Raw genomic sequence first — 144179 nt, 5'->3', positions numbered from 1 at the left:
AAAATACATCGTTCCTGGAGCGGAGCCCCTTGTGATTTTAGAATATGTATAAAATCTTGAATGTTTTGCAAATATACTGGAGTGGAACTTCGAATTTTGCTGTCCTTTCCTATAACAGTTGCAAGTGGAGAGAGATATTTTTCAAAATATATATACATACAAACTTGTTCAAGATCTTCTATGACGGGCTGACAAATCTTGCTCTAATTTCTATAGAGCAAGGTACACCTAAAGAAATTGATCTTTCTGACTATGTTCGAGAGTTTTCGGAAATGAAGGCAAGGAGCTTTTATAAAATTATAGCTAATATTATAAAATAAAAGTTGTTACCCTGGTAAAAAAAAATCATTCAAAAATAAATATTTACACATATTTTGGCGCAATTGAAAAATATGACTATTCTTCAGTCTTGTAGATTTCTTTACTTCCGACGAAGAGGGACCTAAACCTGCTTGCCCTAGAAATTGTTTGAGATCTTAACATAAATCTACACCAAACTTAAGGTTATTGTGTTACTAATTTTGTTTCACTCGGCGTGTTTCTCTTCTATTTTCACAGAATATATTGTTTTCAATGTTTTATAATATAACCAGTCATTTAAGTTTGCTAAATTAAGAGAAAAAAACTTAGATTGGTGCAGATTTTATATAAAAATTCAAAACATATTTGTATGTAAAACCTCTTGGATTTTATATAAAAATCTCCGTAAAACTAAGCTTTCTTACTTTTCTTAATGCTAGACTTTACGTGACATGTTCCTTTTTTTATATAGACTTATTCATTTATTATCAGTATTTATCTCAGTGAAAGGAGAGAAAAGTCTGTTTCTCGCACGCACACAAAAAGTCTTAAATAACTGATTAAAATCATCTGATATCAAATACCCAGACTAAAGCAAATTTCACAGTTGATCAAGGGAAAATATTTTCCCTTTTATTCTTTCTTCATGTTACGTACCTTTCAACTGGTTCCCCAAGGATCTGCTTTTATTTTTTAACAAATAATCCAGATGTCATAAAATTCATCATAAAAACACTGGCTCGTGAAATCCATGATTTTTTAACTTTTTAAAAATTTTTATTTTTATTTTTATTTTTAAGCACATTAAATTTATTGAGGGGGGGGCCAGGAAAAATTTTTCCATAGGGGTCCAAGATTTCTAGTTATGCCACTGCATCAAGCCTAGAATTAAAATTATTAAAAATTCATACATAATAAAATCATGTTTTAAAAAAATGCAAAATTAAATTGTATTTTAATATTTAACAGCCATAAGTAATGTTTAAAACATTAGATTAAATTTATACATATTAAAACCAATTACTTTTAGAGTAAGGTGACGTCATTGATTACATCATCCACAACATAAAATTTTATAAAATATGATAAACAATAAATTTTTTTTTCAAATAAAAATGCAAAATTAAATTGATTTTTAATATTTAGAAGCCATAAGTAATACTTAAAACACGGAATTTATGCACAATAAAACACATTATTTTTTAAATAAAATGACAACAAAGTATCGGTTACCATAAATAACTAATTTAGCAGTGGGTTTACCATAAGTTATATTACTCGCCAAAATCCGTGCAACCGTCTACCAAAGTAGCACCGAAAAAAATAAGATACCAAATATTTAAGAGGCTTTTGTTTTTAAATTCCCTACATAATTGTATTACATATGCGAGATACATGCATTCGAACGCACGTACGTTCAGACGTCATAAAAAATCTCTTCTGAGTCAATTTTAAATTCACTTCACAATCCGCTTTGATAAAAAGAAATCTTTATTTTGTCCTTACGCACAGATATCACGAAAAACATCGTTCAGAAGGGATACAGAGCAGTCAAAATGGATATTTTTATTGAAATTTGATACTGGGAATTTTTCGCCATTACAGTATTTCCTTTTACTTTGTACAAAGATGTGAAAAACCGAGCTCACGAAGCCGAGTACCAGAGTCTGTATATATATACATTTTACTGCCGATTGTAACCAAAAAGGGTGGTGGTGGTAGTAGATTTATGGCGCAAAGCTCTATAGGCCATATGCGCCAAACGCAGGATTCGTATTTCGCATAGAAAGTAGAAAAGAAAAAAAATCTAAAGCAACAGCACACTTTTAAAATGGAGGCAAATAAAAAGATGGTGAAATGGTGGGATGAAAATGTTGATTATGATTCTGATAATGAAATATGCAATGTAGATATATAATCTTAAAATATCTGATTCATTAAAATTCTAACAAAAAATCTCAAGACAAAATCAAATTAAATAATAGAAACCTGTTTCTTTCAGGTAGTCAAACAAATTGGTATTGACCTCTCTTCCGATTAAACGGTCGAGAGGCAAGTCGCAGCTATTAAAATACTTCTCACGAAGACTATTAAAATATGGACATTCAATTAAAATGTGATATACTGAGAGACAAACATCACAGTTTGCACAAACAGGCTCGTTTTCAGCTTTCAAAAGGTAGTTATGTGTTACTCTAGTGTGACCAATTCTAAGGCGAGTTAAAAGAACTTGTTCCTTACGATTGCAAGTAGTGTGCCAATGCTCTATTTTAGCCTTCACCCTTCTCAACTTGTTATGTATCTGAATGTCCCAAAGTTGTTGCCATTTATATCTGATCTTCCCTTTGATGACACAACAGATATCTCTAAAAGTGATGAGGCGGCCAGACGTTTCAACAGCAGATTTTGCTGTGATGTCTGCCAGCTCATTTGCCTTTTATTCCTGCATGTCCAGGGACCCAGCAGTACAGAATTTCATATCCACGACTTCTTAATTTAAAATTTAGCTTCAATACATCCACTATCACAGGATTGTCGGGGCTTGAAATGGATTCTAAAGCTTTTAGTGCACTGTAGGAGTCTGTATATATAATGAAATATTTATAGTAAAGCGTTGAGATGTACAAAAGCGCATAATAGATAGCAGTCAGTTCAGTGGTTAAGACCGAGGAGCCGTCGTGTAAACGTCTGCCCTCCAAGTGGTCACCAATTATACAGGACATCCCAGCGTGACAAGTTGACTTTGATCCATCCGTATATACGGGAAGATAACTGCTGTAATTATGCCTGTGCTCAGCAAAAATTTGTCTGTATATGATGTCATTTGTGGTTGTTTTTCTGTAATTGTGGAAAATGTCAAGAAGCTGGATTTGTGCATTTTCTCAAGGTGGGATCTCAAAATTCTGTACTGCTTGTGGGGACATATCAGATAAGGAGAATTCTTCAATGAGCAAACGAACCCTTATAGGAAAATAAGGCACACAGGATGGACGTGCTTCAAATAAATAGTCACAGCTATCATCAGATAAACACAGTTTGTAAGGATGGTCAGGTTGAGACAATATATTAAAATACCGTAAAAGAGACAACTCCTCACGCCTCAAACGGAGTGATGGCTCGTGACAGTCAACATAAAGGCTCTGCACAGGAGATGTCCTGAAGGCTCCAGAACAAATCCGCAGAGCCTGATGATGAACAGGATCTAGTTTTAAGAACACTGAAGACCGGTCAGATCCGTAAACAACTGAGCCGTAGTCCAGTTTAGAGCGAATTAGAGCTCTGTAAATGCGAAGTATGGAGCAACGCTCTGCACCCCAGGAGGTGTTCGCCAGGACTTTTAAGATATTTCGAACTTTGGTACACTTTTTCTCAAGTTTAAGACATGAGGAAGGAAAGTCAATTTTCGGTCGAACATCACCTCTAAAAATTTTACTTCAGGTGCAACTGGAATTACAGACCAAATGAGGTATAATTCCGGCTCAGGATGGAGACCTCGCTTTTTACAAAAATGCACGCACACAGTCTTCTGTTTCGAAAACGTAAATCCTTGTCTTTTTGCCCATTCCTGGATCCTGTTCAAAGCGATCTGGAGCTGTCTCTCTACATGTCTCATATCCACACCTCTACAGCTAATTTGTAGATCATCAACATATAAAGAACCTGAAATGGTGGGAGGAAGTTGTTTTAATACAGAATTTATTTTTAGGCTGAAAAGAGTTACACTGAGCACACAGCCTTGAGGCACACCCTCTTCTTGTTCAAAAACATCAGACAAAACAGAACCAATACTTACTTGAAATGTTCTAGTCTTCAAGAAATTCTTAATAAAAATTGGTAGGTTGCCGCGCAAGCCACTCTCGTGAAGATCCCGAAGTATACCGTATCTCCAAGCCTTATCATAGGCTTTCTCTATATCGAAGAAAATGGAGACAAGGTGATTTCTTCTTACAAAAGCTTTTCGAATGGATGTCTCTAAGAGGAGCATATTATCTACGGTTGTTCTCCCTTTTCGAAAACCACTTTGATAAGGCGATATAATATTATTCTGTTCCAAGAAGTAGACTAGGCGGCTGTTTACCATCTTTTCAAACAGTTTGCAGAGGCAACTCGTAAGGGCAATTGGTCGATAGTTGGAGGTATTCCTTGGATCTTTCCCTGGCTTCGCAATAGGAATGACAACAGCTCTCCTCCATGCAATAGGAAATGTACGCTCCTTCCACACTCTATTGTAAAGTGTGAGAAGGGCACTCAGTGACTTATAGGACAGATGCTTTAGCATTTCATAATACACGCCATCCAGACCCGGACAAGACCTATGTGTCTGCAACAAAGCTCTCTTTAGTTCAACCATAGTAAAGTCTCTATTGTACGGCTCAAAGTTGGAAGAGTTGAAAGCGATGGGATTTTTCTCAGAGCGTTGCTTGATAGAAAGAAATGCAGGTGAGTAATTTCGGCTGGAAGAAACATCAGCAAATGTCTCACCAATTGTATTTGCAATTTCTTCTATGGAGCTAATGACTCGGCCATCTTTTTCCAAAAAGGAAAGTGAGTGGTCTTTATACATACCGCATGCTTTTCGAACTCTTTCCCAAACCCGCTTAATAGGCGTAGAGGATGTTATTGAGGACACATATGAAATCCAGGAATCCCTCTGGCTCTGCCTTCTTACTTTCCGTGCATTTGCTTTGGCTCTTTTAAAAGCTATGAGGTTTCGCAGAGTAGGATATCTACGAAAAATACCCCATGCTTTTTTCTGTTTTTTCAGTGCTTCATGACAGTCGCGATTCCACCACGGTTTCGAATATTTTAGTGTTTTTCCTGATGTTCTAGGAATCGAAAGCATAGCTGCCTGAATAATAGTATTAGTAACAGCTTCAACAGCGTCATCGATATGCACACCTTCTACCATTTCCTCTGTCAGCTCTGCAACTAAAGAGAAGAGTTCCCAGTCTGCCCTGTCCAGGATAAAACGAGGGACTCTCGACACGGGGTTTGCTCCTCTTCGTGCAAGAGACACAAAAATAGGATAATGATCGCTGTTGTACAGGTCATTTCCGACACTAAAAGTGCAAAATGGCAACAGAGATGGTGAACAGATGGCAAGATCGAGAGCGTGGAATGTCCTTGAAGGCTCATGGAAGTACGTATCTTGCCCATTATTTAGGAGACAAAGGCTGTGATCTTCGATCATCTGCTCAATTTGTCTTCCTCGGCAATTTGTATCTTTGCTACCCCAGAGTGGACTATGGCAGTTAAAATCTCCTATTATGATAAAAGGCTCAGGCAGCTGCTCTATTAGATTATTTAAATCTTGCTGATAAATGTCCTCATTTGGAGGCAAATACAAAGAAACAAATGAAACAACAATATCAAAATTTATTTGAGTAGCGACAACTTGGAGGGATGTCGTCAAAGGAAGTACATTTGAGGGATAATCCAGTGAGGAGAGGAGACCTACTCCTCCACTGGCACGCTCACCTGCAAGGTTATCCTTCCTGACGAAAGAAAACCTCCGAAGTTTTGCATGGTGTTCTGGTTTCAGATTTGTTTCCTGTATTGCTAAGCACACAGGATGGTACACATTTATTATAGATTTGATGTCAAGCAAATTTCGGTGGAAACCGCGACAGTTCCATGACACCAGGTTGGCCATTATGAATGGTTTTTGTTTTTCCTGTGCTGTTCTTTTGTTTTTCGTGGAAGTAGATGCCTGGGAAATTCCAGACCCTCTTCCACTGCCATAAAGTCTGAATCCGCAGATTCAGAAATCATGTCATCAAGAGAGCTATTGCTGCAACTTCTAGTTTTATTTGATATTTTTTGTGTGGCAGTTTTCGGCTTACTTTGAATAACTGTTTCTTTCTTTTGTACTATATGAGTTGCATTTTCTTTTTTCTTGTTGGATGTAGACGGTTGGGTTTTATTTGGTAGGGTCTGTGTGCCTATTGATGTTTGGGTGGCAACTGTACGATATGATTTAACAGCACTGGCTTATGATGAATTTGGTCGAAGCTGTGTGCTCTGGACTAGTCTTCTGGCTTCGGCGTAAGAGATGTTCCTAGTAACTTTTGTAGTCTGGATTTCTTTTTCCGATTTCCATTTTGGGCACAAGCGAGAAAATGCTGGGTGGTCACCCTTGCAATTTATACACAAAGGCGCAGCGGTACAATTATCAGAATCGTGGCCAATCTGTGAGCATCGGGCGCATGTGAGGCTGCCACGACAAGACGTCTTAGAATGGCCGAAACGCTGGCATTGGAAACATCGCATAGGGTTTGGAATATAAGGCCTTACAGGAATATTTAGATATCCGGCCTTAATATTCTTAGGCAGATCAGGCGTGTTGAAGGTAAGGATCACGTGTTTCGTGTCTATCAACTTACCTTCTTTACGCATCTTGATCCGCCTTACACCGCAGACATTTTGTTCGGATAACTCAGAAGCGATCTCTTCTTCAGAAACATACAGAAGGTCGAATTCTGAGATTACACCACGACAATAGTTCAGTGACTTATGGGGTGTTACAGTGACATTCGCTTGCCCAAGTTTAGTAATCTGAAGTAAAGACTGGGTGGCTGAGTGTGTATCAATAAGCAAGTCTCCGGAGCGGAGACGCTTTATGTTTCTCGGCTCACCAATACAAGACTGGATGTATTTATTTATTACGAAAGGAGACATCTTATGCATTTCGCCAGAAGGACTAGAGATGACTAGGAAACGGGGACTATTGTTATGATTTTTTTATTTGCATCTGTCCGTAATTTTTTTGCAGAATTTTCAGAACTAGGTTGAGTGACTGGTTTAGTAGTAGACTTTTCAGAACTAGGTTGAATGATTGGTTTATTAGTAGGTGGTTCAGAGCTAGGTTGAGTGACTTGTTTAGTAGTAGACGTTTCAGAACTAGGTTGAGAGACTGGAGTGACTTCGAAGTCTTTGATCAGAAAAATTTGAGAATTAGCCATATTGAAATAAGAAAAGATTCGGGTCCGACGGCCCTGCCCACCACTGAGCCCAACAAGGGAACAGATTCCTGTGTTAGGGCTAGCCGGACCTATACGCAAACTGAAGCCCCACAGTCGTCTTTCCCGAAAGCAGGTACTCCCGAGAGCTTGACCCTAAGCCACTGACACAAGGACTAGTGACCAGCCGATTGACACCCGTGAGGACGACTAAGGTGTCTCCCGTTTAGCTGAAGCAGAGGCCAAAGTAGTGTGTTGGGGACAGTACCTCGCCCCTCAACTACCAGGACCCTCCTTTCCAGCGACACGGGTCTCCACGCACGGCAAACACGTGGGCAGTTTTCTCGCCATTTGAAAATTGGACGCAAGGGTTGTTCCAGTTTCTCGTGACGAGCCCCAAACTCCGTAGAGAGAAACCACAAGGGAGAAGGGAAGGGAAAAAGTTCCAGTTAAGAGGAGAGGAGACGGAAAAGAGGATAGATCACTGGGGCTCCAGGATCGTGACACCCGTCTCACCAAGAAGATGATCCCCTGAAGGGCTAGGGTACCTCGGGATTGCCACACCCGTACTCACAAAAGTGAGCCCCCTGAGGGCGTAACCAAAAAGGAAGATTCACAATTACATGTTATAGCATATAGCAATCCTATATACAAAATTTCAACATTCTGAAGTTACTCGTTTTAGAATTATGCGAAATATATACATACATACGTGACGTCATAAAAAATCTCTTCTGAGCCCATTTTAAATTAATTTCATAATCCGTTTGGAAAAAAAAAAAAAAAGTCCTTTATTCGGTACTTTTCGGTTTCGAGGGCCGTAAAAAATTGCAGCGAAAATGTACGCGCTGATTTCAGATTGCGTAAGTTTATATAGTTCTATATTTCTTAAGACGCCATTGAAATACTAGTTTAATTTATAAATCCTTTTTTGATTTTATATCCTTTTTTGATATCCTAAGGATTTAATAATTTGGGAATTGGCCATGACGAAAAGTCGGCAATAGGATTTTGGGTAAAGTGCAGAATCACCCACTGCTTGACGCGTTTTTAAGAATTGCACATGCTCGGTATCCATCGACGTATTTTCACTATAAAAAAAATCCTAGAATTGCACAAAAATGACACTGCGCACACTCTTTATATATGTACACATCTATTTTCACCTATTTTCACTTAAAAAGTAAAAGAAAACTGACAAAAATCCAATTGTTTTTACCCTTGTAAAAAGCGGCAAACAAATAAGTGAGCGATTCTGCACTTTACCGAGAATATTTTCAAAGAAACGGCATCATTCATCATAGAAAATTACGTTTGAACAACCAACGAGATGAAATTATGCTTTAGCGATAAGTCGTTAGCGAAATAGCGATGCAGGCATCCATTCAGTTATGTTTAGCAATTTTTATATAAATTATAATAATGATCTGAAATAGTTATTTACTCTTATGCTTCCATTCAGTCATGTTTAGCCCTTTTTCATATAAATTATAATAATAAAAAAGTATTATATGAAATTAACTTTTCATCTAAATTAAAACATCAATCTTAGTTTATTTACTATTATACTTCGTTTCTTGCCGCAATTACTTTTGGCAGCATTGTCATCAACAATAGTTTGGCGATTTTTTACGGCCCTCAAAACCGAATCGTACCCTTTATTCTATCCTTACGTACAGATGCCATGCAAAAATATCGATAAATTGCATTAGAAATTGCGGTCAAAATGGATATTTTCGTTGAAATATGATACCCGGAATTTATCATGATTACAATACTTCCCTTACTTCGTGCAAGGAAGTAAAAAGCGTAAGAATAAGATGAGCAGTAGAAGTTCAATTAATCCAAATTCAATAATTCGAAATTTTCTGATAGACGAAATGAACATTTTTGCCAGATTAAGTGCACTGGACGTTGTTCAAAAAGTAAGATTTCTGTAATTCAATTGATGGAAACATTTCTTAAGTTAAACTGTTATCGAAATTATTTGCTTCGAGTTAATTCATCAACAAGTCCAATGTTATCTCCTAATGATGGATGTCATGGTCCATATAGGTCATATAGGTTTATTACAAATCTTAAATGCGAAGTAATTTGTATTTTACGTTTTGCTGGATAATTTAGTCATCATCAGAGCATCCATTTTTTGTAATGCTTCATTATTGCAAGTAACCTTTGCAGTAAATTTCGAGCAGTCCAGTTCTTCAATTAATATTCCATCTATTGATTTCACACGACTCAAGGCAACATATGCTTGATCTGCTGCGAAGAGTTGTCAAGTGCCGCACCGGTCGTCGAGTGCATCGAGAGAGTCTTAGTGTATCGCGAGTTAGAAATAATATAAAAAATAATAACATTCTGTACATAAGAATTTTCGCTACATAATGGGGCATTACGTTCGCTTCATCCAACTCTATAAAACTGCAATTCTTGAATTCCATACACTTCAAAAATCTTTAAAACTCTATCTTACTGTTGCCACTTATTTTTGTTAAATATTACAGTCCTATTTATCACAGTCATGTACTATTATTTACAAGTTGTTATAAAATTAATTTTTAGAGCACGTGAGAAAAACCTAATAAACGGTCATTATTTGAAAGTCTTATAACTCTTCTCTACATATAATAAAAGAAAGAGTCTGTGTGTCATTCGTTCGTGCTGCGCGTAAGCTTATAGACTCAGGACTACGAAATTTGGTATATATAGGTGCACCTAGACAAGCACCTAGACAACAACCTCAAAGCGATTTTTTCAAAATTCGAATCAGATTTTTTTTATTTTATCTTTTCGATTTTATCGCATCATTTTGAATAGTTTCATTCTTTTAGAAATGAGGTTTTGGCAACAGTTTTTCATTCAATTGTATACTGGACTGCTGACTGTTGAAAATCAGCACTGTTGCCACTTGGAAAAATGAGGGCGATAATTCTGTGCAGTTTTTAAATTGAATGTTTCTCTTGGATACTGGACGTTTGTTAGAGAAAAGGCAACGGGCAGTTGGTTAATTTATTTATTAGAATAATTAATATTTGTATTAAGGGATATTGCTTATTTCATTTTAATTTTGTTATATGTAATGCATTATTATTATTAATATTATTTGATGAAGTTGTTCTGCAGAGTAACATAATTCTGCGCGGGTTTTAAATTTAACGTTTTGTGCTCCCTTCAGGCATTTTCGCGGTACATTTAGAAGCCATACGAAGGCTGGCAGCGTAGCTGCTAGTGTTTTTAATGAAAACAGCATAGCTTTAGTTCCGATAAACATGAATAAATAAGTAGGAATTGACTTTAATATATGAAAAATCTGTATTACCATCAAGTGTCATGCATTACAAGTTAAAAAAATTGTATTTGAACTTGAGTGGATGATTAAAAAGTATTTTATTAGCTATTAAAAATTTGAACAAGCTATAGGGAGAGTGGGAAATAATAGTAGGAAATTAAATTACGCTGTTTTCATTAATCTTTTCATGTAGTATTCCTGTGGATGAAGAAAAGGTAATACTCTCAGATGCAAAGAAAATACTTCAATACTTTCTTTTATACCTTTCATATGAATATCTCATCAATTCTGCATCAAAAGCAAATGATTTTAAACGGCTGTATACAGTAGTTTTGTAATGTAAATTTACGATAAAAAAATTTTCCTCGATTTTTAATTGAATCACGTGACAACCGGAAGTGACGTAGATGGAAGGAATGACGTAGACGGAATGACATCATCAAAGTTTCGTTTTTATGGTGTGGTACGATCTTTTCAAAGTTTTTATTTTTTGTGGCATCGACACTATTTTTTATGTTTATGGCAACGGTATCTTGAACTACGTGTTTGGAATAACATCACTTTTAATTTATTATTTTTAATTATTTGACATGTGATTAATATTATTTTGTTATTTGATTAATTTTTAATACGTCATTAATTTTAACTTTTTAATTATTAACTATTATTTTTAACTATTTAGTACATCATTATTTTACTTATTACCTTTAATGAATTTTCGTGGAAATTAATATTATTTTCCCTGAATTTTAAAAGTAACTCCACGGCTGAGATTCGAACTCGCTATCTCTGGGATGGGAGTCTAGCGCTTTACTGCTCGGCTAAGCCTTTCATGTTATTAAACCTGTTATTTTTCCGTTTGGAGCGAAAATCACCATGACGTCAATAGGCTGGGGGGAACAGGCAAACGTCATCTCTTTCACGTTGCAGCCTGTCGAAACCGCTTCACGCTTTCTATATCCGCCGTGGCGAACGTATACAATCTTAACAACCAATAAGCATTCCGCTAACTATATCTATCTTATTTCAGCCAATCAGCGTGTTTGTTTCTTATACATCGCCTATAAATTCGCTCGCTTTCACGATTTCATCATATCACTGCAACGACTATCCCCGTTGCAATAGAAGTATTTCATGAATTGTCCTCTGACCACCTCCCCGTAATCGCAACATTAGGAGTGACAAAAACTTCTGAGTTCTCTACTAAGCGAATTACGAATTGGAATCTCTTCAGCAATATCATGAAAAATTCACCTCCTCGACTGCAAAATCTCAATACCAAACAAGGCATAAACACCGTAATTAATGCTTTAAGTGAAAGCATTCAAGGTGCAATTAAGGAAGCCAGTACTGAAATTACTAATCGTGATAAGGCTTTCAGACTGCCCTTAATATACAACAGCTTATGAGAGAGGGAAATAGACTCAGGAAATGACCCGGCACTTAAACGTGAAATAAATCGTAAAAATAAGCAAATTCAGAAGGCCATTAAAACCTTCAAAGAAGAACTATGGGATGATAAAATGTTAAATCTGGATTTTAGAGAAGGTACATTCTGGTCTTTAATCAAAAATTTTAAAACTTCCTTCACAAGTAATCGACTCCTCTATGACAGAGGTAATATTGCCATCTCCAATCAGGAAAAGGCAGAAATCTTCGCAGCACACCTCCAAGAACAGTTCTCGCCAAATGATTGGCCAAATGACTCTGATTTCGAATTAAAGACCCTCCTACGAGTGAGGGATTGGCTCAACGCCCCTTCAGTCAGACTTCCAATTAAATATGCCACTCCTACTGAAACGACTAATATTATCAAACACCTGAGACAAAAGAAATCTCCAGGAATTGATGAAATCAGCAATACAGCAATTAAAAATTTGCCGCCTAACATCATCTACAGCCTGACAAGTATTTTTAATGCTTGTCTTGCTCTTTCTTACTTTCCAACACCTTGGAAAATTGCTAAAAATTATTTTACTACCTAAACCGGCTAAAGATCACACCCGACCAGACGGATATCGTCTTATTAGTCTACTGCCGGGCTTAAGCAAAATTTTTGAGAGAATTATCCTGAATAGACTGAAACCATATTTTCAGCATCTTCCGCCGGAACAATTTGGGTTCCGTGCTCACCTCTCAACAACGAAGCAACTTGTCCGAATAACCGAATTCGCTAGTGCAGCTCTGCACTGCAAACTTAATGTTGCTATACTCATGCTAGACGTGGCGAAAGCATTCGACCGCGTCTGGCATGAGGGCTTAATTGCTAAATTAATTGACCTTCAACTGGACAGAGAACTCATTCTGCTAATCCATTCTTTTATCAGGGATCGGACATTCAGAGTCTCGGTAAAAAATGAATAATCCAGCACTAAAATAATGACTAGCGGTGTTCCACAGGGTTCTGTGACTGGCCCTATACTCTATCTATTCTACGTTTCAGACTTTCCGAGATTGCATTTAAATCATAATTCTATGCTAGCCTGTTATGCAGACGACACTGCCCTGGCAGTGAAGTCTGCTAACATCAATCATGCTATTCGGAAACTCCAAGACACTATTCCCTCCATAGAACAATGGTGTGGATATTGGAAGATACGAATTAACGCTCAAAAATCGCAGCTCCTACTCATAAGGAAAAGGAAGAAAAATGTTCCGATCAGGCAAAGTGTTTATCTTTTTAACGAGGCTGTGCCTATCGTGAAACAAGCCAAATATCTGGGCATCACCATCAACGACAAGCTCACATGGCAGCATCACATCCAACAAATCAGGGATAAAGCGATTAAAGTCACGAAATGTTTATATCCTATGATAGGGAAATATTCAAAACTTTCGTTGGACAAGAAACGACTTATTTATCTAGCCACAATCCGACCCATCATGACGTACGCTTCGCCAGCATGGACTACCGCTACGAAAGGTGAAATCCAAAAATTACAAGTTGTGAAAAATCAATTTTTAAGAATTATCACAAATGCACACCCGTATGTGAAGAACAAACGTCTCCATGAAGATTTAAAAATGGATACAATAGTGGAATATTTAAGAAGAACTAACACGGCATTTTATGACGCCGCTAAGGAGTGTCAACATATGGACATTTTCAACCTATTTCACTATGAAATTTTACACGAGGACAGGCACCTCCGTCCATATGCCGCTTTTCTACTCAGTGGAAACCAGGATTTTCCAACATAATTTGTGTTTTTTAAGTATGTAGTACTCTGAAAAACTTATTTGACTTGTAAATAATGATGTTTAGAAATCTTAGCCGGATGATCATGTGACACACACAGCCACGCCCACAAGATATTACTTATATTTTTCCTGTATATACTATTATACTTTTTGGAATCGTATTTTATTTTCTGCATTTATGACTGCAACACACACCTTTTATGAACTGATTTAGTACTATTTTATGTATAACTACTGTAAAACTTCAGATTTACAGCGCTACGATGCCTGGATACCTCATCGCCAACCAGATGTCTTATCGCTCATCACGTGAAATTGGTCACACCCCCTGCATCTGCTATCCTGTCTCCACGAGAACTACGTTCGGCATTTCCTTACCTGCAGCGCTCCTAGAAGCACCAAAGTTCGATAGCCGGAACACAACCTGCGATTTCGCAGGTTAATCGCGGCAAATAAAGCAAGTTGGAGTTGATTTCATCATATTTCTCATCATTTCTCTTTGCCATTCATTTCTCCCACATTCCTGTCGCTGAGCTCATAGAGACAAGATAGGGATTTTTTCAGCTCCGATTCTGCTTGCTTTGGTGTTCGCCTTTGCACTCCAGCACAGAACCGCCTCGTTTTGGTTTTCTCTCGAGGATTCCGGCTGCGGACCGCTCCTTGGATTACGAGCACGGACTGACTTTCTTCACAGGAAAATGCGGTAAGATCTCTCCTTTTGTTCTCTGTACGTCAGGTTTATTCCGACTGCATGATGGCAAACGGTCAGATTTCGAAGCATTTATTTGATTTATGTCAATTTTCCAATTTTGGTATCACGGATTCACACATTGAGGAATTCGGTTTAAAAAATGACAGCAACATATCCGCTTTTATGTGGATTGTCACCAAAGTAGGTAAACCTACCTTTGAAACAATTTGCCAACTAAAAGATCAACTCTTAGATGAGTATCAAATCTTAAATGCGGCCCCTCAAAAAAATGAGCAGATCGATAACGATCTCGAAACAATTTCGGCTAAACTCAAAATCTGCGACATGTTTATCAGTCTAAACAAACCACTAAAAAAAAGTAACAGTAACCCTGCATTAAATAGCAATTACATCAAGGGTACAGAGAAAAAATGCATCTCTACTAATAATTCACCCCGAAAAGCTACTCTGAATTTACAATCGAAAAACCTAACTGTGAAACAGAATAATCCTGTTCCCAATTTTCCCCAAAAGCAGACTCAATTCATGAATGATCTTAAAAAAGATATCCCTCCACACAACCCCATTAAACGCACCAATAGCGATAAAAATAGGAAAAAGAAAACTGAAATTGACAGTGAGGCTTCAAAACCCCACGCATCACGAATAAACGTACGTTCTCCGAAACAGAAATCACCCCACCTCTCCAACAAAATAAATATGAAAAATTAAATAACGAAGAATCGATTGATCAAAACAATGGAACCAATAACGAAGAATTTATACTACCCAAGAAAACTGCCTCACACATCCCTCCTATTGTCCTACAGGACTTTACAGCGAATTGGGATAAAATGAAGGAAGAGTTTGAAGCTCTAGGAATAACTAAGATCAAAGGAAATTTAAAAGGGGACACCCTTACCATTAGAGTCTTCGATGCTGAAGACTATCGCATAGCTACTGAATTATTAACTAAACGGGATATACCGTATCACACTTACAAACTTAAAAATGAGAAACCACTAAAAGCTATAATTAAAAAACTACCAAGAACCTCCAATCTGGAAATCATACAACAAGAAATTGCTAGTATGGGAATCCCCGTCACCAAAATAAAACAGATAGAAAAATTCGAAGACGGTAAAGTAATCAAACTACCTGTCTTCCTCGTCGAGACAAAAAGAAATAATGAGGGGAAAAAAATCTTCAACATTACAACGTTACGTGGACTTGATGTCCTGGTATGCTCTTATAAAAGCCGCCCAGGACCTGTTCAATGTCATAGATGCCAAAGATATGGGCATATAAAAGAAAAATGTAACTACAAGCCCAGGTGCCAAAAATGCGCAGGCCCTCATGAAGGTTACACCTGTAAACAGGACAAAAATTTACATCCAGCAAAATGTGCCCTATGTGGTCTAGACCATGTAAGTTCATCAAAATCATGCAAATTCCATCCAAACAACATCAAAAAAGCAGTAGAAATCCGTAAAACAGAAAGAGCTCAACCTCCGCAACCGGCATTTCAACTCAATCAAGATGATTTCCCCGCGTTACCAACGACTGCACAAACTACCAGTGCGCAAGCGACTGTATCCGCTCCTCCAACTCAAAATCAAGATCCGGAGCCACCCTCCTTCTGCGAATGGATCAAACAGCAGCTCGCAAAAGCTAAAGAATTTCTCACTAGTTTCAAAGAAGCTAAAAATATAATGAACAAAATTGAAGTTGTCATGGCAGCTATCGAATATTTTTCATCATTAAATTATGACTTCTAATCCCTTCAAAAATGCACATAAGATAATCGCCACAAGCAAGTGTTTTCTTAAAGTCACATTCTTCAATGCAAACGGAGTTCAAAAGCAAAAAGAGGAAATTAAAAACTTTCTTATCACTCATAATATTGACATAATGCTTCTCAACGAAACCCATCTAAGGAAATCCCATCGAATCAACTTCCCCGGGTATAGGACTATCCGCGATGACAGAAATCACAACAGAGGTGGCGGTACTGCTATCATTATTAAAAATTACCTCCGTTTCGCTAAATTTGAAATACCTAACACAGGCAATATTGAAAAAATTGCTGCAATAATTTATAGTGGACTGAACGAAGCGTATTTATTCATCTCTGTTTACGATCCCCGGATCTAAACAATCTCACTGCTGCCAATTTTCCAACTTTAATTGCGGGTGACCTCAACGCTAAAAATCAAGCATGGAACTCAAGATTTAACAATACTAATGGAAATTTCCTGAATAACTACCTCCTTAATCAAGACCTTAAAATTGTCGCTCCATTAACTCCTACAAGAATTCATCATGATGGCACCGGAGACATCCTAGATGTATTACTACTTAAAAATATTAATCAAACTCCACATTTGGAAGTCACTTATGACTTAAACTCGGATCACCTGCCAGTCACTTTTGACTTCTACGGATTTTATCACCCATTAAAAAAACAACTCACCAAAACCAACTGGAATCTTGTCAACAATCTACTTCAAAATTATACCTGCAATAGCCATTATCCTCATAGCTATGCAATTGAAAAAGAAATTCATAAATTTACAACTATTATCCAAAATGCTATTTCCACCGCTACGTACTCAGTTAAAGAAAATAAATCACAAACCCTTCCTACTCAGATCAGAAACACTATCAAGCTTAGAAATGAAGCTATTAAGACTTGGCAACAGTCAAGAAATCCTAATGACAAAAGACATCTTAACTATCTAAATCGTAAAATCAAGTCTGATATTCAAGAGTACAGGACTTAAAAATGGGACCACCTTCTCGAAAATTTAGAGCCGAACCATGAAAATGTCTGGAAAATCGCACGCTCCCTCAAAAACAATAACAGCTATACCCAACATGCAATAGAACATTCAGGAATCAATTACTATTCGGATCAAGACATTGCTGACCTCATGGCCGAAGAGCAGGAAAAAATCTATAAACCCCTCCCTTCTATCAACTCGGATACAGAAGATGAAGCTAACGAGGCAATCAACTTCATACGTAATTTCACTCCTCAAAGGCACATCCAGTTTACTTCTCCTAAGGAAATTAAAAACATTATCAAGACTCTTAAGCCAAAAAAAGCGAAAGGTTATGATCAAATTAATAACGAAACACTTAAAGCTCTGCCTAATAAATGTATAATTAATCTATGTAATATTATTAATGGATGTATTAGACTGTCTTACTTCCCTCAACAATGGAAGCATTCAATAGTCATTTTTATTCTCAAACCGGGCAAAAATCCTAAGGATGTCAACAGCTACCGACCCATCAGCCTTCTGCCTGCTATGGGAAAAATATATGAAAAAATTCTTAACAATAGACTTACTGACTTCCTTGAAAACAATGACATAATAGATAATATGCAATTTGGATTCAGGAAAGGCCATTCGACCACCCACCAAGTCCTTAATCTTGTTGAAATTATTGCTCTTGCTTTTCAGAAAAAAAGTGCAGTTGCCGCATGCTACCTCGATTTTGAGAAAGCCTTTGATCAAGTGTGGCATGCTGGGCTAATTCTTAAGCTCATTGATCTTGAAATACCCAAAAATTTAGTCAAAATTATCTTCTCTTTTATACAAAACAGAACCTTCCAAGTCCGAATCGGTAATACCCTCTCAAAAAAGAAAAGGATGTTTTGCGGCGTCGCTCAAGGTAGTGTTTTGAGCCCAAAACTTTTCAATATCTATATAAATGATCTTCCACAACCACCTAATTCCAAAGTGCTCAAATATGCCGATGATGCAGTAGTCCTCTCGGAATCAATAAAACCCCAACTTGCCATTAATAATCTTCAAATGTACGTTAATAATATAGCACACTGGTGTTCTATCTGGAAAATTAATCTCAACGCTCATAAATGCAATACTGTTCTCTATAGAAGATATAAGAAACTGCAAAATGTCAACACTGAAATTAAAATCAATAACATTCCTATCCTGCATAGTGACGCATACAAATATCTGGGTGTATATATTGATAAACAACTAAACTTCAAAAACCACCTCCAGTACATAGCAAATAAGGGCAATTCTGCATACATGGCTATTTACCCACTTATTGGGCGAAACTCTAAATTAAATTTGCACACTAAAAAGGTATTGTACACTTCTCTCATCCGACCGATCCTAACATATGCCGCCCCTGCTTGGGCTATCGGAAATAAGAATGAGATCATTGCCGCTTTAATTGCTTCTAATGCCAATTGCTTATCTCCTTTTCATCTAAAATTGCAGGATTAAATCCTGTAAATTTTCGCCTCTGTGCGGGTGTTTATACACCACTATTTCTTCTACTAACCGGCTGTATAGCATGACGCAAACTGAATGGATTAAGGCTCTTAGTAGCCAAGGCCATTTTTGTGAAAGGAATAGAATAGAATAGATTTCATCACAAGAAGCCTCAAAATCAACTTACTCAACGATGAAATACTAAAAACTTCCATCACAAATGCGACCATCACGACAATCAAGTAATCAGAAACCTCGGAAATTATGACAGTAAAGTGATTCAATCTTTCAAAAGACCACGCTCCATATTTCATAACAATAACTGGAACTAGCTACTTCATTTTCATCAAACTTCATTTTCATCATGTATATATGTAAATATTTTCCTGAGCAAGCAGGAATGGACTTTCCGCCTGATCAGCGGGCTTATGAACTTGTTTTGTGATCCAACTTTTACTTTTTATCTTCAAAAATTTTTTACTCAACTTTATTCCAGTATTTAACCAAGTTTATTTAGTTTATTTAATCCAGTTCCTTTTACGCAACAAAATGTTTTTTAGAAATTGTGGAATTCCAAGCCAATGTGATCACGTGATCAACTAACTTTCTGATTGGCTTTCATGAATTCGAAAAAGTGACTTGTATATATTTATTTTACCTATTTTTACTTATTCTATTTTACTAATGTTGCACCCTGCAAATGTTTTTACTATTTCTCAAGTATTTTGAATCATCTCATCATCATCCATCCTATGCCACAATAATTGCTTATCTAAAATTACTCCGAAATAAAACAACTGCTTCATGCCACCAACTTCTCCCATCACAAACTTCTCAGCCAAAAGATGGAGCCACCGGAAGGTACTCAGTTTTCTGAAAATTGTTCCACTTAATTTTTAAAGTGGAAAGTTTTTTCATCACTAAGACGCACCCCGTAGGGTCAATAATTGCTGAGTAAAAGTCCTAGGACTAAATACTCATCTTCACCGAAATTCATGCCATGCCATTTCATCACAGGGAGCTGTGACGGCAAACGTGTAGGACGTACTGAAGTTACTCTCCAGATTCTTGCAGATCTGTCCCAGTCCAGTAGGCGGACAGAGATTGCATAAAATTAATCCTTTCTTACCTTCGGGTAAATAAAATGTCCTTTTTTAGGACAGTCAGCGACACAGATGATGACATTACGGACCCGGATCAACGGACCTATGATTTTACGGATACGGAACTTTCAGAAAAATCTTCAAGTAACAAGCAGAAATCTCCTTTAAAGATGAACGACTTTTTAACCCCACCCGAAATGTAAAAGCATAAGAAAAAGAAAACATCGCATGAAGGGAAAAAATAAGAACCATCACAGGCGATAAGCATGACTCAATATCCGGAAAATTACAAACCCACCGAAAAAGAAATGCATAAAATCGGCGTAAACCCAGAAGAAACTGAGAAAATAATTAATGAAATAATAAAGGAACACGGAGCCAGCAAACTTTTTGAGTTACTTTCAGGCAAGCGCGGTGAAACTCCCGAAACCCAGACGGAAGCATGGTTCTCCCCCAGGAAAACTGCAAAGATCCCGAAAGAAACTACGCCTATGGATATCGTCACCGAAAACAGATTTAAGGAATTAGAAGATAACGAAAATAGCATGGAGAACACCAACGATACGGAAATCCCACCACCGATTGTATTTACACAAAAAGAAGTAAATTGGATGGAGATAAGAGAACTACTTTTTACGGTATGCACGGAAGAATTCGAAGCTGAAATGAAAATGCAATCCATATACGTTAACGTTAAAACTCCCAACGAATACAGAGCTGCCGCACGCCTTCTCCAATCTAGGAATATACCGTTTCATACATACAGACTGGAAAGTGAAAAACCCTTGAAAGTAATACTAAAAAATCTACCGGCTAGCATGAAAGAACTCATCAAAGACGATCTTGAAAGACGAAAATTTCCAGTCTTGAAGGTAAAACAATTTACGCGCAGTCCAAGATTTAACCTAAAGAGATTACCCATTTTCTTAATCGAACTGAAGAAAAACAAAGCAGGATATGCCATACATCATCTTAACAATATGTTCAATATGAACGTAAAAATTGAAAAATACCAACCAAGGAAAAGAATCATTCAATGCTTTCGCTGCCAGGAATACGGGCATTCCCAGCATTTATGCACGAAACCAGAACGATGTTGTAAGTGCGGAGCACATCATCGAAGTAAACTTTGTCCATTAAAACCAGAAGAAAAGCCTACATGCATCTTTTGCTCGAACCAACATGTATCCTCGTATCGTGGATGTGAGGTTTATAAGAAAAAATATGAAAAGAAAAAACCCTTACCAAGCGCACCGAAATTTAATCATAACAATGAAGATTTTCCTCCTCTCCCGACTACATCAAGAACAGAAAACGGAAACACGCAAAACGCTGAATCCAGTCGAAATCGAAATAAAAATATCCAACCTCCACCTGAAGATTTAAAAGAAGCAATTGAATGGATTAAAGATCCCAGGATTAATAACCTACTAAGTAATATTATTAACCATATTCAAAAAATACGAACAGCGAAGAATGCTGCAGAAAAATTTATGTTAGGATTCCAGGCAGTTATGTCACTTATTAATTTCGCCGAGGACTCTAAATAATGATTTAAACATCACATATGTAGCTATTATTTGCAATCTTAAGTATGAACTTTTTCTCTTAACCCTCAGGTATCCCTTTCATGCAGCAGCCGGAGTCAGTACTTGGGTGGGTGACCACCCACGTGACTGACCTCGACGAATGACGACCCATTGTCTTGTCTTGTCTTTTGAATGGTTAGGAGGCAATTAGCAGCCTCTGCTGCTTTAACCACCGCTTTTGAAAAAAATGCCCTTAGGCGTTGGTATATATAATTGAAAAAAATAGGCGTGTAACGCTGCGCCTACTAGGCGAAGCTGAAGCAAATACAAAGGTATGTAGAGTGAAAAAGCATCTGGGAGCTGTTCGAGCTGTGACGAAAGATATAACTAACTGAAAAGTTTGCTTAATAAAGCATTTGAAAAAATAAACATTAAGTAATTTAAATTAAGTATGCTTTTGAAACAGGTTCAGAATGAAATGGATCGTAATTATACTGGTGGGAGTGGCTCAAATGAGGAATAAGTCAACAGTAACATATTTCTGGTGAAACGAGAAATGTTAAAGTCATATAAATTAACAGTATTCACAAACAGTTCACACTGTACAAAGTTCTGGAATAAACACACTTTTTAAGAAACACTTGTAATTTTAAAAGACACAATATTTCAGCATAAGTCACAGTTTAGAAGGCGGGATGGTGAAACACACATAATTAAGTCAGTTTGTGTGTCCCTAACAAAGTCTTTTTATAGGAACACTAATAAAATATAAAATTCTTGAAAATAATGATATTAAGTAGTAATCCACTGAGCTTTTTTAAGTCCTAAATAAGTTGAAAAAAACACAAAAGTCTCTAGTGGGGAAATATTTACAGTAAGAACAGCTATTTACAAGTTTCACCACCTTGGATTATGAAAAATGCTCCTAGGACGCTTAGCAGCATTTTCAAGTGTTGGATCATAATTGATTAGTTCCTTAATATGATCATATTGAGACTGTTCAATTTTACTATAAAAGTTGTGGCAGGTTGAAATAATTTGGTCAGCAATTGGTCTGATTTTTAATTCTTTGTGTATTTGCAAATTTCGAACGAACCAAGGAGAATTAACTATTTCTCTTAGAATCTTGTTTTGAAAGACTTGTAACTTGTGTCTGTACGTTTTGAACACTGTAGCCCATATGGGAATTGCGTAAAGTAGTGTCGGTCTAATCAGCATCATGTAAACTCTTTTCTTTAATTGAATGTTTAATTTTGAGTCTCTTTTGATGAGAGGGTACAGAGCCATTTTTGCGACTGTAGCTTTCCGTAAGGCATATGCAGTCTGTTCCTTGAAGAGGAGTTGTGAATCGAAAATGACACCCAGGTATTTAGTACTATTGACGACGGGGAGTGGCTGATCTTCTATCTTTATATTTACGTTTACTGGAGTAAATTTTCTATACCTTCTAAAGAGTAGAATTTGACATTTAGCCGGATTGGCTTTAAGTTTCCAAGATTTGAGGTAATGTGCGATGATGTTAACTGCTTCTTCTAATGCCAATGATTTAAAAATTTCGGAGTTCCTATGGTTCAAAACCATGTACCTCCACATCAGAATTACTAAAAGCGAGCAGAAATAGGAAAAATTTGGCATAAGTGATTTACTTGATGCACACTAGAGGGAGCCACAGGCTCGAGAAAGTTTAGGGATAGAGATGAGAAATAAAAACTTAAGTTTCATAATTTTTTTTAATAAGTTTTTAGGTTTTTTAAAAATTTTTTGTATTTTATATTTTATACTTTTTTTGGTATTTTATAATTTTTATACACAGTACAAACACTAAAGCAAAAAGTGGATAGGAAAGAGTTTACGATTAATAGGCTCATTGGCATGTGGCTTGTGTTGGAGAGTGCAAATAATTACTGAGATCGCGATGAAAATATTCTTAGGCAGATTTAAAATCTGCGGGAGATGTGATTCTTAAGTAAACAGATTGATAACTTTGCTTGAAGATCTTGATAGTAGTAGCAGAGGATGTAATAAGCAATTATATGGCAGCTCGCTGAAGAGACGTTGTTGGATGCATATTTAATATTTGCATTTCTTTTTTTCTTTGTATATTTTATTTCCTCACTGCTTAATTTTATGTTATGATTTTTGCAATAATCTTGTTACTGGCAACGTGCTTTATTTTACTATAAAGTTTGTGTGAATGGCAACAGTTGTTCATGTTTATGTTTCAGTAGAATAGCGTTCTTAGCCGCACTGCGCTGCAGGCAATTTTTCTCTTAAATATTTCATCTTTTAGAATAGCAATAAAGTTATTATACAAAGCTGATGCTTTTTAGTTCAAGGCAACTATTTGGTTCCCCAGGTGAGGAATTTAATGCTATTTAATGTGTTATTATTATATGCTTTAGAACTGTGTTTAACGAACTTTTAAGTACTGGTACTGCGAATCGTCTGCGTGACGTCAGAAAGATAAGCGGAAATATTTTTTGCTGCTTAAGTATCTTGTTGAAGTTATTTGTGATTATTAATCATTATTCATGGTAATAATGACAGAATTAAGTGAATCTGATCTTAAAAGATTAAGAGGACGAACGAAATCTACCCTAACGCGGCTTCACAATAGTTTCAGTAATCAGTTAAGTTTAACGGAATTAAAAGCACGATTAGAAAGAATTGAACAAATATTTAAAGAATTTGATTGATCAAATTCTTTAAATATTTGTTCAATTTTTTAAATATTTGTTCAATGATGCTGCTTTACCCGAAGAAGCTTCTGAAATTGCTGAATTCGAAGCTAAATATTTTGAAACGAAAGTAATGTATCAATCCGCCATTGAATCCGTAACGGCCAGAAATGTTTTGATTTCAAATCCCACTGCAGTTGAGGCTAGCTTTAAACTTCCGCGTTTAAACATTCCGAGTTTCAATGGTAAATATACTGATTGGCTTAATTTTAAAGATCTGTACATGCCGACAGTTCATATCAATCAGTCATTAGCGAAAATTCAGAAATTCCAATATTTGATAGGACTTTTAAAAGACGAACCAGCTGCTATTAAGCACATTCCGATTTCCGAAACTACATACGATGAGGCTTGGGACAAATTGATGAATCGTTATGATAGAAAAAATCAAATTGTAATGTCGCTTGTCAGAACATTTCTTGAGCAACCCAAAATTACTAGCGCTGATTCTGTTAATCTAAGAAAACTATCTGATACATCTGATGAAGTTATCTGTGGATTAAAATCTCTTGGCGAAAAGGCTTCGTCTAGAGATGTTTGGCTAATTTATTTTTTGTTAGAAAAAGTCGATCCGGAAACGCGGCATTTATGGTCACAAAAAAATGGTGAAGAAGAATTTCCTACCTTAGAATGTTTTTTGGAATTCTTAAAATCAAGGTGTGTTTCACTTGAAATATTAAACACTCATAATAATGAAAAGCGAGTATCGCATAAAAATCAGTGCTCTGTTTCGAAGAATGTTTCACATAATAATAAAAATTCTGTTCTAAAACGTCAGCATTGCAATGGTTCTCATTTTTTATCAAAGTGTTATAAATTTAAAGGTGCAGATATTACGACTAGGAAAAATATCATTCGCAAGAATTTATTATGCTTCAATTGTTTCGGAAATCATCAATTAAAATTTTGTTAATCGCAGAATGTATGTTCTATTTGCAAAGCAAAACACCATACTTTACTGCATGAAGATATTAAAAGTAATAATGTAGTTGTGTCAAATTCATCTCCATCTGATGAACAAATTTCTAGTTCAGACGAACAAAATAATATTTCGAGTTTTTCTATTCAGGGTCAGAGTGCTTCATTTTTACCAACGGCGGCAGTAATAATTTACGACTCTGCTGGTCAAGGTCATGAATGTATCATTCTTTTTGACAGTGGAAGTGAAGCTTCTTTCATCAGTGAATCATTTATTCGACAATTAAATATACGCAGACAAAATGCCCGTATTTGCGTAAAGGGACTTGGTGATTCTGAAGCAGCTTTGACTCGTGGTTATGTAAATGTAAAATTGTTTCCGAAATCTGAGTTGAAAAAAAAAATGGTGTTTTAATACAAGCATATATTCTTAAAAAATTAACTTCGCATTTGCCTTCAGTAAAGATTGATAGCAAGGACCTTGATTATTTGAATTCAATTAATCTTGCAGATCCGAATTTCAGTACGCCCAAACAAATAGACATGATAATTGGAGCTGACTATTTCTTTTCTCTGCTTCAGCCAGGGCAGATTGTTGGCTATAAAAATGTAATTGCGCAAAATACTATTTTTGGTTGGGTTGTATCAGGCAGAATTAAAACAGAAGGCAATACTCCGCATCCCATTAGTGTTAATCGCATTAGTTTACATATTGAGGATAACGTCGATGCAATACTTAAGTGTTTTTGGGAGTTGGAAGAATTAACGTTCCAAAATCAGAAATCAACGATTGAAGAAGAGTTTTGTGAGAAGCATTTTAAAGAAAATTATCGAGTAAACGGAAATGGCAGATTTGTTGTCCGACTGCCCATTTTCAGTAATGCTGAAGAGTTAGGCGACTCCAAACCTTTGGCTATTTCTCGTCTTCTATCCATGGAAAGAAAATTTGATTTAGATAAAGAACTTGGTAGGCAATACAAGGAGTTCATGCAAGAATACGAAACTTTAAATCATATGGTTCCAGTTGTTGAGAATGAAGAAAATAAGTATATTATCTACCGCATCGTGCTGTTGTTAAACCAAGTAGCTCTACCACTAAACTTCGTGTAGTATTTGACGGTTCATGTAAACCTAAAAATTCAGTTTCTTTGAACTCTGTTTTAGGGGTAGGTGCAACACTACAACGAGATATATTTTCAATATTGCTCAACTTTCGTATACATAAAATAGCTTTTTCTGCTGACATAGAAAAAATGTACCGCCAGATTTTAGTAGATAATGAGGATCAACATTTACAAAGAATTGTTTGGAGAGAATCTGTTAATTCAAAAATGCAGACATATAAATTATGTACAGTTACATATGGCACTGCATCTGCACCATTTTTAGCAACACGCTGTTTGTGGCAAATTGCTTTGGATGCAGAACAGGATCATCCTCATGTATCTTCCGTTCTTAAAAATGATTTCTATGTAGATGATTGTTTATCTGGAGCAAACAATTTAGAGGAAGCAGTTGACCTATGTTCTAAGCTTTCACAGCTATTAGAGAAACGTGGATTTAATTTAAGGAAATGGAGATCAAACTGCTCAAAGCTTCTCGAAAATTTATCCATTGATAATCATGAAGAAGATGACCTGGAAGTTCACTCAGATGAATGTGCCAAGACTTTAGGGCTGTTTTGGAACTCTACAGAAGACGTATTTTTATTTAACATTTCTATGGATTTTGGGACTGAAATTACTAAAAGAAGGTTCATTTCTCAATCTTCTAAAATCTTTGATCCTCTTGGCTTGCTATCACCATGTACAGTCAAGTTGAAAATGTTTTATCAGCAATTGTGGTTTTTAAAACTTGACTGGGATGCCCCACTGCCTAAAGAATGGGAAGAGAAGTTGCAGCGACTTCAAGAAGATCTTAAGGCTCTCAAAAATGTTAAAATTTCAAGGTGGCTTCAAACTACGTCTAACCACATCTATCTGCATGGTTTTTGTGACGCGTCAGAATCTGCTTACGCTGCTGTTATCTACTGTGTTCAACCAACATCTCACGACAGAAATGAAGTCAATTTGGTGGTTGCTAAAACCAAAGTTGCTCCCATTAAACAAGTGTCCATACCTAGACTGGAACTCCTAGGTGCATTGCTCCTTGCCAGATTAATCAAAGCTGTCCGTAAAGCCTTCTCCAGTACTGAAATTTCCTTTCACGCTTGGACTGACTCTAAGGTTGTTCTCTGTTGGTTAGCAGCTCATCCTCGAAAATGGAAGCCTTTTGTGGCAAACAGAACTTCAGAAATATTAGATGCTATTCCCTATCAACAGTGGAGCTATATTTCGTCGAAACAGAATCCTGCCGATCTTCCTTCTAGAGGAATCGATCCTAAAGTTCTACCGAACGTATCCCTATGGTGGCATGGGCCGTCATTCTTAGCGTTCGACAGTTCAAAGTGGCCTCTACAATGTTCTGTCAGTAATGAGACTAACAGTGATGCAACTGTCTTAACTGAACAAAGGACAAAATCAATTTTTTGTACAACAGCTTATTTGACTAATGACACTCTGGACAATTTATTTCAGAACTGTTCTTCTTTATCTAAAATAGTTAATGTAATTTCCTTTTGTTTAAGATTTATTTCTAGGTGCAAAGAACGGGTCTTTGGTTCTGAAGATAATAGGTTAAAAAGTCCTGTAGTAGTACCTTCATCTAATGAAAGGCAAGCAGCTATGAAGTTGATCATTAAATGGATCCAGTTTGTGCACTTCCATAAAGATATAAAGGATCTCAAAAATAATTCATCTTTAAGTCCTAAAAGTGTTTTAAGCTCACTTTTTCCTTTTCTAGATGATGATGGTGTTTTACGGGTGGGAGGTAGGCTGCAAAATTCTGACTTGTCATTCAATGCTAAGCATCCCATAATTATACCAGGTCAACACAGGATTGCTTTGTTGCTTGTTAAACAATATCATGTAACTTATATGCATGCAGGGCCCAGTTTACTAGCTAACATTTTAAAGCAAAGCTATTGGATTGTAAATGGTAAGAAACTTATTAAGTCTTTTATCCATAAATGTATTGTTTGTCACAGATATAAATTGTCATCTAATAATCAGTTAATGGGAAACTTGCCAAAACAAAGAGTAACACTTGAGAGACCATTTTTTAGCACAGGTATTCATTATGCCGGTCCTGTAATTTTGAAATGTTACAAAGGTCGTTGCTTTAAGTCCACTAAAGGTTATATAGCTTTGTTTGTATGTCTAGCTACCAAAGCTTACCATATTGAGGTAGTTAGCGACTTAACTGAAGATTCTTTCATTGCTGCTCTTAGGCGATTTGTATCGAGGCGTGGTACACCTCGATACTTATTTTCGGATAATGGTACGAACTTTGTTGGCGCAAAAAGAAAATTGTCCGAATTGCAAACTCTGCTACTTTCACTTAACAGCAATGAATTGATTTTAAATTATTTGGCTGAAAATACTATGGAATGGAAAATGATTCCACCTGCTTCTCCCCACTTTGGTGGTTTGTGGGCATCAGGGATCATAAAATTTCATTTGAAAAGAATGATAGGAGAGACAAAGTTAACATTTGAAGAATTAACTACTTTACTAACTCAAATTGAAGCTGTGTTAAATTCACGCCCCTTATCTAAAACTAATCACAATGATGTAGGTAATTTAGATGCTTTGACTCCATCACATTTTTTAACTGGGGATGTTCTTACTAGCATCCCAGAACAGGATTTTTCTAATATTCCCAAACCCACTTTATTAAAACGATGGGAATTATTACAGCGAATGAAACAAGGCTTTTGGAAGAGATATTATAAGGAGTATTTAAATTCCTTACAACAAAGATACAAATGGAAGCAACAACTTCCAAATTTGTCTGTAGGTGATATTGTATTAATTAAGGAGGACAACATGCCTCCTGGTGTTTGGCCTTTAGGTCGCATTGTTGAAATCCATCCAGGAAAGGATGGCATTGTTAGAGTTGTTACAGTAAAAAAAAAACTGTTCATGGTTATTTTAAAAGACCTATAGTAAAACTGTTACCATTGCCATTGCATCGGGAATGATCTATTGTTAATGCAATGGCAAGGGTGGGAGTTAATGTTGGATGCATATTTAATATTTGCATTTCTTTTTTTCTTTGTATATTTTATTTCCTCACTGCTTAATTTTATGTTATGATTTTTGCAATAATCTTGTTACTGGCAACGTGCTTTATTTTACTATAAAGTTTGTGTGAATGGCAACAGTTGTTCATGTTTATGTTTCAGTAGAATAGCGTTCTTAGCCGCACTGCGCTGCAGGCAATTTTTCTCTTAAATATTTCATCTTTTAGAATAGCAATAAAGTTATTATACAAAGCTGATGCTTTTTAGTTCAAGGCAACTAGACGTCCTTCCTTCATGGCGCGGGGGCTGGAACTGAAGTTGAGATTTCCAAGTTCCAAGTACCGCTGGATGCGCCGCTGATTAACTTGCAGGATTTGCAAGTTTTGTTCCGGCTGTCTGAGTTAGTTGCTATAGAGCGCTGAAAGTAGGAGAATACATGAGTGAGACCTAAGTCAGGATTGCAGATGTTGAGAGGGCGTGACTACCTTGTCACGTGAGGTGTGAAGAAGTCGTTAATACGTTGCGAGATTTCAGGTTAGAAATGCTGAAGAAAACCTTAAATGTACAAATTTGCAGAAATAATTACATAAAAGGGAAATTTTTCTAGTAATCATCAGAGTAACAACATATGGAATAAACCAAATTTCATCACATAATACAGTCTAGCAGTCCTGTAAGTTGAAATTCTGAGTCCATGATAACGTGATGGGGGTGGTGTAAACAGAATCATGGTTTCATTATAACAGTCGAAGATGTTTCAGGAAAGCAATAATTTTAGTAAAAGTTACAAAATAACAAAATAAATGCAGAACAAATGTTAACACAAAATACATATATTACAAATTCAAAATGTCTATCCCAGAGTATACTTAGAATAAGTCACATATCACGTGAGTGGAATCAGGCATTCTGATTCGCTTAGCGTAAACTTGTCCAAAACTGATGAAAAGAGTAAAATAATTAAATAATGGGTTGCAATAGCGAAAAATCACTATTTTTCTCATGTTCTTCAATATGATAAATATAAGGAATACCAGAAATTTCAGTCCTAAAAAATGCAGAAAATCCTACAACAAGGCTGAACATAGAACTCAAGTTCTTAGGTCACGTGGGAGGTCACTCTCCCAGGCGCTGACTTTTAAAAGTGCTTCTTGAATATTGAAGAAAAGCAGTATTCTGGAGTAATGAAGTTGAGAGGGCGTGTCTTGCCCTTTTGGATGGCGGATAGATGCCAAACTCTCGGCCAATCACGGCTCGCGGTCTCTTCTGTGAGCTGCGAATAGCAGGATCGTATGCTGGAATCCGCTGAAGTGCTCGGTTATCAATCTGTTCAATTTTGAGGAATAAATTTTGACTAAGCTTTTTAATATGGTAATCTACAGGTTTAATATTTAGGTCCGAATGAATCACATCTGTATGGACGTACCAGGCTGCATTCAGGGCCATACGTAGGGTCTTACTTTGAAAAGATTGAAGTTTTTTGACATGAGTTTTTGCAGCAGTACCCCAGATTGTACATGCATACATGAAGACAGGTCTTATAATTGATGTATAGAGAAGAATTTTGTTTTTAATTGACAGTTGGCTCTTTCGAGCTAAAAATGGGTAAAGTTGGGCTCTAGCACCTTTCGCTTTATTGAGAACACTTTCAATGTGAAGGCGCCAGGTTAATTTTGAATCAAGTACAACTCCTAGGTACTTGTAAGAGTTTGACCAGGGAACATAATCGTCGAAAAACTTTAAATTAATGGAAGGGTACGGGAGGGGGCTACGTTTGAATATCATAGCAGCACATTTAGCAACATTAATTTTGATTTTCCAAGTGATGAGCCAGTGCTCAAGGCTAGAGAGATAACTCTGAATGGTTTGGACCAAGTTTTCAAGGCGTTTGTGTTGAGCTAGGATGGCCGTATCATCTGCATAAAGTGCAAGAGTGATACTAGGTGATTTTGGTATGTCATTTATACGAGGGCTATCCAGAAAGTAGATTACGTTTTGGAATAAAAAAATAAACAAAGTATAGGAAACAAATTTTATTATATACAGATGAAAGCCACACTCAAATACTACTTTTCTACATAGTCACCATACAAATTAAGGCATTTATCGTAGCGATGTACGAGCTTGGAAATTCCTTCGTCGAAAAATTCGGCCGCCTGCGCCTTCAACCACTTCGTTACCTCTTCTTGCAGCTGTGCGTCGTCATCAAAACGCTGCATAGCCAGCCACTTCTTCATTGTTGGGAATAGGTGGAAGTCGCTCGGTGCCAGGTCGGGACTGTACGGCGGATGAGGAAACAACTCCCACTTAAAAGATTCAAGAACTTTACGAGTGACATTTGCCGTGTGGGGCCGGGCGTTGTCGTGAATCAACAAGATCTTAGAGCTCAACATTCCTCTGCGCTTGTTTTGAATTGCTCTTCTGAGTTTTTGGAGAGTTTGGCAATACCTTTGAGAGTTTATTGTAGTGCCTCTTTCCAGGAAGTCCACCAAAATTACACCTTTTCTGTCCCAAAAAACAGTCGCCATCATCTTCCTTGCCGACATTGTTTGCATGCATTTCTTGGGTTTTTGGGGAGAACTTGTGTGCCCCCACTGCATTGATTGCAATTTCGTTTCACAGTTCACATGTTTCACCCATGTTTCGTCACCAGTAACGATGCGATCGAGTAAAGAGTCACCATCCTTATGGTAAGCGTCCAAAAAGTTCAACGCTGCAGCCATTCGCTGATTTTTGTGGTCCTCTGTCAAGATTTTTGGAATCCATCTTGCACAAAACTTGTGGTAACCAAGCTTTTCGCTGATGATTTCGTGCAACAAACTTCGCGAAATTTGTGGAAAACTCAAAGAAAGTTCCGTTATTGTGAAATTTCGATTTTCACGGACTTTAGCATCGACTTTTTCGAGAAGTTCGGCGGTCACTATGCTGGGTCTCCCACTTCGATCTTCGTCGTGAACATTGGTTCGGCCATTTTGAAATCTTATGACCCACTGACGCACTCCACCTTCAGTGATAATGTTGTCCCCATACACTTCACGAAGCTGCCGATAGATTTCTATCGGTTTACAGTTTTTTGCAGTCAGAAACCTTATTACTGAGCGCACCTCGCAGCTCGCGGGATTTTCAATTAACGCAGACATTTCAAACCGTCACAGTATCTGAACGGAGCACAGCACGAACCTCTCACTAGCACGGCTAGATGCAGACTGAGCTGCGCAACGCTCTGACCCCAAGATGGCCGCGCTAGCCCCGCCCCTAGCGGACACAGACGGAAACGTAATCTACTTCCTGGATGGCCCTCGTAAAAATGTTGAACAAAATTGGGCCTAAAAGTGACCGTTGGTGGACGCCGCTGAGTATAGGACGGGGTGCCGAAATGAAAGAATTAACTCGTACAGAAAAAGATCTATTAGTGAGGTACGAATTAATTATATGAATTAAATGGGCCGAAACGTCAAGTCGTATGAGCTTGATAATAATTCCTATATGCCAAGTCCTATCAAATGCTTTGGCTATGTCAAGAAATAAAGCGCCAGTAAGCATTTTGTTACGAAACCCTTCGTGAATGAACTCCACTGTCCTCAGCAGCTGGTGCGTGGTGCAGTGTTTTGCTCGAAATCCAAATTGTTCATCAATCAGAACGTTGTGATTTCGGAGAAAATCATTCAGGTGTTTAAGTAACACTAACTCGTATATCTTAGATAACGAGGATAGGAGGCTGATAGGTCTATAATTTTGAGGGTTAGAAAGGCTTTGGCCTGGTTTTGGAATAGGCACAATAAGTGCTTGCTTCCAGCTTTGAGGAAAATAGCAATGCTGTATCATAAAATTTATAAGCATTACTAAGAAAAATAGATAATTGGTGGGTAAATTTTTAATCATACGATTAGAAATAGAGTCCATACCAGGGGCTTTTTTGGGTTTGAGCTTGGTAATGTATTCACTTACCTCACTCATGGATGTATAGTGTATTTCTCTCGCGAAGGGCGAGGCGAGGAAACGTTCAACATCTTGTGGGAAAGAACTTGCGCTGTTCGCAAAAATTCCTTCATTATGTGGTGTAAATTGAGTTTGAAGAGAATCCGCAATTAATTCGGATTTCTCAGCGTCTGTGTGAGCCACCGCTGCGTCCGTAGCTAAGGACGGAATGTTAGATTTGTGTTTGCGTAGGCGGGCTGATGCGCGCCAAAGACTGTTATCATTGGTCGTTAAGGACTGAATGTAATTCGTGTATTGTGATTGGAAGAACTGGTCACATGATGCCTTGATCTCATTTTGGAGAGTACGGAGTTGAATTTGAATTTTTAAGCCAGGATTTCTATTTCTTTGCCAAAGTCTCCGTACTTTATTCTTTTCTTTAATTTTGAGTTTAATTTCTTGAGGTATTTTACGAAAATTGGGTCTGAGGGTGGGTTTGGATACTTCCTTATAAGTATCAGTTAGGGTGTTTGTTAATTGATCTACTGCCTTGTCAATATCATGGCTGGATTTAATTTCGAGGGAGGGTATGCTTTTAGAATTTAATTTAAAGCGAAAATTGTCCCAATTTGTAGAGACGAGTGCCGGAAAATTTTGAGTAAAAATAGTACAGCTAAGGTCGATGGTTACGGGGTTGTGATCTGATGATAAACAATTTTCAACAGTCACTTGATATCCAAAAGGGATGTTTCTAAAGAGTGCCAAGTCAATATAAGAGGGGGCACCCCGTGAACCATATCTAGTGGGGGAATCCGGCGCAATGATTTTAATTTGGGCGCACTGAGCCCATTTTAGGAGGCCACGACCAGCAGGGTTTGATCTATGACAACGCCAATGCTGGTGGTGACAATTTAAATCACCAGCTATGATAAGATTATTTGAAAAATTGAGCAGTTTATTAAAATCAACCACAGGAAAATTTCCACCTGGTGGAAGATAGGCAGAGATCATGACTAGAGATGGCGAATTTTGAATAAAAATTTCAATAATTGTTGCTTCAAGTTTGCTCATATTTGGAGTGTCAATTCTGCGATGCGGGATTGAATTTTTTATGTAAATACAAGTGCCACCATGATAAACATCACGTGTATTGGAAGCTTGCCTGTCATTTTTATAAAGTGTATAATTCACAAGCTTGGGAGCTCTCCCTGGCTGGAGTTTGGTCTCTTGGACAAAAATGATATAAAAATCCTTCTCTTCTACATAGTCTCTAAACTCATGAAATTTGGAAAGAATGCCATTTGCATTCCAGGTGCATAGTTTAAGATTTTTCAACCCTTTCAAAGTATTGAATTTTAATGGATGTGGGAATCAGAGAATTGGAGAGTGACATAGCTCTCAAAGGTGTAGTAGGCCGCGTCAGCACCAGATGGAGCCACTCTGAGCTGCGGTAAGGCGTTTTTGAATGCCAAAAGTAATTTGCTCTGGTCAATACCAGGCTGGTTTGAAATTTGGATAATAGCCATAAGAATTTCGGTACAATTTAGAGTCGAATTTGCTCCTATGGGGAGCGATAAATTTGGAATAGTTGGAGGTGCTGCCTGTTGCATACCCGTAAGGGCAGCAGAGTATGAAACTCCAGGGCGAGTATTATTTGCACTGGGAAAGTGTGAATTTGTCTACGGCAAACTGTGGTTTTAAAGATTTTGTAAAAATAACGGTGTCATCTGCATATTTCACAAGTTTTGAATTTAGTGGGATTGGCATATCATTAGTAAAGATATTAAAGAGAATTGGCCCCAAAACACTTCCCTGGGCGACGCCGCTTTTGATTCTTTTTCTTGAGGATAAAGTGTTATTGATTTTGACATGAAAATTGCGATTTTTTAGATAACTTTGCATTAGTTTGATCAAATTTATAGGCAGATGAGCAAGGTGTAGCTTAAAGAGGAGTGCCTCATGCCACACCTTGTCAAATGCCTTTTCTAAATCTAGGAAACAGCTTGCAATAGTATTTTTTTGGAAAAGGAATCAGCAATAAATTCAGTAACATTGAGAAGTTGATGTACTGTGGGCGAAAACCAAACTGTTCACTTTGAATTATCCCTCTATCTTCCAAGTGTCTCGTCAGCCGTTTCTGTAGAACTCGCTCAAAAACTTTGCTAAGACTTGGAAGCAGGCTAATTGGGCGATGAGTTAACATTTTTTGGATCTTTGCCAGGTTTAACAAAAGTAATGATATGTGCCATTTTCCACTGCTGCGGAAAATAGTTAAGCCTTATGCAGGCATTAATTATGTTGGTAATTAGGACAATATATCCCTTAGGGAGAATTTTGAGCACTTTATTTGTTATCCCGTCGTAGCCGGGGGCCTTTCTATTTTTCAGATTTTTTATAATGTTTTGAATTTCAATGGGCGAGGTGTAACCAATATGCTGTCCATCTGTTCTATCAGGAAGGTGAATAATGAAATTAAAAACTTCCTCTTGTGAGTTATTTGTCGTGAAGGTTTTTTCAAGATGTGTTGCAAGAACTTCTGCCATATCTTTTTCAGAATATGCGATTTCAGTATCGGTGTGCAACGGTCCAATGTTGTCGCTATGAGTTTTTCTGAGCGCTTTCCAAATACGCCACACTGTATCAGGGTTGAAGTCCATTGAGTCTAATAAATTATTCCAACTATCAGATCTGTATTCACTTAGAAGATTTTTAATATTCCTATTTTTTCTGTTAAGAATTCTTTTGATATTAGGATCAGCAGTACGGCGCCAAATTTTAGCGGTGCGATTTTTGTCCTTAATTTTGTCAATAATGTTATCCGGAAGGTTTTCTTTTTTATGTTCTTCATATTTAGTAGATTTGTCAAGAGCACTTTTTATACAATTATTGACCTTAGTGATTTGATACTCAATGTCAGTAATATCGGCTAAAGCAGGATGCGCTGGTAGTTTTTCCAGAGAATGAATGAATTTATCCCAGTTTGTGATTTTTCTAAGTGGAATATTTTTTTCAAAGCCGTAATAAGTAAATCTGACAGGGAGATGATCGGAAGTTAGCTGGTGTGAAACTTGTAGGAAGGGAATTTGTGCAATATTTTTTGTGATAACAATATCAAGAACTTCAGCGCTGCCAGTATGGCTGTATCTGGTGGGATCCGTTGGTCCAAAGATACTTAAATCATTTGTAAGGGCATAATTATGAAGGAAGTTCCCGTTTGCATTTGCACGTCGAGAGTTCCAGGAGTGATGCTTCGCGTTTAAGTCTCCGGCTAGTATTGTGGGAAGCATAATGCCGCTAAAGATGCTCATGTCACTGTTGCTGATATTATGTCCCGGGGGATTATAAGCAGAAATAATCACAATAGGTTCATTAGTGCGAGAGTGAGCTATGATGGCAGTAGTTTCAATATTACTAGAACTTGGGAGATTAAAATAGGTGGCCTGCAAGTGTCTTCTGATGAGAATCAGGGTGCCACCACCCCTGTTATTTTCTCTGTCTTTTCTAAAGGTTCTATAACCTTGGATGTTAAATTTATCACTAGCTCGAAGATGTGTCTCGTTAATTAAGAAAATATCAATGTCATGGCAATTAAGAAAGTTTATGATCTCAGTGTTCTTGCCGCGAACTCCGTTGGCATTAAAGAAGGCGAAATTTAAACTGCTGGAGGCAGTAAGTTAGATGCTTGCATAGTTATTTACAATATTAACACTCATAATTTAAATTTGCTAAAAGTTCAAAGGCTTCCCACCCTATTTGGAGCTTTTCCATTATTGACTTGGCTTTAAAAAAGCGTTCAAATAGCGCTTTGCCTTGAGTAAATAGATTTTTGATCCATTTCAGGAAATCCGGGGCGGAGCCTAATTGTTCTCTTTCGTGAGCTTCATTCTGGTTGGCTGATGAGGGACTGGCTTCATTAACATTTTCGTTAGTGTTTCTCCTACTCGGTAATGGGGGGAAGTTCTCCAAGTTGTTTTCTGGAGGATTTGTTCTTGTCTTTCTCCAGGCATCTCTTTGATTTTCTTTTTCAGCAATCTTACGTTTAATATTGTCAGGGTGCATTTCGCAACCCCTGTAGGAACTGACGTGGGGTCCCCCACAAAGGCAACACTTTCCTGGAAGATTTCTATCTTTTGTACAGCTAGTGGTGATATGGTTTAATCCGCACTTTAAGCATCTTGGTTTATGTTTGCAGTGGGAGCGACTATGTCCATATCTCTGACAGTTATGGCACTGTTTGTGTCCTGGGGTTGGTTGGAAAGAGGTAATTTTGACCGCAAGGTCCAAGATATGTGTTACCTGAAATATCTTTTTTCCTTCAACAGTCCGTGGGACTTCTACAAGGAAAGTTGGCAATTTGACAATTTCATTGTCAATCTTTTTGGTTACCTGTCTAACCGTTTTAACTAGAATTTTTAATTGTTGGAGTTCTTCTAATATTTCTTCAGGTTTAGTATGCACTGAAAGCTTCTTTATTACTACTCTAATGGGCTTATCCCTTGGTAGGGGAAAAGTGTGATAAGGTATTTCCTTATTATCCAAAAATTTTGTGACTGAGCGATAGTCCTCGTCAGATTTGACTTTTATGTGGATGTCTCCACCTTTTTGTACGCACTCCATAGCTGTGGTAAATTTTTTAACTTCATCTCTAAGGGGCTTCCAAGACGTAACATCAGATATTATAATCGGCGGTACACGGTTTGCAGTTTTTCTAGGGGCTATGAATTCGCCTTCTTCTGATTGATCCATATCCTGAGGGTTTGTGTTGGGCGTTTGATTGACTTCCATGCTGTCATCTATTCTAAGGGTAGAATATCTATTTTTTATTGTTGTAACAGATGAGTTACTGCTATCACTTAAAGTACGCTTGTGCGTTTTTTTGGGTTTAATCCAAGTTTCGCCCTGCTTAAGAGAGTTATTGTCTTGCACATTGACATTATTCATGTTTTGTTGGGTAAGAATCTGACCAATTCCTACAATCTCATCAATTTCCTTTGAAGATTTAACATTTTTTAATTGCCGTTTACTGAAGAGTTTGGCTACCATAACCTGAAACAATTTTTCAACTTCTGGATCAACTATTTTTTGACCACTATCAATAAGATTTTTTTGGATTTGCAAATAGGTAGATATAGCATCTAATTCCTCTTCTGAACCACTTTCAATAAGATTTTCAATAACATTTTTATCATTAATTAAGTTTAAAGTCTGAATGTACTCTAAGTTGGGATTCATTGCAACAGTCCAAAAAAACCTACCGTCCCTAACGGAAAGGCAAGTCCATCATGAAAACACTTGGAAAAATCAAAAACCAAACTCGAAAACTACTTACGCGCACAATCGATCAGGAACACTTCACCAAGCGACCAGCTCGCAGTAACTCCAAAGCTCGAATGATGACGACCCAGGAGAACGAGTGAAGAAATACAGGAGCCAACGATGAAATGTTTCGCCACTCGGACAGCCAGTTGCTTCTCTTGATTTCGCCTAAAATTGCAGGATTAAATCCTCTAAATTTTTCGCCTCAGTGCGGGTGTGTATTGCACCACTATTTTGTCTATCTAACCGGCCGTATGGCATGATAAAAACAGAGTGGATTAAGGCTCTTTGTAGCCAAAGCCATTTTTGCGAAAGTTATAGATTAGATTAGATTAGATTTCATCACATTCGGAGCGGGGACTTGGTGGACGAAGGTTCACCGTCGGATATTGTGCCTGCCTCTCAGATCCGGTTAGCAAGTACGTCCGTCTCGTGTGGTTTCACTGTGAGACCACGTGCTCTTACTAATCTGATTGCATCAGCATTTTTCAATGCTATTTTGCGGTTAGTATTTTTTGTGAACGCTTATATGCTTTCACTATTTTATTTGATTATTTTATTTTAGGATTATTTCGCAAAATTTTGATTTTCACTACCACGTGTCTTGCCAAAATTGCCTGATTGCTGGTTTTGCGACCTTTATATGCCATTTTGCTTATCATTAAGACTATTTGCGCGTTTGAATATTTAATCGGATAAATTAAATTTTTGCGCGTTTGATTTTGGATTATTGGATCGGATAACACACGTAGTTACCCCCAAGCTCTCGCTTCAGGTGATTGTCAGGGGCCTCGTGTGTTCTTCGCCTGCACATCCGTCTGTGGAGAAGGCTATCGGGCCAGGCTCCATCCCGGGGTGCAGGACTCCATTTTATGGGCGCTGGATTTTGGATTTTTTGCGTTTATTTCTGCGTAGCGGACCATGGAGAGGCTCGTGGAAATTTGCACAAATCAGATTAAGGAGTTGGATAAAATCAGAGACAAAAATGATGGAAAATTATCAGACATTGAAAAAACTTTTTACAACTTTCTGCTTAGCTCCTTTGAGATTGTAAATGCTTTGAAAGAACAAAATAATAGTGTCATTGATAAAACACCTACACCTAACACTGTTAAAAACTTAGATGAAAATAGCAGGGCCAGAAGTCCAATAAAACTTAATGATGATCCAATCAACAGTACTGAGGAAAAAGCATTTGATCAAGATACAAGTTCAGATGAGGAACCAATTAAACGCCGCAGAGGCGACCAGACCGTGAGAACAAAAATTCACTAACCAATTGCTAAAAAAGTGAAACTCAGTACGCACACACAAATAATCTCACCGATCATTACAGCTAATCAAGCTAGTAATAGCATGAATGATCATACGCCGATTAATAGTGTGCAAACACAAGTAGAACATAATCAAGATAACGAAACTGATAATAATATGGATACTAACGTTAGCGAAACAGAAAATCAGGATAACATAAATAATCAGACGATAACAAATAATGACCGCACTGAAAGTAATACGCAAAATTCAGAGACTAATACGCAAAGAAAACTCCCACCACTAATTCTTAAGGAAAATGTCATGACTTGGGGAAATATCAAAAAAATATTTCACACCAAAAAATTCTCATTTATTGGACAAAACCTGAGGAATGATGGCATAAAGGTCATTGCTGGAGATGCTGAAAGTTATAGAGGCAAGGTTAAAGTACTCAAAGAGCTCAAAGTTGAGCACCACTCCTACATACTGCCTCAAGATAAAAACTTAAAAGTGGTCATAAATGGACTCACTACTACTTCTGATATAGAAGAAATTAAAACTGAACTAGAGGAATTGAATTACAAAATTATTGAAATTAAACAAATGTCACGACGACGAGGGGGGGGAGTCATTCCACTCCCATTATTTCTTGTTACGCTACCAAAAACTGACGATTCGAAACGAATCTATAATGAATACAAACTCTGCGATATGAAAATCAAAGTAGTGGAGTATAAAGGCAGACAGGGGCCCATACAGTGTTTTCGCTGTCAGGGCTTCAATCACACCCAAGCCGGATGCAATTATGCTCCGAAATGTGTCCGATGTGGCGGAGGCCATTCAATTAAAGAATGCCCTGACAGAAAAATCCTGATAAGCCCCTAGTCTGTGCGAACTGCGGGGGACCTCACACATCCAGTTTTAAGGGTTGTGAAAAGTATCCCAAGAACAATAATAGCACAAGTAACACTGTCAAAAACAAAACATTCTCAAACCGTATCATAGAAGGAAAAAGTTATGCACAAGCCATATCATCAGGACTGTATTCGGAATATATCAATGAATATATTCCGAATCATTCAATCCGAATATTCAATCCATATCAATGAAGCAAAAACAGTTTTTGCTAATCTAGCAGAGCTAGTAAAAATCATTAAAGGCGCTGGCTTCTTACAATTAACACAACAAACAAATCAGACTATTCAAACCAATTCAGAAACTGCCAAAACACAGACTTTAGATCATGGGTAAATACAGAAATAGTCGGGCCCCTATTCAGTTCATGACCTGGAACGCACATAGCGTCCAGAATAAAATTACGGAACTTCATAACTTTTTACTTGTGTATGATATTGACGTTGCACTCATCACAGAAACGTTTGCGACTCCGTGCTACAATTTGAACATCGCAAACTATAGATGCTATAGATGTGACAGACTAAGCCATAGAGGTGGTGGGGCCGCGATTTTTGTGAAAAACACCCTGCAATCTTGCCTCATCAGCGAAGATTATGATAACGGATATGAAGCAGTTACTGCCTCAGTTTTACTCCCATTTTATGGAGTTGTCTATTTTATCACAATGTATAATCCACCGAACAATGTATTGAATATCGACAAATTAGCTGAACTTCTCCCAAATAATAAACAAATCATCCTGGCTGGAGATCTGAACTCAAAACATACTGAATGGGGCTGTCGAAAAACCAACAATAATGGCGAAGTCCTAATCGAGTTTATCAATAACTATCCTATTTATTTCTACGCACCTTCAGTTTATACGTACCTCCCAGATAATCCTAGAAGAGGAGATATTCTTGACATTGTGCTCACAAATACTGACATTCCAATGTATTTGAATGTTAAAGTTGAACTAACCTCCGACCACGTGCCGGTTATCGCTATTTTGGGCACTAACAAATGCGAAGAAAACAAGTTTAAAAACATCACTGACTGGCAGCATTATTACACACAACTGTTAAAAAACCCTCCAATTATTAGCTCACTCAAGAATAAAGAGGACATTGATAATGCGATCGAAATTCTCAACAATAGTATCCTCAGTGCATACAACACTGCTACCAAAAAAATCCCTATTCATAAAGACAATTTCCGTTTACCCAGAGAAATTAGAGATATGATTAAACAGAGAAACCGTTTGAGAAAGAGGTGGCATATCTCTTGGGACCCAGAGGTCAAGAAAGAACTTAACAGACTTAATAATATAATCAGTTGCAAGATTCGGAAACATCGGGATGAGGTCTGGAATAATAAAATTGAGAGTTTTAATGAATCTGGAAATGATTTCTGGTCTTTCGCAAAAAACCTTAGGCGCAAGCCCCCTTGCAATAAACCAATTTATAGTAACAACAGAATTGCACTTACTTACAAGGAAAAAGCCGCCATTATGGCAGAGCACTTAGAACAACAATTTGTACCGAATCAAGACCCTTGTGACCCTCTTTTCTCATCTTACACTCGACAATTTATCAAAGACTGGTTTGAAGGACCAGGGGCCCAAAATCGCACTGAATATACATCCCCGACCGAGGTTAGAAACATTATCAGAAATCTGAAAAACCGGAAAGCACCTGGTTATGATGAAATTACGAATGTTGCAATTAAAAATATGCCACTTAATACTGTCACATGATATGTTAGCATTCTCAATGCCTGCCTGGAAAATAACTACTTTCCCGAAAAATGGAAAAAGGCCAAAGTCATTTTTCTACCAAAGCCGGGAAAAGATGCCACCAAACCGGAAGGATACCGTCCGATAAGTCTACTCCCAGGACTAGGTAAGATTTTCGAACGGGTCATCTATAAAAGAATTGAGCCGCATATGGATAAGCTCCCAATGGAACAATTTGGTTTCCGTAAAAATCTCTCAACGACAAAACAACTTGTTCGTCTGTGTGAATTCATTGGATCCGCTTTATTTAGGCATCAAAGTGTCGCCTTACTCATGCTAGACGTGGCGAAAGCTTTCGACCGCGTCTGGCATGAGGGGCTCATTTTCAAGCTCGTCACACTTGATTTCAGTAGAGACCTCATCTTACTTATCAACTCTTTCATACGGAACCGCAAATTCTTTGTAAATTTTGGATATGAACACTCTGAGACCAAATATCTGAAAGCCGGGGTAGCTCAAGGATCTATTCTTGGCCCTATTTTGTATCTTTTTTATGTTTATGATCTACCCAATAGTGCCGATCTCAATACTTACCTCGGATGTTATGCAGATGATACCGCCCTTGCCGTGAAGTCACATAGTCACTGATAAAACTTCAAGAAAAAATTCCAGCCATTGAGGAATGGTGCGCTAAATGGAGAATTGCGATTAACGGACAAAAATCCCAATTGATAATCATCAGTAAAAAACATTCCAGAATCCCTTTGGACAGAAAAATTAATATCTTTAATGAAGAAGTACCACTTGTTAAAAAGGCTACTTATCTTGGAGTAGTTTTGAATCACAGATTTACCTGGAAAGACCATATTGACAGTATTAAATGGAAGACCTCCTACACTATCAAAAATCTCCTCCCACTAATAGGTAAAAACTCTAGACTTGATCTTAAAAGGAAAAGACACATCTATACAGCAATTATCAGACCAATTTTTTGTTACGCATCTCCTGCCTGGGCGACCTACACTCAAAGTGACATGAAAAAACTCCAAATTACGCAAAACAAACTTCTCAGAATTATTACTAATGCGCACTTGTATGTTTCGAATGAGACCTTACATAGAGACCTACGTATAGACAGTCTTGAAGAGTTCCTTCATAAAGCTAATAGAAAATTCTTTGAAAAAGCAAAAAATTGTTCTCATATGAAACACTTCAAAGTATTCGATTACCAGATTTTTGCAGAGGACGCACGTATTCGACCGCTTGCGGCCTTCACCGCTCGAGATTCGAACTTCCCTACGTAACTTTATCACGAGTGCAACGTCGCTGTATATATGTGTATAGACTTTTTTTTTTTTTTTTGCCGTATTTTATTTTATACTCTTTTCATTTTATTTGCATGTAATTTATTATTCTAATAAATTGTATTGTATCAGCTTATTTGTATAACTTTATTATGACATGTACCTATCATGAACAACAGAACAAGTCTGATTTTCACCCTGTCTTTGCCTCTCCTGGTTCTGAGCTTCGTCTGTGTGTTTCACTGGACTTGTCATGCTGTCACCCCCTCTTCGTACTACTGACGCCTCCTTTCAGTCGTCATTGCTTTCTACCGTCATGCGCCCTTCGGGCCTATGTGTCATGAGCCGGAAACATTGCGTAGAGGCAGCAATATGCCGGCAATATTGATGATGATGATCATGATGATGATTTCATCACATCATCATTCGTTCACCTGAGCTCATAGAGACAGGAACGAAATTTTTCCCCAGCTAGATCTTCTTGTTATGATTGTAAGTATGTCTTGTCTCTCTCTCGCATTACGACATCCAGTAAGGGCAGTGACAACTGTCTCGATCATTTCTACTTGCTTATCAATCACCGGTATGAATTCGATTATGGACAACGAAATTCGGATCACGGATCAAGAACTTGAAAAACTTGAATTAATTAACAAACAACAAAGGCTAATTAATGAAATTGCCTTTTTAAAGGCAAAAAATGATTCTTCGGATTTATCAGATTGCGACTTATTGCAATTGCAAAAATTAGAAAATGAGCTTAACAACTTACCTAAAATAGATAATCGAGATTTACTCATTAAGATATTATATAATTCCCTCTCACCCGAGGAATTCCACAAAATCACTAATCCCAAAGATCACACCACGAATCCCAAAGACGCATGGCTAACTCAGGCGCCTAGAAAAAGGCACAGACGACTTTCTAACGATTTAATAGAGGAACTATCCCCAACTCAACTATCAAATCAATTCAGCACTTTAAAACTAGACCAAAACCTTGATGAAAATAATAAGATGGAAGATGAAAATATCTCTAACACACAATTTATAAAACCTTCTAAAGTCGTTAATAAAATTCCCCCAATCATAATCACAGACTCTTCGATATCATGGAAAGATCTCAAAGACAGACTAAATATAGAAAAAATAGAGGCTAAAAAAGAAGACGGAAACCTGGTCATTAAACTTTTCTCGGCAGAAGACTACAAAAAATTACAAAATAAATGCGACAAAGAAAAAATCCCCTACCACACTTTCCTACTACATTCCGACAAAGCACTAAAAGGTGTTCTAAAAGGATTAGTCACTACGTATACAGAAGATGAGGTTAAAGAAGCCCTCACAGAAGATTATAAATTACCAATTAACAAAGTAAAACAAATGACCCGAATGCGTGACGGTATAGCCACACAACTTCCAATGTTTTATATTGAATCGGCAAACACCCCCGAAGGAAAACGCATGTTCAGTGTAAAACTATTACTAGATATGAAAATAAGAATAGTCGCATATAAAGGAAAATCAGGCCTCACTCAATGTTTCCAGTGTCAAAGATACGGACACACTCAGAAGGCATGCCACAATACTCCCAGATGCGTAAGATGCCTTGAAGAGCATCAATCTTACGAATGCCCGCAAAAAAGGAAAAACATCTTCCCTATCTGTGTTCTCTGCAAAGGCTCTCACGCAGCCTGCGATTTAAAATGCCCCGAACATCCTAATAATAAACATGCTGCAAGAAATACTAAGGAGCACCCAACAATAATACCCAGCGCCATGAACAAAAGTCAAAATACTCCCAATACGACGAACCAATCAAATACCAGGAAACTCACCACGGAAAACCAATCATACGCAAGCATCACAGCTAATATCAGAGAAAAGGAAAACAGTATGAAAACTCAGAAAACCTCGGAAAATAATATAAAAAATAAAGATGAGTCATTTGAAGACTTCCAAAATTTCATACAAGAGTTATATCAAATTTATACTAAATTCAGGAATGTCAAGGAAAGCCAATCTAAATTAAAACTGGCCATGGAGGCTATACGGGTATTCGAAAATCACAGTTATGAGTAATCACACCAATAATTTTAATCACAAAAATCAGCACATCAACTATGCAAAATTCACAGCATTCAATAGCAATGGCATTAAAAGGCAACTCACCGAAATTAAAGATTACCTACATAAAAATAGCATCGACATCCTTATGATCTCGGAATCTTACCTTCAACCTGCAGTCAAACTTAAAATTCCAAACTACGATATTTTTCGCACAGACTAGACCCACAACAGAGTTGGAGGAACCCTAATTGCTACTAAACGATATCTAAATTGCTATCCTTTCAATTTGCCACAACTTTCCAGCATGGAAGCTACTGCTTGCATTCTGAACAACAAGAATACAGAATTTCTCATTATTTCTGCCTACAAACCGCCAAATAACTACATCAGCACTAACGATCTGGACATCATCTTCAACCTCGGATACCCCACTATAATAGCAGGAGACTTAAATTGCAAACATCAAAACTGGAACTCAAAGACCAACAATAGTAATGGTATCATTTTAAACAACTATATACTCAATAGCAATGCAGAAATTTACGCCCCAGAAGACCCTACTTATATTCCCACCACACTTTTCGGCCAGCCAGACGTTCTAGACGTCGTCATTACTCACAAAATCCAGCAAACTCCAAATATTCAAGTCGCTAACTGCCTCTCCTCAGACCATCTTCCTCTTGAATTCACTTTATACGGGCTCAGGCATGGCCTCCCACCCTTAAGGACAAAAATAAACTGGAATAATTTCACCTATCTGCTCAACCAACACATCCAAGCTACTACCACCCTAGGTTCTGGCCCAGAAATAGACGCCGCAATAGAACAACTCAATAAACGCATCATACGAGCCATAAATCACTCAAAATTTATTAACAAAGATACCCCTGCCACTTTACCTCAATATATTTTAAGGAAAATCTCTGAGAAAAATCACCTAAGAAAAATTGCACAAAGAACCCAGGACCACAGAGATAAAAGAAATTTCAATAGAGCACAAAAAGATCTTAGAAAAATGCTTAAAATTTATAACGATAAAGCTTGGAACGATTTCGTCTCCAGTCTAAACAACGTTGATCACTCTGTTTGGAAAATAGCAAAAGCCTTACAAAACAAAAATTATACCATAGGACCCATTAAAAAAGACAACGCTACAATCTCCAAACCTGAGGAACTTGCGGAAATTTTCGCCGAAGACTATCAAACTCAATTTTCTAACAACTCTTATCCTTGCAGTAATGACCTAAATGTCATTAATCATGTAAAACAGTTCATCTCCAATAACTGCAATAGCCCCAATCTTCCTACCAACCCAAGTGAAGTACGTAAGATCATCAAAAACCTCAATATCAAAAAAGCTGCAGGACACGACCAAATCAACAATAAAGCTATAAAAAGTCTCCCTAAAAAAGCAATTATCCTTCTATGCAATATCTATAATGCTTGCCTTAGAAAAAATCATTTCCCGCAATGTTGGAAACATGCTATTATCTTCATACTTAAGAAACCTGGAAAAGACCCTTCAAGCACAGCAAATTACAGACCTATTTCTCTCCTTCCTGCTATCGGAAAAATCTTCGAACGTATCATCACTAATAGAATTAAAGACCATCTTAACAATAATAATATCATTCAAAATCATCAATTCGGTTTCCGTACTGGTTACTCTACAGTTCATCAAATTACCAGGCTTGTGGAATATATCGGCGAAAGTTTCACTAAAAAGGAAACCGTAGCCGGTATATTCCTCGACATAGAGAAAGCATTCGATAAAGTCTGGCTGGACGGCCTCATTATCAAGCTCATAAATTATAAGTTCCCACCAAGCCTCATAGTTCTCATCACTAACTTCCTTAAAAACAGATCCTACCAAGTCAAAATTAAGAATTCCTTATCATCTATCCATTACCCTACTGCGGGTTTAGCACAAGGATCCATAATTTCTCCGACCCTCTTCAATGTTTATATTAACGATATTCCAACAGATCCAAACATCCTAATTACCAGCTACGCTGATGACACAGCCATCATAAGCAAATCCATAAACCCTAAAAAAGCTAAAAATAGTCTACAGAAGCATCTCAATATAGTTACGCAGTGGTTCAAAGCCTGGAAGATTAAAATAAATGAAAACAAATCTACTCGAATTTATTTCAGAAAAAATAGCCTCAGACGTCAACTTGAAAATATCACTATTAACAATAAAATCATCCCACAGGCTAAAGAAGTTAAATATTTAGGAGTTTTCTTAGACAACAAACTTACCTTCAGAAAACACATGCTTTATACACGAAATCAGGCATATAAAGCTTTCAACGCAATTATAGCACTTACAGGAAGAAACTCTCAACTAAGCCTCAACACCAAAAGAACAATTTATTTACAAGCCATTCGACCAATATTATTATACGCATCACCAGCATGGGCAGCCACTGCTAAAACTAATAGAGAAATTCTACAAACTATTCAAAATAAGATGCTCAGAATTATTACTAACGCCTCATGGTTTATCAGAAACAATACTATACATAGAGATCTCAATATAAAACCACTCAATAGTGAAATTATCAAAAAGAGACACAACTTCTTTTTAAAATGCAGCAAGCACTCAGATGCAACAATATCCAACCTACTCAACTACGATGCAACTCTGATTCAGCGATATAATAGACCGCGTGCCATTTTTCACAATGAGAAATGGTAATGTATATATGTAAATATTTAAATTAGTTTTATTTTTTCTTCATATGTTAACCAAGACTTTTCTTTTCATTATTTTTGCGATCCTTTACCAGAAGGACTAAAAATTAAGGACTGGTCAACAAATCGCAATTGTGTATCTTATCATGTGATTACTTCAACGAATCAGAGTTAAGTGCGCGCTCGAAGTATACAGACGCCGCCCAAATTTTCTCATTCAGCCTTCAATCTTCACAGTAGAGAGACGTGCGTAACGCAGCTACTCAAATTATCGTGCCATTGCTTATCATATATCTTCTACAATGCTTATCATTATCATTATTGTCTTAAATTCAAGATCTTCTCTTATGCCATTCACAACTACCATTTAATTCAAGAAATTCAAAATATGCCTTTGAAATTATGCCATCGCTTAATTATGCCATGACAGGAATGTGCCTTGCCTTTGCCAAGATCTGCTTTCCAGTATTAGTACTTAGGAGGTGCTTCTAGCTCCAGTGGAAACGTATTGTTTCCGGAGGTAATATCTACTTTGGATCCCAAAAAAGGGTGTACAGGCCTGGTAAAAGTCTTTCTTAGGACTGTATACCAGTCGATAGGAACAGGATACGGATACGGATACGGATTTCATCATTTCTACTCTGATTCTTGCTGAGTGAACGTCATTTTGACTCTGTCATTTTCCTGCGCCATTTCGTTTTCTTGTACACGATATCTGCTAAACGAACTTATTCTGCATCTAATGTAAGTATTTTTTCGCTTGTCTAGATTACTATTTTAAACACGAATTTATTTCTTTTTGAATGTTATATTTATTTAAATTTTTAATTGCCAGGACCTGTTTGAAGATCCTGACTTTCCTTTTCGGGACTCAGTTTTTACACGTATTTTTAACGCACTTTTTTATTTAATGTATTTTATTACTGTTTGAATGTATTTTAAACGTATTTTATTTTATTTTGATAGTTAATCGATGAAGTGGATCAGAGTTTTCTGGAAAATCCTATGGATCTACCCTTGTATTATCAAGTGGGTTCCGGATTTGAGGTAAATATTTAAGTATATCTTTATTTAAGTATTTCAGCATTTTTAGATTCTGCTAGAATACTTTTTTCTTAGTACTAAAATTAATGTATTTATTTATTTTTAGACTTCTCCGTCATCAGCTCGTGGGTCTGTTTTTATGGCTGGTTCCGATGAACGTTCGGTGTGTATTTTTCTTTTTTGCATGATTTATTAAAATAATGTCTTTTTGAAAATGTTTGATTATTACTGAAACTGATTTTTATGTCTCGTCGACGGAACCATAAATATCAGGCCGAGGAAACTACCTTCCAAGCTGGTATAGATATGGAACGGCTACCTCAAGGCGTGCAAAACATCCCGATGGTCTGAATTCCGGACACCGTCAGAGAATTGTTTGAACAACTTATTCGCCGTACAGCAGCTGATTTAAATCCATCGGACCTCATCCGATTTTACATTCAAGCTGAAGGGTTGGACAAACCGATCAGCACTTCTCTGATGGCAGTTTCGACATTAACGGTCGAAAAGATTCTGGCTGCAGTCATGAAAGTACTGCAGTCCAAAGACAAAATCGAGCTGGATACAGGGTTCGCAGTGGACGTGATCACTATCAGAAGACCTGTGGGTGCCGGACGAAATAGGAAAGTGATTAATATCTCAGTGGATAGGCTCAGTAAAAAGTCTATTTTGTCCATTCCCTATGACGATGAAGGACTGTGCTGTGCCAAAGCAATTGTGTATGCTTTGGCACATCTGAATGAGGACAAAGCTGCTATTAAAGCCATGAAAGATCATCGTCGACCAGCCCTCGTGAAGCGAGCAAGAGAGCTCCATATGGTTGCGAATGTTCCTTTAGGCCCCTGCACGTTTGCGGATATAGCCATATTTGAAGATCACCTGCACGTCCAAATTGCCGTCTTTTCTTCGGAAAACTTGAACAGAGTAAGTCATTATTTTTATCTCAAGATATTTTTTCTATATGTTTTCATTTCGTAACTTCATTTTAGTTCTTTTATGATTTGTGGCTATATGATAAAAATTTATTTGGGTACATGAATAATTTTTAAAAAAATACTTTTTAAAATTACTTTTAAAAAATTAAATTACTAGCAGAGTTTATGATAATTTCGTTGTTTCCATGTTAAAAAATATAACTTGTAAACATTAAATGCGTAGTGAAATTTTTAGATTAACTTTATGCTTGTATACAATTTGTTTCGATGTTAAAATATAATGGATGAAAATTAAACGCATGGTGAATTTTTATTCTTAGAGAACTTTAACTTTTCAGAATACTTTATATGTTAAAATTATAATGGGGGAAAACTGATTTCTAAATTGTTCGATTTTTGAATTTATTTTTAGAGAAAAGTTTTTCGTTTAGAAGTTAAAAAAAAAAAAAATTATAGACAAAATTAATAAATTTTTATTTTTAGATTACTTTAAATTGCTACATTAACTTTATATTTTATGCATGTAAGCAATTCGTTTCCACGTTAAAAAAAGATAACTTGAAATACTGAATACATAGTAAATTTTCTAGATTGTGTTACATTTTTTAGATTATTTTTATGTATGAAATTTATTTAGATGCTAAAAACATAACATGAAAAATTTTTAGATTAATTTTAGATTTAACATAAAAATTTATATTTTATGCATGCATTTCTTTAGACGCTAAAAATATGTCTTATAAAAATACATGGTGAATTTTTGACTTACTCTAAATTTTAAGATTATATTTTATGGATATTCACGCATAGAATCCATGAATGTATGCAGTTCGCTTCGATGTTAAAAAATATACCTTGTAAAAATTAAATGCATAGTGAGATTTTAGTTTACTTAAAATTGTTAGATTAATTTCTTATTTTATGTATGCAATTCGTTAAAACTTTCACTTTTAAGATTTTATTTACATGTATGCACAAAGGCAATTTGTTTCTATGTTAAAAATATAATTTGCAAAAAGTTAACATATAGGCATATATTTCTGATCATTTAAATGTTAAAACTTTAACTTGTAAAACTGAATGCGTGATGAATATTTTAGATTATACTTTCCGTGTTAAAAATGTAACTTGTAAAAAATCGAATGCAGTGTGAAATTTTATTTTACTTTTATTTGGATAACTTTATTATTTTACGTATGTTTGCAATTTGTTTTAAATGATCAACTTATAAAATTTGAATACACAGCTAATTTCTAAATTAACTTTATGCATGTAGATGTTAAAACGTGTTAAATTGAATGCGTTGAAAATATTTTAGGCTTTATGCAGTTCGCTTAGATGTTAAAATTTGAATATTTTGCTGGATTTTATTTTTAAGAGAAAACATTTTATGTCTATGTTTTAGGTGGTCTACAAAGGAAGGGAGAGGGCCCAACGGATCAATTTATGGCTTCACGATGGGCACTACGATGTCATTAAATCTTTGAAAGGATTATTTGGCAGCGACCATTACTGCACTGTCTGTGAAAAGGCCTACCAGCGTATAGAAGAACATCGATGCGCCAATGCCTGTCCCATATGTTTAAGAACCGACTGCTTTCCAGGGCAGCCCCAGCGATGCCAGGATTGTGACCGTCTCTGCTGATCGGATGCCTGTTATGCAGCACACAAAGCTTTCACTGGAAACCAGGAGTTTTCACTTTGCGATCGGGTAAGTATTTTGCTATGTAAATGAATGTAATTATTGATCGTGTAAATTTTTAAGAAATCGTTTAAATACCTCTTTAATTGTCATTACAGATATACCAGTGCAGGAAATGCTGCCAAGTGATTGAGCGTCCAAGGATCTGCATAAGTGCGGCACCACTAAATGTCCTTCCTGCGGCCAATTTGTCGTGGCTGCTGAGCACCGTTGCTATTTGCGACGTGTTGCCCCGAAGAAACCCGACGATAAGTTCATTTTCTTTGACTTTGAAACGGACCAGTCTTCGGAGGAACATCTCGTAAATTTCGCGGTGGCTCAGTATGCCGACGGCACTGAAAAGGTGTTCCCGGGTTGCGAAGCATGCCAAGATTTCTGCGCCTGGCTGTTCACCCCACAGCACAAGGGCTACACTGCCATAGCTCACATGAAAGGGTAAGATAAAATCCTATAATTTGCATGCTTTAATTATGACTATGCTTTCAATAGTATTCATATTTTTTTTTTACTTACAGGTTCGAAGGGCAGTTCGTGATGGCCTGGCTCCTGGAGCAAGGCACAGCTCCGGAGGTGATCCCTAACGGGTCTATGATCATGAGTGTAAGACACCCCAGTCTCAACATTCCGGTCATAGACTCGTTAAACGTTTTACCGATGGCGTTGGCCAAACTACCGGGGTGCTTCGGTCTCAGCGAGTTAAAGAAAGGATACTTCCCTCATCTCTTTAACTCGAGGGAAAACCAGAGTTATGTCGGACCGCTATCGGACCCCCACTATTACAGCCCGGATACCATGAGCACTTCAGCCCGACAGGCATTTCTGTCCTGGCATGAGGAACACAAGGGGGATGTGTTCAATTTTCAAGACGAGATGCTGGCCTATTGCAGGTATGTTTTTTCCTTTTTTCTTGCTTTAATTTTATATTTTATGTTTCGTATATTTAACATTTTCTTTTTATATTCATAGATCGGACGTGGATTTCTTCGCCGCTGTTGTCTGGAGTTTCGAGCCCAGTTTTCGGATGTGGCGGGTGTGGATCCATTCCAGTAAGTTATTTTCTCATTCTGTACTAATAATGTTTACAATTATGTTATGTTTAGTGTCTCATACCATCCTTTTAATTTCTTTTCAGATACGTGACCATTGCGTCAGCCTGTATGACAACGTATCGGAATGGCCACATTCAGCCCAACACGATTGCCATGGTGCCCACACACGGCTACGTCAACTCAACGAATAACAGCCCTGATTCGATCCGGTGTTTAGACTTTGTTGCTGCTTCGGAAGGCATTGCCATTCAACACGCTTTGAACGGAGCCGGAGAGCACAGAATTGCCGGAGTCTCGGTAGACGGTTTCTGCCAAGCAACACAAACCGTCTATCAGTTTCAGGTATGTAAAAAGTAAATTATTTTTCTATATGATTCTTTTTAATGATTTTACACTTTTAATGTTTAATTTACATGTGGAACACTATTAATATATTTGTATTATTTTAGGGCTGTTTCTTCCACGGGTGTAGTTCCTGTTATGACGGTGATGTCATTCATCCACTAAACGGGGTTTCCATGACAACGTTGCGAGAGAAAACGGAAGAGACCACACGAAAGCTTCGCACCCAGGGTTTCCACGTCATAGAAATGTGGGAGCATTAGTTTCAAAGAGAAAAAGAGGAAAATCCGGATCTCCAAGCTTTCCTGGAGCAAAACCATCTGAGGGACCGGCTTAATCCTCGAGACTCATTTTTCGGAGGACGGACCAATGCCCTCAAATTGTTCCACGAGGGAGACGCTAAATATGTGGATTTCACATCCCTCTATCCATGGGTTCGTACTTTTTTTATTATTTTAAAACCTTTTCATGGATGATGTGTTTTTTCTGATTTTTATGTATGTTTTTTTGACTTTTTGTTTTATTTCACATGTGAACAAATATTGCGTCTACCCTGTAGGACATCCAACAATCATTACGGAAAGCTTTGGGGATATAGAAAATTACTTTGGACTTATCCAGTGCCGTGCGATTCCTCCTCGGAACCTCTATCTCCCGGTACTGCCCTATCGGTGTAGGAAGAAGCTCATGTTCCCCCTGTGTCGGACTTGTGCCTTTCTACAGTCTCAGTCTTCCTGTACCCACACAGACGATGAAAGAGCTCTTGTCGGAACGTGGGTATCGGAAGAAGTCAAGCTCGCGATAAAGAAAGGTTACCGCGTCACACATGTAAGTATTCAAAGATTATTTAAATTATTTGTCATAACCCAAATTTATTTAAAATCTTTTGTCATAACTGAAATTTATTCTTTATTTTCTAGATTTACGAAGTCTATCATTTCAAAGAATCGTCTACTTCCCTGTTTCGTTCCTACATTGATCTCTTTCTGAAGATCAAACAGGAAAGTAGCGGTTGGCCTTCGGAGTGTGTGACGCCTGAAGACAAATTAAAGTATATTCGCCAGTATGAAGAAAGAGAGGGCGTCAAGTTGGACGCTGGAAAGATTTCCAAGAATCCTGGGCGTCGACAAGTTGCCAAGTTGGCCCTGAACAGTTTCTGGGGCAGGTAAGATGATTTCTTTTGGACTTAAATTTTTTGTAAACATTTTTAATTCTTTGTGAATTATGTTGAATTTTTGTTTCAGATGGGGCATGAACGTCAACAAAGCGCAACTGACCTACGTACATACGATGCCAGACTTTAATAAGATGTTGTCGGATCCTACTAAAAAAAGTAAGTTTCCTTACCGATTTTATCCATCTATAAGGTTAGTGTGTTTCAAACTGTTAACTCATAACTATTTTGAACTGTTACCTCATGACTCTTCTATTTTTCAGATCAAAGATGTCTTTCTTCCCACGCTAGAGGTGGCTGCCATTTCCTGGGAATCTTCAAAGGAGTTTGTGCCGCAGGATGCCTCGACCAACATTTTCCTAGCGACCTTCACAACAGCTTGGGCTCGTCTCAAGCTGTATAGTGAAATGGAGAAGCTGGGTCGAGATGTCCTGTATCACGACACAGATTTCATCATCTATGCCTCGAATGGTTGCAACGATCCCCCCTTAGGAAACTTCTTAGGAGAATTTACCGACGAACTGGATGGAGATGTTATCAAAACCTTCGTGTCAGGTAAACACCTTTAAAAAGTTCCTTATTTAATATGTACCAAAAATGTTTAATGTTTTTTCTATTATCTCTTTTTTTCTCATGATGTTTTATTTTTTCAGGAGGACCGAAAAACTACGCATACCAGACGGCCACTGGGAAAACCTGCTGCAAAGTCAGAGGATTTTCATTGAACTTCCGGAATTCTCAGTTGCTGAATTTTGAAGCCATTAAAAGTCTGGTCTACAGCCTCGACCGAAGTGAGATCATCTCTCTCCACAACCCCTGCAAAATCACCCGAGAACCAAAAAGAAGAAAGGTGGTGAATAAACCGGAAACAAAACTGTACAGAATTGTGTTGGATAAAAGGGTGATCCAACAGGACTTGACCACCTTACCATTTGGCTTTTGAAAATAACTTTTGTAAAAATGTATGGTATGTACAAAAAATGTTTGTATGTAAAAAGATGTTATGCACACTATTTGCGTGTAAAAACTTATTTAGATAAAAAATAAACAGAAGTTTGAAAATTATGGTGTTTTTCTTTTTTTCAAAGAATGGCATGAAAGGTAAGTTTTTTTTAAATATTTTTTTTAGAAAATAATGGTTATGATTATGTATATATTAGTTTAATCAGAAAAAAATGATTTTATATACTAGCTTAATTAGAAAGAAAAACATAACACAAATAACAGGGTTGCCACGCTACCTGGAGAACCGGGAAAAGTCAGGGAATTCGAAAATTGATTAAAATATTCAGGGAAAAGTCAAAGAATTTAAGTATTTTTGTCAAAATCTGGAAAAGTCAGGGAAGTTCATACAACGATCCCGCCAAAAAAAAGCGATTTTTGCGCCGACGTCGGAAGAGGTAACTTTTTTGGCGAATTATGTATCACGTGAGTGTCATTCGGGTAGCTGGCATAGAGCCAATTTTCGCAGCTCCAATTTGATTGTCTTTTAGAAAGGCAAAGCAACTTTCCCGCAACTTTTGGTTTCCAGTATTCTCGAGAATCGCATGTGCAGTGCATGAATTAAAGAAAGTACCTGTTCTCGTATAAAACAAAATGGGTTTAATCCTAGTATACGGTACTATGGAGGTTAGAATCAAAGAATATGTATTGTAAAGAAGGAAAACCTCTCTGCAACTGACGTGGCTGTGGCTCCGTTCCATCATAGAGGGAAACAGCTGTGCATGTCTGATATATCTGTCACCAAAGCTCGAAACCGGTGTCGAAGTTCGAAGGTCACGTTATCAAGAGTTCATAAAATGAATATCGTTTAAAATTTCTTTAACCACTTGCGCTAAAAAGACGTGCCACGCACGTCAAGATGCTTTTGTCTCAAACCGCGAGCGACGTGAACACCACGTCGATAAGCATTTATCGCAAAAATGAAAATAACGTGGTGCACACTGTTTATTTCTCGAGTTACAGCTCTGGATTGCACTCGCAGATGCGGAGCGGCGTAAATGAGACGCTTTAACCGCTTGTTATATTGTAGCGCACGGCACCGCAATCGTGAAGTTTAGTCTTAGCGCAAGTGGTTAAACTCTAAAGGAAAAGAAAATATTTTTTGGCGCAAGTAAATTAATTCATGGATTAGTTATTTTCAGAGGAAAAAAAAAAAAAACTACGAAAATTCGTTTTTAAAATTATTGCGAAAAATCCAAGAAGAAACGTCCTTTGATAAAACGTTTCTTCTTGGATTTTTCGCAATAATTTAAAAATGGATTTTCGTAGTTTTCTTTTTGTCAAAGAGCGTTTCTTCTTAACACGTGTTTCTCAATTTCCTGTACACATCGCGGAGAGGGAAATTCTGACCGCCAGGTTCCGTCGCCAAATCCCTTGGAAAATTTTCCCTCCGCATTCTAGCGGCGTAATAGCATTTTACTTGTATGGAACCTTTTCTTCTTTACATAGACGTTCTTTGGTTAGAATAATAATGGGATTTGGCGACATCTTGATGCGCAATAAACGGGCCATTTTGGTCTTGGCGACAATTTTCAAAATCGTGCCAAAGCCTTACCGTATACTAGAATTTTACCGCAAAATCTTTTTAAACCATTTTTTTTTCCTTTTTAATAAATACCTTGCCATTTTGCAGTAAAATAAAAAAATAGTAATCAGTCATCTAGGCTAGCCATGTAATATAACTATATTCGCTAAAATATAGATGATTATTCTAATTCAATTCTTAAGTAATTATTTTTATGTTATTCATATAAGTTAATGTTGCTTCTTCCCTCTAAATTTATTTATTATTAGTAAATAATATTTCCAAATTTCAGGAAATTTTCTCTGGCATAATCCTGAAATTAATTATAGCAGTATGATGACATACCATCACGAAATTTAATGCACATATTTTTTCCTTATGTATGCTGCAAAATAAATATAAAATATCTCAGTTTATTAAAATAGATTTCTTTCTCTCGTTTAGCTGGAGAATGTCTGCAAAAAAAGCCTTATTTTATTCCAGATTGGGAAGATTCTAATCTCAATCTTCAGTGGAGAAAACAACAACTATTATAATTATATTTGTGTTTTCAAGTGTTAAGGTTTTAAGAACATACCTCACGCAAATTAAATTTACCTAAAATCTAACCTAACTATTTAGCATTGCGTTGTGATTTATAAGGACCGCATTAGCATCGTGTTGAACTGGTGATGATCATGAGTAATAATTAAATAAAACATACATTTGTTATCCAATATATATATCTTAAATTTTATTAAGTTTCTTAAGTGGAAAACTAAACAAAATTATCAAACAAAGTATACCAAGAATAATTAAGAATAAATGTCCTCTGGGATTTATTGAATAATTAAGTGAATTTGCTACACAATACAAGTAATACCATAATTAATTTACCTCTTAGCACAGCCAACGTACATTACGCGGATAGACTGGAATTTTCTTGAAACACATCTGGAAAACCTGGAAAAGTCAGGGAATTTCATTCTCCTGTTTGAGTGGCAACCCTGAAAAAATCAGAAATTAACTTTTATTCATATCTCAAAGTATTACACATGTCATTACAATTTCAGCCACAGCTGCGAAGAGGATTTTCTTTTAGGTCTAGCATACATAGTTTTTACATTCAATAAATGTTTGTTTTTCACAAAGTCTTGAGGAAAGTTGTTAACATTCAGTACATTTTTAAACTGTTCAAAGGCAAAAGGTTTTTGAGTTCTATTTCTCAACAGAAAGTTTATCAACTGAACAATGTCAGAGCCAGAAAACACATGATCATCCAGAATGAGTTCTTTATTCTGTGTCCAGAAAATCTGATGCTCTTTTAGAAAATCTATTATTTTCTGTGCCGTTCTTTTCTGCTTCACAGGAACTGTTTGCATAATTTCTTTTACTATATCTTTCTCAGAACGTTGTTCAGGCGGTTGTTCTTCAAAAGCGTTCACATGAGGAAATGTAACATACTTTTTCAGAACCTGGATGTACAATTTGGATTTTTCTTCATCGTCCATTTTCTTTTTTAAGATGTTTTGAATTTGGGTATCTAAATCACTCAAATGTTCATCTTCAAACTGGTGCATACGATCCAGCGGTACCAAGGCAAATTTCTTACTGTGTTCCATGGACAAGAGAGGATAAGACACTGACTGCTGCAGGAATCAGGAAAGATAGAAAACCGTCACCTTTTTGAACCAAAAGACGTCTTTTCTTAAAAAGAGGTACTTTTTGTCCGCTAGTTTTCTTAAAGTTCTTTTAAAAGAGGCGAGTCGATTTTTGACCCGTTTGGTGATGGGTACGTTTCCTTTTAGAAGATTTAAAACATACTCACAAACTGTTTTAATGAGATGATTCGGACACTTTTTCAGTACAGCTGCTTTTATTCGACTTTTTCCTAATAGTTTTAGATAATCCACATCCTTCAGATGAGACATGCTGATGACAAATGAGCTCTTTTTCTTGCACACTTTCTTTTATATAGGTAGCAAATGCAGCCGCTTTGGTTAAAGCACAGCAATTAAATCCTTTTGCATGAATCGAACATGTTAAAGAACTTTTCTTTTTTAAATTCTCTATCTTAGGACAGTCTAGATTTATGATGTCTCTACATAATAAATTTTCTAGAAATAATTTCCTTTCTAATCCTTTCACGTATATGACAGAATAAATAGATGACAAATATTGCAAAATAATACGAAGATGAGTATAAGGTAAAACACCCTCACTCCAATTCACATGATGACGATTTCTTGTGACCCAAGCAAAACACTTTTGCTGAGATCGTGATAATGTTTTCCAAGGCTGAGGAGGTAAAAATGACCAGCAACTGTGATATCCTTCATGCACGGTGTAAAAAGCTAATTCTTTAACAATGTAACAATGAGGCATACACTGAAAACCTTCGAAATCGATCACGATGGGAGAAGACATGTTAGCCATTCGACGTCTCAAACTGAAAGAACTAACGGGGCTGGTAGACATAGTATTTATCTCCAGGAAAGATACCTGTACGAAGGCTAAGCGTTTCACTTGTTTCAGGTCGTAAATCAATCAGCAAGTAACTGAAAGGGGCTGAAGTAGCATCCTGAAGAATTTCTTGAAAGGCCTTTACTTTTCCGGGGAATATTTGTCTAGCTAAATGCATGATTTGGCTTTTATCTCTAGGATTTTTGTATAGGACAAGGTAATGGGAATTTAAATGAATATTTCTCATCTCCTTGCCTTGGTGAAAAAGATTTTGCGTTATGAAAATGACTGAAAGGTTTCGGTGATGACTTTCTTTTGTAAAAAGTTTGCTTAAGCGAGTATCACTTGCTAATTCAGACATTAAATCGTCTATGATAATTAAAGCATTTTGGAGAGTCTGCAGGTTAGATGGTAATCCTTCTTCAAAATTTACGTTTTTCATGGAATTAAAAAAATGTTGATAACTTCCGTAGCAATAAATAATATTGGTCGGCATGGGATGGAACATTTTATGATCTATCAATTTCTTCACAAAAACCGTTTTTCCCGAACCAGTAGGTCCGCTCAGATGACAAGTACGAACTTGGGTAGTTCCATTTTTGGAAATGACAGCATGTTAAGAAAACACTGACTTTTATACTTTACCTAAAATCCTTTTGCATAAGACATTTATTCATTTTGTTTAAATAAGTGTAGAAACAAGAAACACAAGAGACATTTTTACAAATTAAAACAACTTTATTTTTTAAAAATCATGTTTAAACCATATCTTTTTTTGACAAATTGAAATATTTGGAAATCATGATTCTTCCCATCTAAGGGTGATACAATGAGTTCCATACAGAGTCCTTGACAGCGTTTAATAAAAAAAAAAAAAAAAAAAAAACAATAATGTCCACATACATTAGAAGTTAAACTCTGAAGCGAAATCTTGTTCCAGCAAACATGACGATATTTCTTGACAAAGGATGTGATATCTTTTCCATATACTTCAGGCGGGAGTCCATAAGAGTCAAAAAATTCAAGAGTCTGTTTGTCTGCAATGTAGACAGCTAGCCAATGAGTTCCTTTTTCATCATGTTTATCCGTATTGAACACCAGTGCACAGGGAAAACTTTGAAAGGCAGGTATTTTATCACAAGGAAAAACATCCGCATAATATCTCAAAGAAATAGGATCTCGAGATAAGATTTGATGAATCTGTGATGAAATCATCAGTTTCCAAAATCGTACAGAATATTTCGAGCTTTATTGATTTCTATCAAATTTTCAAATTCAGCATACACTAATAACGATACAGTTTGTTGTAAAGGCCCGTCTACACGTACCGATTTTATCGGCCGACTTTCTCGCAGAGGAACAATTTTCAGGATGTGCGCATGCGCTAAAAAATCTGTCATGTTCTCTGCGACGATTTCAGAGCTAGTGTTCACCGCTCACTAGCCGACGATAAAATCGGCGACTCTAGCCAATTAGATTGCTTCCAGAGATCACGTGCTTTTCTCTCTCATTTTGGAATCATTTTGGAAACATGGCGCTTTTTCGTTGGAGCGAAAATCAAATTTTTCAATTGATTGATTTTTATAGAGACCATGCTGTGTTGTGGGACACAAATAACATAAATTATAAAAATAAAAAGTTAAAGGATTCCCTTATTTTGGTAAGTTATCTTCCCGTTACTTTATAATCAAATATTTTTTTATTCGTGATGAAAATTATTTTATGTTGGTTAAACAAATTACAGCTCAATTTAATACAATATTGCTCAATTTTATTAGCTGATTAACTGATATATCAATATGATTACAGTTTTCAGAACTGTATTAGTATTTTTTAATTATTCAGTATCGTATGCTATTTTAAGATTTTGCATATTTATATTTCTTATTTGAAATTTTTGTATTGAAATTACACTATTCCTTTCTACTATAGTAATCTTTATTCTTTATTTGTTCTTTTTACTCATATTGTTACGGTTTTCATAACATTATTGTCTATTTATTTAATAGTAAAGGTTATCATTTAAAGCACAGTAGTTATTTACTTTTTCTGAAGCAGGGTTATTTTAACATTTCAGGACTTAAGCACACAAATATGCGTTCCAGAAAATGAAATTAAAAAAAATGGAGTAATCTGCGTACTCAATTTACAAAGGAGAAACATAAAGAGAAAAAAAAATTATACATCTGGTGCAAGCACTGCAATGCAGTACAAATCGGCATGGCAATTTTACACATCGTTACAATTTTTAAGTGATGCCGTGTCCTTAAGGAATACTGTGACTTCTTTGGTAAGCCATTACTTTTTAAATTTATATAATTTGGCTTATAAAGTAAATAATTTCCCTTTACTATTTGAAAATTTATAGAATTGTTTTTAATATAGGCAAAACTTTAACAGTTTTTGTGATAAAATAATATTGTTATACATACTTAGCTGTGTAAATTATATTAGCCAAATGTGCTAAAACCTGTCGACCATGAGCATAACAATACTTTAGGCAACCATGCTCATAAACGTTCCTTCAGTCAAGCAACATTACCCTCATTCTTTTTCATTTATAAAAATTTGCCAAACTTGAGGTGGTTACGCTAATATGTTAAGTACTAAAAAATAAAACACTTATGAATTTGCAAAATGCTTCTCTAACTTTTAGCGTTATTCTTTTCTCAATGTACACAGTGATCTGTTTTCACTTAAAAAAACAATAAATTGCATAAACTTGTACTGCACATCAACTGTTTACCAAACACATCTCATCGCTGTTTGTGTTAACAGTTTTGTGAGAAAATACTATATTCTGCAGAATTTTTACTGCAGTTTCTTCCATTGCTGGCAGATTCCACAAGTGATATTTTAAAAGTAAGTTAAAGGTTCCCAACTCCCCAAAAAAATTACAATGTCTGTCAAAATCATTAGAATTCCAAATACAACAAAAATAACACAACAACTAAAACATTGCTTGACTGAAGGATTTTTATGAACAGGGTTGCCTGTGAAATTTTTATGTGCAGAGTATGGCAATTTTTATTAAGGTGGTTGAGATAATATGCGACTACCTCTAATTTAAAAATATTAATAGAGAAACATGAATTCTTATTGCATTTTAAGTAATTATTACTATCAAAATCTTACTCATATTGTTCAAGTTTTTACAAGTAAATGAAGTCCAACCCCGCTTCACATTGAAAAGTTATAAAAATATGGGATGTACATGCACAGATACTGTTCTTTTAAAAACACTCAAATTATTTCTTTTTACTGTAGTAACTATTAGCTTTGCTTTCTTCTCAGTTTATATATATATATATATATATATACCATTTTCAATGATAAACTTATATTCACAGCTAAATCAGACATAAGTTAGTCAGTATTTTCTTACTTTTAACATACTTAAACATAAGCATTAACTTCTTAGATATTTTCTTTTAAATATATGTATTGCATGTTTTTATTGATACCAAATATGCTACAACTTAGACAACAGAATTACGAGTTTTTTTCGTATTCTTATTCAAGATATTTGATTATTCAACTTTGAAATCTCTTGAAAAATCAAGCTTAGGAAATATATTCATGATCCTTATAAATATTTATTTCTGCATGTTTTCCATAGCTTGTTAATTCTGATTTGTTATATATGAATGAATGATAGCTGAAAAATAGTAAAAATTAAAGTGTTATTTTAATTTTCAGGATTTTAATGATACTACTACACAAGAAAGAAGTGCAGAAGTTACCAGACATTCTGAGATGTTTGACATCAACGATTTTGAAGACACTGAAGAGACACAGAGAGACGAAGAGACATAGAAAGAACTATGTCATACAGAAACACTACCACAGCTAAAAAGACACACATCAAACACTACAACTTCAAACAAAAAACAGAAACACGATCACATTTACACAGCAGCCACAACAACACTTAAAGAAATTTCTACATTATTAAAATCAAAAAACACTACTCCAAATACATTTACACAGTTCGGTTCCTTTGTTGGTTCCGAACTAAGTCTAATCCGTGACCCTCAACTCCTCACAGACACAAAATATAAAATATACCAAATTCTCACAGATGCACAGACAGAACAAAATGTATTAGATTCCATGAACAACACAGAATAAATAAGAAACTTAGATATATTTTGTGACATAGAATAAAAATAATTATAAACAATCTTTATTTCTTTATCTTTTATTATAACATATATTGAGAAATTAATAATATTTTATATGTTTATCTTGCCACGCAATTTTTCCTTCATTATTTACATAATCACAAAATTTTTCTCGCATCAGCCTTGCTTCAGCAGACCCTGTGTTATAACCATTTTGTTTACACAGGGATTTCATCTTACTTAGCGATTCCTCATTTCGCCATGATCCAGGTATAAAATTAAAGTCCTCATCTTCATGATCGATTAGTTCTCTTGGTGTATACAATTGCCTGGATGGTCTTTCTCGTAGAAAGTTATGCAAACAGCAGCATACAGAAACAATTTTATCAACTGTCGCAGGAGGCAGCTGTATTGGTTGCATCAAGATACAAAATCTATTTGATAATATCCCGAATTTCCTTGCCCTGGACAGTCGATAATTGAAAATCCTTTGCTGAGGAGAGATTTTTTTTACCAGGATATGGCCTCATCAGATAACGTTTCAAAGGAAACGCCTCATCTGCAACCATAAAGTAATTCACAGGATCACTACCTGGAATCAAAGGTGTTGGGCTAGGTAGATCGAGCAAGTTATTGTCTAACATCGAAAATAAACTTGTTTGAGCAAAAACTCCTCCATCTGATATTCGTCCATTACATCCAACATCAATAAATGTAAATTTATAATCTGCATCAACTGATGCCATCAGCACAATGCTGTTGAAACTTTTATAATTGTAAAAAGTGCTGCCACCCCCTGCTGGTGCTTTTATCATAACGTGTTTTCCATCGATGGCACCAACACAGTGTGGCAGGTTCCACTTTTCAGCAAAAGCTTCTTCTATGGCTTGCCACTCCTGAGCAGTGTTTGGTGTCTACGAAATGAGAAAATAAGTATTAATTATGAAACTGAAAAAAGGATGCGAATACAAAATATAAATGCAGAAAATGCTATTTGAATATTGGCAAATAGTAAAATCAAATATTTTATCAATGAATATTAGCTACTCATTTGTTATAATAAAATTCACATCAGAGAAGTAGATAAAAAAATGTGCTTAAATATTTTGGTTGTGTTCCTATGTTTCACTTTTTATCTAAATTTTTCCCATTTTTTCTCTCTTGTTTTTGATTAAGCTACACCATAGATTCTCTTTAAAGTTTTTAAAGTAATGAATGTGTCAGATACAATAAATGGAATTAAAGCTAAGTGACTGTGGGTAAATGAATGTTTTTAATCACAATAGCCATACAGACAGAAAAACTGATAATTTTTTGAAAATAAATGATTAAAAAATAAGCTGTTGTTGTACAAACAATAATACAATAAACAAAAAGTGCTTATGCTTGTTTGTACACAAAAACACAATTTTCATTTAAACAACATGTTTAAACATTTTATAACTGAATATATATGCTTCTTAATTTGAAGAAAACTCAAAACTAAAAGTGTCTATTGAAGAATTTTGGATGAACCCATAGGTGGTCAATTTAGCTGATTCATTATGTGTTTTATACATGGTTGATACTAGGTTGTCAATACAATCTCTGCAGTTCCTACATTCTATTGCTAGATGCCTCCCTAATTATAAAACAATGTTTATTATGTTTATTCAATGTTTATTATGATTTTTCCAAAATCAAATAATCATATCTCTTCTTATAAATTAAAATTTTATTTAAATATACTGAAAAGCATAGACAACATTACGACAGACTAACACTCACATTGAAAATGGTTCATTCTAGAATTTGAGTCAAATATAATCTAGAGCATGGACCAACAAACTGGTGCCTGCAAAACAATTTTAAAATTTTAAGAAGCTGACGAGATATTTTAATGTTGAGTGGCAAAAACAATTTCATTTATAACTTAAAATTATTTTCTTAAACTGTTGGTCGCGACCCCATTGGAGGTCGCCAAAACATTTTAGCAGTTTTTGATAATCCTTTAACTTATTCCAATAATTTTACAATTACCAAACATTTTTACACAATGTATCTGAAAATAGATAAAGATAAGGCAATACATAAAGTTCTCTTTCTAACTGAACAAAAATCTGATTTTGCGAATTTATTTCATAATAAGTTATGGCTACAAAAGCTGCGTTATTTGAGTGACATATTTGAAAAATTAAATGATCTAAATTTGTTGTTTCAAGAAAAAGGTTGCAACATAGTCATATTCAAATTAAAAATTGATGCTTTTATTAAGAAAATGACCATATGGAAAACAATGATGGAAAAGGGTTTGTTAGAAATGTTTGTTGCAACAACTGAATTTTTAAATGAAAATGATGAAATAGATAAATCAAAAAGATGACTTGTTGAAAAAAATGATAAATGAACATCTTCGATGTCTTGAGAAAAACTTTAAGAAATATTTCCCTTCAAATTTTAGTGTCAAAGAACTAATATATATTGTGAAACTATTTAGAATTAATGTGGAAAATATTACTCATTTGCCATTAAGATCACAAGAAGAACTTTCTGATTTATCAAATAATTCGGGATTGAAACTTTATCTTTAATACGAAGTCTTTAGAAGATTTTTGGCTAGCAATTGCAAAAGATTTCCTACAATTTCTGAGACTGCCATAAACTTTTACCTTTTTCTGCAACATATTAGTGAGAGGCATTTTCATCTCTAAGCACCATAAAATCAAGTGTCAATCAAAAAAGTTTAAAAAGCCCTGATTTATTACATGGTAAAATGTGCATGCTTATGCAACTGAAGTGTAATGGTTAGTGTAAAATATAACTTGGAGAGACATTTCATCAGTACGGTGTTTGCATAACATTTTCAAGGGAATGTTACATGAGTAATGAAATTCCAATTGCTATACTAAATCTCTCTCTGCTAGTACTTAAAAAGAAAAAACTCAAAGTTATCCGTTATCCAGATATCCCAATGCAACTATTTTATGACTTTAATTGTAAATAGGTTACTTAAATTGAAATATCGCAAAGCCTCAAGGACTATCTGTGTAAGAGGAGAGAAACCTTCGTAGAGGCCTTTCTAAGGGAAACTGGCTCATATTTATGTTACACATGGGGTAACCACAAAAACCAACCATGCAGCCAACCTTTTCGCCTGGAAAGGAACCCAAGCCAGGTCGAACTACCAGTATACAGTTGTCTTAACCACTCAACCACTGGTGGGGCTCTTAATTCTAAATAGAAAATTATATATTGCACTCCTGTAATACTCTTTTTAAATGAATCACATTTCAAGGAAAACAAGCTCTGAAGTTAATTCAATATTACAAATTTGAGAAAAATTCAATTTAATATTAGTATCCTGATCTTGTAAAAATGAACATTTTTTAAAAATTAAAAGGTCATGATGTTGTTGTGAATTATAAGACCTCATATGTAACATTGATATATGAGGTTTTAACTCACCTTTATGTAATCTTGCATGCATTCCCATAAAGCATCCAGTACTTCTGGTATCACTCTTGACAATGTTTGTTTAGGTATTCTAAACAAATACTGTAAATTTGAATAGGAACACCCTGTAACATAATAAAAAACTTAAAAAATAAATTTATTAAAAATGATGTAGTGATATAATTATGATATTTATTCATTATAAATTTCTCAAATTTTAAAAAATAGTGATTAAAATTATTGTTTGAATTTGTATTTCAATTTTTGTGAATTTGATTTATTAATTTTATCAAAATTAATTGATTTTTTTCCAATAAAATAAAAATTAACTTACCACCAGCTAGAAAGCGTAAAGTAACATGCAGCCTCTCAAATGGTGAAATTGCACAACGCATAATCGTATCCTGTTTTTTAATTTTGCTGCTCACTAAGTTTAATAAATAATCAAAATCGCACGGCATCATTCGCAAATACTTTCCAAATTTCACCCTGTCTTCAAAACGCAGCTCTTGGAACAGGGTATTATGGGCTCCATGAATTTCTCTGCGTTTCACCCAATTTCTCGTCCAAATACGCTTTCTTTTTTCTTCTTCTGCAGCAGCAGCAGCGAAGATCAAAATCGCAGATGTTGCTACAGTAGCAATTAACGGGAAATCTTCATCCATTTTTATTATTGTCGCCTAAATTCACTCCCCCACAGTTTCGTTTTCACAGTTGTTGATAGTGTGACGCTACATAGGGCGGGAATTCTTCCTCGGACAGTGATTGGTTAAGGCATTTCCTGTACCGACGACAAAATCGTTGCGTGTAGACAAGCAAGCTCTCGCAGATAAAATCGTACGAGAAAGTCGGCCGATAAAATCGGTACGTGTAGACGGGCCTTAAGGGAGTCCCAAATTTTATTTCTAATCTTAAGTTGCTGTGTCGAACCAGATTTAAATGAGAGCCATCACAAAGGTCAGGTGACAGGTCGAAGCGAAATAAGGAATATCCTTTTGAAAATTCTGATCTTGAAAGGTAAAGTCCTCTGTCGTCTGCATTCATAAATAAATTCTGATAAGCTCGTATGAAATGATTTTTGTCAAAATTAGGCTGAAGAGGATTATGAGGTACCGGTTGACGGTCCACATAAACACCGATAAAGTTCATATTATAATGCTTGAATTCAAAAGGAGACTTTTTATAGTTTCCGTTAAAGGCATCATTGTCGACGTATGCCACCACAATACGATTAGGCATTTAACCTATGAAAATATTGTCTTGAATAAAACTCATATTCCCCGTTGGAATGGAATAGGCTTTGCAGAGCACTCTATTAATGGGATATTTGGCTGTTGATTTTTCTAGGCTTTTGGCATGTCCTAGCACAACACCTGGACTGACTCTCACTTTTCTTACAAACAAAGAAGCTTGTTCGAGTAAAACTTTAAATTCACCTTCACCCAATAAACAAAATTCTGGTTTGCTGCGTATGAGTTTAATTTTCATATCCACCATATTCAGCAAAAGTCTTTCCTGATGAAACATATCCAAGTGCAATCGGCCAATCATATCGACCGAAGCACTCAGTTTAAACAATTTTGCTCGTTGGTTGAATCCTTCATTCGGCTGAGTGTCTTGAATATCAAAAACGTTCAGACGTCCTGCTGTATCTTTGAAAAACAATTCTGATGACAGTTGAGACGTTTTCGTATCAAAACCATGATTCAATAATTTTTCTATCATGGCTCTGTAAGGATACGTGTTATTACTGGTGGAAACGAGTCTTTCATTTAAGCTAATATCCACTTGAGAAAACATGGAATGTAAAAAGAGATTGACAGGTCCCACTTTACTTTCAGCCGTGATTGGCTTGCCATCATTTTTTCAAATTTTCACTTTGACGTAGAGTTGTGTCTGTGATAAGTCTAGGTAGTCGTCTCCGCTTCCAGAAACATTGAACTCGACAGGACTTCCTTCCGATACATTGGCTAATGGATGAAATTCAACCCACTGACCTTTTTCGATAACTGTTTGTGTGGGAGGTAACGAAAATAAATCCAATTCTGATTTTGCGCATTCCGGAGAATCTTTTAACAGAAAAGCCATTACGAGTCAAAAATATCACGTCGTTGCACCTTCCAGGCTTTAGACGAAATGAAGTGTTTGGGGATTTTGCGCTTCTTTTTAAACCTTCCGTGACCAATCATCTCGTCTGCTTTCTGAACTGCTTTCCTCACTAATTTTTTGCCAGCTTCTTTAGATCTGGTTTTGAGGGGAGACTTTAAAATTTTCTCCCGACAATACGTCGTTTGCAATTTGTGTTCCAGTCCGCAAAGCTTCTTTTCCGACTGTTTTGGCTCCACTCATCAAAAACGGCATAGCACTGCTAAACAGCTTTGCAAAAAATCCACCAATACCATAACCTTTCTGTAAAATGGTTCCTTGATAGTAAGGTAATCCATTTCCAGTTTGAGCTAAATAATAATCTTCAAATTTTTTCGTGCAACACGTATAAGGCACTCGCATATTTGATGCTTCTAATCTTGCATACACAATCCAAATGAAATCAATTTGCAGATGAAGGCTTCTTTTATAGAATTTGTCTCAGACGAAAATGCAACACAAGAAATACTTCGCCTCTTTCGAATGGTACTAAATCTCCAGAGTGAAGTCTTATGTCAATATGTATAGTCTGAAAATGTTGAAGGATAACTGGCAAGTAAAAGGGCCGGGGGTAATGAGCGTTTATGATGTCTCCGTCATTTCCTTCTACGGTGACAATTTTTAACAACGGGGCTTGTACATCTCCCACAATTTGAGGTTCTATGAGATCGCAATACACATACATGACAGGAAAAGATACTTTGGGATCGGCTGCAAAAGGACTTTGTTCCAATCCTTTGTAAACACCCGGCTCGAACCCTAGAAGCTCCGCTAATCCTTCGTGAAGAATGTCTTTGCAGTTTTCGTCGGTCTTAATGGTCACTTTTTTCGTAACAGGATGATAACTGAATTCAATCTTATTTTTATGGGAAGGTATTTTCATGGCTTTTAATAAATCTAGCATCGTTTCATAACATCCTGGAGGCACTCTTCGACCTTCCAATTTTCCATCACCCAAATCAAATCCAAATAAATTATTGTCTTTTCGGACGTTATACCATGTGTGAGGGTAAATAAAGTCCACAAGAGATAACTCCCACTGACTATTTAAATCCATCGGAGTAGGAAGCTGAGTGGTAAATTGTGATATTTTGTTGTCTGGAAAAAAACGCATGGAGCTGTCGCTGATCAGTGTGATAAAGAAAGACATGTTTCGTTCAAATGACAGATAAGCAGAATGTACGGGCCTTTTATACCCTTCTCACATCCTCCACCCAAGCATTAAGCTTTCGGGGTACCCCTGAAATTTCACAAAATATTCTATTTTCCCGCGACGTTTCCTCTTTCTTAAAACTTTTTCTACAGGATAACAACCAGAGTCCGGAACCTTTTGAAGTTCTTGTTTGTAAAACGTTCCTTGTATAACTTCTCCTGCAAGATCTTTCAGTTTATAGACAACAGGAATTCGTCGAATAATTTTATAGATTGTAAAAATTTCTCGTGTCCAATTTTGTTCGTATAAACCATTTTTTCTCGGCTGATGCGTACCGTATCTCCAATCTTTAAATCTGAAGATTCAGGCACTTGTGCTGGTTGCTGTCCGTACAATGTTTTCCAAATTCTTTCTTGATTTTGTAGCGTAACGGATACAGGTTCTGTCTTAATACTACGATGCCATGTATGGTTATAACTGGATATCAATTTATCAATCACATCAATGTACTTTCGTGTATTCATTTCCGTAAAGTATTTCCACATTTTTGTTTTTAGAGTTCGATTAAATCGTTCTACGACAGAAGCTTTGGTTGTATTATGTGTCGTAAAAAAGCGAACGTTTCTCTTTTTCAAAAAATTTTGAACTTGTTTATTGGTAAACTCTTTCCCTGCATCTGTTTGTAATGATTCGGGTGTACGTTCCGAAAATATCTTTTCGAAAGCGGATTGGATGGACACAGATGTTTTATCTTTGAGAGGGATAGCCCAAGCGTATTTGGAAAGGATATCTATACAGGTCAGCAAATACAGGGTGATTATAATTAAAGTTTAAGTTTCAAAACGCTATAAAAAAAGGAACCACTCATGAAAATGACGTCAAATTTGAAAGGAATGTTATTGAAGAAGGCGGAAAGCGTATGGCAGAAGAAAAAAAATTAGTTTCAAAAGTTAGCAACAGATGGCGCTGCAAGCGGAAGAAGATGTAAATTAAAATGTTAGTTAAATTTCAGTGTTATAAAGCCGCCAGGTACCAGGCTGTTCCTCATTTCGCGTCTCAGACGTTCGCCATGGGTGTTTCACTGCAGGACCGCGCTCTGCTGGTAAAGCTGTATTACAAGAATGATGATTGTGCAAGAGTAGCTCTGCAAAAATTCAGGACACTGAAGGGTATAAAAGAAGGTGTTGGTCCAATGAGTGTCATAGGTCTAAAGAAAATGATGCAAAAATTCGAAACGACATGTTCGTTTGATGTGCAATCTGGAAGAGGAAGAAAACGAGTGCATTCGACGGTAGTTGAAGAAGTGGCCACAGCATTACAGGAGGGGTCGGCCGGTGGTGTGCAACAGTGCAGTGCGGGAGGAATTGCCCGAACATTGGACAGGCCTACGAGCACGGTGCTGAAAATTGTACGAAACATCCTGCAATGCTATCCGTACAAAATTGGCCATGTGCAGGAGTTGCTTCCGTCTGACCTGACAGCTAGGGAGACGTTTGCGTTAGAATTCCTGGCTCGCATGGAAGTGGATAATGAATGGCCGTGGAAAATTTTGTGGAAAGATGAAACCCATTTCCACCTGACAGGATACGTGAATACCCAGAATTGTCGAATATGGGCAACAGAAAATCCACTGGCAACGCACCCCGTACCACTTCAACCTGAAAAGGTCACGGTATGGTGTGGCTTTACGGCATCATTCATCCTACAACAATATTTTTTCGAGCAGACGAGTGCTTCCGGTCCTGTTACCGCAACATTTTAAAGATGCACTTTACGAACAATGTGTACTTTTTATTGGTGCCTTATCCTTTTTTAATCATATTGTTAGCAAAACTGTACAAAGAAATGCTAAATTGTTTAACTAGATACTAACTATGACCAGTAACTACAATTTAACACAATATCTGCAAAATTATTGGTTTTCGTACATCAAAATAAAATTAGATGAAATGCAATCGTTTCAGAATTTGTTACTAATGTAAAAGGAATTTTTTAACATGATTAAATTTCTAATAACACTGAAAAGAGGTTCTTTTAATTAAAGAAAATAAAATTGTTTTTTGTTTTCATAGATCAAAATAATAGAGAATTAGTATAAATATGTCAGAAATGTAATAAATCATATTATGTACATGAATTTTTCCTTAAATTATAATTTAATGTTTGTTCTTAAAAAGTACATAACCCTTCTCGAGATTGTGTAACTAATGTATAAGGAATGTTTTTAGTTTGCTATTTTTCTACTAACACTGAAAATGGATTTATTGAAATTTAAAATATAAAATTAATGTTTTTCATTTTTATAGATCAAAACAATGGGCTCCCGCATGCAGTAATCAAGACTTGTTAAGTAAATCACCAACTGATTTGTATAAAACTGCACTAATATGTTCGTCACACTCCAAAGATCACGATTACTGTTCACCAAAGATGCGATATTTACATTCCTGTGCAGTGCCGACAAAATTTGAACAAACAGGTACCTACACTGTTTACTGTTATTATTTCAATATGCTTAACAATAGCGCCATCTAAGAAATAACTCATCAATAATAGTGGATCACCTGTCATGTTATGCTCAAAGAATACTGTGCAAGAAAATTGATGGTTTGGATCGCCTGTCAAGACTTGTTAAATAAATCACCCACTGATTTGTATAAAACTGCACTAATATGTTCGTCACATTTCAAAGATCACGATTACTGTTCACCAAAGATGCGATATTTACATTCCTGTGCAGTGCCGACAAAATTTTGAACAAACAGGTATCTACAGTGTTTATTGTTATTATTTCAATATGCTTAACAATAGCGCCATCTAAGAAATAACTCATCAATAATAGTGGATCACCTGTCATGTTATGCTCAAAGAATACTGTGCAAGAAAATTGATGGTTTGGATCGCCTGTCATGTTATGCTCAAAGAATGCTGTGCAACAAAATTGACGGTTATTAGTCGAAATATTGGCTGTTGATTTTTGGCAAAATTAAAATTATGCAAAATCCAAGCATACAGCATTTTTAGAATTATTATATGTATAGTGAAGGTGGAAAATAGGCATTTCTTGTAATTGCTATTTAAAAGAATTAATTTCTAATTTAATAATTTGAAATAATCTTCATCAGGATGAGCAGCAACAATATTTATTTGATTCAGTGGATTATTTACAAAACTTCTTAATACCTATAGGTTTGATTTTCAAGTTAAGTATTTAATCTTATATTAATAAATGTGAGAAGTATTGAATATTTTATGAACCAAGAGAATGAAATTAGTTATTTTAATCATTTTTGTGCAACTTTTATAAGATATTTTAAATGTAATCTTGTATTTGTTAATTTAAGTGAAATGCTTTTGACTCTTTGTTTTCATAATAGTCATTCTAAATAATTAAAATTTCTTGGTGATTTTTTTTTTTTTTAGGTCAGATAATTATAATGAATTCAGTGTTTTCAATTTATTTAGGGGTACTTGTAATTGTTTTTAATTATTTTTTTGTTTCAGTTAGTTATCATGCAAATTTTGCTCATAAAATTTTAAATATGGAGTTATAAAAATTTATTATGAATTGTATGGTATGTGTTTCTTCTTTTTTAAGCTTACAGAATTAAATGTACTCATTGGTCGAATAATTCGGGATTAAATAGATTTTTGCAAAATTAAAATTATGTAAAATCCAAACTACAGCATTTTTAGAATTATTATATGTATAGTGAAGATGGAAAAAAGTCACTTTTGTAATTGCTATTTAAAAAAATCAATTTCTAATTTCATAATTTGAAATAATCTTCATCAGGATGAGCTGCAACAATATTTATTTGATTCAGTGGATTATTTATAAAATTTCTTCCCAAGTTTTAATAAGACCTGGAAGGTTTGATTTTCAAGTTCAGTATTTAATCTTGTATTAATAAATGTAAGAAGTATTGAATATTTTATGAAAAAGTAATGAAATCACTTATTTTAATAATTTATGTGAAATTCTTTAAAAGGCCTTTTAAGTGTAATTTTGTATTTGTTAATTTAAGTGAAATGCTTTTGGTTCTTGGCTGCAAAATTTGCTCATTGATTTCATAATGGTCATTCCAAATAATTGTCTAAAAAATTTCTTGGTATTTGTGAAGATGCTTAAAATTATTTTGCATATGTATATTCTGAAACTTGAGAAATGTCAATAAAATCATTTTTTTTTACCTCAAATGTGTTATTCTTTGTTTTAATATTTAATAATATGCTTGATATGAAAAGAAAAATAGCGTTATTTATGTAATTAATTTCAGATTTGTTAGAAATCTACCATCACGGCAGTAGTTAATTTTGTTTTCTATTAATTCTGATGTTAGTTATAAATTAATGCTAGATATTATATCAAAAGAATAACAATTATGTGAGTTTACAGAAAGAAGGGTTAAGGGGAAAAATAAGGAATATAAAAATAATAAAATTTATTTATTTATTCATTTATTTTGCAATTGAATTTTAGGATGTTCTATGCGAAACATCTAGACGATTAAAGATTAGAAAACAAGATCAGCTACACAATTTATCTGAAATGTATAAAAATAAAACATTTTGAGGAATTTCAAAGTAAAAAAAATTACTATCTCCTCGGACTGCGCTATTTAAATTCCACCCTGCGCTGCTGTTTCACTGCATAGCCGTGACTCCTCGATATAGCGGCGCAGAGGCGAAACAAGTTTACATTGCGTCTATGGAAACTTTCATTCTTTTCCTTACAGATTCTTTGGGAAACGATGGACGGAAAGCATGACTCATCTTTGACTTGCTCGACGAGTGTCATGGCCAAAGAATATGTATCGTTGAGAATATGTATTGAAGAAAGCTTCGCAGAAGCAGAAGTGGCTCCCTTCGAACGAAAAGGGAAACAGCTGCGCATGCGTGAATTATCTGTCGCCAAAAACAGCGCCAAAGTTCGAACAGGTTTGCCGGTCACGTTTTCCACTAGTTTAAAGCTGTGTGACACCATTTTTTTCCCCTCCATATTGACGGATCAAATCGGACATCAATAATTCAATTTGCGATATGGATAATGCAAGTTCAACAGCCAGTGAAAGTGAAGCTTCACCTAATATTTCATCATTTCCCAGGTAAGCTTTATTTCTAACTTTTTATCATTAAACTTAAAAAATTGCTGAATGTAGTAAATAACATTTTTTAGTGGTAGCTTTTTATTTCCATGTTGACCAAGCAAAATTTTATCTAAATATACGAATCATGCAAGTTCTGTAAAGAGATTTTTCTACCTTACATTGCAGTAATAACATTTTTATTGCCTATACTTTTCAAATTTCTAAATGTTAGAATCTATGAACTAATAATTTTAATTAATGAAATGTAGAATATTGAAGGCCTTAAATGTAAATTAAATGTTTTTCTTCCGCAAAGGATCCGTTGGCGCCGGTGCGTATTTATTCGCCAAGCTCACCAACGGCTAATCGGCCATGATTTTAGCGGTGTATAGTTAGTTACGTTGCAAGATATTTAACAAATGGAAGCGATGATTTGAGCGGTGTACAGTCAAGTTATATGATATACAGAATATACAAGTAAAATAAATAGGTTAACCATGACATTTAGCGGTGTATAAGTTAACCCGGGAGGACGCGCGCTGAATTATTATGTAACGCGCGGCGCAATTAAACGATGTACAAATATAATAATGTAAAATAATGCATTCTATATTAATTATAACATTTATTATATAAAATTGCTTAAAAATAAGGTTACTTTTAAAATTAATGACAAATAAATCAAAAGTACTTACGTTTTCTTCATATGACTAAAAATCATTGATTTCTATGAGAAATTTGTGTTTTTATTTTTGAATGCAATTATAATCCAAATTATGCAGAATTATTACATGAACAGTGAGTTATATAATTAATTTTCAAATCAATTAGGCTCAAGAAGAATTATAGATATTTTGTGGTTTAAATGACGCTTCTATTTCACAGTGTTGTTGACATAGTATACTATTTTTTTTTACACTTCACATATATAGTTTTTGATTTTCTGTCTTTTTCTCTTGAGCACATGTAACATCTCTGGTAACATAATTTTCTTTTCTTTGTTTGTGAATCTTCAAGAGAATCTTCGTTGTATTCCTTCTGTTTCTGTTGTGATTTTAAATGAGGATCTGAAAGTGCAAAGACCAAAATAGAAGTGCCTCCTATTCCTGAACTTCTCTGGTGGAGTTTTAGTAGATAAAAGCAAGATCTTTGAATTTATGCTGGCAATATTTAATAACAAAAAAAAATATGCCCATAGGCCATCGGTTTGATACTCTGGCCACAGAGTAAGTGCCACCCATTTCGTCGACTATATCAACTGCTCCTTTTTTCACGAGGGTCCACGAGCAGCTGATCGGTAAAGTTGCTGAACACTGGTTGTTCGGTCCGAGGTTCAAATCCCACAAACAGGCTGGCTGCATGGGCATTTTCGTGGTTTCCCCATGTGTACCGTGTATACAAGCCAGTTTCCCTTAGAAAGTCCTCCACGAAGGCATCCTTCCCTTTAGGCAGATAGCCCTGGTGTACTTTATAATCTCAATAAACCAAACCTTTTGTCATGTTATAAAACGTAATTATTTCAGATTTTGCACAAGAACTGTTGACTCTCTTGTATGGCCCATCTGGCTACTGACCTGAGTAAATTTCCATGTTGAAAGTATAGAAGGTTCTAAAATCAACCATAGTAAATATTTTTATACCATATCTTACAGGTTTCTTAGGCATATACTTAAGAAAGGAGCATCGACCTTGAAAAGGTTCTAGCTTTTCGTCCAAAGTCATGTATTCCTCTACATGATATAATTTCTGACAATTCTTGACAAAATTTTCAAACAAATCTCTTATTGGAGCTATTTATCACTCTTTCTTCTGCCATCCCGTGTTCCAACATCATCAAATCATAAGGCACGAATGAAAAGAAAACGCTTATAGTTCATTGTTTTACGAAAAATATTCAATCCTGTTCCATCAGTCACCCATAATTCTCTAACATTTACATGGGAGGATAGATAATGGGAATGGGATTTACATAAGTCCTAGAAAAGCAAGAAACACTTCTCCATAGGTTTTGCATCTCTTTAAAATTTCCCGAAATTTTTTTTACATAAATATTAGAGCATTTCACAATCATTTCAATCATTGCATCATCAAATATTAGCTTCCATGCATCGATGGGTGAAGCCACATCTTTAGATGTGTATTGCAAGGCAATTTTTTATGATATTATGGGACACCATGCATCTTTGAATTCGAAAGGGTTCTTTCTTCCATTTTGTTGTTTTATCTTTTCCTCTAAAATAGTCACTTTGATCACAAGGAATGTCTTCTGAAGAGTTGCACTGTTTTTCGAATTCAGACTGATGATCACTAAATATACCTTCATCTCTAAATCTTGTAAGAAAGACAGTTTCTGAAAAGATGTTTGGAAACTTATAAGAAATGATGTTCTGCAAATTTACTTTAAAATGGACATAATTCAATGCTGTATACATTAGTGCAATTTAGAATATCCAAAGTGAGAATAGCTATGGACCTGAAGAAAGATGCCGTTTTGAACAACTTTCTAAGGGAAACTGGCTTGTATTTGCATGACATATGAGGTAAACTAGAAAAATCAACCATGCAGCCTGCCCTTTAACTATGATATGAAACCAGATCAAACTACCAGTATTCAAGGGTCTTAACCAGTTGTAGGAAAAATCTGAAGAAAATGCTTGCAATATCATGTAATGAGAAATTAACTATGTGTTGCATAGCAGGTTTACTTTTGCAATGTCGAGGTAGAGAATACTACTTTTTGTTTGTTTCTTTTTCTTTATATAAGTATTTAGCCATGGTATTCATTACATATATTCTCTGTCATTCATACAGAATACTAATATTTTTAGTAAAAAGTGTCTTTTTCATTACGTGCTTTGCTTGTCGATATTCTCAAAATTATGTTTAATAATTAGTGCTACTGTACATTTAATAGATTAATGGATTCATTACTAAATAATACATTTAAGACATTTTACACAAGCAATTTTTCAAAGTTGTTTTTTGAATTTACTTGCTGATAGCTTGCTTAAAATATTTTATTTTGCAACAACTGTCTTTTTCGTAATAAATTTGACAATGCCAAGTATCTTCAATAATATTCAAATCCTTTAAAGTAGCATTGTAAATAAAACTAGAATAAACATTATACATCTTGTTATCTTTCAAGATTCATTGAAACTTTGATTAATTACTCACAGCAGTGGTTTACTAACTTTGATGACCTTGGGAATACATAAAAGTATTTTGTCATCTCAGAGAACAAATATTTTTTTTTTTCCCATTCTAATCATCTATTGTATATAAACACCTAGCATCCTCTGAAAAGCAATTTTTAAAAATGCATTAAAAATATATCAAATTTTTAAGCAAGAAAACTGATTTAATTCTTATTATTTTAGGTAAAAATAACAGTAATAAAAATAAAAACTTAATTTAAACTTAACCCATGTTAATCATAATAGTTTAGGAGCCCTGTGGTTCTGCGTGTTTAAAGTCTTTTAAAAAGCCGTATTATGTTCCCCCCCACCTCCGGCGATTTTCACCACCTAAACTGGTACTGACGCACCTCTAGCAAGCGGCAAACAGACGGCAAATATTCTCTTTCTAAAAGCAAACCAGGTTGCCAATTCGCCGGGTTATCAGCTTTGAACGTTTATCGCCATTTTTGGCAATGTTTACATTTAACGGATCCTTTCCGGAAGTGCCTCCTAAAAACCTTTCTTATGTTTAAAAATAATTTATGATTAGTGTTATGGAAAACTTTAAATATTATTTTGGTTGATCTTTACATTATGGTAACTTGGCGTTTTTTTGGTGAAAATTTGGCGACCAACTCTCCTACAGCAACCCTCTATTTTTTTTTCCCGCCGCCATTTTGTCTTCATGAAGTAAAGACATGTTTCTTTTCTTTTTATCTACTGAACACTTCTTCCAACAATCTACTAGCCGAATTACACTTATGCTAGAAATTTTATCTAACAAAACTGCTTAATCATGACAAATATTCACTGCAAAATTGGGAAAAAGTGCACAATACCATACTCCTTACGCGTTTTTCAAAATAACACATACACATAAGCCATGTACACGCCGACTTATTTTTACTTAAAAAAACATTCCAGAATTGCACAAAAATGGCATTGCTCACACTCTTCACTATATCCATGTACACTGCTTTTTTCTCATAAATTAGAAAAATTTCACGAAAATACATGACAATTTTCTCAATCTTTAAACCCGGTAAAAAGAACATATATGAAATTACCTGATCGCGAAAAAGTATTTACCCTTTCCAAATATGAACATTTCCACATATAAAATAAATAAAATATCCAAAAACCTCTAAATCATCTATTACATTATACACGTCACCAACGAATTCATACCGCAAGCATTACAAATACTTAGTATCAAAAATTTAAATTATTTCCATGCACGTTTACTTCAACTTAAACGTGTACCAAATTCCTACAAACATAAAATTCACAAAATTAACTATCATTTAATTAAAATATAATTAAATTCAAAAACACTACTTAAAATATAAATGAGCACATACATTAAATTAATACATACATAAATACCCATTTCGAATTCACTTTAGTTACGGCCATGGGATCCAAAAATTCACGAACACTGTTTCACACAACACAGAATAAAGCCAAATACAAAACTTCCAGATTTTTTCCCGATTTCCCCCCTTTTCCGATTAAAGAACCGTAATTCGTTCATTAATATCACATGACATATCCCATGATCTCTCATTTCCCTCACACAAAATAATGCGTAATCGGAACTGAGTACTGCTCACATTATTACCAAAGTCCCAGGTAGTAACCTTTATCGCCTCCAAAATGTCGCCAAACTACCAGTTACCATATTGTAAAGATCAACCATTATTTTTAATGTAGCCTTATATATTGGCACTTAAAATATACTTGCAGCAATTTTCACATTTTATCTTATATTTTTTAATTTTATCAGTTTCTATAAAAACGCAAATTCATAGCATATTATTTTTTTCATTCGGGATGTCGAGTGATCGATTAATTTATTGTATATCTCTTGCTTAGGAAAAGGAAAGCAGCTACCAAAACATGATATCGATGTTTTTGTTATGGTTTAACATCTTGGAAAAATCCAGAGAGAAGATTCTTCGGATTTCCTAAGGATCCTGTGAGGTAAGAGTTTGTAACTTATATTTACATACACGCATAATTTATAAATATTTGATTATTATATCATTATCATATCTTTGTCTAGTAAATATACATTATCGATAATTTCACGTAGTCATTTATTTTGCAGTAACTACTTCATAAATTATCCCTAATTTTAATTTTATGACCGTCTAAATCAGATGGTACTTTGACTATTTAATAAAAATTATTGTAAATAATAAACATTAATGAATTAGCATTCTAATGTGTAGCCAAGTTGTCATTAAAATTACTTCATTTAAACGATGCTACATCTTCACTAGCAATAAATTCATTAAATCAAAGAAAATGAAGTTACTCTTTTCTGTTTTTACAGGTCAATACAGTAGGCTGCTGCCTGCAATAAAGATCTGCTCAGCAAATCTGCAGATGAATTATACAGAAAAGGAAAAGTGTGTTCTTATACACTTCACTGAAAGTGACTTCCGTACAACCAAATTCCGTTACCTACATTCCTGTGCTGTACCAAAGAAGTTAGGGCAAACAGGTAAACATGATTCTCTATACATTTATGTAAAATTAAATTTTATTCATTGTGATAATGTATGTTTTTACCTTGTTTTATAATTTCAATTTTTAACTGTGCATTTCGTGTTTGATGAATTAGTTATGTTTGTATCGTTTAGTGATGTATCACTAGCACTGGATGCAAACCATTTATTTTTTATATGAAGGTTCATTGAGTAAAGAAAAATACTTTTCACGAATCCTAACAATGAAAATTTAATTTTTTCCTAATGACCATTTATCATTGAAAAAGCTTGTAAGCAGTTTGTTTTTTTTTTTGTTTGTAAAGTAAACTATTTTTCCCATAAAAATCAGTTGGAGGAAGCAACGTCATTCTTGGATCACAGGTGATTATTTATTTAAAATTGACTACAGTACCTTGTGTATAAGTTCACAACTTAAAAAACAATGAAAATCATTAAAGAGCATTGCTGCTTCTGAGGGCATTTTTTTCCTTGCTGAACTAATTTTTGTGGCCCTTTAGTATTCCACATGTTTACAGAAAACGTCTTAACCCAAAACTAGAGGCATAAATATCGTATCGTTTTGTGATGAAAATAAGAAGATGTATAACAAAGAATCTTTTGTCAGTAAGAATAAGGTTGGTAATTTTTTTTTGTTTTGTTAGTTGCACAACATTGGCTGATATTTTTTAATGTAGGGTTATATCCAGGTTATATTATCTTGCTGGGGCAAGATGGTGCATAGCATGAAGGTGGCCAAATTTAAGGGCAACAAAATGATTATCAAACATACAGTGGATGGACAAAAATATGGAAACACCTTGTGAAATGCATGTTTGAAAAGAAAGTTTGATTTTAATGAAAAAGTAGGTGGCGCTGGCATTTTTGACTACTGATGCCACCTACACAACTTCGTAAATTTGCTAAACAGTTCAGTTGTTGTCGGAGTACTGTTATGTGAGGTTGTCATTGCCAATCTGTGAGCATCGGGCACATGTGAGACTGCCACGACAACCCCCATAGCACAAAACATCCTCAGGATGTCCTATTTAAGTCGCAATATACCGGGACATACTTAAGATGTCCTAAGGATGTTGATTCTCAGATGTCCTGAGGAGATCGTAATTTAACATCTTGAGGATGTCTTATTTAAGTCGCTATGTCCCGGGAGCATATAAGCAAAATGTACACTGCTAGGACAACGGCTTAAGTTTGGCCAATGACAATCCAGATAAGGATCAGCATTAACTCCGCCCACATGAGTGATGTCACATTCCTGACGTTTGTTTACATTCTGCTATTCGGCGTTAGGAAGTGCGTTCTTTGAATGAAAAACATTTTTACTTTGCAATGTAAATTTGTTCTAGTGATACTATTTTTTAAATTTTCCTTTAAAGTATTATTTCCTTACTCTTCCAGAAGGAATATAAATTTGTGTCTCAAACATTAAAAAATTTCTCACTATATGCGTGAGTGTGTATACACACGCATGCTCACATACATATATTTTCAATATATAATTAATCATATGTCAATTATATCTATCAATATGTGTGTGTTTTATGCATATAAATATGAGTGAGTGTGTGTGTATGCGTGTATTCATTTTTCAGAATGTCAGATTTCTAGGAAATAATCTACAAAGCTTTTTTTCTCTTAATTTTTCCCATCTTCACATTCAGTTTTTTTAAATAGTTAAGCTGAATGTATTCATATTTAATATTTCTGCACAACTTGATTTATCACTTAAAAATGCATTTATTTAATTTTGGATAAAGTGGGATGTTAATTCCAGTAGTATATGATTTTTAATAGTAGAGTAATTTCTTTAAAGAAGCTTTTCTTTGTTTTTATTTTTTAATTCCTTTATAAGAAAATTACGTAATAATATTACAAATAATTAATTTGTCACTCCTTACACATGTCTGAAACAGGTTAACAGAAAATTTTCATTCAATAGCTTTATAAATTTATTTTAAGCAGTATTTTAATTTAATAAGAACTAGTGTTGATAAGTGAATTTCCATTGCTTTCTTTATACATTTAGTTTAGAATTCAGTTTTCAGTGCATGTAATTATTCTCCTTCATGGCCCTCGAGCCCATCAGTGGCCGAGCGGTAAAGTCGCTGAAAATTGGAAGTTCGGTTCGAGGTTCGAATCCCGTGAATGGGCTGGCTGCATGAGTGTTTTCGTGGTTTTCCTCATGTGTAATATGTATACGAGCCAGTTTCCCTTAGAAAGTCCTCCACAAAGGCATCCTTCTCCTTAAGCAGATAGCCCTCGAGGCTTTGCCGTAATTAAATAACCTAACCTAACCAAACCTTCATGGCCCTCCCCACACAGCCCAACAGAGGCTGAGTGGTAAAATGACTAGAACACTGATAGTTCGATCTGAGTTTGATTTCAGTTGGACAGTCTGGCTGCATGAGCACTTACCTGGTTTTCCACATGCGTAACATGGATATGAGAGTTTTTCCCTTAGAAAATCCTCCACAAAGACATACCTCCCACATAGACCTTGTATGCTTTCCATAATCAAACAAACCAAACCAACCCTCCAAGCAAAGCAGCTCCTCAAAAGAAATTCTTCATATCTGTCAAGCAAATGACATTCGTTAATGTAATAATCTGTAATCATACATACTAAATCAAACTCGGAGTTGTTATTAATTATGCTTACAGAAACAAAGTACAGATTTTGTTGATTAATTTGCATTTTAGAAATAGTTGAATAAATTTCTGACCTTTAATAAATACAGTGAACTCTAAGATGACCACCAGCAGTTCTACATGATTTTAATTTTGTGTAAAGCTTGTCATTTCAAAAAGAAGATGTTCAGTACCAGAATTTGTGTATTGAGAAGAAGTAGTCAGTTTCAGAAATGATCACAAAGAAAAAGTTTACTGTGTTAAAATGATAATCTGTTCCTAACTTTTTTGCAGGGTTTGATTTGGTTTATGTGATTTATAGCATTTTATAGCTCGAGGGCTATCTGCCTAAGCAGAGGGATGCCTTCATGGAGGATGTTCTAAGGGAAACTGGCTTGTATACACATTACACATGGGGAAAACGATGAAAATGTTCATGCAGCCAGCCTGTTCGCGGGATTCGAACCTCAGACTGAACTACCGGTGTTCAGCGACTTAACCGCTTGACGCTGGTGGGCTTCTTTTTTTGCAGGGAAGGAAGTGTAGGACATATCTAAATAGTCCATGTTAAGATTTAATCTAGGGAATGAATAATGTTGAAGCTGAAATTAAAATTATATAAATTTGAATATCATGTAATGTTAATCTCAAATTTCGTTTCCTGTGATGTGATTTTTTTTAATGTAAAGATCAGGCTCTGATATATTGATATATATATAAACTTTAAATATAGTATGAAGTCTTATATTTGAGTATAAGCCCCTGGTGGGTCGAAGACACGCTAGGAAAGCGGGAGAAATACCTTATATTACTTCCCTTTTTAAAGGGCGACTTTTTTTTTAAGGGGATCCAATCACTAAATCCTGGGTGTGGATATACCTCATCCAACACCTTTTTAGTTTGGGCGCCACTGTAGAGACATTAGGATTTTTTTGGGAAGCCGTAGAGATGAAAAATTAGCAACCGCCTTCGCCGTGAATCGAACCACGGACCTCTGAAATACCGGGCCAGCGTGCAGAACCATTACACCACGAAGGTACGCTAGGAAAGCAGGAGAAATACCTCATTAGGAAAATTTTTTCCCTCTAATTACAGGACAGAAAATGTTTTTCAATCGTGCGATAATTTCGCAGTAAAGATAATTCTCTGATGACTATCCAAGATTCTAGAAACTTTGGTCTTATAGAAATAATGCTTAATATTAATATTTATTTATAATCTCAGAACTATAGGTCACTTTCAGAAGTGGTCGTTTGAGAGGCGATATTCTATATATTTATTTACTGATACTCTCAAATTCCAAAATTTGTTTATATTCTCAGAAATATTGGACAGAAGGTGGTCCCACACGTGGAAAATTTTACATTTCATTAAAAATGAATTCGGCATTATTTAACTATTTCCCTATAATTTAATTAATTAGATAAAGAAAAATTATGAAATAGTACTGTTTATTACGGAATAATGTAGGAAGTTCTGCAGAACTATATTCTTTCGCGTCATTGCACATTGTATCCGGCAAACTACTAGTTCCTCGTATTCTTCCGCAAATCCGTAAACATCTGTCTGATTTGAAATGAAATCCAAAATGGCCGCGCCATGAGGTTAACTTGTATGCATATTTTTTGTTGCATGAAAGGTAAGTTCAGTTGCAATACTTGTATGTTTACTTTTTTTGCTTTTCGAATTTATGCTATTTATGTCATTTTGACAGTTAAATGTTTCGCAGCTTTATGAATTGTTACCATTCTGTCGTGAATTACGTGTATCTCAATGGATGGCTGTCTTTTCAAATATCTAATTTGCCCTGCTATCCAAATGTTTATGACTGACTTTTTTTTAAGTCTAGTTTATGCATTCAGTTTCAAAATAATATGTGATCAGATTTCTTATTATTTTATTGCAGCAATAAATTTATGTTAAATAGTTTGAACAATTGTATAAAAATAAGATTTTGCATTGTTTTGTCCAAAATATGTATGGTTGAAACATTATCTTAATCTAGTTTATAATTCAAGTTTTTTTGGGGGTACTCTTCTGTTATCGGGACCAGAATTGGAAATGTATGAACCTGTGTTTGTAAGTATGTGCATAGATGTGTATATGTAGACACACACACATACAAATATACAAGCATACATAAATACATTTCTGAACCCGGTCCTGATAACAGAACAGTACCCTTTTTAATCTTTTATGAATATTTTATAAAAGGATTAAGCATTTTTCAAACTGCATATCATTTTAAGATTCGACTTGCAGGAAGACAAAATATGGTCATTCAATCAAATGCTTATGATTGCTTTTAACATTTTCTCATAAATATTGTTTGCATTTTTATTGTATTTTAGATACTTTAGTTATGTAAAGTGAACATGAGAATATTAGGAAAGCTGAAGAATATGAATAGCTACCATAATACATGTATTTTTTCATCGAGCCCATTGTTTTAGAAACCAATGCACCATTATTATATGTTGGCTTATTTTATAGTTATATGCAGTTTAATTTTCTGTTCATGTTACTGTAGTATTGTCATTATAATAAAAGTATTGATAATTTTTGTTGAATCTTGCAAGTTGCCTAACATTCAGAATTATTACTACCGAATTTTACTGATAGGTTTTTTTGAGTTGACTGTCTGATAAATAAAATAAACTGGTGTTTAAATTATATGCATTTCTCTTAATGTTTTATTGAAAGTGAGATGGAAATATAAATGCTATCCAGAAAAGTGAATTCTTTTTGCCTGAAATAACAAACTGTACTAAATGATTAATGTTTATATCATTTTAGAAATGTCAATATTAAAGTTTCTCCTTCTTTTCTTCTTTGATTTTGAAATAATTTATAATAAAATAATATATGCATAAGTGTAATTAATGTAAAGTGTCATTCAATAATATAATTTATTTTTACTGATATTTTATATTTCTTATCTGGGTTTTCTTTTGGTGTTAGAAGGAGGAAAAGACTAATGTTTTAATTAAGGAAATATTGAAAACCCGAATTATTTCCTGAATCATTAATCAGGCCAATATATAACATACAAATTTTCATACAAAATTATTTCTTTGAGCATATTATAAAGAGCTCATTTAATTTTATTATTTGTGCAAATTTTAGACAAAAGTAGCATATAACAGTTAAAGATTTATTGAAGCCTACTTGTTACGTGTGGTAACAAAGAAGTGTGAAAGATATTGTCACATTAGCGAACATGACGATCATTGATGCTTAGTTTAGTAATTTAATAATATATTGAGAAATGCTGGGAACTTTCAGAAGTATACATTTCGGAAATGATGGGCTTCATAAGAAATTTACATGGTTTTATTATTTATTCTTTAGTTAAGAATGGATTTTAGATGTTCATGTGAAAGAATTCTGTTTAATTATATGCGAAAGAATGGTTAAAGTTTGGCATTTAAAAAATGAATTAATAATATGCAATTATCTTTTTATTATACATATATTACTATATATTTCTAATGTGCTATGTAAATGTCATTGCTAAACGATTGAGATACTATTGTCAGGACAATCTTTTCTTATACATGAAAAATTCTGATACTTTCTCATACTTGCCAACCTATGACACTCAAAAATCAGGAGATTTTTCACAATGTTAAAAAGACTTTTTAAATGATAAAAATATAGTTTTTAATAATGAATTAACTTTAAATAGTTACTAAGTCTTAAATGCAAGCAAAACAAAAATACCTTAAACATAAAAAACATTTTTATTACTTTCATCGTTTAAAAAAAAAAAGCCACTTTAATCAGTTTTCATACAAATGTTATGGACAGTAGCAGATTTTGCTCTCGTTAAGAAAGAAACTTCATAATTTTGTTCACAGCAATTGCCACGTAGGCCTGCTTTCGCTAATAAAAGTTTTTCTAATGTGTCATCATTAATATTAGATCTAAATTTAGTCCTCGTTTTCGCAACAACACTGAAAATCCTCTCACACTCTGCATTACTATGGGGATCTGTCAAGATGGCCAACATAATTCTAGAGAGTTCACTATATTTTAAAATTCCATCAGCACCTTTCAGTTTTCCAATTAACCTCCACTGGGTGTCAATCCTAGCTGATTTTATAACTTCATCCAAGTTTTCTAATTGTAAACTGCAAAATTGCGACTGCAGTATATCAGTAGCAACATCAATATCACCATCTTTCATGACTAAACGAAGTAACACAGGAAATCTATTCAAAAAGTACCTTATATAAAAAAAAGATGCATTTGCTAGAGCAGAAACATCAGCAACTTTAGCATGCAGAATCACTTCATCGTTGACTGGAAATTTATGTAGTGTGTAATCACATACTCGACAAAAGTAACTTCTAACATGAAGATAAAACTTATTTTTGTGTTCTTCTGAAAGTTCTTCCACTACTTTTGTAGTTGCAGCTCCTATTACCAAATCTTCATCTTCCTTCTGATTTTCTGTTTCACCATAAATCACATCATATATAGAATTACAAGACAAAACACAGACTGGTTTTACAAACTTTGATAAAATGTCTTTAAACAGATCATAAATCATTGATTGCAAAACATGAATTAATGGAATTCTGCTTTGTAGAATTGTGTTCAGAACATCGAATGATGGCAAAATGAATTGTAAAAAAAAAAGCAAAAAGCTTTGTTAAGGTCCGAAGAAAAAAACATAAATATCCGTTCTTCACAAGATAAACTTACAGTAATCGGAAAATGTTTCGTGTGTTGAGCAATTTTTTCTTTTATTTTGAGAAAAATTTGTATCAGCTTTACGCTTATATTTTGCAGTATTATTTTGAGAACTGCCAGTTGAATTGCTGAATGATGCAGAAATTACAAAAAATCAAAATTTTTCTCATTTCAGTATTATGCAGCTGTTGGAACTGTTTCAATTTTTCCTTTCTTTTAGAACTCCTTTCAAGATAATAATAAATATCAACAATGTGTTCATCCACATTTAATGGTAAAGAAGCTGCCCCTTTTTCAGCTGCTAAATTTAAGAGGTGACAGGTGCACCTCATAATCTGCAAATCTGAATTTGCCTTTCTTAAGATGCCTGCAACACCAGCCTTCAAGCCTACCATTACTGGTGCATTATCGGCACCAAGCGCTAAGCAATTATCCAGAGGGACTGCATTTTATTTTAAAGTTTTAATAATTAGCTGTGCTATATTAAAGCCTGTCGAATGTCCTTCTAAAGTGGGGACAGAAAGTAAACTGCACTCAATTTCTGAAGACTCTGGATTGAAAAAAGAAACAACAATTGGATACAGTTTTGAATCGGTATTGTTGCTTCCATCCGTAGAGAGGCAGAACGGAGCTGTTTTACTGCAATCAATAACTGAAGATTTATTTTTTAAACCCATTTCTTTAACAACTGCACCTGTTTTGGTCCTTGCACTTGAGTATTTCTTAGCGATTTCACTATCGGGAAACATTTTTCTAAATAAAGCTGCAGCGTGATCCGATGCATTCAGTGGCAGGTTGTGCTCCAGTAAAAAGGCAGAGAACAGACATTCTGCATTAATCACTTTTTGGTCTTTTGTTTCCGAAGAAAAATTTAATTTTTCGTTTTTTCAAAACAACTCATGTTGTCCTTGTGTTTTTGTGTACGCACATGTTTGAGAACATCTGCCCTTCCACCAAGCGAAATCGAAAAATCGCAACGACAGATGGTACACCTCGCAAATTTATTACATTTCCTTGAAGAAATAATGGAAGGAAAGTCAACTGTGTACGATTTTTGAAACGTGCACGAGTATTTCACCTTTCTCGCAGACATATCAAAAGACGACAATTTCTAAAACTATTTCCTATAGGCACGTGTACTCACACAACTCAGGACAAGATGAATGAAATAGCGAAAGAACATCCAAAGAACGGCCAACGGCCTTGAGCTTGCTTTGTGCTCATTGGCTAATATATGCCAGATGACACGCAGTGGAGCTCGATGCCCATTGGACAACTGGAGAACGAAGTTTCTGGATACGTATGCTGTCGATCACAAAGCAGAAATTCTCATCTGATTCGCAAGGTTTCATTTTAGATATAATCTAGAGAAAATTCAGTTGCTTTCAGACGTCCAAAACCACTTTTTTTTTTTGTTCATATAACGAAGTATTAAGCCAAGTTCCATAAAAATCGTGAGAAATATTAAGAATAAGAAAAAGTCAGGAGAAATATATTGTAAATCGGGTTGGCGGGAGAGCAGTCGAAAATCGGGAGTCTCCCGCCTAAATCGGGAGAGTTGGCAACTCTGCTTTCTTATCATCTGCCCTCACATCTTCAACTTATGCTAAAACTGCAAGAGTATGTATACTATAATAGCAAACTATGAATATGCATTCCACACACATGTATTTACATGCTTTATATTTAATCTTTATTTCTGAATTATTCCATTGGATAAAAATATGTGAATATTGACCCAATATATATTTTTTTTGTGTGTGTGCATCCTAAAATTTCTTGTTTCTTATAAAGTGCTTATTTGAATTACTACTTGTGAACAGAGCAGTAGATATGAACCATAAACTAACCATTTTGCCAATTTTCACAGCTTTGCAGATAGTCAGAAAGCACCAAAATTTGTAATAATGTTAAGTTTAAATGATGTTCTATACTTTTGTGTTAATTTTTCTATTCTATTAATTCTATTACTGTGTTATCATACTTTCTGTAGGAATTTCAACTGGTTAAGATGTTATTACCATCTGGAGAAGAATTTGGTTTTCAAGCTAGAAAAAATTGCAGCTGAAGGATTTTGTAGAAGGTCAGTCAAACTGGTTTTAGTTAATTATAACTTAATTTTGGGTGAAGAATTCTCAAATTTATTTATCATAAGTGTCTAAAGGTCTTATAAATTAAATTCTGTTTGTTTTTGAAATTTTTCATTTCTTTGATTATTATTATTATTATTATTTTTTTTTTTAATTTACTAACTTATGTCCAGGCACATAATGTTGCATTTAATGCCATACCTTTAATATTTTAAAATGTTAAAATAATACATTTCACTTAAAAATGTGGTTGTGACAGTAAATTTTCTGTTACATTTAATCATATCTATAAACATCGGTATACATCATTTTTCAATAATCTGTATATTATTTTGTGCATTTCTTTTACAATCAAGATCTGGCATATGACTTGCTTTTCAAACTGATAACATGGTGTAATAATGTAATCTAATGGTTAAAGTTTACTATGGAACGGGCCAAATTTAATAAATTATTCTTTGATAGAAATTTATTCATGTGTTCAGTGTGTCTCATCTCTTTAAATTGCTAAAGTAAATTTTATGTACTTGCATTTAGGAATTTTGACTGTATCAGAGTAATTTTGTTTCAGTTATTATAACATGCAAGGGAAAAAATTCATACATAGCTCCGTATTTAAAATTAGTTAATTAAAGTCCTTAATAAAGAGGGACGTTTTGTTGTTTTTAATGTCGATAGAGTTTAATTCAAAAATATGCCACATTAAGGGTTACTTTTTAACCTAGTTTAAAATTTTCATTACTTTAAAATGTCCAATAATTGTTATTTTAACTCCGATATTGTAATAATATCAAAATTCCTTACTTCTTCATAGGTAATCCAAATGTAAAACAACAAAAGAAAAAATTAAAATCTAGAAGTATATTTATTTCATACCTCTAACAAATAAAAACAACACAAGCACTTTTTACTGTCTATCTGCATAGTGTGGCATGTCCCGTAAGACTGAGATTTGTATAGTCAAATCCATGTTTCAGTTAAAGGAAATGCATGCACAGTCTTCTGATTTTCACTTCGATTAAGGATTCTGTATATACTAGCATAAGAAATACTATATTAGTTAATGCAGTGTTATACATCAATATTTATAGACAATTATTGTGGCTATGTTTATTATAATTTTGTTCACTGTAATGGCTGGAGTGCCTAAACCATCATGCTGTGTAAACAAAACTCAAATCTTCATCTCTGCATACTGCTCCACTAGTGTTTAAAGCACTGAAATGGTGATTATGGTAGAACATCTTTGGTAAAAATTTACTCTACTGTAACCCTTGGTGAATCGTTTCTTTTTTTATATCAAGATTGTCACCAATTTCAAGGTGGCCGCTACACAAAACCAAATAAGAAGTCAAAGACATACACAAACTCTGTGTCCATGTACACATCGACCTATTAAAACAGAGAACTGCACAAACTGGGCATTGTGCACTGCCTTAACTTTGTCCATGTACACATTGATCTATTTTCACTTTAAGAAAATCAGAAAGTTTAAAATATCATATTTACCAGAAAAAATTTGCCACTGTCTTAACACACAGACACCCAAAAATACACAAACAGAGAGGAATAAGTTACCAAAAATACATATTTCCTAACATAAAAACATTAAACAATAAATGTTCTAACAAAAATTAACACACATAGACGAAAAAATAAATGAAACGTCATTTTTTTAGCATATCTTTTTTTTCACATGCATATGTTTAGGCTTCCCACCACCATCCTCCAGGTAAGCAATTCAATTAAATTTTTCGTCTCTTAGTCACCTCAGACGTACTCAAACGATGGTAACCACACCAAAATAATAGCATGTTCAAAATACAAGACCATACCATATCCGTGCAACCAAACACAACAATTGAAAAGAATGGTAAGAACCAAAAACCTGGGTCCGTACAAAAGGTTTACTATTACAAAAAGTAGCCCAAAACTAAATTTATCACAACACGTTGGCAATATTTGAAGAAATAACTCCTTTTTATTGACGAAAAAAAAAGTTTTTTTTTTTTTTTTTTTTCCAAAGGCTACTTTTGCCAACATTAGGGTTACCGAAAAACTTATTTGACGCAATGGGCTTCCACATTTCACAAACAACCAATACCACTTTGCGATATTTTTTCAGACAGAAACCAAGGTGTACCATACAGTAAAGATTAGCCACATCTTCATTTACTACTGTTATAAGTACTTCTTTGGTAGATTTCTGCAGTTAAATTCAAAAGTTTAAAATTGCATTAACATGATCAGATTTTATTTTCTGCACGTAGCTAACAATTACTTATGTGTTGTCAGATAAATGTTACCAGATGCAGTTAATTATTTTTTACTTGCCAATCTCATGAGACAAGTTTTTTTTGCTCCTGCAAGACAACTTTACTTTGTGTTGCAAAAAAATTCATTCTCACTCTTTTTGGACTTGCCTACACATTAAATTTAAAATAGTTTTATGATTAGGTAAGATGTGATTATCATAATTTTGTTTCTCTCTTTATCTTCGCAACTTTATATATTGATTCAGTATCCAGGTTACCTACCAGTGGCTGATTGATAAAACTGCTCATATGTTCAGCTGGTGGTTTGAGTTTATTTTCTGACATAAAAAATTTTAAAAGGCATCTCCCATGTTTATTTTACTATAATCGAAAAATCAAATAATTGCTACTCTGTTTATAGGTACTAAATGTTAAAATATTTTAAATGTTTCCTTTAATTTGCATTCTAATTTGCATAGTAATTGTGAGTGTTTTTTTTTTTTATTTTAGGTGCTGTGAAAGGCAATGACAGAGATCCAATTTATCAAGAGTTCTTATATATATAAGAATACATGGATATAAGATTGTTTTTCATGAATTCAAGTAAAATGTGATAAATTGGATTAATAAAAACTATTTTTAATTTTGAAAAGTGTTTTTCCTCTGTTAATTATAATATAGTGCCATAAATTTCTGAATGTGTTTATTTTTCATCCAAATAAATAGCTTTACGAAAATTTGTCATATTAATAGATATTGCATAATTTAGGATTATTATATTTATTATAGCAGATATTATTAGATAGCTATAATATTTATTATAGCAGATTTAGCTGAACTACTTTTTTAGTCTCTTTGCAGATGAAGTCACAAAGGTAAGTGGTTAGATATTTTTCTGTATTCCCCATTAAGTAATTTTATCTGGTAAATTACCATTACTTATATACTAAAGGTGAAAGAATAAGCTTTCCTTGAAGATACAAAAATTTGCAGATATTTCAAAAAATTGGTATACGTAAAAAAGTTCTTAAATTGCCACATATGCGAAACTGAAAATGTTATATATGAAATAGTTCAGAAATATAAATATTTTCACTATTTTTTAACTATAATTCACTGCATTTGTTATATATAATCACAGTTTAAGGTAGCAGTGCTTTTCTCACTGTGATTTCTCATGTATTTTGATTCATAAATACACATACATATTTTGATTTCTCTTTTGAGACCGAATAAAAAATGAACTAAACATTCTCGTTGACTTGAATAAAAGCTCACCTCAAAATAAAATGAATTAATAAATTTATGGAAAATTTTATATAGCATATATTGAGCAGAAAGAGTAAACTGAATATACTTAATGGAATTAATAATTGGTGGAGTTGATTGCAGAATAAAATGCCTTAATTGCATGGTAAACAGTACATCTTTTGGAGTTTTTCTATGTTGCGTAAAATGCAGATATAAATTTTTGATATTGATTGTCATAAAAATGGCAATTACTGTTTTATTTTGCTCTGAAATGAATGGTTAGTAATAAAATTCTGGATGAGGCAACCTTTAACATGAGCTAGAATTTACAAAGTTTAATTTGGTGCTGATTTCAACTGGTAAATTTCATTTTACTGAATTTTGCATAAAATAATACCAATGAACCATTGCAAATTATTTTCAGAACTTTTTTTTTAATCTAAAAGGGCTATTAGTCTTGAAATGTGACTTCATATTGTCAATCGTAAACTTGTTTCCTTTTCATTCAAGTCTTGCCATTTGGCAAAATTTAACATGGTTTACCTTTAAAATCTAATATATTATTGACTAATAAGCCAAGCTATTTAAAAGCATTATACACAGTTCTTAACAATGCTTTTTTTTTAATTTTTAATCTGATTGATTTAAAATGCATTTAATTCATGATATATCTAATTGAAAACATGTAATATTTTTACATAATTACATGATATATTTCTTCATTTATCAAATATATAGAAGATATATAACTTTCTGGTGTCAGTATCTTATAAAATGTTTTGCTATTTCCACTGCCCCATCTGTATTGATAATCTATGCATTCATAAACATTTAGCCTTTTTGAGTGACTGCTAAAATCTGAGGCCTTTCAGAATTTTTTTTTAATTGTTTGAGCAGAAAGATAGAATTTTAGAAGAGCTTCTTGAGTTACCTTTTGAATGACATAAAGAATTGTTAACATACTGTCAAATTTTTACAAAATATTAAATATATAAAAAAGCCTGCAGCATTCTCATGTTACGAAAACATATTTATTTATTCCGAGACTAGGAATTGATTTAGTTTTAAAAATACAATTTATTCCTTTTAACAATTTCTCAACAGTGTCATCAAAACACTATAAATTCCTTACATGTTTTAAAGAAAGATGATTCATTTATGTAAAGATTATTAAATAACTTAATTTTATTATTGACTTTTTTAATACAAATTAACTGAAATTAGAAACTGATTTTGTAAAATAATTTAATTATGAATAATTCAATTTGGGGGCTATTGGATGTTTAAAAATGATCGAAAGATTTTTAATATCATAAAAATAAAAACAAAATTTTCAGTTTTAATATTTTGTATTAATAATTCATTTTAATTTCCTTGCTCAGTTTTAATATATTCACAAATTCAGATTTAAAAACAAAATAAGTTGTATAAATATTTTCAACATTTCTGATTTTTCTATAGTAACCATAGGAGAAGGATTTGAGATTATCTATGTAAAATAAGTAGGTTTTAGATCATCACACATCCACATACTTTCACTGGAATTTTCATCTGTATATATACTGGGATGTGACACTAAGCAGTTGAGAGTATGTATTTAAGAGGTTAAAGGGATATTGTAACTAGTGTTTCAAATCCTGATAACATCCCATATGCTGTCGGTGGGACGTAGATAGGATGTCCTAAGGATATACTGGAAATTAACATTAAGCGCTCAGGAGGATGAGTTTAGGAGGAAATTGGGATATTACAGGATGTCCTGAGGATGTAGTAAGTAGGACTTTAAATCCTAATAACATCCCATACACTGTCGATGGGACATAGATAGCATGTTTTTAGGATATAATGGGATGTGCTTAGGAGGTTTGTGGGATATCCCATGATGTCCTGAGGATGTAGTAAGTAGTTCATATCCTAATAACATCCCGCACGCTGTCGATGGGACTTGGTTAGGATGTCCTGAGGATATCCCGGGGTGCGACATTAAGCACTCGGGAGGAGGTGTTTAGGAGGTTCACGGGATATTCCGGGATGTCCTGAGGATGTGCGCATATCCTGCGTGCAACATCCTTGGGATATCCCAAGGACGTTTTTGTGCTATGTGGGAAGACGTCTTAGAATGGCCGAAACGCTGGCATTGGACACATCGCATAGGGTTTGGAATATAAGGTCTTACAGGAATATTTAGATATCCGGCCTTAATTTTCTTAGGCAGATCAGGCGTGTTGAAGGTAAGGATCACGTGTTTCGTGTCTATCAACTTACCTTCTTTACGCATCTTGATCTGCCTTACATCGCAGACATTTTGTTCGGATAGCTCAGAAACGATCTCTTCTTCAGAGACATGCAGAAGGTAGAATTCTGAGATTACACCACGACAATAGTTCAGTCACTTATGTGGTGTTACAGTGACATTCGCTTGCCCAAGTTTAGTTATCTGAAGTAAAGAAGCAGACTGGGTGGCTGAGGTTGTATCAATAAGCAAGTCTCCGGAGCGGAGACGCTTTATATTTCTCGGCTCACCAATACAAGACTGGATATATTTGTTTATTACGAAAGGAGACATCTTATGCATTTCGCCAGAAGGACTAGAGATGACTAGGAAACGGGGACTATTGTTATGATTTTTTTCATTTGTATCTGTACGTAATTTTTTTGAAGTAGACTTTTCAGAACTAGGTTGAGTGACTGGTTTAGCAGTAGACGTTTCAGAAATAGGTTGAATGACTGGTTTAGCAGTAGATGTTTCAGAACTAGGTTGAGTGGCTGGTTTAGCAGTAGATGTTTCAGAACTAGGTTGAGTGATTGGTTTAGCATACGTTTCAGAACTATGTTGAGTGACTGGAGTGACCTCGAAATCTTTAATTAAATATATATGTGATGAAGCCATATTGAAGAGAAGAAAGATTCGAGTCCGATGGCCCCGCCCACCACGGAGCCCAACAAGGGAACACATATTCCTGTGTTAGGGCTAGCCGGACCTATACGCAAACCGTAGCCCCACAGTCGGCTTTCCCGAAAGCAGGTACTCCCGAGAGCTTGACCCCAAGCCACCGCACAAGGACCAGCGACCAGCCGACCGACACCCGTTAGGACGACCAAGGTGCCTCCCGTTTAGCCGAAGCAGAGGCCAAAGCAGTGTGTTGGGGACAGCACCCCGCCCCCCAACCACCAGGACCCCCCCTCCAGCGACACGGGTCTCCACGCACGGCAAACACGTGGGCAGTTTTCTCGCCACTCGAAAACTAGAAACAAGGTCTGTTCCAGCCTCTCGTGACGAGCCCCAAGAGAGAAACCACAAGGGAGAAGGGAAGGTAAAAAGTTCCAGCCAAGAGGAGAGGAGACGGAAAAGAGGATAGATCACTGGGGCTCCAGGATCGTTACACCCGTCTCATCAAGAAGATGGTCCCCTGAAGAGCTAGGGTACCTCGGGATTGCCACACCCGTACTCACAAAAGTGAGCCTCCTGAGGGGCCGACAAGACGAGGAGTGAATTTTGAGCCATAGTGTTTGAATGTTCTCGCAACCAACATGGCAGTGGAGGAACCAGACCTGCTGACACTGAATCTGCAGTTGCCCAAGAACTTTGTAGTCACATATAAAGATTCCCACTTCACTCTGAAACAACTTTCTGCTCAAGGAGATGAAAAAAGTAGCCTCAGCATTACAACGATGCAGTGGGAAGAACTGATGTCCAACTTTAGCCGTATCAGCGATATTGTCACCAACCTCGTTTATGAAAACATGAACTTTTGTGAAGCCTACGAAAGCGTTTCCGACGAACCTGTCAGAGAGGAAAATCTACCCCAATCCTTTGACATTTCTATGGGAAGAGCGCGACTTCAAACCATTCTAAAGACGTCACTTGAAGAACTTCTTAATCAACAAGACGAACTGAAATATCCCCAGCTGAGAGACTGTGAAGAACTCGTTCATAAAACAGAAACTGTGAATGCCATTGCCCTGAGATTCAATGCTGTTGACATCGCCAGGCAATTTTATGGAAACATTTGGGGCCTTTGGGGTGAAGAACCCTATTTAATGTTACTGAAACCTGCTCACTACATTACCAAGGACTTTTTAAAATCTGTGTGTTTAAACCATGTACTCGACGAAGTAAAAAACACATTTTGTACTACGAATGGTGTCTTAGGTATTGAAAACTATGAATATCTGTAAATTAATTATGATGTTCTATAAAAAAATTTTATTTTTATTTTACAATGGCCTCATTCTTTCAGACATTATTTAAAAGAATTAATCTGTAATGATTACTCACATAAATTATTTTCAAAATACCTGTTGACTTTTATAGAGTATAAATAGTGTTGTTATTCTTAAACATGTATCATTCATTATTCAGCCTTTGAGATGTTAAGTAACATTCATTTTTCTCTCTTGTTTTTTAGACCTATTTCTAGAATCTTAATATACGTGAAACTCTGGCATTATTTCCCTGTTCTAGTTAAACATATATAAATGAATATCAGTGTACGCTTAGATCATATCAAAGATTTATCTGCAAAGTCACGACACCCAATGCAAAGTATCAACCATATCGGAAGAAAATATCCTTTTCCTTTTCCCTATCTTATCTTAGTTAACATCTGGGCTAGCAACCTAAACACTCTTCTCATTGCTTGGTGCCTATCGCCCAAGTTGCCGAATGCGATTTTAGGAACCTCGCCAAGTGCCGGTTATCTGAGAATCCCCATTTTTTTTAACTATTCTTCAGAAACTCATGCAGGCAGGCTTGTGTTTTTGCAGCATTTGGCAGAAAGTGTCGGTAGAAATTTAACATTGCTAGAAAACGCTTCAGTTCAGACATGGTTTTGGGCTGAGGTAGGTCGTTAATTGCTTTGACTCTTTCCGGTAAAGGTTTGACTCCATTCTCGGTGATAAGACATCCAAGAAAGGAAACTGAGGGTTGACCAAGTACACATTTGGATGGATTTAGTTTTAATCCACGATCTTTAAGGCGAGTGAAAATCTGACGCAGATGTTGAAAATGTTCTCCCGCATCTGTAGATGTAACCATGATATCATCAAAATATGGGATGCAGAAATCAAGGCCAGCCAGTACTTGGTGTATGAAACTCTGAAATGTTTGGCCAGCATTGCGAAGGCCAAACAGCATATATAAGTACTCAAAGAGACCAAATGGTATAGTCACTGCAGTCTTCGGCACATCTTCAGCATACACTGGGATCTGATGATATGCTCTGGCAAGATCGAGGATAGAAAATATGTTGGAAGCACTTCCGCAGAGGATCTGTTAAATGTAAACATCGCCAAAATTGGCGATAACAGTTCAATGCTGGTAACCCGGCGAATTCGGTGGTCGTAGGTAGCAACCTGATTAATCAAGCGCTTAGACAACGAATCTGTTCTTGTATGTTCTGTGCGTGCCCCGTTTTGCCGCTGGCTGGTGGTGCATCACTACCGGATGAGCAGGTGAAATTACGGCGGGGGGCTTATTGATAATTGGTAACATGCCTGTTTAGTGTTCTTAATAATTAAAAGACTAAACACTCAGAACCATAGGGTACCCGAGTCCTAAAACATGGTTAACGTGGGCCGCAATAATATAAGGTTTAAATAATAAACTAAAGTTTTTATTTTTATTACTCTCATTTTTACCTAAAATATTAGGAATTACATCGGTTTTCATGCTTAAAAATTTGACATATTTTTAATGTATCTTAGCAATTACCTTTCAGAGGATACTAGGTGTTTGTGGAGAACTCTTTATTATTATTATTTGTCCGCTGCCCCGAGAGAGGGCGCTACCAGCTTTCTCCCTCTTCCTCTCTGGAGGAAAATTCGAACTGGTTACTCGGTTTCTGGCTGCCATCGGTGAAGCACGCACTCAACTTTCTTTCCTTCCGTGATGTTATCGTGGCTGTAATATGACTTTCTTGATTTTTACTCATGCGGACTTGCGAACTGTAAAAATACTCATCTTTTAACTACATGCAATGTGATTGTGTATGAGTGAATATATGTTAAAATATATATCATCCTAGAATTAAATATAAATGTTAATATTACCGAGTCAGATTTTGTTAACATTCAACGTGCAATCAAAAATGGCATCCATCAACAACAGCCATAAATGGTGACCCCGACGTGATTCGAACACGCAACCTTCTGATCTGGAGTCAGCCAACTGCGAAGAATGCAGTAACTATAACGAATCATGCACTTCAAATTTGAAGCCAGTGAAATTCCGAAACCTGGCATATCCGTCTAGTTCTAGTAGATGCAGGACACGATTCCCTGTTCCTGTCATGCTGTCGAATGGAAAATTCATTTGCCAGGCTGCAACTTTATCGGTCAGGAAAGGCGCTGTTTTGGAACAGCTGACGCAACCTAAGGAACGAAAAGAAATGGTTCATGATGGTACCACTCAGACCAATGACACAATCGACACCATACCTGCTTCGAGATCAAGCGTGGTTTCTTCCTTCACCACCCTTGTTAATCCGAACTCCATGAACCAGTTGAAAGAGCAGGATGTACGTCTCTTGGAATATTTGGGTGTTTCAGTAATATGTGATCTCATGGTAGAAGATCGGAAGATTCACACTGGCGTCACTGTCGGCTCTTCTGGGAAAGTTAATAAGGACATGTACGAAGATTTCCAGATACTACAAATGCCTTATCCTGGTTGCGAGTTCTTTAGAAAATATCATGAAGCAAATAGAGACCCTACCGGACTGACATTCGACTGGGGTCGGAGAGATGTAACTACCGAATTTAAATTGCCTGAACGCTTGTCTTAGCTCTCCAGCTACAGATTTCACAGATTATAAGGAATGGGATATCGTTATGTTAACAAAAGAATACCTTTTACTTCAACTGAGAGTAATTATTACCTCTGGTAATAATTGTGGTTTTCTTGTGCACTGCGTCTGCGAATGGGATCGCACCCCATTGTTCATAACCCTTGTGCGCTTGTCACTCTGGGCAGATGGCACTGACTCCTGTTGAAATGGCATATCTCGCCATTGGATACGATTGGTACCTTTTCGGACACGACTTGCCTACACGTCTTCGGAATAAGGAAGAGGTCATGCATTTCTGTTTTAAATTCATTTCCGAGATTGCTTCAGATGACTTTTCCATGACCAGAGAATGGCATTCATCAACAACAGCCATAAATGGTGACTCGTCAAGTTAGTGAACACGTGCCTCCTGTAACCTGCTTGCATCCTCAAGTTCTGTGATTATAATGTGCTATGAAGTGAAAATTATTTCTGTTCATGCAAACTACTAGCGTAATCCATCATTATTTTCGTGCCATCAGCAATATAGTGTCATCAGCATCAACCCTACTTTGTGGTTTGCACAACTAGACGCCTAGTTTGATATCGCCGGAATCACTGTTGACTACACGAAATTCAATCATGTGATATCTGCAATCGAATCTGATATTCTCAATAGCGTTTGTGATATCGTTTTACACCCACCTGTAACTTTGTGGAGAACTCTTTATTATTATTATTTGTGCGCTGCCCCGAGAGAGGGCGCTATCAGCTTTCTCCCTCTTCCTCTCTGGAGGAAAATTCGAACTGGTTACTCGGTTTCTGGCTGCATCGGTGAAGCACGCACTCAACTTTCTTTCCTTCCGTGATGTTATCGTGGCTGTAATATGACTTTCTTGATTTTTACTCATGCGGACTTGGGAACTGTAAAAATACTCATTTTGTAACTACATGCAATGTGATTGTGTATGAGTGAATATATGTTAAAATATATATCATCCTAGAATTAAATATAAATGTCAATATTACCGAGTCAGATTTTGTTAACATTCAACGTGCAATCAAAAATGGCATCCATCAACAACAGCCATAAATGGTGACCCCGACGTGATTCGAACACGCAACCTTCTGATCTGGAGTCAGCCAACTGCGACGAATGCAGTAACTATAACGAATCATGCGCTTCCAATTTGAAGCCAGTGAAATTCCAAAACCTGGCATGTTCGTCTAGTTGTAGTAGATGCAGAACACGATTCCCTGTTCCTGTCATGCTGTCGAATGGAAAGTTCATTTGCCAGGTTGCAACTTTATCGGTCAGGAAAGGCGCTGTTTTGGAACAGCTGACGCAACCTAAGGAACGAAAAGAAATGGTTCATGATGGTACCACTCAGACCAATGACACAATCGACACCATACCTGCTTCGAGATCAAGCATGGTTTCTTCCTTCACCACCCTTGTTAATCCGAACTCCATGAACCAGTTGAAAGAGCAGGATGTACGTCTCTTGGAATATTTGGGTGTTTCAGTAATATGTGATCTCATGGTAGAAGATCGGAAGATTCACACTGGCGTCACTGTCGGCTCTTCTGGGAAAGTTAATAAGGACATATACGAAGATTTCCAGATACTACAAATGCCTTATCCTGGTTGCGAGTTCTTTAGAAAATATCATGAAGCAAATAGAGACCCTACCGGACTGAAATTCGACTGGGGTCGGAGAGATGTAACTACCGAATTTAAATTGCCTGAACGCTTGTCTGAGCCCTCCAGCTACAGATTTCACAGATTATAAGGAATGGGATATCGTTATGTTAACAAAAGTATACCTTTTACTTCAACTGAGAGTAATTATTACCTCTGGTAATAATTGTGGTTTTCTTGTGCACTGCGTCTGCGAATGGGATCGCACCCCATTGTTCATAACCCTTGTGCGCTTGTCACTCTGGGCAGATGGCACTGACTCCTGTTGAAATGGCATATCTCGCCATTGGATACGATTGGTACCTTTTCGGACACGACTTGCCTACACGTCTTCGGAATAAGGAAGAGGTCATGCATTTCTGTTTTAAATTCATTTCCGAGATTGCTTCAGATGACTTTTCCATGACCAGAGAATGGCATTCATCAACAACAGCCATAAATGGTGACTCGTGAAGTTAGTGAACACGTGCCTCCTGTAACCTGCTTGCATCCTCAAGTTCTGTGATTATAATGTGCTATGAAGTGAAAATTATTTCTGTTCATGCAAACTACTAGCGTAATCCATCATTATTTTCGTGCCATCAGCAATATAGTGTCATCAGCATCAACCCTACTTTGTGGTTTGCACAACTAGAGGCCTAGTTTGATATCGCCGGAATCACTGTTGACTACACGAAATTCAATCATGTGATATCTGCAATGGAATCTGATATTCTCAATAGCGTTTGTGATATCGTTTTACACCCACCTGTAACTTTGTGGAGAACTCTTTATTATTATTATTTGTCTGCTGCCCCGAGAGAGGGCGCTACCAGCTTTCTCCCTCTTCCTCTCTGGAGGAAAATTCCAACTGGTTACTCGGTTTCTGGCTGCCATCGGTGAAGCACGCACTCAACATTCTTTCCTTCCGTGATGTTATCGTGGCTGTAATATGACTTTCTTGATTTTTACTCATGCGGACTTGGGAACTGAAAAAATACTCATCTTGTAACTACATGCAATGTGATTGTGTATGAGTGAATATATGTTAAAATATATATCATCCTAGAATTAAATATAAATGTTAATATTACCGAGTCAGATTTTGTTAACATTCAATGTGCAATCAAAAATGGCATCCATCAACAACAGCCATAAATGGTGACCCCGACGTGATTCGAACACGCAACCTTCTGATCTGGAGTCAGCCAACTGCGACGAATGCAGTAACTATAACGAATCATGCGCTTCAAATTTGAAGCCAGTGAAATTCCGAAACCTGGCATGTTCGTCTACTTCTAGTAGATGCAGAACACGATTCCCTGTTCCTGTCATGCTGTCGAATGGAAAGTTCATTTGCCAGGCTGCAACTTTATCGGTCAGGAAAGGCGCTGTTTTGGAACAGCTGACGCAACCTAAGGAACGAAAAGAAATGGTTCATGATGGTACCACTCAGACCAATGACACAATCGACATCATACCTGCTTCGAGATCAAGCGTGGTTTCTTCCTTCACCACCCTTGTTAATCCGAACTCCATGAACCAGTTGAAAGAGCAGGATGTACGTCTCTTGGAATATTTGGGTGTTTCAGTAATATGTGATCTCATGGTAGAAGATCGGAAGATTCACACTGGCGTCACTGTCGGCTCTTCTGGGAAAGTTAATAAGGACATATACGAAGATTTCCAGATACTACAAATGCCTTATCCTGGTTGCGAGTTCTTTAGAAAATATCATGAAGCAAATAGAGACCCTACCGGACTGAAATTCAACTGGGGTCGGAGAGATGTAACTACCGAATTTAAATTGCCTGAACGCTTGTCTGAGCCCTCCAGCTACAGATTTCACAGATTATAAGGAATGGGATATCGTTATGTTAACAAAAGAATACCTTTTACTTTAACTGAGAGTAATTATTACCTCTGGTAATAATTGTGGTTTTCTTGTGCACTGCGTCTGCGAATGGGATCGCACCCCATTGTTCATAACCCTTGTGCGCTTGTCACTCTGGGCAGATGGCTTGATCCACCAGGCACTGACTCCTGTTGAAATGGCATATCTCGCCATTGGATACGATTGGTACCTTTTCGGACACGACTTGCCTACACGTCTTCGGAATAAGGAAGAGGTCATGCATTTCTGTTTTAACTTCATTTCCGAGATTGCTTCAGATGACTTTTCCATGACCAGAGAATGGCATTCATCAACAACAGCCATAAATGGTGACTCGTCAAGTTAGTGAACACGTGCCTCCTGTAACCTGCTTGCATCCTCAAGTTCTGTGATTATAATGTGCTATGAAGTGAAAATTATTTCTGTTCATGCAAACTACTAGCGTAATCCATCATTATTTTCGTGCCATCAGCAATATAGTGTCATCAGCATCAACCCTACTTTGTGGTTTGCACAACTAGAGGCCTAGTTTGATATCGCCGGAATCACTGTTGACTACACGAAATTCAATCATGTGATATCTGCAATGGAATCTGATATTCTCAATAGCGTTTGTGATATCGTTTTACACCCACCTGTAACTTTGTGGAGAACTCTTTATTATTATTATTTGTCTGCTGCCCCGAGAGAGGGCGCTACCAGCTTTCTCCCTCTTCCTCTCTGGAGGAAAATTCGAACTGGTTACTCGGTTTCTGGCTGCCATCGGTGAAGCACGCACTCAACTTTCTTTCCTTCCGTGATGTTATCGTGGCTGTAATATGACTTTCTTGATTTTTACTCATGCGGACTTGGGAACTGTAAAAATACTCATTTTGTAACTACATGCAATGTGATTGTGTATGAGTGAATATATGTTAAAATATATATCATCCTAGAATTAAATATAAATGTCAATATTACCGAGTCAGATTTTGTTAACATTCAACGTGCAATCAAAAATGGCATCCATCAACAACAGCCATAAATGGTGACCCCGACGTGATTCGAACACGCAACCTTCTGATCTGGAGTCAGCCAACTGCGACGAATGCAGTAACTATAACGAATCATGCGCTTCCAATTTGAAGCCAGTGAAATTCCAAAACCTGGCATGTTCGTCTAGTTGTAGTAGATGCAGAACACGATTCCCTGTTCCTGTCATGCTGTCGAATGGAAAGTTCATTTGCCAGGCTGCAACTTTATCGGTCAGGAAAGGTGCTGTTTTGGAACAGCTGACGCAACCTAAGGAACGAAAAGAAATGGTTCATGATGGTACCACTCAGACCAATGACACAATCGACACCATACCTGCTTCGAGATCAAGCATGGTTTCTTCCTTCACCACCCTTGTTTATCCGAACTCCATGAACCAGTTGAAAGAGCAGGATGTACGTCTCTTGGAATATTTGGGTGTTTCAGTAATATGTGATCTCATGGTAGAAGATCGGAAGATTCACACTGGCGTCACTGTCGGCTCTTCTGGGAAAGTTAATAAGGACATATACGAAGATTTCCAGATACTACAAATGCCTTATCCTGGTTGCGAGTTCTTTAGAAAATATCATGAAGCAAATAGAGACCCTACCGGACTGAAATTCGACTGGGGTCGGAGAGATGTAACTACCGAATTTAAATTGCCTGAACGCTTGTCTGAGCCCTCCAGCTACAGATTTCACAGATTATAAGGAATGGGATATCGTTATGTTAACAAAAGTATACCTTTTACTTCAACTGAGAGTAATTATTACCTCTGGTAATAATTGTGGTTTTCTTGTGCACTGCGTCTGCGAATGGGATCGCACCCCATTGTTCATAACCCTTGTGCGCTTGTCACTCTGGGCAGGTGGCACTGACTCCTGTTGAAATGGCATATCTCGCCATTGGATACGATTGGTACCTTTTCGGACACGACTTGCCTACACGTCTTCGGAATAAGGAAGAGGTCATGCATTTCTGTTTTAAATTCATTTCCGAGATTGCTTCAGATGACTTTTCCATGACCAGAGAATGGCATTCATCAACAACAGCCATAAATGGTGACTCGTCAAGTTAGTGAACACGTGCCTCCTGTAACCTGCTTGCATCCTCAAGTTCTGTGATTATAATGTGCTATGAAGTGAAAATTATTTCTGTTCATGCAAACTACTAGCGTAATCCATCATTATTTTCGTGCCATCAGCAATATAGTGTCATCAGCATCAACCCTACTTTGTGGTTTGCACAACTAGAGGCCTAGTTTGATATCGCCGGAATCACTGTTGACTACACGAAATTCAATCATGTGATATCTGCAATGGAATCTGATATTCTCAATAGCGTTTGTGATATCGTTTTACACCCACCTGTAACTTTGTGGAGAACTCTTTATTATTATTATTTGTCTGCTGCCCCGAGAGAGGGCGCTACCAGCTTTCTCCCTCTTCCTCTCTGGAGGAAAATTCCAACTGGTTACTCGGTTTCTGGCTGCCATCGGTGAAGCACGCACTCAACATTCTTTCCTTCCGTGATGTTATCGTGGCTGTAATATGACTTTCTTGATTTTTACTCATGCGGACTTGGGAACTGAAAAAATACTCATCTTGTAACTACATGCAATGTGATTGTGTATGAGTGAATATATGTTAAAATATATATCATCCTAGAATTAAATATAAATGTTAATATTACCGAGTCAGATTTTGTTAACATTCAATGTGCAATCAAAAATGGCATCCATCAACAACAGCCATAAATGGTGACCCCGACGTGATTCGAACACGCAACCTTCTGATCTGGAGTCAGCCAACTGCGACGAATGCAGTAACTATAACGAATCATGCGCTTCAAATTTGAAGCCAGTGAAATTCCGAAACCTGGCATGTTCGTCTACTTCTAGTAGATGCAGAACACGATTCCCTGTTCCTGTCATGCTGTCGAATGGAAAGTTCATTTGCCAGGCTGCAACTTTATCGGTCAGGAAAGGCGCTGTTTTGAACAGCTGACGCAACCTAAGGAACGAAAAGAAATGGTTCATGATGGTACCACTCAGACCAATGACACAATCGACATCATACCTGCTTCGAGATCAAGCGTGGTTTCTTCCTTCACCACCCTTGTTAATCCGAACTCCATGAACCAGTTGAAAGAGCAGGATGTACGTCTCTTGGAATATTTGGGTGTTTCAGTAATATGTGATCTCATGGTAGAAGATCGGAAGATTCACACTGGCGTCACTGTCGGCTCTTCTGGGAAAGTTAATAAGGACATATACGAAGATTTCCAGATACTACAAATGCCTTATCCTGGTTGCGAGTTCTTTAGAAAATATCATGAAGCAAATAGAGACCCTACCGGACTGAAATTCGACTGGGGTCGGAGAGATGTAACTACCGAATTTAAATTGCCTGAACGCTTGTCTGAGCCCTCCAGCTACAGATTTCACAGATTATAAGGAATGGGATATCGTTATGTTAACAAAAGAATACCTTTTACTTTAACTGAGAGTAATTATTACCTCTGGTAATAATTGTGGTTTTCTTGTGCACTGCGTCTGCGAATGGGATCGCACCCCATTGTTCATAACCCTTGTGCGCTTGTCACTCTGGGCAGATGGCTTGATCCACCAGGCACTGACTCCTGTTGAAATGGCATATCTCGCCATTGGATACGATTGGTACCTTTTCGGACACGACTTGCCTACACGTCTTCGGAATAAGGAAGAGGTCATGCATTTCTGTTTTAACTTCATTTCCGAGATTGCTTCAGATGACTTTTCCATGACCAGAGAATGGCATTCATCAACAACAGCCATAAATGGTGACTCGTCAAGTTAGTGAACACGTGCCTCCTGTAACCTGCTTGCATCCTCAAGTTCTGTGATTATAATGTGCTATGAAGTGAAAATTATTTCTGTTCATGCAAACTACTAGCGTAATCCATCATTATTTTCGTGCCATCAGCAATATAGTGTCATCAGCATCAACCCTACTTTGTGGTTTGCACAACTAGAGGCCTAGTTTGATATCGCCGGAATCACTGTTGACTACACGAAATTCAATCATGTGATATCTGCAATGGAATCTGATATTCTCAATAGCGTTTGTGATATCGTTTTACACCCACCTGTAACTTTGTGGAGAACTCTTTATTATTATTATTTGTCTGCTGCCCCGAGAGAGGGCGCTACCAGCTTTCTCCCTCTTCCTCTCTGGAGGAAAATTCCAACTGGTTACTCGGTTTCTGGCTGCCATCGGTGAAGCACGCACTCAACATTCTTTCCTTCCGTGATGTTATCGTGGCTGTAATATGACTTTCTTGATTTTTACTCATGCGGACTTGGGAACTGAAAAAATACTCATCTTGTAACTACATGCAATGTGATTGTGTATGAGTGAATATATGTTAAAATATATATCATCCTAGAATTAAATATAAATGTTAATATTACCGAGTCAGATTTTGTTAACATTCAATGTGCAATCAAAAATGGCATCCATCAACAACAGCCATAAATGGTGACCCCGACGTGATTCGAACACGCAACCTTCTGATCTGGAGTCAGCCAACTGCGACGAATGCAGTAACTATAACGAATCATGCGCTTCAAATTTGAAGCCAGTGAAATTCCGAAACCTGGCATGTTCGTCTACTTCTAGTAGATGCAGAACACGATTCCCTGTTCCTGTCATGCTGTCGAATGGAAAGTTCATTTGCCAGGCTGCAACTTTATCGGTCAGGAAAGGCGCTGTTTTGGAACAGCTGACGCAACCTAAGGAACGAAAAGAAATGGTTCATGATGGTACCACTCAGACCAATGACACAATCGACATCATACTTGCTTCGAGATCAAGCGTGGTTTCTTCCTTCACCACCCTTGTTAATCCGAACTCCATGAACCAGTTGAAAGAGCAGGATGTACGTCTCTTGGAATATTTGGGTGTTTCAGTAATATGTGATCTCATGGTAGAAGATCGGAAGATTCACACTGGCGTCACTGTCGGCTCTTCTGGGAAAGTTAATAAGGACATATACGAAGATATCCAGATACTACAAATGCCTTATCCTGATTGCGAGTTCTTTAGAAAATATCATGAAGCAAATAGAGACCCTACCGGACTGAAATTCGACTGGGGTCGGAGAGATGTAACTACCGAATTTAAATTGCCTGAACGCTTGTCTGAGCCCTCCAGCTACAGATTTCACAGATTATAAGGAATGGGATATCGTTATGTTAACAAAAGAATACCTTTTACTTTAACTGAGAGTAATTATTACCTCTGGTAATAATTGTGGTTTTCTTGTGCACTGCGTCTGCGAATGGGATCGCACCCCATTGTTCATAACCCTTGTGCGCTTGTCACTCTGGGCAGATGGCTTGATCCACCAGGCACTGACTCCTGTTGAAATGGCATATCTCGCCATTGGATACGATTGGTACCTTTTCGGACACGACTTGCCTACACGTCTTCGGAATAAGGAAGAGGTCATGCATTTCTGTTTTAACTTCATTTCCGAGATTGCTTCAGATGACTTTTCCATGACCAGAGAATGGCATTCATCAACAACAGCCATAAATGGTGACTCGTCAAGTTAGTGAACACGTGCCTCCTGTAACCTGCTTGCATCCTCAAGTTCTGTGATTATAATGTGCTATGAAGTGAAAATTATTTCTGTTCATGCAAACTACTAGCGTAATCCATCATTATTTTCGTGCCATCAGCAATATAGTGTCATCAGCATCAACCCTACTTTGTGGTTTGCACAACTAGAGGCCTAGTTTGATATCGCCGGAATCACTGTTGACTACACGAAATTCAATCATGTGATATCTGCAATGGAATCTGATATTCTCAATAGCGTTTGTGATATCGTTTTACACCCACCTGTAACTTTGTGGAGAACTCTTTATTATTATTATTTGTCTGCTGCCCCGAGAGAGGGCGCTACCAGCTTTCTCCCTCTTCCTCTCTGGAGGAAAATTCCAACTGGTTACTCGGTTTCTGGCTGCCATCGGTGAAGCACGCACTCAACATTCTTTCCTTCCGTGATGTTATCGTGGCTGTAATATGACTTTCTTGATTTTTACTCATGCGGACTTGGGAACTGAAAAAATACTCATCTTGTAACTACATGCAATGTGATTGTGTATGAGTGAATATATGTTAAAATATATATCATCCTAGAATTAAATATAAATGTTAATATTACCGAGTCAGATTTTGTTAACATTCAATGTGCAATCAAAAATGGCATCCATCAACAACAGCCATAAATGGTGACCCCGACGTGATTCGAACACGCAACCTTCTGATCTGGAGTCAGCCAACTGCGACGAATGCAGTAACTATAACGAATCATGCGCTTCAAATTTGAAGCCAGTGAAATTCCGAAACCTGGCATGTTCGTCTACTTCTAGTAGATGCAGAACACGATTCCCTGTTCCTGTCATGCTGTCGAATGGAAAGTTCATTTGCCAGGCTGCAACTTTATCGGTCAGGAAAGGCGCTGTTTTGGAACAGCTGACGCAACCTAAGGAACGAAAAGAAATGGTTCATGATGGTACCACTCAGACCAATGACACAATCGACATCATACTTGCTTCGAGATCAAGCGTGGTTTCTTCCTTCACCACCCTTGTTAATCCGAACTCCATGAACCAGTTGAAAGAGCAGGATGTACGTCTCTTGGAATATTTGGGTGTTTCAGTAATATGTGATCTCATGGTAGAAGATCGGAAGATTCACACTGGCGTCACTGTCGGCTCTTCTGGGAAAGTTAATAAGGACATATACGAAGATATCCAGATACTACAAATGCCTTATCCTGGTTGCGAGTTCTTTAGAAAATATCATGAAGCAAATAGAGACCCTACCGGACTGAAATTCGACTGGGGTCGGAGAGATGTAACTACCGAATTTAAATTGCCTGAACGCTTGTCTGAGCCCTCCAGCTACAGATTTCACAGATTATAAGGAATGGGATATCGTTATGTTAACAAAAGAATACCTTTTACTTTAACTGAGAGTAATTATTACCTCTGGTAATAATTGTGGTTTTCTTGTGCACTGCGTCTGCGAATGGGATCGCACCCCATTGTTCATAACCCTTGTGCGCTTGTCACTCTGGGCAGATGGCTTGATCCACCAGGCACTGACTCCTGTTGAAATGGCATATCTCGCCATTGGATACGATTGGTACCTTTTCGGACACGACTTGCCTACACGTCTTCGGAATAAGGAAGAGGTCATGCATTTCTGTTTTAACTTCATTTCCGAGATTGCTTCAGATGACTTTTCCATAACCAGAGAATGGCATTCATCAACAACAGCCATAAATGGTGACTCGTCAAGTTAGTGAACACGTGCCTCCTGTAACCTGCTTGCATCCTCAAGTTCTGTGATTATAATGTGCTATGAAGTGAAAATTATTTCTGTTCATGCAAACTACTAGCGTAATCCATCATTATTTTCGTGCCATCAGCAATATAGTGTCATCAGCATCAACCCTACTTTGTGGTTTGCACAACTAGAGGCCTAGTTTGATATCGCCGGAATCACTGTTGACTACACGAAATTCAATCATGTGATATCTGCAATGGAATCTGATATTCTCAATAGCGTTTGTGATATCGTTTTACACCCACCTGTAACTTTGTGGAGAACTCTTTATTATTATTATTTGTCTGCTGCCCCGAGAGAGGGCGCTACCAGCTTTCTCCCTCTTCCTCTCTGGAGGAAAATTCCAACTGGTTACTCGGTTTCTGGCTGCCATCGGTGAAGCACGCACTCAACATTCTTTCCTTCCGTGATGTTATCGTGGCTGTAATATGACTTTCTTGATTTTTACTCATGCGGACTTGGGAACTGAAAAAATACTCATCTTGTAACTACATGCAATGTGATTGTGTATGAGTGAATATATGTTAAAATATATATCATCCTAGAATTAAATATAAATGTTAATATTACCGAGTCAGATTTTGTTAACATTCAATGTGCAATCAAAAATGGCATCCATCAACAACAGCCATAAATGGTGACCCCGACGTGATTCGAACACGCAACCTTCTGATCTGGAGTCAGCCAACTGCGACGAATGCAGTAACTATAACGAATCATGCGCTTCAAATTTGAAGCCAGTAAAATTCCGAAACCTGGCATGTTCGTCTACTTCTAGTAGATGCAGAACACGATTCCCTGTTCCTGTCATGCTGTCGAATGGAAAGTTCATTTGCCAGGCTGCAACTTTATCGGTCAGGAAAGGCGCTGTTTTGGAACAGCTGACGCAACCTAAGGAACGAAAAGAAATGATTCATGATGGTAGCACTCAGACCAATGACACAATCGACACCATACCTGCTTCGAGATCAAGCGTGGTTTCTTCCTTCACCACCCTTGTTAATCCGAACTCCATGAACCAGTTGAAAGAGCAGGATGTACGTCTCTTGGAATATTTGGGTGTTTCAGTAATATGTGATCTCATGGTAGAAGATCGGAAGATTCACACTGGCGTCACTGTCGGCTCTTCTGGGAAAGTTAATAAGGACATGTACGAAGATTTCCAGATACTACAAATGCCTTATCCTGGTTGCGAGTTCTTTAGAAAATATCATGAAGCAAATAGAGACCCTACCGGACTGAAATTCGACTGGGGTCGGAGAGATGTAACTACCGAATTTAAATTGCCTGAACGCTTGTCTGAGCCCTCCAGCTACAGATTTCACAGATTATAAGGAATGGGATATCGTTATGTTAACAAAAGTATACCTTTTACTTCAACTGAGAGTAATTATTACCTCTGGTAATAATTGTGGTTTTCTTGTGCACTGCGTCTGCGAATGGGATCGCACCCCATTGTTCATAACCCTTGTGCGCTTGTCACTCTGGGCAGATGGCACTGACTCCTGTTGAAATGGCATATCTCGCCATTGGATACGATTGGTACCTTTTCGGACACGACTTGCCTACACGTCTTCGGAATAAGGAAGAGGTCATGCATTTCTGTTTTAAATTCATTTCCGAGATTGCTTCAGATGACTTTTCCATGACCAGAGAATGGCATTCATCAACAACAGCCATAAATGGTGACTCGTCAAGTTAGTGAACACGTGCCTCCTGTAACCTGCTTGCATCCTCAAGTTCTGTGATTATAATGTGCTATGAAGTGAAAATTATTTCTGTTCATGCAAACTACTAGCGTAATCCATCATTATTTTCGTGCCATCAGCAATATAGTGTCATCAGCATCAACCCTACTTTGTGGTTTGCACAACTAGAGGCCTAGTTTGATATCGCCGGAATCACTGTTGACTACACGAAATTCAATCATGTGATACCTGCAATGGAATCTGATATTCTCAATAGCGTTTGTGATATCGTTTTACACCCACCTGTAACTTTGTGGAGAACTCTTTATTATTATTATTTGTCTGCTGCCCCGAGAGAGGGCGCTACCAGCTTTCTCCCTCTTCCTCTCTGGAGGAAAATTCCAACTGGTTACTCGGTTTCTGGCTGCCATCGGTGAAGCACGCACTCAACATTCTTTCCTTCCGTGATGTTATCGTGGCTGTAATATGACTTTCTTGATTTTTACTCATGCGGACTTGGGAACTGAAAAAATACTCATCTTGTAACTACATGCAATGTGATTGTGTATGAGTGAATATATGTTAAAATATATATCATCCTAGAATTAAATATAAATGTTAATATTACCGAGTCAGATTTTGTTAACATTCAATGTGCAATCAAAAATGGCATCCATCAACAACAGCCATAAATGGTGACCCCGACGTGAATCGAACACGCAAACTTCTGATCTGGAGTCAGCCAACTGCGACGAATGCAGTAACTATAACGAATCATGCGCTTCAAATTTGAAGCCAGTGAAATTCCGAAACCTGGCATGTTCGTCTACTTCTAGTAGATGCAGAACACGATTCCCTGTTCCTGTCATGCTGTCGAATGGAAAGTTCATTTGCCAGGCTGCAACTTTATCGGTCAGGAAAGGCGCTGTTTTGGAACAGCTGACGCAACCTAAGGAACGAAAAGAAATGGTTCATGATGGTACCACTCAGACCAATGACACAATCGACATCATACCTGCTTCGAGATCAAGCGTGGTTTCTTCCTTCACCACCCTTGTTAATCCGAACTCCATGAACCAGTTGAAAGAGCAAGGTGTACGTCTCTTGGAATATTTGGGTGTTTCAGTAATATGTGATCTCATGGTAGAAGATCGGAAGATTCACACTGGCGTCACTGTCGGCTCTTCTGGGAAAGTTAATAAGGACATGTACGAAGATTTCCAGATACTACAAATGCCTTATCCTGGTTGCGAGTTCTTTAGAAAATATCATGAAGCAAATAGAGACCCTACCGGACTGAAATTCGACTGGGGTCGGAGAGATGTAACTACCGAATTTAAATTGCCTGAACGCTTGTCTGAGCCCTCCAGCTACAGATTTCACAGATTATAAGGAATGGGATATCGTTATGTTAACAAAAGAATACCTTTTACTTTAACTGAGAGTAATTATTACCTCTGGTAATAATTGTGGTTTTCTTGTGCACTGCGTCTGCGAATGGGATCGCACCCCATTGTTCATAACCCTTGTGCGCTTGTCACTCTGGGCAGATGGCTTGATCCACCAGGCACTGAGTCCTGTTGAAATGGCATATCTCGCCATTGGATACGATTGGTACCTTTTCGGACACGACTTGCCTACACGTCTTCGGAATAAGGAAGAGGTCATGCATTTCTGTTTTAACTTCATTTCCGAGATTGCTTCAGATGACTTTTCCATGACCAGAGAATGGCATTCATCAACAACAGCCGTAAATGGTGACCCCGACGTGATTCGAACACGCAACCTTCTGATCTGGAGTCAGCCAACTGCGACGAATGCAGTAACTATAACGAATCATGCGCTTCAAATTTGAAGCCAGTGAAATTCCGAAACCTGGCATGTTCGTCTAGTTCTAGTAGATGCAGAACACGATTCCCTGTTCCTGTCATGCTGTCGAATGGAAAGTTCATTTGCCAGGCTGCAACTTTATCGGTCAGGAAAGGCGCTGTTTTGGAACAGCTGACGCAACCTAAGGAACGAAAAGAAATGGTTCATGATGGTAGCACTCAGACCAATGACACAATCGACACCATACCTGCTTCGAGATCAAGCGTGGTTTCTTCCTTCACCACCCTTGTTAATCCGAACTCCATGAACCAGTTGAAAGAGCAGGATGTACGTCTCTTGGAATATTTGGGTGTTTCAGTAATATGTGATCTCATGGTAGAAGATCGGAAGATTCACACTGGCGTAACTGTCGGCTCTTCTGGGAAAGTTAATAAGGACATATACGAAGATTTCCAGATACTACAAATGCCTTATCCTGGTTGCGAGTTCTTTAGAAAATATCATGAAGCAAATAGAGACCCTACCGGACTGAAATTCGACTGGGGTCGGAGAGATGTAACTACCGAATTTAAATTGCCTGAACGCTTGTCTGAGCCCTCCAGCTACAGATTTCACAGATTATAAGGAATGGGATATCGTTATATTAACAAAAGAATACCTTTTACTTTAACTGAGAGTAATTATTACCTCTGGTAATAATTGTGGTTTTCTTGTGCATTGCGTCTGCGAATGGGATCGCACCCCATTGTTCATAACCCTTGTGCGCTTGTCACTCTGGGCAGATGGCTTGATCCACCAGGCACTGAGTCCTGTTGAAATGGCATATCTCGCCATTGGATACGATTGGTACCTTTTCGGACACGACTTGCCTACACGTCTTCGGAATAAGGAAGAGGTCATGCATTTCTGTTTTAACTTCATTTCCGAGATTGCTTCAGATGACTTTTCCATGACCAGAGAATGGCATTCATCAACAACAGCCGTAAATGGTGACCCCGACGTGATTCGAACACGCAACCTTCTGATCTGGAGTCAGCCAACTGCGACGAATGCAGTAACTATAACGAATCATGCGCTTCAAATTTGAAGCCAGTGAAATTCCGAAACCTGGCATGTTCGTCTAGTTCTAGTAGATGCAGAACACGATTCCCTGTTCCTGTCATGCTGTCGAATGGAAAGTTCATTTGCCAGGCTGCAACTTTATCGGTCAGGAAAGGCGCTGTTTTGGAACAGCTGACGCAACCTAAGGAACGAAAAGAAATGGTTCATGATGGTACCACTCAGACCAATGACACAATCGACACTATACATGCTTCGAGATCAAGCGTGGTTTCTTCCTTCACCACCCTTGTTAATCCGAACTCCATGAACCAGTTGAAAGAGCAGGATGTACGTCTCTTGGAATATTTGGGTGTTTCAGTAATATGTGATCTCATGGTAGAAGATCGGAAGATTCACACTGGCGTCACTGTCGGCTCTTCTGGGAAAGTTAATAAGGACATATACGAAGATTTCCAGATACTACAAATGCCTTATCCTGGTTGCGAGTTCTTTAGAAAATATCATGAAGCAAATAGAGACCCTACCGGACTGAAATTCGACTGGGGTCGGAGAGATGTAACTACCGAATTTAAATTGCCTGAACGCTTGTCTGAGCCCTCCAGCTACAGATTTCACAGATTATAAGGAATGGGATATCGTTATGTTAACAAAAGTATACCTTTTACTTCAACTGAGAGTAATTATTACCTCTGGTAATAATTGTGGTTTTCTTGTGCACTGCGTCTGCGAATGGGATCGCACCCCATTGTTCATAACCCTTGTGCGCTTGTCACTCTGGGCAGATGGCTTGATCCACCAGGCACTGACTCCTGTTGAAATGGCATATCTCGCCATTGGATACGATTGGTACCTTTTCGGACACGACTTGCCTACACGTCTTCGGAATAAGGAAGAGGTCATGCATTTCTGTTTTAACTTCATTTCCGAGATTGCTTCAGATGACTTTTCTATGACCAGAGAATGGCATTCATCAACAACAGCCATAAATGGTGACTCGTCAAGTTAGTGAACACGTGCCTCCTGTAACCTGCTTGCATCCTCAAGTTCTGTGATTATAATGTGCTATGAAGTGAAAATTATTTCTGTTCATGCAAACTACTAGCGTAATCCATCATTATTTTCGTGCCATCAGCAATATAGTGTCATCAGCATCAACCCTACTTTGTGGTTTGCACAACTAGAGGCCTAGTTTGATATCGCCGGAATCACTGTTGACTACACGAAATTCAATCATGTGATATCTGCAATGGAATCTGATATTCTCAATAGCGTTTGTGATATCGTTTTACACCCACCTGTAACTGTGTGGAGAACTCTTTATTATTATTATTTGTCTGCTGCCCCGAGAGAGGGCGCTACCAGCTTTCTCCCTCTTCCTCTCTGGAGGAAAATTCCAACTGGTTACTCGGTTTCTGGCTGCCATCGGTGAAGCACGCACTCAACATTCTTTCCTTCCGTGATGTTATCGTGGCTGTAATATGACTTTCTTGATTTTTACTCATGCGGACTTGGGAACTGAAAAAATACTCATCTTGTAACTACATGCAATGTGATTGTGTATGAGTGAATATATGTTAAAATATATATCATCCTAGAATTAAATATAAATGTTAATATTACCGAGTCAGATTTTGTTAACATTCAATGTGCAATCAAAAATGGCATCCATCAACAACAGCCATAAATGGTGACCCCGACGTGATTCGAACACGCAACCTTCTGATCTGGAGTCAGCCAACTGCGACGAATGCAGTAACTATAACGAATCATGCGCTTCAAATTTGAAGCCAGTGAAATTCCGAAACCTGGCATGTTCGTCTACTTCTAGTAGATGCAGAACACGATTCCCTGTTCCTGTCATGCTGTCGAATGGAAAGTTCATTTGCCAGGCTGCAACTTTATCGGTCAGGAAAGGCGCTGTTTTGGAACAGCTGACGCAACCTAAGGAACGAAAAGAAATGGTTCATGATGGTAGCACTCAGACCAATGACACAATCGACACCATACCTGCTTCGAGATCAAGCGTGGTTTCTTCCTTCACCACCCTTGTTAATCCGAACTCCATGAACCAGTTGAAAGAGCAGGATGTACGTCTCTTGGAATATTTGGGTGTTTCAGTAATATGTGATCTCATGGTAGAAGATCGGAAGATTCACACTGGCGTCACTGTCGGCTCTTCTGGGAAAGTTAATAAGGACATATACGAAGATTTCCAGATACTACAAATGCCTTATCCTGGTTGCGAGTTCTTTAGAAAATATCATGAAGCAAATAGAGACCCTACGGGACTGAAATTCGACTGGGGTCGGAGAGATGTAACTACCGAATTTAAATTGCCTGAACGCTTGTCTGAGCCCTCCAGCTACAGATTTCACAGATTATAAGGAATGGGATATCGTTATGTTAACAAAAGAATACCTTTTACTTCAACTGAGAGTAATTATTATCTCTGGTAATAATTGTGGTTTTCTTGTGCACTGCGTCTGCGAATGGGATCGCATCCCATTGTTCATAACCCTTGTGCGCTTGTCACTCTGGGCAGATGGCACTGACTCCTGTTGAAATGGCATATCTCGCCATTGGATACGATTGGTACCTTTTCGGACACGACTTGCCTACACGTCTTCGGAATAAGGAAGAGGTCATGCATTTCTGTTTTAACTTCATTTCCGAGATTGCTTCAGATGACTTTTCTATCACCAGAGAATGGCATTCATCAACAACAGCCATAAATGGTGACTCGTCAAGTTAGTGAACACGTGCCTCCTGTAACCTGCTTGCATCCTCAAGTTCTGTGATTATAATGTGCTATGAAGTGAAAATTATTTCTGTTCATGCAAACTACTAGCGTAATCCATCATTATTTTCGTGCCATCAGCAATATAGTGTCATCAGCATCAACCCTACTTTGTGGTTTGCACAACTAGAGGCCTAGTTTGATATCGCCGGAATCACTGTTGACTACACGAAATTCAATCATGTGATATCTGCAATGGAATCTGATATTCTCAATAGCGTTTGTGATATCGTTTTACACCCACCTGTAACTGTGTGGAGAACTCTTTATTATTATTATTTGTCTGCTGCCCCGAGAGAGGGCGCTACCAGCTTTCTCCCTCTTCCTCTCTGGAGGAAAATTCCAACTGGTTACTCGGTTTCTGGCTGCCATCGGTGAAGCACGCACTCAACATTCTTTCCTTCCGTGATGTTATCGTGGCTGTAATATGACTTTCTTGATTTTTACTCATGCGGACTTGGGAACTGAAAAAATACTCATCTTGTAACTACATGCAATGTGATTGTGTATGAGTGAATATATGTTAAAATATATATCATCCTAGAATTAAATATAAATGTTAATATTACCGAGTCAGATTTTGTTAACATTCAATGTGCAATCAAAAATGGCATCCATCAACAACAGCCATAAATGGTGACCCCGACGTGATTCCAACACGCAACCTTCTGATCTGGAGTCAGCCAACTGCGACGAATGCAGTAACTATAACGAATCATGCGCTTCAAATTTGAAGCCAGTGAAATTCCGAAACCTGGCATGTTCGTCTACTTCTAGTAGATGCAGAACACGATTCCCTGTTCCTGTCATGCTGTCGAATGGAAAGTTCATTTGCCAGGCTGCAACTTTATCGGTCAGGAAAGGCGCTGTTTTGGAACAGCTGACGCAACCTAAGGAACGAAAAGAAATGGTTCATGATGGTAGCACTCAGACCAATGACACAATCGACACCATACCTGCTTCGAGATCAAGCGTGGTTTCTTCCTTCACCACCCTTGTTAATCCGAACTCCATGAACCAGTTGAAAGAGCAGGATGTACGTCTCTTGGAATATTTGGGTGTTTCAGTAATATGTGATCTCATGGTAGAAGATCGGAAGATTCACACTGGCGTCACTGTCGGCTCTTCTGGGAAAGTTAATAAGGACATATACGAAGATTTCCAGATACTACAAATGCCTTATCCTGGTTGCGAGTTCTTTAGAAAATATCATGAAGCAAATAGAGACCCTACCGGACTGAAATTCGACTGGGGTCGGAGAGATGTAACTACCGAATTTAAATTGCCTGAACGCTTGTCTGAGCCCTCCAGCTACAGATTTCACAGATTATAAGGAATGGGATATCGTTATGTTAACAAAAGAATACCTTTTACTTCAACTGAGAGTAATTATTATCTCTGGTAATAATTGTGGTTTTCTTGTGCACTGCGTCTGCGAATGGGATCGCATCCCATTGTTCATAACCCTTGTGCGCTTGTCACTCTGGGCAGATGGCACTGACTCCTGTTGAAATGGCATATCTCGCCATTGGATACGATTGGTACCTTTTCGGACACGACTTGCCTACACGTCTTCAGAATAAGGAAGAGGTCATGCATTTCTGTTTAAAATTCATTTCCGAGATTGCTTCAGATGACTTTTCCATGACCAGAGAATGGCATTCATCAACAACAGCCATAAATGGTGACTCGTCAAGTTAGTGAACACGTGCCTCCTGTAACCTGCTTGCATCCTCAAGTTCTGTGATTATAATGTGCTATGAAGTGAAAATTATTTCTGTTCATGCAAACTACTAGCGTAATCCATCATTATTTTCGTGTCATCAGCATCAACCCTACTTTGTGGTTTGCACAACTAGAGGCCTAGTTTGATATCGCCGGAATCACTGTTGACTACACGAAATTCAATCATGTGATATCTGCAATGGAATCTGATATTCTCAATAGCGTTTGTGATATCGTTTTACACCCACCTGTAATTTTGTGGAGAACTCTTTATTATTATTATTTGTCTGCTGCCCCGAGAGAGGGCACTACCAGCTTTCTCCCTCTTCCTCTCTGGAGGAAAATTCGAACTGGTTACTCGGTTTCTGGCTGCCATCGGTGAAGCACGCACTCAACTTTCTTTCCTTCCATGATGTTATCGTGGCTGTAATATGACTTTCTTGATTTTTACTCATGCAGACTTGGGAACTGTAAAAATACTCATCTTGTAACTACATGCAATGTGATTGTGTATGAGTGAATATATGTTAAAATATATATCATCCTAGAATTAAATATAAATGTTAATATTACCGAGTCAGATTTTGTTAACATTCAACGTGCAATCAAAAATGGCATCCATCAACAACAGCCATAAATGGTGACCCCGACGTGATTCGAACACGCAACCTTCTGATCTGGAGTCAGCCAACTGCGAAGAATGCAGTAACTATAACGAATCATGCGCTTCAAATTTCAAGCCAGTGAAATTCCGAAACCTGGCATGTTCGTCTAGTTCTAGTAGATGCAGAACACGATTCCCTGTTCCTGTCATGCTGTCGAATGGAAAGTTCATTTGCCAGGCTGCAACTTTATCGGTCAGGAAAGGCGCTGTTTTGGAACAGCTGACGCAACCTAAGGAACGAAAAGAAATGGTTCATGATGGTACCACTCAGACTAATGACACAATCGACACTATACATGCTTCGAGATCAAGCGTGGTTTCTTCCTTCACCACCCTTGTTAATCCGAACTCCATGAACCAGTTGAAAGAGCAGGATGTACGTCTCTTGGAATATTTGGGTGTTTCAGTAATATGTGATCTCATGGTAGAAGATCGGAAGATTCACACTGGCGTCACTGTCGGCTCTTCTGGGAAAGTTAATAAGGACATATACGAAGATTTCCAGATACTACAAATGCCTTAGCCTGGTTGCGAGTTCTTTAGAAAATATCATGAAGCAAATAGAGACCCTACCGGACTGAAATTCGACTGGGGTCGGAGAGATGTAACTACCGAATTTAAATTGCCTGAATGCTTGTCTGAGCCCTCCAGCTACAGATTTCACAGATTATAAGGAATGGGATATCGTTATGTTAACAAAAGAATACCTTTTACTTCAACTGAGAGTAATTATTATCTCTGGTAATAATTGTGGTTTTCTTGTGCACTGCGTCTGCGAATGGGATCGCACCCCATTGTTCATAACCCTTGTGCGCTTGTCACTCTGGGCAGATGGCACTGACTCCTGTTGAAATGGCATATCTCGCCATTGGATACGATTGGTACCTTTTCGGACACGACTTGCCTACACGTCTTCGGAATAAGGAAGAGGTCATGCATTTCTGTTTAAAATTCATTTCCGAGATTGCTTCAGATGACTTTTCCATGACCAGAGAATGGCATTCATCAACAACAGCCATAAATGGTGACTCGTCAAGTTAGTGAACACGTGCCTCCTGTAACCTGCTTGCATCCTCAAGTTCTGTGATTATAATGTGCTATGAAGTGAAAATTATTTCTGTTCATGCAAACTACTAGCGTAATCCATCATTATTTTCGTGTCATCAGCATCAACCCTACTTTGTGGTTTGCACAACTAGAGGCCTAGTTTGATATCGCCGGAATCACTGTTGACTACACGAAATTCAATCATGTGATATCTGCAATGGAATCTGATATTCTCAATAGCGTTTGTGATATCGTTTTACACCCACCTGTAATTTTGTGGAGAACTCTTTATTATTATTATTTGTCTGCTGCCCCGAGAGAGGGCGCTACCAGCTTTCTCCCTCTTCCTCTCTGGAGGAAAATTCGAACTGGTTACTCGGTTTCTGGCTGCCATCGGTGAAGCACGCACTCAACTTTCTTTCCTTCCATGATGTTATCGTGGCTGTAATATGACTTTCTTGATTTTTACTCATGCAGACTTGGGAACTGTAAAAATACTCATCTTGTAACTACATGCAATGTGATTGTGTATGAGTGAATATATGTTAAAATATATATCATCCTAGAATTAAATATAAATGTTAATATTACCGAGTCAGATTTTGTTAACATTCAACGTGCAATCAAAAATGGCATCCATCAACAACAGCCATAAATGGTGACCCCGACGTGATTCGAACACGCAACCTTCTGATCTGGAGTCAGCCAACTGCGAAGAATGCAGTAACTATAACGAATCATGCGCTTCAAATTTCAAGCCAGTGAAATTCCGAAACCTGGCATGTTCGTCTAGTTCTAGTAGATGCAGAACACGATTCCCTGTTCCTGTCATGCTGTCGAATGGAAAGTTCATTTGCCAGGCTGCAACTTTATCGGTCAGGAAAGGCGCTGTTTTGGAACAGCTGACGCAACCTAAGGAACGAAAAGAAATGGTTCATGATGGTACCACTCAGACTAATGACACAATCGACACTATACATGCTTCGAGATCAAGCGTGGTTTCTTCCTTCACCACCCTTGTTAATCCGAACTCCATGAACCAGTTGAAAGAGCAGGATGTACGTCTCTTGGAATATTTGGGTGTTTCAGTAATATGTGATCTCATGGTAGAAGATCGGAAGATTCACACTAGCGTCACTGTCGGCTCTTCTGGGAAAGTTAATAAGGACATATACGAAGATTTCCAGATACTACAAATGCCTTATCCTGGTTGCGAGTTCTTTAGAAAATATCATGAAGCAAATAGAGACCCTACCGGACTGAAATTCGACTGGGGTCGGAGAGATGTAACTACCGAATTTAAATTGCCTGAACGCTTGTCTGAGCCCTCCAGCTACAGATTTCACAGATTATAAGGAATGGGATATCGTTATGTTAACAAAATTATACCTTTTACTTCAACTGAGAGTAATTATTACCTCTGGTAATAATTGTGGTTTTCTTGTGCACTGCGTCTGCGAATGGGATCGCACCCCATTGTTCATAACCCTTGTGCGCTTGTCACTCTGGGCAGATGGCTTGATCCACCAGGCACTGACTCCTGTTGAAATGGCATATCTCGCCATTGGATACGATTGGTACCTTTTCGGACACGACTTGCCTACACGTCTTCGGAATAAGGAAGAGGTCATGCATTTCTGTTTTAACTTCATTTCCGAGATTGCTTCAGATGACTTTTCCATGACCAGAGAATGGCATTCATCAACAACAGCCACAAATGGTGACTCGTCAAGTTAGTGAACACGTGCCTCCTGTAACCTGCTTGCATCCTCAAGTTCTGTGATTATAATGTGCTATGAAGTGAAAATTATTTCTGTTCATGCAAACTACTAGCGTAATCCATCATTATTTTCGTGTCATCAGCAATATAGTGTCATCAGCATCAACCTTACTTTGTGCTTTGCACAACTAGAGGCCTAGTTTGATATCGCCGGAATCACTGTTGACTACACGAAATTCAATCATGTGATATCTGCAATGGAATCTGATATTCTCAATAGCGTTTGTGATATCGTTTTACACCCACCTGTAACTTTGTGGAGAACTCTTTATTATTATTATTTGTCTGCTGCCCCGAGAGAGGGCGCTGCCAGCTTTCTCCCTCTTCCTCTCTGGAGGAAAATTCCAACTGGTTACTTGGTTTCTGGCTGCCATCGGTGAAGCACGCACTCAACTTTCTTTCCTTCCATGATGTTATCGTGGCTGTAATATGACTTTCTTGATTTTTACTCATGCGGACTTGGGAACTGTAAAAATACTCATCTTGTAACTACATGCAATGTGATTGTGTATGAGTGAATATATGTTAAAATATATATCATCCTAGAATTAAATATAAATGTTAATATTACCGAGTCAGATTTTGTTAACATTCAACGTGCAATCAAAAATGGCATCCATCAACAACAGCCATAAATGGTGACCCCGACGTGATTCGAACACGCAACCTTCTGATCTGGAGTCAGCCAACTGCGAAGAATGCAGTAACTATAACGAATCATGAGCTTCAAATTTCAAGCCAGTGAAATTCCGAAACCTGGCATGTTCGTCTAGTTCTAGTAGATGCAGAACACGATTCCCTGTTCCTGTCATGCTGTCGAATGGAAAGTTCATTTGCCAGGCTGCAACTTTATCGGTCAGGAAAGGCGCTGTTTTGGAACAGCTGACGCAACCTAAGGAACGAAAAGAAATGGTTCATGATGGTACCACTCAGACCAATGACACAATCGACACTATACATGCTTCGAGATCAAGCGTGGTTTCTTCCTTCACCACCCTTGTTAATCCGAACTCCATGAACCAGTTGAAAGAGCAGGATGTACGTCTCTTGGAATATTTGGGTGTTTCAGTAATATGTGATCTCATGGTAGAAGATCGGAAGATTCACACTGGCGTCACTGTCGGCTCTTCTGGGAAAGTTAATAAGGACATATACGAAGATTTCCAGATACTACAAATGCCTTATCCTGGTTGCGAGTTCTTTAGAAAATATCATGAAGCAAATAGAGACCCTACCGGACTGAAATTCGACTGGGGTCGGAGAGATGTAACTACCGAATTTAAATTGCCTGAACGCTTGTCTGAGCCCTCCAGCTACAGATTTCACAGATTATAAGGAATGGGATATCGTTATGTTAACAAAAGTATACCTTTTACTTCAACTGAGAGTAATTATTACCTCTGGTAATAATTGTGGTTTTCTTGTGCACTGCGTCTGCGAATGGGATCGCACCCCATTGTTCATAACCCTTGTGCGCTTGTCACTCTGGGCAGATGGCTTGATCCACCAGGCACTGACTCCTGTTGAAATGGCATATCTCGCCATTGGATACGATTGGTACCTTTTCGGACACGACTTGCCTACACGTCTTCAGAATAAGGAAGAGGTCATGCATTTCTGTTTTAACTTCATTTCCGAGATTGCTTCAGATGACTTTTCCATGACCAGAGAATGGCATTCATCAACAACAGCCATAAATGGTGACTCGTCAAGCTAGTGAACACGTGCCTCCTGTAACCTGCTTGCATCCTCAAGTTCTGTGATTATAATGTGCTATGAAGTGAAAATTATTTCTGTTCATGCAAACTACTAGCGTAATCCATCATTATTTTCGTGCCATCAGCAATATAGTGTCATCAGCATCAACCTTATTTTGTGCTTTGCACAACTAGAGGCCTAGTTTGATATCGCCGGAATCACTGTTGACTACACGAAATTCAATCATGTTATATCTGCAATGGAATCTGATATTCTCAATAGCGTTTGTGATATCATTTTACACCCACCTGTAACTTTGTGGAGAACTCTTTATTATTATTATTTGTCTGCTGCCATGAGAGAGGGCGCTGCCAGCTTTCTCCCTCTTCCTCTCTGGAGGAAAATTCCAACTGGTTACTTGGTTTCTGGCTGCCATCGGTGAAGCACGCACTCAACTTTCTTTCCTTCCATGATGTTATCGTGGCTGTAATATGACTTTCTTGATTTTTACTCATGCGGACTTGGGAACTGTAAAAATACTCATCTTGTAACTACATGCAATGTGATTGTGTATGAGTGAATATATGTTAAAATATATATCATCCTAGAATTAAATATAAATGTTAATATTACCGAGTCAGATTTTGTTAACATTCAACGTGCAATCAAAAATGGCATCCATCAACAACAGCCATAAATGGTGACCCCGACGTGATTCGAACACGCAACCTTCTGATCTGGAGTCAGCCAACTGCGAAGAATGCAGTAACTATAACGAATCATGCGCTTCAAATTTCAAGCCAGTGAAATTCCGAAACCTGGCATGTTCGTCTAGTTCTAGTAGATGCAGAACACGATTCCCTGTTCCTGTCATGCTGTCGAATGGAAAGTTCATTTGCCAGGCTGCAACTTTATCGGTCAGGAAAGGCGCTGTTTTGGAACAGCTGACGCAACCTAAGGAACGAAAAGAAATGGTTCATGATGGTACCACTCAGACCAATGACACAATCGACACTATACATGCTTCGAGATCAAGCGTGGTTTCTTCCTTCACCACCCTTGTTAATCCGAACTCCATGAACCAGTTGAAAGAGCAGGATGTACGTCTCTTGGAATATTTGGGTGTTTCAATAATATGTGATCTCATGGTAGAAGATCGGAAGATTCACACTGGCGTCACTGTCGGCTCTTCTGGGAAAGTTAATAAGGACATATACGAAGATTTCCAGATACTACAAATGCCTTATCCTGGTTGCGAGTTCTTTAGAAAATATCATGAAGCAAATAGAGACCCTACCGGACTGAAATTCGACTGGGGTCGGAGAGATGTAACTACCGAATTTAAATTGCCTGAACGCTTGTCTGAGCCCTCCAGCTACAGATTTCACAGATTATAAGGAATGGGATATCGTTATGTTAACAAAAGAATACCTTTTACTTCAACTGAGAGTAATTATTATCTCTGGTAATAATTGTGGTTTTCTTGTGCACTGCGTCTGCGAATGGGATCGCACCCCATTGTTCATAACCCTTGTGCGCTTGTCACTCTGGGCAGATGGCACTGACTCCTGTTGAAATGGCATATCTCGCCATTGGATACGATTGGTACCTTTTCGGACACGACTTGCCTACACGTCTTCGGAATAAGGAAGAGGTCATGCATTTCTGTTTAAAATTCATTTCCGAGATTGCTTCAGATGACTTTTCCATGACCAGAGAATGGCATTAATCAACAACAGCCATAAATGGTGACTCGTCAAGTTAGTGAACACGTGCCTCCTGTAACCTGCTTGCATCCTCAAGTTCTGTGATTATAATGTGCTATGAAGTGAAAATTATTTCTGTTCATGCAAACTACTAGCGTAATCCATCATTATTTTCGTGTCATCAGCATCAACCCTACTTTGTGGTTTGCACAACTAGAGGCCTAGTTTGATATCGCCGGAATCACTGTTGACTACACGAAATTCAATCATGTGATATCTGCAATGGAATCTGATATTCTCAATAGCGTTTGTGATATCGTTTTACACCCACCTGTAATTTTGTGGAGAACTCTTTATTATTATTATTTGTCTGCTGCCCCGAGAGAGGGCGCTACCAGCTTTCTCCCTCTTCCTCTCTGGAGGAAAATTCGAACTGGTTACTCGGTTTCTGGCTGCCATCGGTGAAGCACGCACTCAACTTTCTTTCCTTCCATGATGTTATCGTGGCTGTAATATGACTTTCTTGATTTTTACTCATGCAGACTTGGGAACTGTAAAAATACTCATCTTGTAACTACATGCAATGTGATTGTGTATGAGTGAATATATGTTAAAATATATATCATCCTAGAATTAAATATAAATGTTAATATTACCGAGTCAGATTTTTTAACATTCAACGTGCAATCAAAAATGGCATCCATCAACAACAGCCATAAATAGTGACCCCGACGTGATTCGAACACGCAACCTTCTGATCTGGAGTCAGCCAACTGCGAAGAATGCAGTAACTATAACGAATCATGCGCTTCAAATTTCAAGCCAGTGAAATTCCGAAACCTGGCATGTTCGTCTAGTTCTAGTAGATGCAGAACACGATTCCCTGTTCCTGTCATGCTGTCGAATGGAAAGTTCATTTGCCAGGCTGCAACTTTATCGGTCAGGAAAGGCGCTGTTTTGGAACAGCTGACGCAACCTAAGGAACGAAAAGAAATGGTTCATGATGGTACCACTCAGACTAATGACACAATCGACACTATACATGCTTCGAGATCAAGCGTGGTTTCTTCCTTCACCACCCTTGTTAATCCGAACTCCATGAACCAGTTGAAAGAGCAGGATGTACGTCTCTTGGAATATTTGGGTGTTTCAGTAATATGTGATCTCATGGTAGAAGATCGGAAGATTCACACTGGCGTCACTGTCGGCTCTTCTGGGAAAGTTAATAAGGACATATACGAAGATTTCCAGATACTACAAATGCCTTAGCCTGGTTGCGAGTTCTTTAGAAAATATCATGAAGCAAATAGAGACCCTACCGGACTGAAATTCGACTGGGGTCGGAGAGATGTAACTACCGAATTTAAATTGCCTGAACGCTTGTCTGAGCCCTCCAGCTACAGATTTCACAGATTATAAGGAATGGGATATCGTTATGTTAACAAAATTATACCTTTTACTTCAACTGAGAGTAATTATTACCTCTGGTAATAATTGTGGTTTTCTTGTGCACTGCGCCTGCGAATGGGATCGCACCCCATTGTTCATAACCCTTGTGCGCTTGTCACTCTGGGCAGATGGCACTGACTCCTGTTGAAATGGCATATCTCGCCATTGGATACGATTGGTACCTTTTCGGACACGACTTGCCTACACGTCTTCGGAATAAGGAAGAGGTCATGCATTTCTGTTTAAAATTCATTTCCGAGATTGCTTCAGATGACTTTTCCATGACCAGAGAATGGCATTCATCAACAACAGCCATAAATGGTGACTCGTCAAGTTAGTGAACACGTGCCTCCTGTAACCTGCTTGCATCCTCAAGTTCTGTGATTATAATGTGCTATGAAGTGAAAATTATTTCTGTTCATGCAAACTACTAGCGTAATCCATCATTATTTTCGTGTCATCAGCATCAACCCTACTTTGTGGTTTGCACAACTAGAGGCCTAGTTTGATATCGCCGGAATCACTGTTGACTACACGAAATTCAATCATGTGATATCTGCAATGGAATCTGATATTCTCAATAGCGTTTGTGATATCGTTTTACACCCACCTGTAATTTTGTGGAGAACTCTTTATTATTATTATTTGTCTGCTGCCCCGAGAGAGGGCGCTACCAGCTTTCTCCCTCTTCCTCTCTGGAGGAAAATTCGAACTGGTTACTCGGTTTCTGGCTGCCATCGGTGAAGCACGCACTCAACTTTCTTTCCTTCCATGATGTTATCGTGGCTGTAATATGACTTTCTTGATTTTTACTCATGCAGACTTGGGAACTGTAAAAATACTCATCTTGTAACTACATGCAATGTGATTGTGTATGAGTGAATATATGTTAAAATATATATCATCCTAGAATTAAATATAAATGTTAATATTACCGAGTCAGATTTTGTTAACATTCAACGTGCAATCAAAAATGGCATCCATCAACAACAGCCATAAATGGTGACCCCGACGTGATTCGAACACGCAACCTTCTGATCTGGAGTCAGCCAACTGCGAAGAATGCAGTAACTATAACGAATCATGCGCTTCAAATTTCAAGCCAGTGAAATTCCGAAACCTGGCATGTTCGTCTAGTTCTAGTAGATGCAGAACACGATTCCCTGTTCCTGTCATGCTGTCGAATGGAAAGTTCATTTGCCAGGCTGCAACTTTATCGGTCAGGAAAGGCGCTGTTTTGGAACAGCTGACGCAACCTAAGGAACGAAAAGAAATGGTTCATGATGGTACCACTCAGACTAATGACACAATCGACACTATACATGCTTCGAGATCAAGCGTGGTTTCTTCCTTCACCACCCTTGTTAATCCGAACTCCATGAACCAGTTGAAAGAGCAGGATGTACGTCTCTTGGAATATTTGGGTGTTTCAGTAATATGTGATCTCATGGTAGAAGATCGGAAGATTCACACTAGCGTCACTGTCGGCTCTTCTGGGAAAGTTAATAAGGACATATACGAAGATTTCCAGATACTACAAATGCCTTATCCTGGTTGCGAGTTCTTTAGAAAATATCATGAAGCAAATAGAGACCCTACCGGACTGAAATTCGACTGGGGTCGGAGAGATGTAACTACCGAATTTAAATTGCCTGAACGCTTGTCTGAGCCCTCCAGCTACAGATTTCACAGATTATAAGGAATGGGATATCGTTATGTTAACAAAATTATACCTTTTACTTCAACTGAGAGTAATTATTACCTCTGGTAATAATTGTGGTTTTCTTGTGCACTGCGCCTGCGAATGGGATCGCACCCCATTGTTCATAACCCTTGTGCGCTTGTCACTCTGGGCAGATGGCTTGATCCACCAGGCACTGACTCCTGTTGAAATGGCATATCTCGCCATTGGATATGATTGGTACCTTTTCGGACACGACTTGCCTACACGTCTTCGGAATAAGGAAGAGGTCATGCATTTCTGTTTTAACTTCATTTCCGAGATTGCTTCAGATGACTTTTCCATGACCAGAGAATGGCATTCATCAACAACAGCCACAAATGGTGACTCGTCAAGTTAGTGAACACGTGCCTCCTGTAACCTGCTTGCATCCTCAAGTTCTGTGATTATAATGTGCTATGAAGTGAAAATTATTTCTGTTCATGCAAACTACTAGCGTAATCCATCATTATTTTCGTGTCATCAGCAATATAGTGTCATCAGCATCAACCTTACTTTGTGCTTTGCACAACTAGAGGCCTAGTTTGATATCGCCGGAATCACTGTTGACTACACGAAATTCAATCATGTGATATCTGCAATGGAATCTGATATTCTCAATAGTGTTTGTGATATCGTTTTACACCCACCTGTAACTTTGTGGAGAACTCTTTATTATTATTATTTGTCTGCTGCCCCGAGAGAGGGCGCTACCAGCTTTCTCCCTCTTCCTCTCTGGAGGAAAATTCGAACTGGTTACTCGGTTTCTGGCTGCCATCGGTGAAGCACGCACTCAACATTCTTTCCTTCCGTGATGTTATCGTGGCTGTAATATGACTTTCTTGATTTTTACTCATGCGGACTTGGGAACTGTAAAAATACTCATCTTGTAACTACATGCAATGTGATTGTGTATGAGTGAATATATGTTAAAATATATATCATCCTAGAATTAAATATAAATGTTAATATTACCGAGTCAGATTTTGTTAACATTCAACGTGCAATCAAAAATGGCATCCATCAACAACAGCCATAAATGGTGACCCCGACGTGATTCGAACACGCAACCTTCTGATCTGGAGTCAGCCAACTGCGAAGAATGCAGGAACTATAACGAATCATGCGCTTCAAATTTGAAGCCAGTGAAATTCCGAAACCTGGCATGTTCGTCTAGTTCTAGTAGATGCAGAACACGATTCCCTGTTCCTGTCATGCTGTCGAATGGAAAGTTCATTTGCCAGGCTGCAACTTTATCGGTCAGGAAAGGCGCTGTTTTGGAACAGCTGACGCAACCTAAGGAACGAAAAGAAATGGTTCATGATGGTACCACTCAGACCAATGACACAATCGACACTATACATGCTTCGAGATCAAGCGTGGTTTCTTCCTTCACCACCCTTGTTAATCCGAACTCCATGAACCAGTTGAAAGAGCAGGATGTACGTCTCTTGGAATATTTGGGTGTTTCAGTAATATGTGATCTCATGGTAGAAGATCGGAAGATTCACACTGGCGTCACTGTCGGCTCTTCTGGGAAAGTTAATAAGGACATATACGAAGATTTCCAGATACTACAAATGCCTTATCCTGGTTGCGAGTTCTTTAGAAAATATCATGAAGCAAATAGAGACCCTACCGGACTGAAATTCGACTGGGGTCGGAGAGATGTAACTACCGAATTTAAATTGCCTGAACGCTTGTCTGAGCCCTCCAGCTACAGATTTCACAGATTATAAGGAATGGGATATCGTTATGTTAACAAAAGTATACCTTTTACTTCAACTGAGAGTAATTATTACCTCTGTTGTGGTTTTCTTGTGCACTGCGTCTGCGAATGGGATCGCACCCCATTGTTCATAACCCTTGTGCGCTTGTCACTCTGGGCAGATGGCTTGATCCACCAGGCACTGACTCCTGTTGAAATGGCATGTCTCGCCATTGGATACGATTGGTACCTTTTCGGACACGACTTGCCTACACGTCTTCGGAATAAGGAAGAGGTCATGCATTTCTGTTTTAACTTCATTTCCGAGATTGCTTCAGATGACTTTTCCATGACCAGAGAATGGCATTCATCAACAACAGCCATAAATGGTGACTCGTCAAGCTAGTGAACACGTGCCTCCTGTAACCTGCTTGCATCCTCAAGTTCTGTGATTATAATGTGCTATGAAGTGAAAATTATTTCTGTTCATGCAAACTACTAGCGTAATCCATCATTATTTTCGTGCCATCAGCAATATAGTGTCATCAGCATCAACCTTATTTTGTGCTTTGCACAACTAGAGGCCTAGTTTGATATCGCCGGAATCACTGTTGACTACACGAAATTCAATCATGTGATATCTGCAATGGAATCTGATATTCTCAATAGCGTTTGTGATATCGTTTTACACCCACCTGTAACTTTGTGGAGAACTCTTTATTATTATTATTTGTCTGCTGCCCCGAGAGAGGGCGCTGCCAGCTTTCTCCCTCTTCCTCTCTGAAGGAAAATTCCAACTGGTTACTTGGTTTCTGGCTGCCATCGGTGAAGCACGCACTCAACTTTCTTTCCTTCCATGATGTTATCGTGGCTGTAATATGACTTTCTTGATTTTTACTCATGCGGACTTGGGAACTGTAAAAATACTCATCTTGTAACTACATGCAATGTGATTGTGTATGAGTGAATATATGTTAAAATATATATCATCCTAGAATTAAATATAAATGTTAATATTACCGAGTCAGATTTTGTTAACATTCAACGTGCAATCAAAAATGGCATCCATCAACAACAGCCATAAATGGTGACCCCGACGTGATTCGAACACGCAACCTTCTGATCTGGAGTCAGCCAACTGCGAAGAATGCAGTAACTATAACGAATCATGCGCTTCAAATTTGAAGCCAGTGAAATTCCGAAACCTGGCATGTTCGTCTAGTTCTAGTAGATGCAGAACACGATTCCCTGTTCCTGTCATGCTGTCGAATGGAAAGTTCATTTGCCAGGCTGCAACTTTATCGGTCAGGAAAGGCGCTGTTTTGGAACAGCTGACGCAACCTAAGGAACGAAAAGAAATGGTTCATGATGGTACCACTCAGACCAATGACACAATAGACACTATACATGCTTCGAGATCAAGCGTGGTTTCTTCCTTCACCACCCTTGTTAATCCGAACTCCATGAACCAGTTGAAAGAGCAGGATGTACGTCTCTTGGAATATTTGGGTGTTTCAATAATATGTGATCTCATGGTAGAAGATCGGAAGATTCACACTGGCGTCACTGTCGGCTCTTCTGGGAAAGTTAATAAGGACATATACGAAGATTTCCAGATACTACAAATGCCTTATCCTGGTTGCGAGTTCTTTAGAAAATATCATGAAGCAAATAGAGACCCTACCGGACTGAAATTCGACTGGGGTCGGAGAGATGTAACTACCGAATTTAAATTGCCTGAACGCTTGTCTGAGCCCTCCAGCTACAGATTTCACAGATTATAAGGAATGGGATATCGTTATGTTAACAAAAGTATACCTTTTACTTCAACTGAGAGTAATTATTACCTCTGGTAATAATTGTGGTTTTCTTGTGCACTGCGTCTGCGAATGGGATCGCACCCCATTGTTCATAACCCTTGTGCGCTTGTCACTCTGGGCAGATGGCTTGATCCACCAGGCACTGACTCCTGTTGAAATGGCATATCTCGCCATTGGATACGATTGGTACCTTTTCGGACACGACTTGCCTACACGTCTTCGGAATAAGGAAGAGGTCATGCATTTCTGTTTTAACTTCATTTCCGAGATTGCTTCAGATGACTTTTCCATGACCAGAGAATGGCATTCATCAACAACAGCCATAAATGGTGACTCGTCAAGCTAGTGAACATGTGCCTCCTGTAACCTGCTTGCATCCTCAAGTTCTGTGATTATAATGTGCTATGAAGTGAAAATTATTTCTGTTCATGCAAACTACTAGCGTAATCCATCATTATTTTCGTGCCATCAGCAATATAGTGTCATCAGCATTAACCTTACTTTGTGGTTTGCACAACTAGAGGCCTAGTTTGATATCGCCGGAATCACTGTTGACTACACGAAATTCAATCATGTGATATCTGCAATGGAATCTGATATTCTCAATAGTGTTTGTGATATCGTTTTACACCCACCTGTAACTTTGTGGAGAACTCTTTATTATTATTATTTGTCTGCTGCCCCGAGAGAGGGCGCTACCAGCTTTCTCCCTCTTCCTCTCTGGAGGAAAATTCGAACTGGTTACTCGGTTTCTGGCTGCCATCGGTGAAGCACGCACTCAACATTCTTTCCTTCCGTGATGTTATCGTGGCTGTAATATGACTTTCTTGATTTTTACTCATGCGGACTTGGGAACTGTAAAAATACTCATCTTGTAACTACATGCAATGTGATTGTGTATGAGTGAATATATGTTAAAATATATATCATCCTAGAATTAAATATAAATGTTAATATTACCGAGTCAGATTTTGTTAACATTCAATGTGCAATCAAAAATGGCATCCATCAACAACAGCCATAAATGGTGACCCCGACGTGATTCGAACACGCAACCTTCTGATCTGGAGTCAGCCAACTGCGACGAATGCAGTAACTATAACTAATCATGCGCTTCAAATTTGAAGCCAGTGAAATTCCGAAACCTGGCATGTTCGTCTACTTCTAGTAGATGCAGAACACGATTCCCTGTTCCTGTCATGCTGTCGAATGGAAAGTTCATTTGCCAGGCTGCAACTTTATCGGTCAGGAAAGGCGCTGTTTTGGAACAGCTGACGCAACCTAAGGAACGAAAAGAAATGGTTCATGATGGTACCACTCAGACCAATGACACAATCGACACTATACATGCTTCGAGATCAAGCGTGGTTTCTTCCTTCACCACCCTTGTTAATCCGAACTCCATGAACCAGTTGAAAGAGCAGGATGTACGTCTCTTGGAATATTTGGGTGTTTCAGTAATATGTGATCTCATGGTAGAAGATCGGAAGATTCACACTGGCGTCACTGTCGGCTCTTCTGGGAAAGTTAATAAGGACATATACGAAGATTTCCAGATACTACAAATGCCTTATCCTGGTTGCGAGTTCTTTAGAAAATATCATGAAGCAAATAGAGACCCTACCGGACTGAAATTCGACTGGGGTCGGAGAGAAGTAACTACCGAATTTAAATTGCCTGAACGCTTGTCTGAGCCCTCCAGCTACAGATTTCACAGATTATTAGGAATGGGATATCATTATGTTAACAAAAGAATACCTTTTACTTCAACTGAGAGTAATTATTATCTCTGGTAATAATTGTGGTTTTCTTGTGCACTGCGTCTGCGAATGGGATCGCACCCCATTGTTCATAACCCTTGTGCGCTTGTCACTCTGGGCAGATGGCTTGATCCACCAGGCACTGACTCCTGTTGAAATGGCATATCTCGCCATTGGATACGATTGGTACCTTTTCGGACACGACTTGCCTACACGTCTTCGGAATAAGGAAGAGGTCATGCATTTCTGTTTTAACTTCATTTCCGAGATTGCTTCAGATGACTTTTCCATGACCAGAGAATGGCATTCATCAACAACAGCCATAAATGGTGACTCGTCAAGCTAGTGAACACGTGCCTCCTGTAACCTGCTTGCATCCTCAAGTTCTGTGATTATAATGTGCTATGAAGTGAAAATTATTTCTGTTCATGCAAACTACTAGCGTAATCCATCATTATTTTCGTGCCATCAGCAATATAGTGTCATCAGCATCAACCTTATTTTGTGCTTTGCACAACTAGAGGCCTAGTTTGATATCGCCGGAATCACTGTTGACTACACGAAATTCAATCATGTGATATCTGCAATGGAATCTGATATTCTCAATAGCGTTTGTGATATCGTTTTACACCCACCTGTAACTTTGTGGAGAACTCTTTATTATTATTATTTGTCTGCTGCCCCGAGAGAGGGCGCTGCCAGCTTTCTCCCTCTTCCTCTCTGGAGGAAAATTCCAACTGGTTACTCGGTTTCTGGCTGCCATCGGTGAAGCACGCACTCAACATTCTTTCCTTCCGTGATGTTATCGTGGCTGTAATATGACTTTCTTGATTTTTACTCATGCGGACTTGGGAACTGTAAAAATACTCATCTTGTAACTACATGCAATGTGATTGTGTATGAGTGAATATATGTTAAAATATATATCATCCTAGAATTAAATATAAATGTTAATATTACCGAGTCAGATTTTGTTAACATTCAACGTGCAATCAAAAATGGCATCCATCAACAACAGCCATAAATGGTGACCCCGACGTGATTCGAACACGCAACCTTCTGATCTGGAGTCAGCCAACTGCGAAGAATGCAGTAACTATAACGAATCATGCGCTTCAAATTTGAAGCCAGTGAAATTCCGAAACCTGGCATGTTCGTCTAGTTCTAGTAGATGCAGAACACGATTCCCTGTTCCTGTCATGCTGTCGAATGGAAAGTTCATTTGCCAGGCTGCAACTTTATCGGTCAGGAAAGGCGCTGTTTTGGAACAGCTGACGCAACCTAAGGAACGAAAAGAAATGGTTCATGATGGTACCACTCAGACCAATGACACAATCGACACTATACATGCTTCGAGATCAAGCGTGGTTTCTTCCTTCACCACCCTTGTTAATCCGAACTCCATGAACCAGTTGAAAGAGCAGGATGTACGTCTCTTGGAATATTTGGGTGTTTCAATAATATGTGATCTCATGGTAGAAGATCGGAAGATTCACACTGGCGTCACTGTCGGCTCTTCTGGGAAAGTTAATAAGGACATATACGAAGATTTCCAGATACTACAAATGCCTTATCCTGGTTGCGAGTTCTTTAGAAAATATCATGAAGCAAATAGAGACCCTACCGGACTGAAATTCGACTGGGGTCGGAGAGATGTAACTACCGAATTTAAATTGCCTGAACGCTTGTCTGAGCCCTCCAGCTACAGATTTCACAGATTATAAGGAATGGGATATCGTTATGTTAACAAAAGAATACCTTTTACTTCAACTGAGAGTAATTATTATCTCTGGTAATAATTGTGGTTTTCTTGTGCACTGCGTCTGCGAATGGGATCGCACCCCATTGTTCATAACCCTTGTGCGCTTGTCACTCTGGGCAGATGGCACTGACTCCTGTTGAAATGGCATATCTCGCCATTGGATACGATTGGTACCTTTTCGGACACGACTTGCCTACACGTCTTCGGAATAAGGAAGAGGTCATGCATTTCTGTTTAAAATTCATTTCCGAGATTGCTTCAGATGACTTTTCCATGACCAGAGAATGGCATTAATCAACAACAGCCATAAATGGTGACTCGTCAAGTTAGTGAACACGTGCCTCCTGTAACCTGCTTGCATCCTCAAGTTCTGTGATTATAATGTGCTATGAAGTGAAAATTATTTCTGTTCATGCAAACTACTAGCGTAATCCATCATTATTTTCGTGTCATCAGCATCAACCCTACTTTGTGGTTTGCACAACTAGAGGCCTAGTTTGATATCGCCGGAATCACTGTTGACTACACGAAATTCAATCATGTGATATCTGCAATGGAATCTGATATTCTCAATAGCGTTTGTGATATCGTTTTACACCCACCTGTAATTTTGTGGAGAACTCTTTATTATTATTATTTGTCTGCTGCCCCGAGAGAGGGCGCTACCAGCTTTCTCCCTCTTCCTCTCTGGAGGAAAATTCGAACTGGTTACTCGGTTTCTGGCTGCCATCGGTGAAGCACGCACTCAACTTTCTTTCCTTCCATGATGTTATCGTGGCTGTAATATGACTTTCTTGATTTTTACTCATGCAGACTTGGGAACTGTAAAAATACTCATCTTGTAACTACATGCAATGTGATTGTGTATGAGTGAATATATGTTAAAATATATATCATCCTAGAATTAAATATAAATGTTAATATTACCGAGTCAGATTTTGTTAACATTCAACGTGCAATCAAAAATGGCATCCATCAACAACAGCCATAAATAGTGACCCCGACGTGATTCGAACACGCAACCTTCTGATCTGGAGTCAGCCAACTGCGAAGAATGCAGTAACTATAACGAATCATGCGCTTCAAATTTCAAGCCAGTGAAATTCCGAAACCTGGCATGTTCGTCTAGTTCTAGTAGATGCAGAACACGATTCCCTGTTCCTGTCATGCTGTCGAATGGAAAGTTCATTTGCCAGGCTGCAACTTTATCGGTCAGGAAAGGCGCTGTTTTGGAACAGCTGACGCAACCTAAGGAACGAAAAGAAATGGTTCATGATGGTACCACTCAGACTAATGACACAATCGACACTATACATGCTTCGAGATCAAGCGTGGTTTCTTCCTTCACCACCCTTGTTAATCCGAACTCCATGAACCAGTTGAAAGAGCAGGATGTACGTCTCTTGGAATATTTGGGTGTTTCAGTAATATGTGATCTCATGGTAGAAGATCGGAAGATTCACACTGGCGTCACTGTCGGCTCTTCTGGGAAAGTTAATAAGGACATATACGAAGATTTCCAGATACTACAAATGCCTTAGCCTGGTTGCGAGTTCTTTAGAAAATATCATGAAGCAAATAGAGACCCTACCGGACTGAAATTCGACTGGGGTCGGAGAGATGTAACTACCGAATTTAAATTGCCTGAACGCTTGTCTGAGCCCTCCAGCTACAGATTTCACAGATTATAAGGAATGGGATATCGTTATGTTAACAAAATTATACCTTTTACTTCAACTGAGAGTAATTATTACCTCTGGTAATAATTGTGGTTTTCTTGTGCACTGCGCCTGCGAATGGGATCGCACCCCATTGTTCATAACCCTTGTGCGCTTGTCACTCTGGGCAGATGGCACTGACTCCTGTTGAAATGGCATATCTCGCCATTGGATACGATTGGTACCTTTTCGGACACGACTTGCCTACACGTCTTCGGAATAAGGAAGAGGTCATGCATTTCTGTTTAAAATTCATTTCCGAGATTGCTTCAGATGACTTTTCCATGACCAGAGAATGGCATTCATCAACAACAGCCATAAATGGTGACTCGTCAAGTTAGTGAACACGTGCCTCCTGTAACCTGCTTGCATCCTCAAGTTCTGTGATTATAATGTGCTATGAAGTGAAAATTATTTCTGTTCATGCAAACTACTAGCGTAATCCATCATTATTTTCGTGTCATCAGCATCAACCCTACTTTGTGGTTTGCACAACTAGAGGCCTAGTTTGATATCGCCGGAATCACTGTTGACTACACGAAATTCAATCATGTGATATCTGCAATGGAATCTGATATTCTCAATAGCGTTTGTGATATCGTTTTACACCCACCTGTAATTTTGTGGAGAACTCTTTATTATTATTATTTGTCTGCTGCCCCGAGAGAGGGCGCTACCAGCTTTCTCCCTCTTCCTCTCTGGAGGAAAATTCGAACTGGTTACTCGGTTTCTGGCTGCCATCGGTGAAGCACGCACTCAACTTTCTTTCCTTCCATGATGTTATCGTGGCTGTAATATGACTTTCTTGATTTTTACTCATGCAGACTTGGGAACTGTAAAAATACTCATCTTGTAACTACATGCAATGTGATTGTGTATGAGTGAATATATGTTAAAATATATATCATCCTAGAATTAAATATAAATGTTAATATTACCGAGTCAGATTTTGTTAACATTCAACGTGCAATCAAAAATGGCATCCATCAACAACAGCCATAAATGGTGACCCCGACGTGATTCGAACACGCAACCTTCTGATCTGGAGTCAGCCAACTGCGAAGAATGCAGTAACTATAACGAATCATGCGCTTCAAATTTGAAGCCAGTGAAATTCCGAAACCTGGCATGTTCGTCTAGTTCTAGTAGATGCAGAACACGATTCCCTGTTCCTGTCATGCTGTCGAATGGAAAGTTCATTTGCCAGGCTGCAACTTTATCGGTCAGGAAAGGCGCTGTTTTGGAACAGCTGACGCAACCTAAGGAACGAAAAGAAATGGTTCATGATGGTACCACTCAGACTAATGACACAATCGACACTATACATGCTTCGAGATCAAGCGTGGTTTCTTCCTTCACCACCCTTGTTAATCCGAACTCCATGAACCAGTTGAAAGAGCAGGATGTACGTCTCTTGGAATATTTGGGTGTTTCAGTAATATGTGATCTCATGGTAGAAGATCGGAAGATTCACACTAGCGTCACTGTCGGCTCTTCTGGGAAAGTTAATAAGGACATATACGAAGATTTCCAGATACTACAAATGCCTTATCCTGGTTGCGAGTTCTTTAGAAAATATCATGAAGCAAATAGAGACCCTACCGGACTGAAATTCGACTGGGGTCGGAGAGATGTAACTACCGAATTTAAATTGCCTGAACGCTTGTCTGAGCCCTCCAGCTACAGATTTCACAGATTATAAGGAATGGGATATCGTTATGTTAACAAAATTATACCTTTTACTTCAACTGAGAGTAATTATTACCTCTGGTAATAATTGTGGTTTTCTTGTGCACTGCGCCTGCGAATGGGATCGCACCCCATTGTTCATAACCCTTGTGCGCTTGTCACTCTGGGCAGATGGCTTGATCCACCAGGCACTGACTCCTGTTGAAATGGCATATCTCGCCATTGGATATGATTGGTACCTTTTCGGACACGACTTGCCTACACGTCTTCGGAATAAGGAAGAGGTCATGCATTTCTGTTTTAACTTCATTTCCGAGATTGCTTCAGATGACTTTTCCATGACCAGAGAATGGCATTCATCAACAACAGCCACAAATGGTGACTCGTCAAGTTAGTGAACACGTGCCTCCTGTAACCTGCTTGCATCCTCAAGTTCTGTGATTATAATGTGCTATGAAGTGAAAATTATTTCTGTTCATGCAAACTACTAGCGTAATCCATCATTATTTTCGTGTCATCAGCAATATAGTGTCATCAGCATCAACCTTACTTTGTGCTTTGCACAACTAGAGGCCTAGTTTGATATCGCCGGAATCACTGTTGACTACACGAAATTCAATCATGTGATATCTGCAATGGAATCTGATATTCTCAATAGTGTTTGTGATATCGTTTTACACCCACCTGTAACTTTGTGGAGAACTCTTTATTATTATTATTTGTCTGCTGCCCCGAGAGAGGGCGCTACCAGCTTTCTCCCTCTTCCTCTCTGGAGGAAAATTCGAACTGGTTACTCGGTTTCTGGCTGCCATCGGTGAAGCACGCACTCAACATTCTTTCCTTCCGTGATGTTATCGTGGCTGTAATATGACTTTCTTGATTTTTACTCATGCGGACTTGGGAACTGTAAAAATACTCATCTTGTAACTACATGCAATGTGATTGTGTATGAGTGAATATATGTTAAAATATATATCATCCTAGAATTAAATATAAATGTTAATATTACCGAGTCAGATTTTGTTAACATTCAACGTGCAATCAAAAATGGCATCCATCAACAACAGCCATAAATGGTGACCCCGACGTGATTCGAACACGCAACCTTCTGATCTGGAGTCAGCCAACTGCGAAGAATGCAGTAACTATAACGAATCATGCGCTTCAAATTTCAAGCCAGTGAAATTCCGAAACCTGGCATGTTCGTCTAGTTCTAGTAGATGCAGAACACGATTCCCTGTTCCTGTCATGCTGTCGAATGGAAAGTTCATTTGTCAGGCTGCAACTTTATCGGTCAGGAAAGGCGCTGTTTTGGAACAGCTGACGCAACCTAAGGAACGAAAAGAAATGGTTCATGATGGTACCACTCAGACCAATGACACAATCGACACTATACATGCTTCGAGATCAAGCGTGGTTTCTTCCTTCACCACCCTTGTTAATCCGAACTCCATGAACCAGTTGAAAGAGCAGGATGTACGTCTCTTGGAATATTTGGGTGTTTCAGTAATATGTGATCTCATGGTAGAAGATCGGAAGATTCACACTGGCGTCACTGTCGGCTCTTCTGGGAAAGTTAATAAGGACATATACGAAGATTTCCAGATACTACAAATGCCTTATCCTGGTTGCGAGTTCTTTAGAAAATATCATGAAGCAAATAGAGACCCTACCGGACTGAAATTCGACTGGGGTCGGAGAGATGTAACTACCGAATTTAAATTGCCTGAACGCTTGTCTGAGCCCTCCAGCTACAGATTTCACAGATTATAAGGAATGGGATATCGTTATGTTAACAAAAGTATACCTTTTACTTCAACTGAGAGTAATTATTACCTCTGTTGTGGTTTTCTTGTGCACTGCGTCTGCGAATGGGATCGCACCCCATTGTTCATAACCCTTGTGCGCTTGTCACTCTGGGCAGATGGCTTGATCCACCAGGCACTGACTCCTGTTGAAATGGCATGTCTCGCCATTGGATACGATTGGTACCTTTTCGGACACGACTTGCCTACACGTCTTCGGAATAAGGAAGAGGTCATGCATTTCTGTTTTAACTTCATTTCCGAGATTGCTTCAGATGACTTTTCCATGACCAGAGAATGGCATTCATCAACAACAGCCATAAATGGTGACTCGTCAAGCTAGTGAACACGTGCCTCCTGTAACCTGCTTGCATCCTCAAGTTCTGTGATTATAATGTGCTATGAAGTGAAAATTATTTCTGTTCATGCAAACTACTAGCGTAATCCATCGTTATTTTCGTGCCATCAGCAATATAGTGTCATCAGCATCAACCTTATTTTGTGCTTTGCACAACTAGAGGCCTAGTTTGATATCGCCGGAATCACTGTTGACTACACGAAATTCAATCATGTGATATCTGCAATGGAATCTGATATTCTCAATAGCGTTTGTGATATCGTTTTACACCCACCTGTAACTTTGTGGAGAACTCTTTATTATTATTATTTGTCTGCTGCCCCGAGAGAGGGCGCTGCCAGCTTTCTCCCTCTTCCTCTCTGAAGGAAAATTCCAACTGGTTACTTGGTTTCTGGCTGCCATCGGTGAAGCACGCACTCAACTTTCTTTCCTTCCATGATGTTATCGTGGCTGTAATATGACTTTCTTGATTTTTACTCATGCGGACTTGGGAACTGTAAAAATACTCATCTTGTAACTACATGCAATGTGATTGTGTATGAGTGAATATATGTTAAAA

General features: G+C 37.3%; 3 protein-coding genes and 2 long non-coding RNA genes across 6 annotated transcripts; all 5 read left to right on the top strand.

The window, feature by feature from the left end:
* The first annotated feature begins 49599 nt into the window (after positions 1-49599).
* Positions 49600-52416, top strand: LOC118197736 (uncharacterized). The gene is made up of 3 exons (XM_085827320.1): positions 49600-50272; positions 51689-51994; positions 52084-52416. Exons 1-2 carry the CDS (start codon positions 49829-49831, stop codon positions 51926-51928), a joined length of 684 nt encoding a protein of 227 aa, XP_085683446.1. The 5' UTR covers positions 49600-49828; the 3' UTR covers positions 51929-51994; positions 52084-52416.
* A 402-nt stretch (positions 52417-52818) lies between these two features.
* On the top strand, positions 52819-53651 carry LOC118197734 (uncharacterized). The gene is made up of 4 exons (XM_035369278.2): positions 52819-52872; positions 52952-53031; positions 53118-53376; positions 53484-53651. The coding sequence occupies exons 3-4, from the start codon at positions 53143-53145 to the stop codon at positions 53637-53639; spliced, it is 390 nt and encodes a 129-aa protein (XP_035225169.2). The 5' UTR covers positions 52819-52872; positions 52952-53031; positions 53118-53142; the 3' UTR covers positions 53640-53651.
* Positions 53652-53676: 25 nt separating this feature from the next.
* LOC118197735 (uncharacterized) lies at positions 53677-55346 on the top strand. The gene is made up of 5 exons (XM_085827319.1): positions 53677-53810; positions 53936-54204; positions 54297-54541; positions 54621-54709; positions 54814-55346. Exons 1-5 carry the CDS (start codon positions 53807-53809, stop codon positions 54951-54953), a joined length of 747 nt encoding a protein of 248 aa, XP_085683445.1. The 5' UTR covers positions 53677-53806; the 3' UTR covers positions 54954-55346.
* Positions 55347-61535: 6189 nt separating this feature from the next.
* On the top strand, positions 61536-63744 carry LOC146994425 (uncharacterized). Its single transcript, XR_015044148.1, has 2 exons — positions 61536-61809; positions 63219-63744. It is a non-coding gene; the product is annotated as an uncharacterized LOC146994425 (long non-coding RNA).
* Positions 63745-75015: 11271 nt separating this feature from the next.
* LOC146994424 (uncharacterized) lies at positions 75016-93478 on the top strand. Of its 2 annotated transcripts, none has more exons than XR_015044146.1 (5): positions 75016-75481; positions 80518-80625; positions 80981-81151; positions 90475-90564; positions 93337-93478. It is a non-coding gene; the product is annotated as an uncharacterized LOC146994424 (long non-coding RNA). The 2 variants fall into 2 exon arrangements; XR_015044147.1 differs by lacking the exon at positions 75016-75481 and adding an exon at positions 75820-75940.
* The last annotated feature ends 50701 nt before the right edge of the window (positions 93479-144179 follow it).

This window comes from Stegodyphus dumicola, chromosome 11, assembly GCF_044657685.1.
Source record: "Stegodyphus dumicola isolate Sdum_Otavi_A_Nest chromosome 11, ASM4465768v1".
Classification (NCBI taxonomy): domain Eukaryota; kingdom Metazoa; phylum Arthropoda; class Arachnida; order Araneae; family Eresidae; genus Stegodyphus; species Stegodyphus dumicola.
This window is presented reverse-complemented; position numbering and strand designations above follow the sequence as displayed.

Excerpts from the sequence above, each read along its gene's own strand:
- LOC118197736 (XM_085827320.1), top strand. The coding sequence starts at position 49,829 with ATGGCAGTTTCGACATTAACGGTCGAAAAGATTCTGGCTGCAGTCATG. Across the intron at positions 50,273-51,688 it reads CTTCGGAAAACTTGAACAGA|GTGGTCTACAAAGGAAGGGA; the intron begins GTAAGTCATTAT and ends TCTATGTTTTAG.
- LOC118197734 (XM_035369278.2), top strand. The coding sequence starts at position 53,143 with ATGACAACGTATCGGAATGGCCACATTCAGCCCAACACGATTGCCATG. Across the intron at positions 53,377-53,483 it reads AAACCGTCTATCAGTTTCAG|GGCTGTTTCTTCCACGGGTG; the intron begins GTATGTAAAAAG and ends GTATTATTTTAG.
- LOC118197735 (XM_085827319.1), top strand. Across the intron at positions 54,542-54,620 it reads CTGAACAGTTTCTGGGGCAG|ATGGGGCATGAACGTCAACA; the intron begins GTAAGATGATTT and ends TTTTTGTTTCAG. Across the intron at positions 54,710-54,813 it reads GTCGGATCCTACTAAAAAAA|ATCAAAGATGTCTTTCTTCC; the intron begins GTAAGTTTCCTT and ends TCTATTTTTCAG.